Source organism: Podarcis filfolensis (assembly GCF_964270895.1).
Source record: "Podarcis filfolensis genome assembly, chromosome: 3".
In the NCBI taxonomy this organism is placed as follows: Eukaryota; Metazoa; Chordata; class Lepidosauria; order Squamata; family Lacertidae; genus Podarcis; species Podarcis filfolensis.
The window spans coordinates 101,458,002-101,593,692 of record NC_139606.1 but is presented as its reverse complement, the minus strand read 5'-3'; the positions used below and the strand labels follow the sequence as shown (position 1 = coordinate 101,593,692).

At 43.3% G+C, this 135,691-nt stretch overlaps 2 long non-coding RNA genes across 4 annotated transcripts; one reads left to right on the top strand and one right to left on the bottom strand.

The window, feature by feature from the left end:
- Nucleotides 1-67,665: 67,665 nt before the first annotated feature.
- Nucleotides 67,666-114,061, bottom strand: LOC310758867. 3 transcript variants are annotated; one of them, XR_014546031.1, is made up of 4 exons: nt 112,856-113,094; nt 111,736-111,808; nt 70,606-70,656; nt 67,666-68,419 (listed from the first exon to the last, which is right to left on the bottom strand). It is a non-coding gene; the product is annotated as an uncharacterized lncRNA (long non-coding RNA). The 3 variants fall into 3 exon arrangements; XR_014546029.1 differs by lacking the exon at nt 112,856-113,094 and adding an exon at nt 113,958-114,061 and having other exon boundaries at nt 67,675-68,419; nt 111,736-111,805; XR_014546030.1 differs by lacking the exon at nt 112,856-113,094 and adding an exon at nt 113,958-114,033 and having other exon boundaries at nt 67,675-68,419.
- On the top strand, nt 81,895-114,061 carry LOC310758916. The gene is made up of 4 exons (XR_014546091.1): nt 81,895-83,165; nt 98,626-98,800; nt 99,583-99,753; nt 113,988-114,061. It is a non-coding gene; the product is annotated as an uncharacterized lncRNA (long non-coding RNA).
- Nucleotides 114,062-135,691: the final 21,630 nt, after the last annotated feature.

Here is a 135,691-nt window from a genome sequence, read left to right as displayed (position 1 = left end):
TTTAAGCTATTTTATTATTATTATTATTATTATTATTATTATTATTATTATTATTATTATACCACCCTATACCTGGAGGTCTCAGGGCAGTTCACAGAATAAAATCCATTAGCTTTTCTCGATGTAAACATTGCATTTTCACCCACCTCGTACAACTGAAATCAAAGGGAGAGTCACAAAGGGATAAAAAAGATTAAGGTATCCCTGACAGTTAAGTCCAGTCGTGACCGACTTTAGCCAAATTGTTCTCTTCCTGCAATTGCAATCACAGATTAAAAATTATAACTTATAAATTATAATTGGGAGAATGATCATTATTCTTATAGTAAGTGTTGATGAACACCAAGCATGCTTAAACATGATTCCTAATTCCAATAAGTTGTGCTGACTTTTCTGAACCTGCTTCTGTTGCTTTTTGATATGGCATAGTTAAAGTTACTTATAAAGACCTTTGTTTATTTTAAATTTGTTCACTGTTGCTGGATCTATTTTTACGAGGGAAAGGCACGATATAAAGACTCTAATAAATAAACTTTCTCCAATCTCAGCAGTAGAAATCATTCTTTCAATCCTAGAACAGCAGACAACATCTCAGATTTACATTTTTTTTAAAACCAGCCTTGGGAACAAGTCCACAAAAACTACTAGCTCCCAGTTCTTTTGACCAGCCTGTCGTTCTCCCAAACACCTCTGGAACCAATTTGTGACATGTCAAGAAACTGGAAGGCGGCGGGGGGGTGGGGCGTGGGCAGAGAGAGACAACCAACTCTCCTCCAGGGTACATTTTGTCTGACTAATTGACTGGAGACAATTCTTACTTGCCACGGGTGAATATGCAAGTGGCTAGTTACAAACCTCCTTTAACCCAAAAGGATTAGCAGGAGAATTGAATGGAAAGATGGTTAAAAATAAGAGGAAGCTGATCTGGTCCAACTTGATGATATCAAAGGATTCCAAGAATGTGTGTCTTAAGGCATTTACCAAAAAAGTAGCCTCACTGAAGCAGGGATGGGAAACGTAATGTGTCTCCAGGTATTGCTGCTGGACCACATATTCCCTGAGATCTTCACTATGTTTGGGTACTTGAGGGCAATGGGAGCAGCAGCCCAACAAAAGCTGGAGGGCCAAAAGAAACTAGAAAGAAACTAGAAAGCTAGTTTCATTATCATTCAGAGGCTACTGAGTCATTGGAGGCTACAGTGTCAAGATTCATGTTTCTTTCACTGACAGTCACACTGCATCATGGGTCAAATATTTACTTGTTCTCACAATATGTGTTTTACCGATTGGTTGCCCTGCAACATAGTTTTCATAAAATTTCAAAGAGGGTGTTTGTGTGTGTGTGAGAAAGTTCATACGATTGGATCTGACCTTTCTTGAGAAAGCTGGAGAGTCTGGAAGAAAGGCATGTGGTATGAAAAATACTGCAATATGTGGCAAGTTTGGTGAGGAAGGCTAAATAGCATAAGAATGAACTTGTCACAAAATGAAGTAATGCTCAATTATGCAACCATTACATCTTTCCTTCCCCCCCTTTTAAAAATGACATTTTGCAAATTCACTGCAATAATTTGTATAGGGATTTCAATACTAGTAGATCCCTCCTCAAAATGCTCTGAAATCTGAGGTTTTCAAATTTTAGTAGAAAGTCTAGGCTTGCTTAAGGGCAAAATACAACAACAGAAGAATAAGAATAAGAATAAGAATAAGAATAAGAATAAGAATAAGAATAAGAAGAAGAAGAAGAGGAGGAGGAGGAGGAGGAGGAGGAGGAGGAGGAGGAGGAGGAGTTTGGATTTGATATTCCGCTTTATCACTACCTGAGGGAGTCTCAAAGCGGCTAACATTCTCCTTTCCCTTCCTCCCCCACAACAAACACTCTGTGAGGTGAGTGGGGCTGAGAGACTTCAGAGAAGTGTGACTAGCCCAAGGTCACCCAGCAGCTGCATGTGGAGGAGCAGAGACGTGAACCCGGTTCACCAGATTACGAGACTACCGCTCTTAACCACTACACCACACGGGCTCTTGAGGGTAACACTTGAGGGTAAGATTGTGCAGAATATTAGCCCATTTTAATTTTCAGTTCACAAGTAGCAAATTTCTGTCCCCCCTGAATTTGCTACTTGGTGATATCACTAAGGCAAATTGAAGGCGAATTGAAGAGCAAGGGCAATGATTCCTAGGCCAGACAATAAGTGATCATGTTGTGAATGGGGTGACGTTCAGCACAATGCCAGGTAGCTAATCAAATTGGCTTACATGGCAGCATCATGTATAGCAAATGAACTGAGTTATGAGCAAAAAAGGGGAATTTTAATGAACAACGGAATATTTCAATATTTTAATAAGAAATCCCATAGCACTGTTGAAGAAAGGAGGCCTGTTCTGACAATGTGAAAAACTTATCAGGGGTGGGAAACCTCAGCCTCACAGGTCGAACGTGGCCCTCCAGGCCTTTCTATCTGGCCTCCAGAACTCCCCTCAAGCCACACCACTTTACCAACCCTAATCCATCTGCTCCTTGAATGTTTTTGCCTGGCTGCAATGTGTCTTTGAACTCTGGTAATGCTGCTTGGTTGCCTAAATGGAGATTTGGGTGGCTGAGTGTATGTCAAAGGCATCCTGCTGTAAAGATAAAATTCACATTTGTTGCTTCCTCCACAGTGACCTCCAGTGCTTCTGACATCTGGCATGTGGACCCTGGAAGGTTGACCAGAGGGAGTCTGAACCAGAAAAGGTTCCACACCATGGTTTCAGTTCAGTTCTAATTTACACCAGCAATCAGCTCTACCCAGTGCTTTTTTCCTGGGGGTACGCAGGGGTACACACACCCCTAAACATTTTGTGAATCTAAGTTTGGCCTCATTGAGGGGCAGTATCTCAATATGGGTAGGAAAATGAGAGTAGCCCTAAACATTTTTAAAGAAAATATCACTGGCTCTACCACATCTTCAAGTTCATCCTCCCGCCCGCCCCCCCACTTTTGCATGCTGTTTCACCTCAGAGAACTATTCCATACATTGCCAACGACATAGAAGAAAACAGATTTTGAAACATGTATGTTCATCTGAATTAGGGACGCGGGTGGCGCTGTGGGCAAAACCTCAGCGCCTAGGACTTGCCGATCGCATGGTCAGCGATTCGAATCCCCGCGGCGGGGTGAGCTCCCGTCGTTCGGTCCCAGCTCCTGCCCACCTAGCAGTTCGAAAGCACCCTTAAGTGCAAGTAGATAAATAGGTACCGCTTTATAGCGGGAAGGTAAACGGCGTTTCCGTGTGCTGCTCTGGTGCCGGTTCGCCAGAGCAGCTTCGTCACGCTGGCCACGTGACCCGGAAGTGTCTGCGGACAGCGCTGGCTCCCGGCCTTTAGAGTGAGATGAGTGCACAACCCTAGAGTCTGTCAAGACTGGCTCATACGGGCAGGGGTACCTTTACCTTTACCTTTATGTTCATCTGAAGAAAAAGAGAGAGAAGACACTAGGTACCATTTTGTACACAGACCACAATAAACACCCTAGAGACATACAAGGCATGGTTTTAAAGAGGCAGTTCTGCCTTTTCCTAATGCGTCTCCCCCCCCCCCCTTTTTACAAAAGCAAATCCTGGAGACGTCCATCTCACTCCTCTCACATGCTAAAATGTGCAAAAAGACTCCAGCTCTGAAGACAAGAAAAACAACTGTTTGGGATAAGATGATGGGTCTGTTCCCCCCTGAGCCACTGCTTTTGCTGATGCTCTTGGAATGTGGAAATGAAAAGCATGTAACATATGTACTGTTTTCCCTGCGGACTTTTAAAAAGCCGCTAGAGTCACTTTATTTGATTTCCCCATTAAGTGTCTGCCTATCGGATGCTTTGGCTGACTGGAAAGGTCAAAGAACCTCCATCCATCTTGGGTTGTCCCCTTTCTTCCTAGTACAGGGCTATTTACCAAAGCTTGTTCATAACTGAAATAGGATTAAAAACTCAAGGTTAAAAATTCATCAAGCTGGAAAGGAGCTTGGAGAAAATCTTAGAACTGGAAACTCAAGCCCTGTGCAGAACTTTCAACCTTTGAACCCTCCCCTTTCAGAAGCTGGTGTTAGCCTAGCTACAGCGGGCAATATTTGGGCACTTTTCATAACTTCAGGCATGATAAGCCAGAATGAAGAACTGATTTTCCACAGCTGTCCTCTGTTGGTTTCCCTCTGAAATAGAAGGCAGAGAGGAGGAGCAATTTCAGGGTACCTCCACACTGCATGTATCTATGTATTTACTTACTTATTTTTTAAAAAAATCACTTATCTACTACAGTATCGTTAAAATATATCACAGTGGTTCACAACAATATAAAAACATAAAGTCAGAAAATAAAATAAAATCAAGTTTAAAACAAGTTAAGAGCAAACAGAAATCAGAAACAAACATCAACACACCATTGTGGGGTGTGTGCTATTAATTGACTGCTTGGGCCTGGAAGAATAGAAACATTTTCAGCAGGCATTTAAAAGTTGGCACAGAAGGTGCTGGCTGAATGATGCTCTGCAGGACTGGGCCAATGACAATACAGGGTCAGTTTCTGCTCACCATAATTCTGCGATCAGGATTCAAGCTGCACATGTTGTCATGCAACCAGTCCATGCAGAATGTAAGCACCCTCTGTATAAAGGTAAAGGGACCCCTGACCATTAGGTCCAGTCGTGGCCGACTGTGGGGTTGCGGTGCTCATCTCGCTTTATTGGCCGAGGGAGCCGGCGTACAGCTTCCGGGTCATGCGGCCAGCATGACTAAGCCGCTTCTGGCAAACCAGAGTAGTGGACGGAAATGCCGTTTACCTTCCCACTGGAGTGGTACCTATTTATCTACTTGCACTTTGACGTGCTTTCGAACTGCTAGGTTAGCAGGAGCAGGGACCGAGCAATGGGAGCTCACCCCGTCATGGGGATTCGAATCGCCGACCTTCTGATCGGCAAGCCCTAGGGTCTGTGGTTTAACCCACAGCGCCACCCACGTCCCATTTATGGACTTAATAGGTATCTATTTGCACATGTTGCCATGCAACCAGTCCATGCAGAATGTAGGCACCCTATATATAGAAAGGAGCAAACCAGTGATATTTTAGGGAGCAGGCTAGCAGGCGGGACCCATTATTTACATCATAGGAGCCTACACAACACAAAACACTGTTGCTGTATGTAGGTTTTATTTTATTTGTTTTTTGTCTTATATTTTGGAAATGTACATCCTGGTTTTTTTTCTTTAATTTGTTTGGGGGCCCCCAAGAGAGTGGGGCCCTACGCTATAGCTTGTTTAATTTATACATAAATCCAGCACGGCACTTACCAGAAATTTAGGAGCCCTTCAAGACTGGTAGGGTTTTTTGTTTTTTGTTTGGAAGTGGCTTCTGCAAAATGTAATTGAAACAATAATAGTCCACTACTGGGCCATCCACATATTGTGTTATGCTGACCCAGGTTCATCACTGATAGAGGGCTGCTCATACATAAATAAATAATGCGGGCTGGATGATGTTACTGTTGCGTGGATGCATAGCTGATAGAACAACCATACCCATTAATGGCTCTGTGTCAACCTTGGATGGTTGGAGGTCTCAATTGGAGTTCCAACAGGCTTCGTCATGAGCCCCTGACTGTTGAACATCTTTATCCATGAGTGGGGTAGAGAAATAGAGGGGATGCTTGTCAAATCTACAAATGACACAAAACTGGGAGGGGTAGCTAACACCATAAAAGACAGAATAAATATTAAAAATGAATCTGACCGGCCGGAAAGCTCAGCCAAAACCAACAGGATGAAATCCAACAGAGACAAAAGCAAAGACCTGTATTTTGGCACCAAGAATGAGAAGCGCAAATTAGGGTTAGGGGAGATCTGGCTTGGCTACCAACCTTGCAGAAGCTAAGCAGGTCTGGGTCTGGTCAGTGCCTGGATGGGAGACCTCTTGGGAACCACATGTGCCACCATCTTGGATTCCATGATGTAAGAAATAATAAATACGAACAAAATAGTAACAGTAAACTATTAGGCTGCATTAACTGAAAGATGGTGTCCGGATCAAAATAAATTAACAGTTCCACTGTACAGTGGTACCTCAGGTTACATACGCTTCAGGTTACATATGCTTCAGGTTACAGACTCCGCTAACCCAGAAATAGTGCTTCAGGTTAAGAACTTTGCTTCAAGATGAGAACAGAAATCGGGCTCCGGTGGTGCGGCGGCAGCAGGAGGCCCCATTAGCTAAAGTTAAGAACAGTTAAGAACAGTTTCAGGTTAAGTATGGACCTCCAGAACGAATTAAGTACTTAACCTGAGGTACCACTGTATTCTGCACTGGTCAGACTGTTTCTGGAAAACTGCGTCCATGTACTTCGTATATGCCACTCTAGCAAGGTAAATATCAGCCTAGTAATGCAACACTAATTGATTTATTTTCCCCAGGCCTTTAAAAAAAGAAAAAAAGGTATGGTTTTTGCAAACTTGCTCCCAGCACTTTAAACAGTAGTTGGTCCAAATAAAAGTATCATCATATTTCCTCTTTGTTTCAGGGGGAGCGATCTCTCGCCGATTTCATTTCTGCCTCTCTCCATGTTTTGGGCAGGGAAAAGTGAACCTGCAGCTTTTAAAGCACATTCCTGGGTTGCCTACGAAAATAAAAAAAGTGTTAACTGATGCATGTTGCAAACATTTCCCTTTCCCTACATGCTCCAGTCCCTTTGAAGTCAATATGAAACCTCCATTCATAAAAGGCCTTTAGGCAAAATACTACTTTTCAGTCAATGCCACAGATCTCACTAGCCACTTGCATTAAGCACAGTATATACATTTGCTCTTTTCCCCCGTGAAAGCTTATGTGTACACCTAATTCAGACTGAGTGTTTGAGGGGCTGGATAACCACAGGGACCCATCGTGCCTCCAGGCCATACTGCAGTTTCTCATTACAAATAACATAGGAAGAAGTCTGTGTATGTCTCCCTGAGTTTGGGTTTTGATGCTCTGGAATTTCTCGCAAACCAGATATTTGTTATGATTTATCTCACGTTTATTGTGGCAGATCCCTAATAGAAAAGGGTGTTGGTAGGGTAAACTTTTTTTGGCTAAGTGTTTTCAGGACAGTAGCTGGTATTAGAAAGGGATTAAAAGAGCTATTTAACAAATAACCAACTGCAAAAGTGCCCAGAGAAATCAATCCACATTTCAGTTGCAGAGTGCAGTTTTGAAAAGTCCATTTTGTAAAAGTCATGATTTCAGGGGTGTAAATACTCTGCATTAGTATTATTATTACTAAACTTAATTTACTTGCCAATATATTATTATTATTATTATTTATTTCACTTGTTTCAGGACAAACCAGATTTTGCCCCTAGAAAATGTGCCATATGAAGAGATTGTGTATGCTTAGTGTCAGGGAACTGCCATCGGAGCCAAGAGTGGAGGTAAGGCTCCCCAACGATGCAGGAGAAGGGACCAGCTGGGAGAGAGAGAACACTTCCTTTGGGGAAGGAAATCGGCGTGACACCAGGAAGAAAGGGGAGCAGGGAAGGACTTCGGAGAGATGGCTCCAAGACTCTTCCACAGAGACCAGCGGGGAGAGCCCAGGACCTCCGCTGGCCACGCCCACTCTGCGCAGAAGACTTCCGCGCAGGGAGGCTAGGCGGAGACTTGGCGTCAAAGAGCTTTTATGTTGGAAGAAGTTCAGGAAACGCCCACTGACGGATTCTGCCAGTGACTGACACAGCCACGGAGAAAGGGCTGTCCAGCCAGGGAAAGGTTTAGCCAGACAAAGTTGCCTTGAGCAGCAGCCACCTTACGCACGAGCAACCCCCAATTCCCTTTACACTTAGCAAATCTGCATATATGTTCTTATTCTGTACTGGGTAAAGACAGGGGTGCAGGTTTTTGAAATGTTGTTGTTGATCTCTCACCAGACACTAAAGTTACAGGTACAGTGAGAATCATGAGAAGTACTACACATAAATTAGGGTAAGTACCTTGAATGTTGCACTTACAAATACATTGAAGGACTTACCAAGCTGTGCGTTTTTCTTGAGGGTGAGATAACCTAAAAGAATTATTGATCTCACTCAGCAACTTTGTTGAATCAGTGCCTTGCTCAAGGTGCACAGATACATTGTGGGGTCAGTGTTAGGTGGGTGGAGATCCCGCCTTTTACCTGCCTCAGGCAGATATTCTGCTCAACAGCTGAGTTACTCTCAAGTGCCACCTCCCCGTTCTTCTTTAGCTCCTAGTCAGAGCCAGTACAAGAGATCAGAAGACAATATTCTCTCCACTCTGTCAAGGATCCAGAGATCACGCTAAGGGTGGCCAAATTCTGTGCGACTGCCATAAAACTTAGGGAACAAGCCGTGCTACCATAATGACTAAGGCCTTAAATGACAAGTTTAGGTTATATTTTAGTGATTAAGATTTAACGTATATATTTTTAACTGCTGCTATATCTGTATTGCCCGTGATACCCAATTGCAAATTCAAATGTACAGTGGTACCTCAGGTTACATACGCTTCAGGTTACATATGCTTCAGGTTACAGACTCCGCTAACCCAGAAATATTACCTCGAGTTAAGAACTTTGCTTCAGGATAAGAACAGAAATCGTGTTCTGGCGGCGCGGCGGCAGCAGGAGGCCCCCTTAGCTAAAGTGGTGCTTCAGGTTAAGAACAGTTTCAGGTTAAGAACAGACCTCCAGAACGAATTAAGTTCTTAACCCGAGGTGCCACTGTATCCGTATTTATTTTATGACTTCCCTGATATTGTATGTGAGCTGGAATTGGTCTGTGACCAAAATTAATAAATTCTATTCTATTCTCCAATCTGTTTAGGTTTCCTTGTGAAACGAAACCCGTGAAATGGTGAATCTGTTCTCCTTTCCCCTCTGACAAATACAAAATGGTGGCTGCCTTCTCCTGACATCCTGAACGAAGTGGGCAAGTGGGCATGGACAGAAGAAAAGGCATAGGGACAGCTCCTAGTCAAGGAAGTAGCGTAGTACTGATGTGAATGGGTCTGGCTCTAGTGGTTAGAAAGTCTTGTGTTTTGTGTTTTGTAGGAAGGCTTGTCTGCAATGTTGCTGAGCCAAAGACAGGGCAGGCTGAGACTGGCTAACTATAAAGGATACAGGTACGGTTTTGTACAAGGTTTCGGGGCCCCCTGAAGTGTGGGGGCCCCAGCCAATTACCCAATTTGTCCCCCCAAAAGTCACCACTGCATTCATCCAGGCTGGGAACCATAAGCAAGGTTTCAGCGAGGAGATTGAGTGCTTGCTAACCATGACTAGATCTGAACGACTCTTTGTCCAACTGAAGGAGATTGTAATGCTTCAACTGAATCCTGGATAGTTCGTCCCCTTAAATCACGCCCTTAAGAGTCATCTGTAGGTCATGTGGAACACAGTATCACTTTTGAAACAGGAATGTAACTTCTAAAAATTACACATTAGGAAGGTATACAGGTTACCGGTGCCTCAGGACATTCTAAGTCACACGTCAACAAGTTATAAAGTTATCTTTGGATAGCCATCAGACCAAGATGTCTTATACAACTGAGTGAGTTTTATGCCCTTCCAAATGAATCAGTTATCTCCCAACAGCAATGAAGTGGCAAAGCAAAATTGAACAAAAAACCCCCCACCAATCGTGGCTATTTCTATTCACAGAAATTTCACCTGTAAATTCTTCTGTGAGATCCAAGGGATATTTTGACAGAACATTGCTCAATCTTTGAAGTAAGTTTATCTCTTTCTTCAGGGATCAGTGGCAATTGTTTCCCAGGCGTCAGATTTGATGCTTTCTAATATTTTCTTTTCTTTTTTAAAAGTACAAGATATAACTGGAAAATCTACTCCACATAACTATTAATTTGAGGATGGCCACAAGGCTTTAAAAATGAAGTTTTATAGCAAGGCTATGGAACAGTTGCAATCTGCCATATGATTTCAATTTATCTGTAGTCAATATTCTGTCCTTAAAGGAGGACCAAATATACAGATCCACATATTAAATACAAACATAAGAAGAGCTCTGCTGGATGATGCCAAAGGTCTATCTACTTCTGCATCTTCATTCCCCCTATAGGGGGGAACCTATAGGAAGTTCACATGAAGGAAATAGCTATCTCTGACTTCTGTTCCTCAGTGACTGGTATACAGAGGTATGCTGTCTCTGATGCTGGAGGTAATATCCAGCCACCATGACTAGTATTACTTGTCTTGTCCTCCATAAATTTGCAAGGGGTTGCATAATACCCTTTCAAAGTAGTCTAAGGCTATGTAAACACTATACAGTGGTACCTTGGGTTACAGACCCTTCAGGTTACAGACACTTCAGGTTACTCCACTAACCCAGAAATATTACCTCGGGTTAAGAACTTTGCTTCAGGATGAGAACAGAAATCGTGCAGTGGCGGCGGGAGGCCCCATTAGCTGAAGTGGTACCTCAGGTTAAGAACAGTTTCAAGCTAAGAACGAACCTCCAAACGAAATAAGTTCTTAACCCGAGGTACCACTGTACCTTTAAAGCTCCTTCAAACCACATTTTGCCCTCAAAAAATTCCAGATACTGTAGTTCTGCACCTTTGCACCAAGGAGATGTGGCTGGCCTTATTACTCCTGCACTTTATTTTTTTAAAAAAATCCTTTAAAGACACTTTTTTCGAAGTCTGCATTTGTGTACAGGTGTGGTAGGGATGTGATATCATACAAGGGTTTTTTTGGGAAATACCTTTTTGAAATTTAGTAAAACCGTTAGCCACCATGTAGATCCTTCCTGAACATTGGCATTGTTCACTATATTTGATGACCAGAATTCAGCTGCACCATATGAAGAGATGTTCTCAATGGTGCTAGCCGCAGCTGGACAGGTAATAGCAAGAAACTGTAAAAAAAAGAAGACAGAGGAAAATTTCAGGAATAGAAAATGGGAATACATTTTAACTGAAAAGAGTGAGACACCTAGTAGAAACAATGAGATGAACAAGCATGGAGTATGATTTCTGAGGAGGGTCATTCTGTGGTCAAAACTAATGAACACCAACTTTGCAAGAACTTTCCTGGGGAGACTTGATAGGTTGAGATGAAACAATGCTTTGCTCTTCACGTTCTTATGTATTATGAAAATAAAAATAGTAACAAAAGAGGTTGTATTGTATACCAAACAAACCAAACCAAATATGACTTTTGTGTATTGTAATTTTTTTTTTGCATATTATTGTTATATGTGGAAAATAAAAAGTTTTTTATAGGAAATCTGCATTTGGTTGGATTTCACTTTACTGCACTTGAAATTGTGCTGGGTATGTGTATGCATATGGAGCTCAGTCTAAGCAGATGTTCCCACATTGCTGGCAGAGCAGAAAGAGGAAGAGAAAGAGAAGTAATGGGGTGTAAGAGAAGAATACATAGCTATGCCCCCCACCCCCGTCAGGGCACAGCGGAAGTGTCTCTCACAGAGTTCTCTCTAGCAAACTTGCAGGAAACTCTTTGACAGAGGTCAGCAACCTTTTTCAGCCGTGGGCTGGTCCACTGTCCCTCAGACCATGTGGTGAGCCGGACTATATTTTTGGGGGGGGGGGAAACGAACAAATTCCTATGCCCCACAAATAGCCCAGAGATGCATTTTACATAAAAGCACACATTCTACTCATGTAAAAACACCAGGCAGGCCTCAAAAATAACCCAGAGATGCATTTTCAATAAAAGGACACATTCTACTCATGTAAAAACACACTGATTCCCAGACTGTCCACGGGGCGGATTGAGAAGGCGACTGGGCTGCATCCGGCCCACGGGCCTTAGGTTGCCTACCCCTTCAGCTCTTATCATGCACATAGCTGTCAACTCCCCCCCCCCTTAAAGGGAAATTCCCTTATTCTGAATAGGATTCCTTGCAAGAAAAGGGAAAAGTTGACAGCTATGATCATGCACCTATCTACCAAAACATGAATTGTTGGTTTGACTGCACTTTAAATACCCCACATTCCTCTGATTTGTTCTGTGCTGTGTATCACAACACCTGAATTCCAGTTTAACATTAAGAGTATCCCTAAACTCAAGCATGCCCAGTTTCCTGCAGATTTCCTCCTCTCTGCCCTCTGCATGGCCACCATGCACATGTGCATTGGGAGAAATACTGTGAAAGAGCAATCTAGAGGTGACCTTATGCATGAGCACCTGAATCACAGTTCTTCTTTTTTTTGCCATACTTTAAAGTTGCACATCCACTCCTGCATGCTGGCAAAGCAGCACACCAAAATAATATTGAGACAACTAGATTGTCAGACTTGCCTTGGTTATTTTAGTGGGGAGAGCTCCAGGGCTGGCTTACAATAACAATAAACACATTAAAACACACTATAAAGCATGTAATTTTGCAATTATAAACAGGATTTTCTCAGTCTGACTCAAGTCTAACTCCCAAAAACTATAGGCTTCGTATGCACCCCCTCCCCTGGTAAGGCTGGAGACAAAAGCATGAGCCATCTTTCTGCCTTTCTTGGCTATTCACAAAGGTAGCAGTGAGTTGATAGATCTTGCAAAACCAGTTTCCATGCTGTTGCTAATCCTGGATCTTTTATACAGTCAGAGCCTCTGGGTCAGAAGAGATCCTGTAAGGGCATTCAGACCCACCTCAAACTCTTTAACAGTATGCACACTCCCCTCAAATTTTGACTTTGCACAGGCACACTGTCAATCATATGTGTCAGAGCTGCCCGAGGTCCCAGCTCACAAAGGACCAACGCCGCTTCGTTGTTAAGTACGAAAGTCTTTATTGAAGTTCAGTTTCACTTCCGGAGCCGCAGCGTGCAGCTCTACGTCTCAAACTCTAGATCGCTGATGCTCCGTCTGAATCTCCTCCCCCCAGACACCAGTTTAAGACTCTAGCCTTGCTCCACCTCTTCATCTGTTCTTTCCACCTCTGGTTTCGCCTGTCCGTCGGGGTCTCGCCCTTTCTAGACTCTTCTGACGCTGAATCCCCTGAGCCTTCCCCCTCCCTCCGACGGGCTTTAGGAGCTGGTTCCCCACCCGGGTCCCCTGCTGTCCCCTGCGCCTGTACATTTGAACTTGGCGCGCGCGCCCAGCCAGCAACTTTCCTCCTGACCGTTTCACTGCTGCTGTCACTGCTTCCCCCTTCGGGGAGGCTAGCTGCAACTGACCTCCCCTCCGTTCCCCCACTCTCCGATGGAGGCGTGGTCAGCCCTGACTCATCTTCTCTCCCCGCTGGAGGAGACGCTGGTCCTGACACATGTGACTCTTCCCCCCCACTGGTCCTGATCCTCCACTGCTGCTTTGGGGTTCGCCGCTGGCTCCTTGTTTCTGGTGCGTCCCCCCTGGGACCCCCCTTGCCCTGACCATCGGCGCCCCCTTCTGGGAATCTTCTGATTCGCTGGAGAAGCTCATGGAATCTCTCGGGTCACTGTCATACTCCCCTACGCTGCCCTCGGATTCTTCCCCTTCGCTCTCCATTTCCTCTCTCCCCTGTGCTCCTGTTCCCGAGCCCCTGACAATATGATTCATGACAATACATAAGTGCCAACTCCCCGGGGCCCTGGGTGCCTGAGCACCCACAAAATTCACCATTAAAGGGCCGGGCACCCACAAATATCAGTGCCAGGGCCATGCACGCTGCATGGCACCCACGGCCCTGGGCACCCACGGTTGCAGGGCCAAGCGGGCACTCCTGTGACAATATCATGTGATGACTTGCAACGCCAGTGAGTGTTGTGGAATAAGGTCAGATAAATTTTAAGGACTACCAGACTGTCACTGTTTTCAGGTGGGGCCCAGTCACATACCGGCTAATTCAGGTTGTGTATTTATAGTCGATTGGGAAGTCTTGCCTAACCAACCCCACTTCACCAAAAGATCAGACTTTTTGCAAGGAAGAAAGTGATGGGAAAATGCATTGGAAATGGTTGGATAACAACAACAACAAATATATACCGGTATACACGTATACACACACACACACACACACACACACACACACCACCCATCTGGCTGCGTTGCTGAAATATACCGTATTTTTTGCACCATAACACTCACTTTTTTCCTCCTAGAAAGTAAGGGGAAATGTCTGTGCTTGTTATGGAGGAAATGCCTACGGGTGGCATGCCTATGGATTTTCCTCCTCTAAAAACTATGTGCGTGTTATGGTCGGGTGCGTGTTATAGAGCGAAAAATACGGTACTCGGAGTCCTGTAGTGATTTCATGCTCTTTATTGCAGCTTGTAAAACAGTGAATGAATTGCCCCCCAAACCTCAGGCTTTTATATACATTATTTACACAATGAGTCCTGTCTAATTGGCTGATTCTGCTTCCCTCCTGGACCTGATTGGTCTTTTCCTGCAGGCCAATCAGTTGTTGCATTCTACGATCCTACCAGCCTAATAGGCTGATTAACTTCCTCCTGGAGCCTGATTGGTCTTCTCCTGCAAGCCAATCACTTGCTGCATTCTAGGATCCTACTTGCCTATTGTTCTAGGAGCCAAGCTTAGTACATAACAGTTGCATTGACACAACATCTAACCTCCCTGCAAACATATCAGCACAAATGCTTATTAAATAGCCAACATCATCTAATCTCCCTGTAAAAATCATATTGAATGCTCGATAAATAAGAAAGCACACGTAGTGTGTAAACTTTTTTTAAAAAGAATGCAGTTCCATGACAAAAAAGAAGAGTTTATTATACAAACAAATAAATTTTGGCAGTAGTTAGACTCATCCCGCTGCCATGCAAGGCCCATCATTGGGCTCCAAATTGCTTCTTCCTATCTTGCACCTCTTGACTATATAGTTCTCACCTTGGCCTCCATTCTCTTATGTAGGTCCCAGACAGGATGTTGTATCCTTTCACTTTCTCCTCTCCTCCATGACACAGCTAGTAACAGAAGCCCTTTTCACGTGTTAGCTCTTGGGTGTTCCTCAACACAAGAACAGGGATGTGCAGAGTAGCCTGGGTCCCTGGGCCTTTGCTTGAATAGCATGACCACCTGTCATGATGACAGGTGGTGGTGGAGGAGATGGAGGGAGTCAACTCAGTCTGCAATTAGAAGGTAAGGTAAAGGTAAAGGGACCCCTGACCATTAGGTCCAGTCGTGGCCAACTCTGGGGTTGTGACGCTCATCTCGCTTTATTGGCCAAGGGGGCCAGTACAGCTTCCAGGTCATGTGGCCAGCATGACTAAGCTGCTTCTGGCGAACCAGAGCAGCGCACGGAAATGCCATTTACCTTCCGGCCGGAGCGGTACCTATTTATCTACTTGCATTTTGACGTGCTTTCAAACTGCTAGGTTGGCGGGAGCAGGGACCGAGCAACGGGAGCTCACCCCGTCGCGGGGATTCGAACTGCCGACCTTCTGATCGGCAAGCCCTAGGCTCTGTGGTTTAACCCACAGCGCCACCTACCTAATTTGCCCTTTCTGAAACTATATGCAGACCGAAACCCGGCTATCCTTCAAAATTCACACTTCTATGAATTTTCTGGTGTAGTTCTCTAGTCAAGTAAAGTAATGGGTACGAAAAGGTAAATGCTAGGGTAAAGTGTGTGCAAAAATGCATGAGTGAAAATGACATCAAAAAGGCACCAAGGTAGGGGAAATTGCTTTACGAAACTGTGTGCATTAATCAAAACCGCATACAAACATAGACATGTCGAGAGCAATCCATACTAAAATGCTGGTGAACTTTCATGAGGGTTTTAACAAATACATATCATGAACTGATGTGGAAATGTGGAGAACGGATCTTAAGGGGAAAATGAAAAACTGAAATCGACAGATTCAACCACCGCTAGTTGTGATGGAATCTTTGTGTGGAACCAACAGAAGTTCCAGGTCATACAGAAACCTTTGCATGTCTAGTTTTAAGCTAATCTTGTTGTTTCTGGTTCCTTAAACTCAGGTGCTGTAGAAGGTGGTAAGAGCAAGATCTAACTGCCAGTTCAGTCAGCTTCTATATTGTGTGGATGCGCCATTTTGTTTTTTTTTACCTCAAGCACCAAAATGCCTTGCCCCAGTCCAGTCCATTTGCTGCATTTTAAATAGTATTTATTTTACCTCAACTCTATTATTGCTTTGTATATTTATGTTTTGTAAATCTCCTTGGGAAGGTATCTACCCTGAAAGGTAGTCCAAAATACTTCAGTTGACACAAACAAACAAATAAACAACCCCACCCATGCTTAAGGGACCACTTCGCTTAGCCCACTGTACGTGCAGGAGGCAAAAGAAAAATGTGCTAGATGCGCTGGATTGGATAGTAGCTAATAACAAGGAGAAATGCAAACTCGAACAATACAAAATCAATGTGCGGTTAGAGCTTCGGGGAAGCGTAATTTTGAGGAGTTTGCTTGAGATTGACCTGAGGGGTAAACGAAATCAAAATCTGGAAAGGGGGTGGAGAAATGATAAAGACAGTACTTTCTACAAATTGTTTGCCTCGGGTTAATGACATTACTGGCACTGTCTATTTTCCTTTATTTAAAAATACCTCCACAGACAAGCTTACATCTCACAGAATCAAAGTATGCATTGAACATGTCACATGTGTAATCCAATCTCTGTCTGTGGTGAGGTAACCATCTGCTCTGAACATGACCTGTCTGCCATCGGAGCTCAAGGAAAGGATGGGTGGATTAAAGCTGCAATTAATAAGGACAAGGGAACTTGGGTGCGACTCAGAGGTGGAGGTGGAGAGCTGTCGACCATTTCCAATGAATCATCACAGTCTAACGTTGCTTGCTCCCCGCCCCCCACCGCTGCTCCACTGTCTGCCTCTCCCTCCTTATTTTGTGGGTGCTGGGTATTGATTCTATAATGGAAATCTTCAGCTTCTTCTTCTTTTACTATTTCTTGAGAGATTTCAATTTTTTCCAGCTTCTCTGATAATAAAACAAACATTTCCCATGTACTAAAGCAATCGGCCTCCAGCACCAAGGCTAAACATGTTCTCTGTATGTGCCTCCTGTGTAGCTTGGGAGCTGCTGGGAGCTGCAACAGGTGGGGAAGCCTGCTCCACAGGACTGTCTTTGAGCACAGCCTTTCCCTTTGCTTTATTTATTAATTTCATTAAAAATTATATGAAGCTTATATAAAACCACCACCTCAAAGTGGTTTACAAAAAGAATAAAACAAGGGCATTATGAGTAAGAAGCCACTATTTAAGACATTAATTGTTTTTAAAACCAACAATAAGCTAGAAATCATATTAAAACACATGTCAACGTTCTAAATACGTGGAAAGGTTTGGCTAAACAGAAATGTTCTCAGCAGGTACCAAAAATAATACAGCAAAGGCACCTGCCTGATTCCTACAGGCAGGGAGTTCCAAAGTTCTGCCACACTAATAGATTAATTTCTTACACGTGTAGGGCGAGTTATTATGTAGTACCTATGGCAACGACAATTTTATCCATATCATTCTCATCTTCTTCCTCACCTTTATTGGGGCCAATGATGAGCAAGTGTCTGTGTTTACTCTGAAATGTTTAGAGTACCTCACAGAACCATTACCACGTGATTTCCCCATGCCTCTTTCTTTGCTCATCATCGTTGTCATTTACTACTTAGACCACACCCATCACTATATTTGGCGCTGTACAACGATGACATGAGACTTGGCTTTGCCCATCAGCTTATAGTGTAATAAAGCACAACACATGAGGGAGAGGGAATTAGGAGTGAAGAGGGATAAATGTCAAATGTCAATCAAGCAAAGACAAAGGAGATCCTGAAAGAAAAGCAAGACTAAAAAGGCGAGTTTTCAGTAACTTCTTAAAACAGGGGTGGAGCACTTCAGGCGAGAAGACCAAATGTGGCCCTCTGAGCCTCCGGACCCTCCCCACCCCACACCCCTCCCCAGACGCACCCCCTCTCCCTAGGTCACAACCCTCATTAGTCCTTCATGTCCACTCCTTGGGTGTTTTTGCTGGGTTAAATGTAAATCAGGTATATTAAAAGGAGGATTCTCTGGATAACAAGATCCAGGTTTGGGGCAAGTACTCTTTGGTGAGAGAATCCCAGGAGAGATTTAAAATCACAAAACATGCAGCAAAGTAAAACATGGGAACATAGGCTGTTAGACCTTTAAAATACCTCCTTCTAAGTTGCTTCCAAAGTTCCCCTTTTCCCTTAGCATAGAAAGAGACCCCAAGTTAAAAGCGGTTTACTTACAAACTTTTCAAAGGTCAGATTCATGTGCTTTTCCATACAGCATTCAGAAAACATGGACACTATTTAAGACATTAATTGTTAAAAACTTGGTTTTGTTGCAGTGGTGAAAGTTCCTGAAATGATGGTACAGGAAGTCAAGAATGGCTTAAAACATCGTGGAGGTAAGGGTGGGAAGTCAATACGTTAAGGGAAATATGTGTTGCAGTTGAAGTTAATTTGCTAAAAATTCTGAAATTGTATTAAAGTTAACGCGCACACACACAAAAAAGAATAGTTTGTGGAAAAGCCATGCAGTCAGAGCTTGGAGCAACTAGCTCAGACCTCTTTCCATGTGAGAGTTCACAATAGGCTTGATTTCCCAAGGTGAGGGGGAGTAACCTAGCTAAGCCTGGCAGGACAGCTTACTCTATGACATTAACCCCTCCATGCTTTAATCGGATATAAGCGTTTTGGTTATGTGAGGCTGGTGATCCTACAGTTTTCACTTGGCTAGAATATGTCTTGGGATTCTGCTCATACTGGTTGGCTATGTGAATTGTATGTATGTGGGTGGGTGTAGAAAGCAGCCTTTTGTACAAAAGCTGAAATTTGTTCTAATTTGTTACTCTGCCCTCTTTTGCCTCTAGCCCCACCCACTACAGGAATGTGGCCCTTAGAAATTTGTTCTGACGGGAATGTGGCTCTTGGGGTGAAAAAATAGTTCCCTATCCCTGTCTTAGACAAAGGAAGAATAAAGGCCAGAGGGACCAATGGGAGAAGATGTTTCTGGGCCTTATAGGTAAAAAGAAGCTGGAAACTAGTTCATGAGAGAAGAGAGTTTAAAAAAATAGATTAGTATCTGAAGAGTGAAGAGACTAAGGAGGAGGATGAAGAGAAAGCAGAGATGAGAGATGGCAAGGACTAAGACCATGAAGACACTTAACAATGAATACCAGGAGCTTACAACTAATCCAGTAAGGAAGAGGGAGGCAATGCAAGTAAGTTTATAAAGGAGAAGAGCAATCAGAATGAGAGGAAACAAAAATTAACTTAAGTGGGCAGAAGAATTCAAAACAGACATTAACGCCTAAAGAGAAGACATAAGGAAACCAAGCAAAAGGATACATTACTGCAATAATCCACCCTAGAAATAAAAACAAACTGAAGAAGTATTTCAGCCAGACAGATGATTAAAAATTGTTGGATCTTTGAAATACTGTGAAGGGAAATCTCATGCACATTAGAGCAACCAGTAGGTATCTGTATTGAATTTGAAATTGTTTTAATTGTTTTTATAGGTGAAATTGTTTTGTAATAAGTTTTATTGTGGATGTTTTTACTGTCACTACCCTTTATTGTGAAATTGCTTTGAGATGCTCTGTAGGAAGCAATTAATCAATGACATGAAATTAACTGTCAAATGTAACTCCGAGACTTCAGGCCTGCTGCGCTGAATGAATTCCAGAATTATTGTGAGCTGGTGGAGCCTGGTGACAAAGAAGCTGAGCCATGAATCTGAAAGACCCTGATTCAAATCTCGGCTCTGGCATGAACTCACTTAGGTGGCCTTAAGGTGGTGGACTTTTCTTCCCCACCCCCTGCAATGCAAGAATCTCAACTAAAGCATCCATGACAGATGGCCATCCAACCTCTGCTTAAAAATCTCCAAGGAAGGAGAGTCCACCATCTCCCGAGGCAGACCGTTCCACTGTCGGACAGCTCTTTCTATCAGAAAGTTCTTTCTGATGTTTATTCAAAATCTCCTTTCTTGTAACTTGAAGTGATTGGTTCTTGTCCTACCCTCCAGAGCAGGAGAAAACAAGTTTGCTCCATCATCCATGTGGCAGCCCTTTAGATATTTGAAGATGGCTATCAAAGCTTGACAAACCTAGACAGCATCTTAAAAAGCAGAGACATCACCTTGCCAACAAAGGTCGGTATAGTTAAAGCTATGGTTTTCCCAGTAGTGATGTATGGAAGTGAGAGCTGGACCATCAAGAAGGCTGATCACCGAAGAATTGATGCTTTTGAATTATGGTGCTGGAGGAGACTCTTGAGAGCCCCATGGTCTGCAAGAAGATCAACCTATCCATTCTTAAGGAAATCAGCCCTGAGTGCTCAATGGAAGGACAGATCCTGAAGCTGAGGCTCCAATATGTTGGCCACCTCATGAGAAGAGAAGACTCCCTGGAAAAGACCCTGATGTTGGGAAAGATGGAGGGCACAAGGAGAAGGGGATGACAGAGGACAAGATGGTTGGACAGTGTTCTTGAAGCTACCAGCATGAGTTTGACCAAAATGCAGGAGGCAGTGGAAGACAGAAGTGCCTGGCGTCCTCTGGCCCATGGGGTCACGAAGAGTCGGACACGACTAAACGACAAAACAACAACATCATAGCTCCTCTCTGTCTCCTCTTTTCCAGGCTATACTCACCCCAATTTTGATTCTTCTTCAAAGCTTGCTGCCCTGCTTCTTCACAGGCAAAACCTTCTCTGATATTAAGAGTCACTCTGTTTAGAGGTGTCAAGAGCTGCCATACTCTGGAGGTCGGCTCCTGCACCCGTCATGAAGAGTCAAGTGCCAGAGGCCAAAGCCTACAAACCCAACCATTTGTAGCGTTGTCCTTATAAGCAAGCGAAAGGAGAGGGTTGTATCTGCAAGGAGTACAAACACATCACGTTCCATTAGTTGTGGGAGTGATGGAGGCAATTGTGGTTGGTGGTAGGCATGGTTAGCGGCTGAACTCCACCTCCCTGACAACATGCACTGCTGCTGATATAGACCACTGTTGTCACTTCACAGTGATTAAGGGAAAGCATCCTATTAGCTAATAATTGCATATGAGTTAATGATATCTGAAGTCTTATCCCATCAGAGGAGGAAATTAATCCTGGCATGTCAGACACTAAAGTGAAGAGGTGTTGATGATCTATGGAAGTTCAGCGCGGCGTCTCACTGTTGATACTTTATAATTTCAGCCTCGTCGGACAAATCTGTAATGAAGCTAAAAACGGGGATTGATGTCTTGCTTCAGAAGAGAACTTTTGAAAGAGATAGGAAGGGGAAATGGGGTATTTAAAAACCAAGGATACATATAAGTCTGCATACACACAGAGACATTTCCCCCTGCTGTGTGCAGACCTATGCACAATTGCTTGAAAGGTTAAAACTGCAGATCTATGCACAATTGCTTGGGAGACCAGCATTGGGGCTTTGTTGTTGTTGTTGTTTAGTCGTTTAGTCATGTCTGACTCTTCATCACCCCATGGACCAGAGCACGCCAGGCACTCCTGTCTTCCACTGCCTCCCGCAGTTTGGTCAGACTCATGCTGGTAGCTTCGAGAACACTGTCCAACCATCTCGTCCTCTGTCGTCCTCTTCTCCTTGTGCCCTCAATCTTTCCCAACATCAGGGTCTTTTCCAGGGAGTCTTCTCTTCTCATGAGGTGGCCAAAGTATTGGAGCCTCAGCTTCAGGATCTGTCCTTCCAGTGAGCACTCAGGGCTGATTTCCTTCAGAATGGATAGGTGTGATCTTCTTGCAGTCCATGGGACTCTCAAGAGTCTCCTCCAGCACCATAATTCAAAAGCATCAATTCTTCAGCGATCGGCCTTCTTTATGGTCCAGCTCTCACTTCCATACATCACTACTGGGAAAACCATAGCTTTTACTATACGGACCTTTGTTGGCAGGGTGATGTCTCTACTTTTTAAGATGCTGTCTAGGTTTGTCATTGCTTTTTTTCCAAGAAGCAGGCGTCTTTTAATTTTGTGGCTGCTGTCACCATCTCTAGGATCAGGATGTATGAATGTAGCTCACCCAATATCCTCCCACACATAAAATAATTTAGAGCTGCATTTGATTTCTCTGGCAAGAACTAGCGCTCCTCCTTGGTTGTAGCAACCAGATCACCTTATTCACCAGCTTCCTGACACCCTCAAAAATCTAATCTATTTGTAATTTGTAAACACATGGTTTCTCATTTGCTACAAAAGCTGTTGTTGACTTATAGTATTATGTGTTTAATTAATCTCTTGATGTCCAAGCAACATGAGGCCTTTGTTTCAAATCCTTTTTTTGCCATTCATTCTGTTGGGAAGTTTGCTTCTCAGTAGGTTTGCAACTTTGCTGATCACCAAAATGTCGGAAAGGAATTTGGTAGGCTTGTTGAGGTAATGGTTCTACATTTTTAGTTTAAATACCAGCTTAACCCAACATCCCATTCTGGGGGGGATGGGGGGGCATGCATCCTGCATCCCCCCCCCCCGTTTTCGCAAACCATAATTTAAACTAATCATAGTTCCTTTAGATGTCACAGGGAACTGTGGTTAGTTTAAAAATGAAAGCAAACGTTGTGAACATTTTAGTTTCTGGTCATAACCAGCCAGTTATTTCCTACCTCCTCTTTCTGTTTTACCCAGACTACAGAGAGAAACTAGTTTACTGTTTTAAGAATATGTGCAATTTTATGCACACTTTGGTATATAGTATGCTCATTTCTGTACTGCACTGCACTGCAAAGTCTGGCAAAGCGTGATTCTCTAAGGATGCTGTGCTCCATTCTGTGCATTGTTTTAGAAAGCAAAAATTAGGTAGGTTCACCTTTAAATGAGAACTGAATTGAATTTGTCTCCCACCCCTAGTACTGTGAACTAGGACATGTCTAACTTACTGAATCTGTGAACCAGAGCACTCCATGCCACAATATTTTTTTGCAGCTCCCCCTTGTTACAGCTTGGTAATACTACAAAATACCAAGAGATATCCATCATTATTGCCTTTAATAAGGCAGACACAGAGCTTCACATAATTACAGTACTGTGGACTGTTCCTATAGATTGTATAATTATATGCCGGGATGTTCTCTAGACATAGCTTCCCTAGCTTAAGGAGTGAAAGTTTGTGTGTGCCTCTGTGTGTTTTAAACAAATCATCCAGTCCCACATTAGTACTATAAATGTTGCAAACAAATCAAATCTATGGAAAGAGTGCCAGAAAACTGCACTCTGCTTTAAAAGTCGTGCCCATTAACATTAAATGTGAAATAACTCGATCTTAAAGCATCTCAGGATTTTAAAATCATAAGTTGTACAGAAACTTCCCTCGTGGAATTGCTAAAATGTTCAATTCATTATTATTTTACAAAAAAAGATTAAAAAATAATTTCTGAACATTAAAGGGCAATCAAGCACCACAGAAATTATTTAAACTTTTTCCATAGGAAAAAAAAAGAGGCCACACTCTAGAAATTCTGCAAGGGTATTGATGTCTATTAAATATTTACTTTTCTCTCCAGCTCACACCAGAAAGAGTAATTTGTATTTGGCAGAAACTGGCTGCAATTACATTAGTCAATCCAAAAGCCCAACTTGCTCATGCAAAATGCAAACAAATTAGTTAAAATGGTCTAATTAGCAGACTGTAAAAATGCAAAGCAAGGCTGGCATATAATGGTGTGCTACCCAAGTATACTTTTTGCAGAATAAACAAAGAGGGAATATAAAATACCCTAATCAATCCCGTAGTACTGAAGAGACCCAACGGAAAACTGCTTACTTAGTGGGTTTCATTTTAGAGAAAACTTCTGAGGCTCACTTCAGACGGCCTCATGTGAGGTTTATTATTCATCGCAGAGGAACTGAGGTTCTGCTCCAGATCCATCCAACTGGTGACTCACTGGGCCAAATGATGTATGCAAATAGCATACATTTATCAGGGACAGCCCCTACTTTCTTGGGACAGGGCATGGTTTGAAGATGCCTGGTACAGCAATCAGGTTGAAACCATATAAATCTGCATCTGGTCCCTGTGTGAATGGGACATGAGAACTTTGTTTAAACCCATCATTTTGCCACTCATTCTACTGTTTGCTTGTCCATTCAACTACTTCATGGGCCACTGAAAGATCAAAAAAATGGCCCCAGGTTAAATCCCCAGCATCTCCAGGTAGGACTGGGGATGCCCCCACCTGGAACCACGGAGAACTGTTGCCAGTCAGTGCAAACTACATTGAGCTAGATGGCTTCGTGGTCTGACTCATTGGAAGGCATCTACCTGTGTTTCCGTTCTTCCTATGATGAAGTCCAGCAACACCTGGAGGATCACAGGTTCTTCATCCATGGACCTCAGTTCTTGGCAGGCAGATACCAGGCAGTGTTGGATTGGTGGGTCAAGTGTTTGTTATTCAGGCCTGACCAACTGGAAACATATTGGTGATGGGGAAAGCTTGCTTTCCCCACACCCCTGAAAAAACCACCCTGGTCTAAAGAGAGAGACTTTTATATGACTTGTGTATGTCTCCAACATCACCTAGAACAAGGGTGGCCAACTCCCAAGAGACTGAGATCTACTCACAGAGTTAAAATCTGGCAGTGATCTACCCCCTTTTTGGGGGTTCAGGTCAAAGTTGTTGAGTTTTTTCAGGGAGGAGGTAAAGTGTTGAGCTTTTTTAAGGGGAGCTACAGTTGTGCAGCTTCTTTGGTGGGAGCTAATGATCTACCAGTGATCTACCGCAGACGTCCAGTGATCTACCGGTAGATCATGATCTACCTGTTGGACATACCTGACCTATAAGATTAGGATTTAACTATTGCCTTGCTGGGGTGACCAGCTGCAAACAGCAACTTTGGGTAGGACGCGAACTGATGGCTTCAAGTCACAAGAAAGGAGATTCCGACTAAACATCAGGAAAAACTGTTTGACAGTAAGAGCTGTTAATAACAACAACAACAACAACAACAACAACAACAACAACAACAACAACAATTTATTATTTATTCCCCGCCCATCTGGCTGGGTTTCCCCAGCCACTCTGGGTGGCTTCCAACAAAATATTAAAATACAGTACAGTGGTACCTTGGGTTACATATGCTTCAGGTTACAGACTCCGCTAACCCAGAAATATTACCTTGGGTTAAGAACTTTGCTTCAGGATGAGAACAGAAATCGTGCTCCAGAGGCACGGCGGCAGCAGGAGGCCCCATTAGCTAAAGTGGTGCTTCAGGTTAAGAACAGTTTCAGGTTAAGAATGGACCTCCAGAACGAATTAAGTACTTAACCCGAGGTACCACTGTAGTCTGTTAAACATTAAAAGCTTCCCTAAATAGGGCTGCCTTCAGCTGTCTTCTAAAAGTCTGGTAGTTGTTCTTCTCTTTGACATCTGGTGGGAGCGCATTCCACAGGGCGGGTGCCACTACCGAGAAGGCCCACTGCCTGGTTCCCTGTAACTTGGCTTCTCGCAGTGAGGGAACCGCCAGAAGGCCGTCGGCGCTGGACCTCAATGTCCGGGCTGAACGATGGGGGTGGAGACGCTCCTTCAGGTATACTGGACAGAGGTTTGACAGAGGAATGGTCTCCCTCAGGAAATTGTGGACTCTCCTTCATTGGGAGCTTTAAAGCCGAGTGGCCATTTGTCATGGATGCTTTAGCTGAGATTCCTGCCTTGCAGGGGGTTGGAATAAATGACCCTTGAGGTCCATTCCAACTCTACAATTTTATGAAGAATGGAAGGCATGAAAAACTGATTCAGAGTCTACTCACACCAGTGGGCTGGAGAAGTTTGCAGAGCCTCCTGAAAATTTAAACAAGTTACAGAAACCTTCCAGTACAATCTCTAGGTGTGGCAGAAGAGGTGTCTGTTTTGGGGTTTTTTGTTTTAATTTGGCCTGGCAGCACTATAAGGGAGTACAGCTTCCTTCCCCCCTGCCCAGGAAGTTGCGTTCCATGGTACCTGGCAATCACTGTACAAATAAGCAAATGTATTTTCATTCCCTCAAGCTATCTAGTCACTTTAAATACTTGATGGGTCAGATTATGAAAGCACCACAATGATTCTGTTATTATAATATCGATACATTAAAGCGTAGCCTGCTGCCCTACAGCATAGATGGAAGATTGCTCCCTCTGTGGATTTTTAACTCTTTAATACATATAATGTTCAAACAATAGGCCTTTTGTCACTGAGAAACTGTCACATTAAAGCAGCTATTGTGTGGGAAAGGAGCAGAGACACTCCTGGTATTATCCACACGGTATGTAGCCGATTATGAGAGAAATTCACAAATTCCCTGTGGTAAACTGTTGATGGGCAGGCATTCCATTGTCCTTCAGAAACAGAGGTACTTGGAGAGACCTGTCAGGAGTAAGCATGGACCAATGGTACCAAATAGTATGGGAAACAGCCTTACTAGAAAAATTAACCAATAAACTGAAACTGACACGGGGACAAATAGAAGAAGACGCCTTCACCCCAGTATGGCTCCCCTTTATCTCACACACAGCCCAACAAGACAACGACAAAAATCCACCAACAGCATACGAATCAATATGGCTAACCTGATCCAAAACACCCACCTACCCCACTCATACATGAAAACAAAGACCACCACAGCCAACCACAAATGAACAACCACACCCTAGGCCAACTCCAACCTCTCTCACCACCAAAGGAACACAAGTGAATAGCAGAAAACCCGCACAAGCGACGCTGACACAAAACACCACATATATTAAGTAAAATAGAAACATCACCACCCCACCCCCACTCACCTTTCCCCCCTCCATCTCTTTCCCCCTTTTCTTCCTAATGTCTCAACAAATGAAACTGATCTGTAAAAAATGTTACTTGAAAAAAAGTGTATCTGAAGAAGTGTGCATGCACACGAAAGCTCATACCAAGAACTAACTTAGTTGGTCTTTAAGGTGCTACTGGAAGAAAAAAAATTTTTTGTTTTGAAAAAAAGAGAGACATTGCACATACTTTTGTAAACCAAGAAAATCTTTAATAAAAAAAGAAAAAGAAAAAAAGAAACAGAGGTACTGTTGCTCTCCCAACCACCACACAGGTATGGTGCTGCAATGACATTTGGGTGAAAATTCACTAGTATTTATGATTTAAAGTCATATATCCCACCTTTTGGGGGTGTTTTATGAGAAACATAGCAAACTGAAATTCCATAAAGGACTGAAGCATCTATGAAGCAATATGTAAACACAATAAAAATAAAAATGTATATGTAAAAAACCATAAACAGAAAGAATTAGAAATAAGTCTGTGGGTGGGGCAGCGGAAGTGCTGGACCAATGTCTTGCCTTGGTAACGGACTGGATGAGAGCCAAAAACTGAAGCTCAATCCAGATAAGATTGAGGCACTGTTAGTGGGTGGTTCCCTAGACTGAATGGATGAAAGGTTGCCTGCTGTTGATGGGGTTACACTTTCTCTGAAGAAGCGGATACATAGCTTGCAGGTACTCCTGGATCCTTTGCTGTTGCTTGAGGCTCAGGTGGCCTCGGTGGCATAGAGAGCCTTCCATCAGCTTCAGCTGGTGGCACAGACGTGCCTCTATCTGGACTAGGGATAGCCTAACTTCTGTCATCTATGGTCTGGTAACCTCGAGGTTAGATTACTGCAACTCGTTATATGTGGGGCTGCCTCTGAAGACAGTTCAGAAACTTCAGCTGGTGCAAAATTCAGCAGCCAGGCCACTCACCGTGGCAAGATGGTTTGAGCATATAACACCAATCCTGGCCCAACTGCACGGGCTGCCAATTTGTTTTGGGGCCTAGTTCAAAGTGCTGGATTTGGCCTAGAGATCCTTAAACGGCTCAGGCCTGCAATACCTCAAGGATCGCCTCTCCCCATATGAATTGACCTGGACCCTGCAATCATCATCCAAGGCCCTTCTTTGTGTGCCTCCTCTACAAGAGGCCCAGAGAGTGGCAACACGAGAACGGGCCTTTTCTGAGGTGGCTCCTCATTTGTAGAATGCTCTCCCCAGTGAGGCTCACCCGGTGCCTTCCTTAAATGTCTTTAGATAGCAGGCAAAAACTTTCCTCTATAGTGAGGCCGTTGGCCTTTAATGATCTGTTGCTTTTTAGAAGTGGGCGATGTTTTGCATGTATTTCTTTGTCCTCTTGGTTTTAATGTATCAGTTTGAGGGTTTTTTGTCTGTCTGGTTGTAAGCTGATTTGGGTTGCCCTGGGCAAGATAAAGTGACTAACAAATTTGATGATGATGATGATGTCCATTCTGCAGTCTTGACCATCCAGGGCACCAACTAGGGAGTGAGTGAGTAGCGGCAGTTCTTCCCGCATTTGAGTTCCCAACCATGCACATTGATTCCTCAGGAGCATTTGTGGGTACACTGAGGCATGGGAAATATTGTGCTAGTTTACCTGATTATAATGCTAGAGCTTCTGTCCCATTTTCTAATGTTTTTGGCACACTGTAGTACCTTTTGCATGATGGAACTGTGTGTGTGTGTGTGTGTGTGTGTGTGTGTGTTACCAATAGACCAACTTGTAGCACTAAAATTCATTCACACCGGTGGTGCAACACAACAACGAATGTCATTGGACCCTCTCCACATATGCAAACTTCTGTTCCTCCATGGTTCCCCTGTGAAAATTGCAGGAAAGCACTTTACTCTCGTGATTTTCTAGGTTATTTTATTAATATTAATATGTCATTACCCCCTACCCTTTCAAAATTCTGAAATGGAACCCCAAGACCCTGGGCCCCCCAAAAAACATATCATTGTCTACCTTCTTGAAACAGAGACCAAGGATTAGGTTGGGTAGTCTTCCCTAGGAAGGGCCTTCTGTCAACCTGTTGTTATAACAGAAAAGGTCTGAAGAAGGAGGGATCATGTAGCTCAGTGGTAGGGGACATGTTCTACATGCAAGAGGTCCTTGGCATCTTCAGTAAGAAGGAGGAGGGACCTTGTCCCAAGCCCATGGAGCTGCTGCCAGCCAGAACTGTGGGATGTATCACCACTGAAGCAGTCAAATACAACATTTCCTGTTGCCTAGAGTGGACACACAGGGGGATGTTCTTCCAGACAGGGAGGACTTCCTGCCATACCTGATCTGGAGCATCCTCCCCCTGTGTGTGACCAGGTAGATGGGCGTGACCCTAGCAGACCCTCCAAAAGGGCTAGCCACACAGCCATCTTCCTCTCTCCTGGCTTTTAGCCAGCACATGGCTCAGCCTTGCAGAGGATGGAAGCCAGAAGGTACATTTCTCTACAAACGTAACTGTAGCCACAGGACAAAGCCTGCCTTCAGAGCACAGCTGTGAACTGAATGTAAGTGAACTTTATTCTCACTTTTAAACAAGACTGTTGTGTTATTATTATTTTAAGAGGGAAATAAAAGGGGAAATTTACCAGGAACAATCCAGACTGGACAAGCCAGACTGGATTGCTTAACTTAAATGATCCTAATGACTCCATCAACTTGCTTCTGGCAATGTGCGAGGGAATGGGCTCTGCTACTTGCTCACTAGTGAGGAGGGATCATATTTAATCAATATATCCTCTCCTATTTTCCTCAGCATTCCCACAAGAGCAGTCCATACTGGGCTACATAGACTTTGGGTATAAGACAGTTTCCTGTGACTATTGGCCTTAGAAGTATCTGTACCTGAAGCAAATTATTTATTTTTAATTTACTTATTACTGCATTTCTATCCCACTGTTCCTCCAAGGACCTCAGGGCCGTGTGCATCATTCTCCCCCCTCTTCTATATTATCATCACAACAACCCTGTGAGGCAGGTTAGAAGAGAAGAAGAAGAAGAGTTTGGATTTGATATCCCGCCTTTCACTTCCTTTAAGGAGTCTCAAAGCGGCTAACATTCTCCTTTCCCTTCCTCCCCCACAACAAACACTCTGTGAGGTGAGTGGGGCTGAGAGACTTCAGAGAAGTGTGACTAGCCCAAGGTCACCCAGCAGCTGCATGTGGAGGAGCGGAGACGCGAACCCGGTTCCCCAGATTATGAGACTACCGCTCTTAACCACTACACCACACTGGCTCTCTAGGCTGAGGTTAGGCTGAGAGGTGGTGACTAGCTCAAGGTGGTCACCCAGTCAGTTTCATGGCTGAGTGGGGAGTGGACCCCTGGTCTCCCAGGTCCAAGTCTAACACTCTAACCGACACCCCACACCACACTGGAAGAATACACCCACCCACCCACACACCATCTTCCTAACTTTGGATTAGAAGATGGAGGCAGGAAAGCAATTCTGCCTCTTTTTCCAGCTCCAAGGTACCCACCATGGTAATAATTGTTGATTATCCCAGACGCCATGCAAAGAGAGCACACATTCCCCAGAGGTTTCCTGCCACCCAATCTTTTACTCGTGTAGGACATCTTCAAGAAAGGTGATCAGCATGCCGAAGCCTTGTTTGCATGTGTTGTATTAATCTCGCTGAATCGGGGCACTGGAGGATAGCTCTATTGTTGGGTACAAGCCATGATAACCACAAGAGCAACCTCCATGTTATGAGAAAGCATATCTCTGGCTGACAGATGCAGAGGATTAACAACAGGGGGCAGATATCACCTTCAAGCCCCGCTTATGAACTTCTCTGCAACGTCCAGACTGGTCACTGTCAATAGGAGGCTGAAACTGCATGGGCTGCTCATTTGGCAACTCGCATGTTTTTTAACTAATCTCTCAGTGCTACCGACTATAAAAAGACTTATTTAGAGCTTGTTTGTTACATATAATTTATTCCAGATCCACACAGGAATGCTTTTCTCTTCCTAAGCCTTGGCAGCCAGACAGTCACAAGAGAACGGCCTGTCTCTCTACATGAGGGGTTGCTTTTTCCTCTCCCTGTCTCTCTTTTTTTTTGCACAGATATCAGTGAAATTGGTGCTTGAAATGCAACACTGAGCACTCACAAACATTGTGTGGATTCGTAGTCCTCCCTGGAGGACTACAAACCAATGAACATTTTCGTAGCACATTAGCCCTCTGTCATTTGTGACACATCAACGTATCGATCAGGTTCTGCATTCTGATTTCAATAGTGTCGCCCATTTTAGTAAGCCATCAGAGAGGAATTTTATACAGATTAATGACATTCACATAGCTGTTGCAGGATCCCAGTTTGCAAAGCGACATGAGAAACCAAAGAGAGCTTTCTGGATAGCAGATATTTCCATACCTGCAAATATGGAAGATCAAAGCAAGTGAATTCATGAATAGGAAGACAAATTGCATTTACATCCAAGGCTTCACTCAGCAGAATGAGCAGGAGGGCCCCAAAACACAGCAAGCTTGGCTTCCCACATTTTGAAGCAAGGAACTAAATAGTGGGTGTACCCTGTATGTGCAATAGCTATTGAGAATCTAATCCACTGAGTAAACCAACAAAGATGCAGAAGTTCAGAGTCTAAAATAGATCTAACTGTGCTGCTGTTGCTCAGTTTAATGTCTGAACTGCACTTACAAACTAAGTAATAATCAAGTGTTCAAGTAATAAACATGCATGTATCACGTCACATGGGTGTGATGCAAAGATGGTTTTGTCTTTTGCTTTAAAGAATATACTGCACAATGATGCAAGCTGTCTGTACACAAGTAAAAGTGTTTGTACGAAAGATTCGTACAGTTTAGCTATTGTGTACCTTGGTACACGGGGACGTGGGTGGCACTGTGGGTTAAACCACAGAGCCTAGGACTTGCCGATCAGAAGGTTGGCAGTTCGAATCCCCGCGATGGGGTGAGCTCCCGTTGCTCGGTCCAGCTAACCTAACAGTTCGAAAGCATGTCAAAGTGCAAGTAGATAAATAGGTACCTCTCTGGTGGGAAGGTAAAGGGCGTTTCCATGTGCTTCTCTGGTTCACCAGAAACGGCTGTACACCAGCTCCCTCGGCCAGTAAAGCGAGATGAGCGCTGCAACTCCAGAGTCGGCCACGACTGGACCTAATGGTCAGGGGTCCCTTTTTACCTTGGTACACAGACTGTACTCACTGAATGTTACACAGCTCAGCTATCTGTGTACACAGGTACTCAGACTGTTGAATGCCAATGATAGATATGGCTGTCATAGTTATTAGAGAAAAATATGTTGATACTGTGGTTTGAGAAGTCTCTGCTCCATTGCCTAATAATGCATCATTTCACTTAGTTTAAATTAATCTTATAATTCTTACTGCCCAAACAAGCTCCTTCATATGTTTGTTTCATGACTGGATTGTTACCTATGATCTCACAGATATATTCTCATTCACCCCTGCTTGAAATCATTTTTATTTTAGCAGATTTGTTTGCTCTGTTTGGCTCCTGCTGGAAAACCCTAGAAAACCCAAAGCATGTTTTACACCTGAACTTCTAGGTCAGGGTTTTCTAATCAGTATACACCAACAAGGTTAGATATTTATTCATCTGCTTTACTCTAATCTCCAGAACAATAAAGAAAGACCTTTAAGGGTTGTAAGGAATAAACATGGTTAAGCTAGTATTGTTGGTATTGATTTCTAACTGGATACAATGAACACCTAGTGGAAATATTTTGAAGTTATATTGAGGGTGACGAGTAGGGAATTCAAATATGACCTAAAATCAACTGTTTTGTTTTGAACTTTAGCAGAAACTCATTGTTAGGGCTGGGTGATATATCATCCAAAACTAGTTTGAAGTCCATATTGTGATACTGGTTTCATAGTTTTAGGCCACACAAGTTTTAGGCTGGTCGATATATCGTCCAAAACCGGTTTCAAATCCATATCATGATACAGTGGTACCTCGGGTTACAGATGCTTCAGGTTACATACGCTTCAGGTTACAGACTCCGCTAACCCAGAAATAGTACCTCGGGTTAAGAACTTTGCTTCAGGATGAGAACAGAAATTGTGTGGTGGCAGCGGGAGGCCCCATTAGCTAAAGTGGTACCTCAGGTTAAGAACAGTTTCAGGTTAAGAACAGACCTCCAGAATGAATTAAGTTCTTAACCCAAGGTACCACTGTATTGGTTTCATAATTTTTGACCTGGATATATATGGTAAATCATGTTGTGTGTGTGTGTGTGTGTGTGTGTGTGTGTGTGTGTGATGCAAAAATCACAATGTGGGGGAAACAGTGAAACCAGCCGATGCCTCTACATAGCTCCATCCTTATTTCAGATGTTGTGATATATCAATACAGTGGTACCTCGGGTTACATACGCTTCAGGTTACATATGCTTCAGGTTACACACGCTTCAGATTACAGACTCCGCTAACCCAGAAATATTACCTCGGGTTAAGAACTTTGCTTCAGGATGAGAACAGAAATTGTGCGGCGGTGCAGCAGCGGGGGGGGGGGCATTAGCTAAAGTGGTGCTTCAGGTTAAGAACAGTTTCAGATTAAGAACGGACCTCCGGAACGAATTAAGTTCTTAACCCGAGGTACCACTGTATATCACAGTGTTTAGCTGGTGATAGATCACAATGTCGAAAACCAGAAATCGCCCAGCCCTACTCATTGTTTAGGAAATGTTGACATTTGAGTGACTTCAAACAGTTCATTATTTAGGAGGAACATCAAGAGACAGTGGCATGCGTGGCAGGGTGGAGCCACCCTTCTGACGCTGGTCTCACTTCTTCTAGCTTGGGCAGGGTGGCAGCAATGTTGGTGCGACACTGTTGCATGAAGGAGACCACCATTGGTCCATATGGCACTCCCACCAGTGCACCTGCGCATGCCAACCTTGCTGCTGATGCACCCTGTCAAATATACAGCTACTGGCCACAACCTCCCCAAATCCATCTCATTGCTCCTTAGCTATCTGGTTGTACAGTACTTTCCTTGCTGATGCAGAAGTTCAGGTGGAGAAGGCTGGAGACAGACTGATGCATTCACCCACAGATATGTGAAACATTGTTAGATGAGCATGGAGAAAGTGTTCTGTTAGCCTGATACGAGCTCAGGGGTTTAGCTCGGGGGAAGGGCCATAGTCCACTGGCAGAGCAATTGCTTTGCATACAGATGCTCCCAGGTTTGATCCCCAGCATCTCCAGATAGCACTGTGGTCTAAACCACTGAGCCTCTTGGGCTTGCTGATCAGAAGGTTGGCGGTTTGAATCCCCATGACGGGGTGAGCTCCCATTGCTCTGTCCCAGCTCCTGCCAACCTAGCAGTTGGAAAGCACACCAGTGCGAGTAGATAAATAGGTACTGCTGCAGTGGGAAGGTAAATGGTGTTTCCGTGTACTCTTGCTTCTGTCACGGTGTTCCATTGTGCCAGAAGCAGTTTAGTCCTGCTGGCCACATGACCTGGAAAGCTGTCTGTGGACAAACACCAGCTCCCTCGGCCTGAAAGTGAGATGAGCGCCGCAACCCCATAGTCGCCTCATAGTTGGTAAAGTCCCTTGCCCAAAACCCTGGTAAGCCACAGCCAATCAATGTGGACAATAGTGCGCTAGATGAATCAACAGTCTGCCTCAGTATGGCAGCTTCCTATATTCCTATGAGCTGGAATCTCTGCATTTTCAGCATTTGAAACTGCGATTTAATTTCTATGTGGGAATAACTGCAAGTGTATTTTTTGTATTTCTTTTTGCAGGTCCTATTAAGAGAACATCTCTGAACTGGAGTGATCAATAAACCACACACTCCATCTCTCTCTCTCGCACACACGCACACAAACATGCGCGAATACAAATTTCCCAATATTGCCACAGTTAATATCTTGACATCATAGCTAAAAAGCTCTTTTTTATCACCTTGGTTAGCTTGTTGACACATAATAGACCTTGTTGAGTAGCTCATCTTGTTAATGATTCCCCGCTTTTACATATTGATATTAGAACCTGAAAAGGGAACATCTCATTTCCTGAATATGATTACCACTTACAAAAAAATCCATGTACAGAAAGAGGGAGAGAGAGAGGAATGGTGGCATGGAACTATTTTTAGAAATGAAACAAGAAGTTCTAAGAATTTATATTTCTCCACAACCACCCCTACTCTGGTTCACATCCAAGCACTAATATCTCTCATTTACTTTGTTCCTTCCCCCTTGAGTTATCTATGTCACACAGACTGGTCTTGCATGTCATGTTAACTATCCAGTAGGGGTGGGGGGTTGAGAAGCTCAAAGTCTGCTTGTAACAGTGCCCTGAGCTAGCATACATGCTAGGTAAAAGGACATAAAAAATTCATTGCTCTTCCATTTCAAGTTGCAGGGATATTTTAATTCCAATAGGAAAGAACCAATGTCAGCTAAAGATGGAGCTATAATTAAACTGATATGGCATTCACGGTTTCCATCAAAAACCCACAGTAGTCGTCATATATTTCTTCTCAACCCCCCACCCCATCTTTAAACTATATGGAAATCAATTATCTCAACAAACCAGCTGCAAGGACAGTATGCCAGCCACTTACTCCTGAAGTGAATAAATTATTTGAAATTCATTATTGATATGAACAACTCTCCAAGATTTAAAGCACCAGTCCGTTTTTCTTTCTTTCTTTCTTTCTTTCTTTCCTTCTTTCTTTCTTTCTTTCTTTCTTTCTTTCTTTTCTTTCTTTCTTTCTTTCTCTCTCTCTCTCTCTCTCTCTCTCTCTCTCCCCCCTCTCTTTGTCGTTTGTTCTCTCTCTCTCTCTCTCTCTCTCTCTCTCTCTCTCTCGCATTCATTCTCTCTCTCTCTCTCCCCCCCCCTTTCTAAGAAGAATTTTGTGCTGGATTTTGAACCACTGCTTTGCCATCTATTCTCAAGACCGCTGATTTCCTCGCAGCCAAACTGTTATGCAAATAGCAAGATTTCAGGGCTGGGGTGGTGCACAGAGGCAAATGATGCTTTGGCTGACAGAGTGCCGGGGAATTAATAGTCCTTTACATTTAGTGACAAATGTGCTCCTGATTTACCCCATCATGACAGATACAGAGTTAAAGAGGGACATCCAAGACTGAAAATACCATTTGTGTGTCAAGGATGTTAGCAACCTGGAGTGGTGATAGGCACTGGTGTGTACAGGTTATGAAATGGAGTTGATGTGATGTCATTTTGGGTCTACTGTAACCTGGTTATCTCTTGCCAAGACTTCATGTATGATTAGTCAGCTTGGAGAAGACAGCAAGCCTTATCAGGCACACTTCCTGACATCCCTGTCAACTTACGAAATGTGGTTAAGGAATTTAAGATGAGGTGTCACATCTTCATATCAAATCCCAGTGCACTCAGCACCTATGAGTTGGAAGATTCCTTCTAAAAACATTAATGAAAAGGAAAGGAAGTTAAGACGGGGTTTGACCTTGTAATGTGTTTTGCATGTACCATCTCCCTAAGTTAATGTCTTTTATTTTTGCAGATTTCTTTTGAGCATGCCAAAAAGAAAAAGGAAAAAAGAGGGTGAAATATACTTAGAGTCGCAAAGTGATTTCATGCTCTTTATTCAGCTCATAGTGGTGAGGAGGAATGAATGAATGTTCCCTCAAAGTATCTGCTTTATATACATTATTTACACAATGGGCTGCACATGATTGGCTAATTCCGGAATTCTACTGTAAGCCAATCAGGTTGTGGATTCACTTCTATCTGGAGCATGATTGGGTGGTTCCTGCCAACCAATCATACTGCTGTATTGTTCTAGGACCAATCAGACTGCTGCCTTTTGGATCCTATTGTTCTAGGACCAACCAGACTGCTGCAGTTTGGATCCTATTCAACTCAGTACATAACAGAGGGCGATGGAGGAACCTTAATAGGAAGGGCTACATAAAGATAATCTTTCATTAAATACTAACAGGGAAGAGTATTTAGAGCTATTTGGCAGGGAAAATATTAATCATTTCTGAGCCCGGGGAATGCGAAGAGAAATTATGTCTAAAGTTTGCAATAACTTTGAAAAGGAAAGGAAAAAAACACATTTGGAATAGCTGAAAAATATCACGTCATAATGGAAAGCATTCTAACATTTTTTTAAAAAATCATCAAAGAAAATAGATTGTACGGTAGACTACCCTGCTATGTTCTTTCAAGATTCACCCCCTCCACAAAAAGTAACTTAGCAGCATGCTAGTGTTATGTTATTAACTCTAGCCAATTGCGTGGTTCCTATTAATAAAGGCATTTACACTGGAAAAGATCTCTCCTGTTTCTCCTGCCTCCCGAACTTAACATTCACAGCTAGGCTGAAAAGATTTGTTACATGCTGAAAATCAACATATTGCATAAACAAGGCATACTTAAAGGGCTTGGAATATTTTACCATGTGGAAGAGCAGGCATGCCTCAGCAGTTTTTCATCTCTTCAGGCTTATTTTATCAGTTTTCACCATTTTGCCTCTTTTGAAGGAGGAGGGATGTAGAGGATGAGCCCGGCCTGCGTAAGCAGTATCTTAAAAGTTGTTTTGATAGCTAAGGAGTAGGGATAAAATGGGTTCAGTTCACACATATAGGCAAAGCTATGTGATTCGCACGTCCCAGAACAATGCAACACAGCCATCCATCGAAATTCACAGTTCTCTGAACTTTGTAATGCAGATCTCCAGACAAGCAATGTGTACTAAAATGTGTATATTAAGGTAAACTGTGCATTATACGTGCAAATAAATGCACATATAAAACTGCATTCTATTAGGGAAAACTGCTTTGCAAAAATGTGTATATATTGGGAGAAATTTGCACTAATGAATTTTCATGAGGACTTAAAAAAAAAGGAAACTAATGTGGAGAACTGAGCTTAATTAAGATTGGAAAAATGAGAAACTAAGAGAACCCAAAAATGACAGATTTACCATCCCTTTGTCAATGCAACCCTAAGCTTCTGTCCATCATTGCAGCTATGCTATTTATATTTATATCACAATAAACTCAAGATGGCACTCCTATGGGTCCCAGGCAGATTTCCATCCAGGTATTAATCAGATGCAGATCTGCTTGCTATAGCAAGTTTACTGTACCATGTACCTTTATGTTATGCTCTGAGATCAATCTTTTCAAACATGGGCTTCACCTTTCACCTTAACATGTCCCCCTTTTAAAAAACTTTATACAACGGGCAGGCAATGTGGTACTCTCAAGGTGTTGTGGACAACATGCATACAACAACGGCCGCTCGGATATTGCTAGCCCAACACTGGAAAGAAGAAGTCCCCACTAAGGAAGATTGGCAAACTAAGTAAATGGAGTATGTGGAAATGGCTAAATTAACTGGGAAAACAAGAAATCAAGATGACAACAAATATATAAAAGAATGGGGAATGTTTATTATATATTTACCAAAGCAATGTATGCAAGTTAATACATTAGCAGGATTTTTAAAAAAACACTTGTAATGTTATAGACAATGTTTAAATTTGGAGGTAATTAGAGATAAAGATTTTATTGACATGCATGAATGAAGATAATACAAAGGACCCAAGAGAAGGAGTAGAGGGAAGTTGGGGGATTTAAGTAGTCCTATACTGTGGATTTAAAATGGATTGTGTATACAGTTGTTATAAATGTTTTATTTATGTTTTTCCCCTTTAATGATTTTGTTTTTTGTGTGGAAATTAATAAAAAATATTATACCAAAAAAATTCTGTGAACAACAATTCCCGTCTGCCCCAGTTCCATGGCCAATGATCAGTGTTAATGGAACCTGTAGTTCACAACAATTTGTAGAACATCATGTTGGCTACCCCTGCTTTATGGGGAATGACCATATAAACCAGGGTTTCCTAAACTTGAATTTCCTTTTGTTAGTGGCCTACAGTTCCCATCATCCCTGACCATTGGTCCTGCTACCTAGGGATGATGGGAGTTGTAGTCAAAAACAGCTGGAGACCCAACTTTGGGAAACCCTGATATATGTAGACCATATGGTGGTAGGACACATGTTTTGCATGCGGAAGATGCAAGGTTGACTCTCTGGCATTTCCAGTTGAACTAACCAGGTAGCAAGTGATGGGAAAGGCCTTCCTCTACCTGGGACCCTGGAGAGCCTCTGCCAGTCAGAGTAGACAATGCTGGACTCTATGGACAAATCGTTTGTAATGGAGCTTCCTATATTCCCTTTCCTTCTCTCCACTTTCTCTTAAGGAAATGTAAACAACAGCACAAGAAAATGGTGGGAGAAAAGGAATGGATGCAACCCACCTTAGTGGAAACCATCATCTGAAGACTAATTATCTACGTGAGACAGGTGAAAGTGACAAAAGGGACAGGTGGGCTGCATTTTGTGTATGATACAGGCTAAATACCGCAAGCTGATTTTTCACAAGCACCATCATAGCAGCCGCAAAGGCAGAGAGACAAACTGTCACAGAAAGATGAGCTGGGTTGTCTCTTGATGCTCAGTCCTGGATAGACAACCATTAACAGCTGGTGCCAGCAAACAGGGGTTCAGAAGCTAGGAATACCTGTCAAGCTTTAACCGGGAAAGTATACGTCCTTTTCAGATTCAATGACTGTTAACTTAGTCATCATCCTTTAAAAGCCCTCTCGTTTTCTGTGAGCTTTCTGTGCAGATTCAGCAAGTGCAAGTGATGGCCCAGCAGTCCATGATCAAATATGGAGAACAATGGCACAGCACAGGTTGACTTTTCCCAGTGGATATTTATGTGCCTTCCTGATTGGCTTGCTATGGGTGCACCAACAGGGCCAGTTCAGAGTTCCCATTGGTGAATTCTCATCCAAGGGCAGACGAACCTGTCAATTTCAGCTCTCTCAGTTTCTCAGCTTCCGAGTCTTAAATTCGCTTCACATTTCTGCAGTCTTAAATTTACTTCACATTTATTAGGAATTTCTCCTAAAAAACACAGTTTTTTGTATGCGGTTTTGACTAATGTATCCAGTTTTGCAAGCTTTCCCCCCTAAAAATGTGGTTTTGCATGCCATTTTTGCAAATGCATTTATTTTAATGCACGTTGTTGTTGTTGTTTAGTCGTTTAGTCGTGTCCGACTCTTCATGACCCCATGGACCAGAGCACGCCAGGCACTCCTGTCTTCCACTGCCTCCCACAGTTTGGTCAAACTCATGCTAGTAACTTCAAAGACACTATCCAACCATCTCGTCCTCTGTCGTCCCCTTCTCCTTGTGCCTTCCATCTTTCCCAACATCAGGGTCTTTTCCAGGGAGTCTTCTCTTCTCATGAGGTGGCCAAAGTATTGGAGCCTCAGCTTCACGATCTGTCCTTCCAGTGAGCACTCAGTGCATACTTTCCCCCTAATACAGTTGTACCTTGGTTTTCGAACAGCTTAGTTCCCGAACGTTTTGGCTGCTGACTGTTGCAAACCCGGAAGTGGCTGTTCCAGTTTACGAACTATTTTTGGAAGCCGAACGTCCGATGGGGCTTCTGCAGCTTCTGATTGGCTGCAAGAGCTTCCTGTAGCCAATGAGAAGTCACAATTTGCTTTTCAAAATGTTTGGAAGTCGAACGGACTTCTAGAAGGGATTCTGTTCGACTTCCAAGGTATGGCTCTATATGCATTTTCACAAACCTTGTTCAGTCGGAAAACCCTATCACAACATTTCGATAGGGGAGGATTTTGAAAGAGGGATGTGCACTGGTTCTCAAATCGCTCCAGGAAGTGTGAATTTGAGATGGGGACACTGCCACCACCATCACCGCTGTCCCTGCTGGAGGTTACAACTCTGTAGCCTGGTGGACCCTCAGCTACTCACCCAGCTGGCCATGCTGGATAAAAACAGGAAGGAGAAAGTGAGCCAGGTCAGACCTGAAGATAAGGAGGCAGCTGGAGGAGACCCTGGGGGTGGGTGGGGAATTGTGTAGCTGGTGGGGTGAAGGTGGGCCTATGGGGGCTGGGGTTTGAGGGGTTGGGGAGCAAGGAGGCAATGGAGGTCGAGGGTGGGTGCTGGAGCTAGCTGGGCTTCAGAGCAGGGTTGTCTGTATCATTAAAAACTTTAATAAAAATATTAGCATGCAAAAAAGCCCCTGCCCCAGCAGTGATATTAATGTAAAATAAAGGTAAAGGGACCCCTGACCATTAGGTCCAGTTGTGGCCAACTCTGGAGTTGAGGCGCTCATCTTGCTTTATTGGCCGAGGGAGCCGGCGTACAGCTTCCGGGTCATGTGGCCAGCATGACTAAGCTGCTTCTGGCGAACAGGTACTGCTGGAGTGGTACCTATTTATCTACTTGCACTTTGACGTGCTTTCAAACTGCTAGGTTGGCAGGAGCAGGGACCGAGCAACAGGAGCTCACCCCGTCACGGGGATTCGAACCGCCGACCTTCTGATTGGCAAGTCCTAGCCTCTGTGGTTTAACCCACAGTGTCACCCGCGTAAAATGTAAAATAGAATGTCCCTATTTTCATCAGGGGAATGTTGGAGGGTATATCTTTCACCTGTTGGGACCAAGTCTGAATGTGTGCTGGTGACGTACAACTGTTTAAGGGACCTCTGCATCCTTCATACTATAGTCTCCAAGGGCAGCAGTTCCACAGCAGCACCTTTGCCATCTTGTTCCCTGGCCGAAATGATTTTATGAGATAGTCGGATGTCTAGCTAAATAAAATCCCAAATGCATTGAGTGTCTGTCCCACCTATGTCAGACACAGGCTTCCCGAGTTGTAAGAGCCACAAGAAATCTTTTTTTGAAGGTTGTTTGTGCTCCAGAAGAACGTCAGTGGAAATGTGATTATCGACATCAAGAAGAGCAGCCTTTGAATCTTGGAATTGTTTCCCCCTAGGATAAAACACATTAGACCCACTTAAATAATTTTAAAATAATTTAGTTTAGGCTGGAACACATTGTGCAAGCTTTTATTCCATCGGAACATTATTCTGAAATTATTGCCTCTCTTATTATCAGGGCTATTGATTTCTTTTCTTTTTTAAGCATTCAGCTTATGTTATTTGCGGTGTCTTCAAGCAATACTATTGGTCATAATTTTTTATCTCAGCCAAACAAAAACACAGCACTTACATGTTTCAGGAACATAGCCACAGCTTGAAACTTTTTATTTTTAAGCAAAACAAAAGCTCACATTCTCTAGTTACACTGGGGCCTGGAGAAGCGCTGGATTTAGGGTGGTACAGGCAGCTTACCCACACTGGGTGCCGAGCTGAGGGGGCACAAAATAAAAATAATAGTAACAACAACCATCTATATTTATACAGGTACCTACTGACAAGATCCATTTAAAAGCAACTGAACCAAAATGAATTATTGTGAAAAGAAGAAATATTTGAGGAGGGGGGCAAATTGTGTCCTCTCTTAGGGCGCCATATTGCCAAGGTCCACCCCTGTCTAGAGGCATTGTAGGGGGAAAAGATGGCGGCAATGCAACCTCTCAGCCTCGTACTCCTCTTGATTCCAGATTCTTTCTTCATTTTTAAAGCCACAACATCCACTGTCCATCTCCACCAGCAGGTAGACTTGTTGGGGAGCTCTGCCAGCCACCAGGGTGGTATTTTGGGGGGACACCAGGGTGGTGCTGGGGTAGCTTACTCAGGAACACTGCCCGGTACGCCCTCAAACCTCCCATTGGTCCATCTTGGGTCTATTAGATTGTAAGCCCTTAAGAGCTTGGGACCAGTTTATTTGAAAGATCACCCTATCCCATACAGTGGTACCTCGGGTTAAGAACTTAATTTGTTCCAGAGGTCTGTTCTTAACCTGAAACTGTTCTTAACCCGAGGTACCACTTTAGCTAATGGGGCTTCCTGCTGCTGCAGCACTGCCAGAGCACGATTTCTGTTCTCATCCTGAAGCAAAGTTCTTAACCCAAGGTACTATTTCTAGGTTAGCGGAGTCTGTAACCTGAAGCATCTGTAACCTGAAGTGTATGTAATCCGAGGTACCACTGCATATGCAACTCAGCCACTTCAGTTCATGGAACCGGCCAAGTGCCGCATAATGTTTGTTCTGCCCTTGTAAGGAACTATTAGTGTGGCAGCTCTTTCATTCTGTTAGTTCCTGCCTATTGACACAAAGCAGGCACTTTTGTTTTTTCCTTTTCACAGCTCGCTAAACCTTTCTGTTTAGACAAGGCTACCCAGACATGCAGACACTGTGGTCTAAACCACTGAGCCTCTTTGACTTGCCTATCAGAAGGTCAGTGATTTGAATCCCTGCGACGGAGTGAGCTCCCATTGCTCTGTCCCAGCTCCTGCCAACCTAGCAGTTCGAAAGCACGCCAGTGCAAGTAGATAAATAGGTACCACTCCAGCAGTACCTGTTCGCCAGGAAGGTAAACGGTGTTTCCGTGCGCACTGGTTTCTGTCACGGTGTCCCGTTGTGCCAGAAGCTGTTTAGTCCTGCTGGCCACATGACCCGGAAAGCTGTCTGTGGACAAACACCGGGTCCCTCGGCCTGAAGCGAGATGAGTGCTGGACCCCATAGTCACTTATGACTGGTCTTAACCATCCAGGGGTCCTTTAGTTTACCTTACCTTTTACCCAGACATGTAAAGCTGGTGTGTATTTTAATCTGTAAAACACAGATCCGGTACTTTCCCAGTGTGCCTGTTCAGCCCTGCACATTCCCAGTGTGTGGCAGCAATGCCAGGGTAGGAAGGTTGTCTTCATGGCATTGCTCCCCTGCACCAGCCTCTCATGCACACAGGGCAAGGCCATAGCCATGAAATTAGACATTTGTAACAACTGAAATAGAGGTTCTGGAATGAGGATTTGCCACCATTCAAAATGGGGATGCATTGTTTTATTGTGAGCTCATTACAAAACAACAATGAAATAAAAAAAGGGGATTAAGCTTTTGTGATATACCAATCACAGAAAGTGGCATGTCCAGCCTTGTTTCTTTTTTTAAAAAAATTGCACTAATGTCAGATGCCATTTTCAGATTTTAAAGCACAATCGAGGGGAATTGTATACCAGCCCCACAAAGAGACCAGCATTTGAAGTTTGCTGGTACAGGGTTCAGAATATTAGTGTAATATACTCTGGCAGATGCCAACACATATTTTGAAAGCAGAATTTGTTCCAGGGCTAATAACCTGTTAGGAGAGGTTCACTACACAATGATATGCCAGAGCAATGACAGTACCCCATGCCTAGTGTCAATAATTCTCTGCATGCTAGTGAAATGCACATCCTTGCAAGGTGGTGTCAATCCCCATTGCCACCTCCCCAGGCAACTAGAAGGTTAAGGCAGACAGAGACCTTTTGTAGATGACATACTGTCAAGGGGCATACAAAAAATGAGCAGATAAAGGAAAGTCTGGCTTTACAGTTGGGCATTATTTGAAGGATAAATGCTCCTCCAAAATCGTTCAGTCCATGTTCATGGAAGGGGGCTTAGGGGAAGGGCTGTAGCTGTGTGGTAGATCACCTGCTTTGCATGCAGAAGGTTACAGGTTCAGTTCCCAGCATATCCTGGTAGGAATGTTCCCGTCTAAAACCCTGGACAGTCACTGCCAGGGTAGGCAACTTGAGCTAGTATCCTGTCAAGGGGCAAATGGCTCTTTTTGGATTCAGGCAGGTAATTAAAAAACCCACCAAGTCGCTAGGTTAGCAGGGTTTATTTGCTAAACAAGAATATACAGTAAAGCACAAAAAAACCCAGAAATCTTGCATTCCTCTGAGTTGCTGTAAAAGCTGCTCCAGAAGATCAACACATCCTCCTGTCCCTCCAGTCTATAAATGGCATTGGGATCTCCAGTTAAGCAAGGGCCAGTACTGGGCTTTGTGCTATTTATAATATCACATGATGATGTCACTGAACTTTTCCACTCTCCTGACTGGTGACTTCAAAGGACTGGCCGGTGGCCAAGGGTGACGGCTCATTACTCCTGTGCTAACCTCGCGCGTCGATGATGCCCAGGCAGCTGCCCAGTGCCTTATCTTTTGATGGCCTTTAAGGGAAGCCCACCACACTTAGGACTGCACTTTCCCACGCTGTGGTCTTAGCAGAAGCCCTTTCTCATGACATCACACATTTCTGCACAATTAATTCTGTATGTAGGACACAGCCTAGGGGATTCCATTACTAGTTACGCAGTTTCAGTTAACATACAGGCCCTGTATATGTCCTGAGAGAGAAAACCTGTTGAAATGGCACTCTCTCCTCACGATCATTACATATCTTCCATATTTTCCCCATGCAGCTATGTGGACCAGTGGTCTGTCTCAATGTGGGGTAGATTCCTATGTTCCTATCTACAGTGGTACCTCAGGTTCCGAACGCTTCGGGTTATGAACTCCACAAACATGGAAGTAGGTTTCCTGGGTTGCGAACTTTGCCCCAGGATACGAATGCAATTCCTCTTTCAGGGCCGCAGAAGGCCTATGTAGGGAATGCGCACCTCGGGTTAAGAATGCTTTGGGTTAAGAATGGACTTCCGGAACAAATTAAGTTCGTAACCTGAGGTACCACTGTAATACCAAGTCTTTCTGTTTGTCACCAGGCAATGGCTTATCCACCTGCCTTGCCCCACCATCCAGCCCTGGGAGCCTTTCCCAGACCATGACTTTGGGAACAGCAGAAGCAGCTGGGAAGAGAGGAGTTCAGGGATGTATTTTTAAAAAATAATTTTATACGTTGTGTGTCCTTGTTTCTCCATTTGATCCTTTTACATGGTTTTGTGGTATTTTATGCATTGTGATTTCCTTTTTAAAAAAAAATGATTATAGATTAGTAATTGTTTATCGTAATTGCTAAGAGTAAACTGTTTAATTATTATTTGCTGATGATTAATTTTAGTGTTTACGATTGGATTTTAATGGATTATTGAATATTGCTTTTTTGATATGTTGTTTATTTTAAAGTTATTGCGACTTTTTATATTGGATCAGATTGTTACTATTCATGCTTGGTGTTTTATTATTATTTTTATATGTGTTGGGAGCTGCCCAGAGTGGCTGGGGCAACCCAGCCAGATGGGCAGGGTATAAATTGTTGTGGTTGTTGTTGTCTGAAGTGGCTATGTCTCCCACTTCACAGAGGACAGCCCTCTATTTGAAGGCATCCTCTGTCTGAGGGGCTGCCTTGTCTAAGCATGATTTAAATAACTATAAGAAGAGAGAGCAACAGCCAACCGCTGAACAGACTGAGTAGGCACACAGGTCACTGCTAGGCAAGCTACTATTTAAGCTGTGATAAAAAAAAATATGCATCTATACGTGTAAATTAAGGCCTTTTCTGGTAAATCTGTATCACCAGAAATTGGAGTTCCATTCTTAGTCATGGTTTGGAAGGAGAAGGAAACAGTCTCTGGCAAAAGAAGCAAGATATCTGAGGTCAAATATATCAGATAAGAACACTTTTTGTTTTGATCCAATGAAGTGTGTACAATAATTTCTAAGGGGAGAAAAAGTGCATTTGTATTAATAAATTTTGCAGAGCTCTTGGGCAAGCTGTAGTGAAGAGAGAGAGAGAGAGAGAGAGAGTATTTTGGAACCTTATAGTGCAGGGACCTAGGCAAATGAAATCATTTATGAAGAATCAGATTCTAAAATCATTTTGAGAACATGTTTAATGTTTAACGTCCATGTGGTGTAGTGGTTAGGGTGCCGGATTAGGACTGGAAAGACCAGGGTTCAAGTCCCTCTCAGACTAACCTACCTCACAGGATTGTTGCGATGATAAAATGGGGGAAAAGGAGAACTATGTAGGGCCATAGCTGTCAATGTTTCCCTTTTTTAAAGGGAAATTCCCTTATTCTGAATAGGATTCCTCGCAGGAAAAGGGAAAAGTTGGCAGCTATGCGTAGGGCACCTAGAGCTCCTAAGAAGAGAGAGGGGTATATGAATAAAATCAGTGGCACACTTCCAAGCTGCTCAAGCAGAGCCTGTTGTGATATATGAATTGGTAAACAGAACAACTTTTGAGTTGTTGCCACATTGGCTTAAGAGAGCATTATGTACAGCTCTGTTGGAAAAACGTAGCATTTGAAGGTACTACAAGGTGCTGCAGAATCTGAAATTTTCACTGCCATTTGATGGATCTTCATAGCCCGCATAAATGCCCAATCTGCACAGATATTTACTTGAAAATATCAGTGAGTTATGACCTTCCCTGGTCTCTGAGACCCCCAACAATTGGTTAATTGTGGACCCCTTGCTCTTTGTATCTTTCTGCCAGTGCCCCCTTTTGGTTAGTACCCCCAGATATATGAAACCATGGAAGAATCTGCTTCTTTGTTCTTTATCTGAAAATACAAAATAAAACAAACTTTTCCAGGCTACCTTACCGAAATGCATGGATTGAGGGTATAGGATCCAGCTACCTTGTGGATGCTAAACAGGTCTGAATCTGGGCAGTGCTTGTATGGGAGGCTACCTAGGAAGCCCCACATGCTTTTGAGTTCCATGATGGGAGTCTGGTGGGGGATAGAAACGTACTAAAGAAATAACTGACGTCTGATAAAACCAAAACAACAAAATAAAGACAGACTTTTGCAAAAACACAACAGTAATCATTACACAGCAGGATAAAAGCAGCAAGGAAAGCCGTCCCTGACACTGCGATGGCACTGTTTCCATTGCCACTTTTATCCTGCTGGGAAGATAAAAATCTGTGAAAACAAAAAGGTCTTCTGCTGGCATTAGAAAGACATCAACGTTGGCACCAGGTGAGCCTCCCTAGGGAGAACATTACATAAGAGAGTGGTCCACATACAAAAGAGGGCAGGGCTCCCGGACTTTTAATAGCTGTGCAGAAGTGGGAATTTCAACAGGTGTGGTTTGTTATAGCGGCAGATGGAGGCCAGAGAGAAAATCTTGATAAAGCTTTGCTGAACAAACAGTATTCAACTTCTACAGAAAAGCAGCGGAAGGCCTTGTCTTTAAGGAAGGCCTTCTTCAGAGCAGGGTTACGCATACAGCGGTACCTTGGTTCTCAAACGCCTTGGTACTCAAACAACTTGGAACCCAAACACTGGAAACCCGTAAGTAAGTGTTCCGGTTTGCGAAATTTTTTCAGAAGCCGAACGTGCTCTGTTTTGAGGGTCACACTCCCGTTTTGAGTGCCATGCTTCCGTTTTGAGTGTTACACTGAGTTCTGTTTTTGCTATTTACTTTACGTTTTTGTTTTTGTGGCTCTTTTTTTGTTTGTTTTTGTGACTGTGTGGAACCCAGTTCAGCTACTGATTGATTGATTGATTGACTGTGTGACTGAAGTACATTGTTTATTGCTTTCATTTTATGGATCAATGGTCTTGTTAGATAGTAAAATTCATGTTAAATTGCTATTTTAGGGGTTGTTCTTAAAAGTCTGGAATGGATTAATCCATTTTGCATTACTTTCTATGGGAAAGCGCACCTTGGTTTTGGAGCGCTTTGGTTTTGGAACGGACGTCCGGAATGGATTAAGTTTGAGAACCAAGGTACCACTGTACTATCAAATATGCAGATGAATGTTCCACCAGAACAGAACAGCCAATCAGAGCACATGCTACCTCAGCAAAGATTATGGCATTCTGTCTAGCTGCTAAACAACACTCCGCAACCTTCCCCCTCTTGGCTGGTTGACTCTACATATTAACAGAATTAATTCATAAGTTACAAACTGAATGATCCCTGCTGTTGTTCTTCCAACAGTCACTACATCTGCTGAAGTTTCTTCTTCTGCACAAGATGCAAGAGCCTTGTCTTCTCTTGCATCTGGCCCCCCAAATTCCACCACAACCAACAACTTTATCTTTCCACTTGCGACTCACCTCACCTCAGATAACTTGAGACATTCAGAGCAGGTCCTCCAGAGGTAACCTGCATGTAAGAATTGGACAGGTCCCAAGCCATTTGAGGCTTTAAAGATAACCACCAGCAGTTTGGATTGTGCTCAGAAATGATCTAGCCTTGAGCCAGTGCAATTGTTTAAGCACAGGCCAGCTCTGTTCCCATTGCCCAGCCCCAACTAGCTTCTGAAAATCCTTAAGCACAGCTGCAGCCTGGGATATTGCAGGCACGGAGAAAGGAGATGAGGCTAAGACTTGCCAAAGGCATAGCAAAGGCAAGATAAGATATAAGAAGAGTCCTGCTGGAACATACCCATAGCCTATGCCCCCAAGGAGGACAGGAGGGCAATTGTCCTCTCCTGTTGCTGTTCACTTCTTGGGAGAAAAGCAATGACAAAACTAGACAGCATCTTAAAAAGCAGAGACATCACCTTGCCAACAAAGGTCCGTATAGTTAAAGCTATGGTTTTCCTAGTAGTGATGTATGGAAGTGAGAGCTGGACCATAAAGAAGGCTGATTGCCGAAGAATGGATGCTTTTGTATTATGGTGCTGGAGGAGACTCTTGAGAGTCCCATGGACTGCAAGAAGAACAAACCTATCCATTCTGAAGGAAATCAGCCCTGAGTGCTCACTGGAAGGACAGATCCTGAAGCTGAGGCTCCAATACTTTGGCCACGTCATGAGAAGAGAAGACTCCCTGGAAAAGACCCTGATGTTGGGAAAGATGGAGGGCACAAGGAGAAGGGGACGACAGAGGACGAGATGGTTGGACAGTGTTCTCGAAGCTACAAACATGAGTCTGACCAAACTGCAGGAGGCAGTGGAAGACAGAAGTGCCTGGCGTGCTCTGGTCCATGGGGTCACGAAGAGTCTGACACGACTAAATGACTAAACAACAACAAGCTGCTGTTCACTAGCGTGTGGATTTCAGAGTGGATTTCAGAGTTCCATGGGAAGAGGAAAGGACTGGTGAACCATTCTTGGAACTGTAACTCTGTGAGAGGAATAGGGGTCTGCTAACAACTCACAGTACCAGGATTCTTTGGTAAGATATGTGACATAAGATCACAAGAAGAGCCTGCTAGATCCAGTCCAGAATCCTGTTCTCACAGTGGCCAATCAGATGCCCGTGGGAAACCAGGATCAGAGCACAAGAGCACTATCTCCTCCTGTGGTTTCCAGCAACCGGCATTCAGAAGCATCCAGTGTTGAAGCAGTTGCCCCAGATGCAAAATTGTTGGGGTGTAAAATGTCAACACCCAGTTCTGCCTCAATACAGCTGCATGCTTCCGTCAATGGTCTCCACTTAAAAAGGCTTCTTCATGTGAACTAGGAAGTGACCTCTCCAGACAACAGTACAACTCCTTCTTTTCTTATCTCTGCGGCTACGATCTCCTGGGTGATGCAGATGCCTTAGGCAGTTGAATGTACATGCATACTCCATCTGTTTCCCTCCCTTCCTCCCCCTCTGTGAGGCCCGGGTGCTGGCAAACCATGCTATGCCACTAGAAGCATCGCTGCCTCCACCTGTGGTGGCAGAGTGTAGCCATCATGATACTACTTTAAAAATATCGTGCAGGTGGAGCCTCACTCAACTCGGTCTATTAAAATTCACACCCCAGCAATCTCTCTCTCTCTCTCTGTCTCTCTCTCTCTCTCCTTGCCTGACTACATCTATGTACCTCTGTTTATGTTTACCAGGCAGATAATCTTGATGGGACAACAACACAAGCAGTTTATGGTGTAGCCCCTGGTTGGAGGCTTAATTTTTATCAAGTCCTATGCAGCCTTTAGAACACTCACACAGGACCTCTATGGCATCGGGCGCACTCCACACTTCCGCCCTGTTTGAACAGCATGAAGGAATCCAGTCCTCCAAGTAACATTCAAGGCAACTCGGATGAACAATGCTGAGAAATGGCAGCTTAATACCACAACACAGTGTTAAGGATTCAAAGCAATCTGTCACACCCAGCCAAGGATAGGGCAGGCTTGAGCAGCGCCAGCGCATTAGGAGTTTTGCAGTGCCAGTGGCAAAAGACACTCTCTCGGATGATTAAGGATTGGTATCTCTGAAGCACAAGGGAAGATATCATCTGATGAAGAGCTAATAACAGGGAGCCTGGTGATTATCTGACAAAGTCTCAAGATATTAGAAGAGATTATTTGGGAGGGGGAATGGAGTGGGGGGCGAGAGAGGTTTTTTTCCTACAGAAGGAGAAAAAGTCAGTGATGCTAAGGAGGAAGCTCTGAGGTGTTCATTATGCATTTTATTGCCATATCTTTCTCCCCTTCATTTTTTTTCTCCCTGCTGTTCTGAGCTTTATTTGCTGTCCACCTCTGCATATGGCTCTCACCTGTGGCTCCTAGAAGCTGTCAGCATGCAACCGCCGCCACACCTCAGGAATGGCTTCAACAGGCCGGTTAAACCAGGTGAGGGTAGCCGATGGGTCTCAAACCCTTGGTGAGTTAGGGTCCTCCCCTGTGTGCAAAGATAGGTTCTGGCAGATTGAGTGGATGAGACCAATAGTGGGACCAATGATCAATAAGGCGGTCTCTGCATATGTTGTAGAGGGAAATGAGAGGAAGATGGATCTCACCCACCTGGGAAGGTAGCCCATCTAGGAGCTCTGATCCTTAACCACTGCTGCCTTTTGGGACATCTTCAGGAGAAGAAAAGGAGTAAACCCTACACAAATCAGGAGTGGAGTTCCTAAGATGGCTGGATGGCACCTTGTATGCCTCCTTCCAGCAACTCCTGCTCAAAGCTGGTGTCAAGAGAATTGCTCAGCTTTCCTTTGGACCATATCAATGATGCCAAGAAGGTGGTCTTGTTGTCTGGGCAGCCCAGGACCTCCATACACACTGCCCCTGGTCTGTGCCCTGTGTGTGTCACTTCAGTGCTGACTTCACCCCCAAAGGCACGGTCCATTGTCTCTCGAGACAGATGGATGCCAACCAACAGTCAACAGAACCAGGGTGGGCAACCTCTGGCTTGAATAGGGTCGTCCAGGTGTCTCTCCAAGCCTCAAAAGCGACGATGACGCTTATCACAACACTTTCAACTCTGTGCTAAAAAAATTAATAAATGGGTTGCATCCAGACTCAGCCATGCTGAGAGCATGCTGAGAGACCCACTGATTTCAATAGGCCTACTCTAAGGTTGACTAGGGGTAGAGCCAATACATTGTCTTTCTCCAGCCTTTCTTGTATTGGCATTTCAACCCTTCTTATTTTCAACTATACTTTCATTTTCATGGTTTCCCTTCCGCGTCCATCTCCTTTCACCAGAAAATCGTAAGTTCAAACCCTCCAGTATCGCAGAGCTGTGAAAGTAATCCACATGTTAATATTTAATCCTATTTGCCTATTAGTTAATTAACCTTTTTTTAAATCTTCCAAATGAGTTATTTGCCCTCATGTCTCCTTTGTTGAAAAATTAATTTTTTTCCACCAGAATGTCTACTCATGTCTTAGACACCCCGCCCATCAGCACAACCAGAAATTATCTTCTTCATTGTCCATTAGCACAACTAGGACATTCAGACTGCAATCCTCAGTCTGCTTGCCTAGGAACAAGTTCCACTGAATGCAGAGGGATGTTGGAAGGGACCCCGAAGATTATCTAAGTCCAACCCCTGCAGTGCAGGAATATGCACCTGTCCCTTATGGGAATCAAACTTGTAACCTGGGGAAACCCAGCCAGATGCGCAGGGGATAAATAAAATTATTATTATTATTATTATTATTATTATTATTATTATTATTATTAACCTTGGCATTATCAGCACCAGGCTCCAACCAACAGAGCTATCTAAGCTGACATGTCTAGGATTGTGCTGTTAAATGCTAGCGAACCTAAGTACAGGAAAGCAGGATAACTGAAAGTTTGGGGCTCTCTGGTTTAGGAAAAAAGATGACGAAGTGGGGGAGCCATGATCAAGGTATATAAAATTATCCACGATATGCAGAAAGCAGGCAGAGGGAGATTTTCCTCCCTCTCCTAGGGACAGCAAGGAGACATCAACAATTTGGAATTTTACCATTTGCTCATGAAATCCTGTACTTAGCTATTTTCTCAGTGGTTCCGTTTAATTTAGAATGCAGATGCCATTACGTATATATTTTCACTACCGTCGCACTGCCTTATGGTTTTCATAGTATTAACGCTTCAGTGGTTTTGGTGCACAATGGAACAGCAGACATTCAAAATTCCAAATGAGTGCTCTGGAAGCAAAGATGTTACTGACTGTGAGGTGAAGTGTGATTGCAGAAGATATTCTGGCAAAGAATACAGATATCATGGAAAATATGGAATGCTTATTGATGTAGAATACAACCCACCCCCACAAACCATAATACAGTGGTACCTTGGGTTAAGAACTTAATTCATTCTGGAGGTCCGTTCTTAACCTGAAACTGTTCTTAACCTGAGGTACCACTTCAGCTAATGGGGCCTCCCACTGCCGCCGCTCGATTTCTGTTCTCATCCTGAAGCAAAGTTCTTAACCCGAAGTACTATTTCTGGGTTAGGGGTGTCTGTAACCTGAAGCATCTGTAACCTGAAGCGTCTGTAACCCGAGGTACCACTGTATCTTTTTTGATGTATATGCCTCATGCCTCATATTCACAGGCAGAGCAATCCAAATGCAGTGAGTAGAGAGAGAACAAAAGGCTGATGAACAGACTTCTCCCTGTTTTATGTATGTGTTGGAATTGGAAGGCTAAGGGTTCTTTGTTTGGTTCCAGAACCCATCCATAGCATTTCTCTCTTTGGCCCGATGTAGAAGCCCCTAGGCTGGTAAATTAAGGTCCATAGAAGTTTCCACAGCAGTGGAATAGGGATGGATGGGATTGGATGTCCTTGTTGACGGCAGGTCTTAATCTCCATCCTCAGAGAGGCAGATCCAAAGCAACCTATTGCCCTTGGGGTAGCCTCCAAAACTGACTGTCCATTTCCCTAATGCTAACTGAATTTTGATGTAACCTGAATTCTGTTATTAACCATTTTCAATAGTGACTGTACTTGATGCCCCAGTCGGGTTACCCAAGGGCAAATGAAACCATGTTAAAATGCACCTATTTAACATTAAAACGCAAGAAAGGACCTAACAGAGTTTTAATCAAAACTTTCATATGCAAACTGTCACCTCCGTATGGGATATATGCATGGAAAATGCCACACCAACAGATTTCTGCTAATTAAAAACCACTTGAAACCAGAGATTTCCAGCGAAAAGACGTCCTCAATAAAGCCAAACTTTAATAAATAATCCACCCTTCAAAGCTAATGACCTCATTATTATTGTTATTTAATTATCGCGTAGATCCTTTGTACGTTTCAGAATAGTTTAATGTCTTGCATACGAAATGATAGAAAGACAACCTGGAATATTGCATTTGTCTGTGACCACCAAACCATTTTAAAAAACATTGACAATGTTGGAACATGATTTATGCATACATGCATAACAGGCTCTCATGTAAAATAAGATGGATCACTGTTCCTTAGCTAGAAGTTAAAACAACGCACTTAAGAATTTATAGAAGAATATTCTTCACTGAGTTGTTTTAAGTTGGGTATCAGCAGTGGCGGACCTACATTTTGGGAGCCCTATAGCTTGAACCGTTATGGGGGCCTATTTGCAATTGCTTGGCAAAAAAAAAAGGTGTATGTAAGAAAATAAGGCATACAAACACGGGTCTATTAGGAGAAATTCGCACAAAAATGTTTCACGAGGACTTAAAAATATTAATAGTTGCAAACTGATGTGGAAATGTGAAGAACTGGAGATGGGAAATGAGTGAAACTGAGAGAAACTCAAATTCACAGATTCACCTATCCGTAGTAGAATGTCACCTGTCAACTTCTTGACAGAGAGGCAAGCAGGATGTATGCCTCAGCCCACGAAGACCTGCAGTTTCCAGTATGCTGACATTTCACAAAATGGCAAGTGGTAAGATAAGCAGGGGAGGCTGGTCTTGCTGCTTGACTTATATCTCGGTCTAAAAATACTGTGATTTCAAACAGGAGTCATTTCCAGGTAAACATGCTCAGGATCAAAGTATTGACAGTCTCCATCTTAGACTTCTTATGTAGCCCAGGAACACAGTGGATAAGCTTTGGTGTAAGTATCCATTCATGCACAGTTTTCAAGATTTGCCCTTCAACAGTACGTATTTCTGAAGTATCTAAGAATAATTCCCGTACCATCCACCACCTAAGCACACAAGGGAGAAGGACCCATCCCTGGTGTCCATGAATGATTTGTGAGCATGCTGCTCATTTTTGGAACTAATTAATTATGTCATGGAAAGAGGATTTACCCCCCACTTCCCCCTCAATCCTTGCTAATCTTGCATTCTGGATAGCAGGGGAGGGGGACGCAAAAGCATTTAGCATTCTCAATTGTCTGCCGTTCCACTGCCAAAAGGAAGCGAAACTGCAAAACAAGTACAGATCAGGCAAAAAGATGTCTTGCACTGTATGAGCTTTCCCTGTAAGAATCATTTTCAAATATTAGGTTTAATTTTTTCCCCCTATTGCAATTAACTAACAAATTTTCCCCCCAAAGCTATATAATTAAAGAGCAGAATTTTCTAAGGGTTTTAAAACAGTCTTTATGAAATCTACTCCTGCCACTGGTAATTACAATGTACATCTTAATATACCTCTGCTAGGCCTGAGCTGGAGATAACAAGCCTGTGTGGATTGCATTTGGCTTGCGTATAGAAGGTAAAATCCTTTATCTTATCTCAATCTCCACACAACAACCAGCCTCTCTTCCAATTCAGGCCTAATCTTCTTAGTAAATAATACTGATATTTTTCACCATAACAAAAATGGAGCTGCCAGATTTGGCTCGATAACGCCTCTCATTTACACACCGTTCTCTGTCAAAATCTGCCTGATTTTTCTTAATCTCTTTAACTCATCAAAAATATACTTTTTTACATTCAGCCACGGTACGTTCCTTGCTACCAAATAATATTATTATAAATAAATCCAGTTGGCTACAGCTCTCTCTCTCTCTCTCTCTTTTTCTCTTGAAAAGATAGGGAGCCATCTTTTCACTGGCCTTTTTCTTTCCCACCGGTGACAAATTATTTGTTACACTATTGAATTTTACTGTGAAGTTTGGGGTTTCTAACCAAGTGGTCTAAAGTGAGTGTTCAATTGATATCACGCCCAGAAGGCATTCTTAATTCTTCTTTTCCTTTCTTTTACATGGCATGGCATCTCAGTTCAGTACTCTTGAGGAAGCGGCGCTTTCTCGTCTCTGTGCTTATCTATAAAACAAAAAGGGGTGCTGTAAAACTCAGTTCTTTGAGTCTTCTTTGTAGACAAACACACCCTATGTTTCCCATCTCCAGGCTCTGAGTGTCATTGCTTATGCTGTCAAAATGGCACCACCTCTACCCAAGGAGGTGGTAACACCAGGCTTGGAGAAATCCTGATGTTTTGAAAAGGATACACAATCTTAGGAGGAGAGAGAACCTGCAAAACAGCTGAGTGAGGACTGAACGTGCTCAGTGGCCACAGGCTACTGACTGACTTGGAGGGTGGCGCTGTGGCACTGGAGCCTCTTGGGCTTGCTGATCAGAAGGTTGGCGGTTCAAATCCCCGCGATGGGGTGAGCGCCCGTTGCTCTGTCCCAGCTCCTGCCAACCTAGCAGTTCGAAAGCACGCCAGTGCAAATAGATAAATAGGTACCACTGTGGCAGGAAGGTAAACGGCATTTCCATGCACTCTGGTTTCCATCACAGTGTCCCATTGTGCCAGAAGCGGTTTAGTTATGCTGGCCACAGTCTGTGGACAAACGCCCCACATTGGGTAAAAGTGTCTTGTATTGGAGGGGGTTAGACAAGATGACCCTTGTGGCATCTATCTGCCATCTATCTATCTATCTATCTATCTATCATCTATCTATCTATCTAATCTATCTATCGATCATCTATCTGTCTATCTATCATCTATCTATCTAAACACACAAAGATACACATGCATAAACAGACACTTATGTAAAAGTATATGTATATATTATAAGCAAATGAAGAATAATTCTAAGAAAATTATCTGTTGCGTTCAGGTTCTACTTGTGGAACCCATGGACACCTAAGAGCCCAGTGCTGTGCTAGATTGGTTCCTGACCTGACCCAGCAAAACTCCTTTTATGTTGTTAGTATTTTAAGTGGAACATAGACCTTATCTATTCTGAGTGCAGCATTTAAGCAGATTGGCTAGATATTAACATTGCTTAGCTAAATGTTCCTTTCAGCATCTGCCTTCCAGATACATATTATCCCACGTCTACCCAGTGCAATTCCACCCATGCCTACTCTGAGGTAAGGCTCGCTGATTTCCGTGGGACTTACTTCCAAGTAAGTGTGCGCAGGACTGTGGCCTTCGACTTTGGTTTCTCCATGGGGAATATATATTTTTGGATTGTCCTTTGAAGGCAGATCTTGTGCGACGGAAGGTAGAAATTTCAAAGTCCCAAGCACACATCTGACATTACACACAAAGCTTCGTTATGAGAAACTAATTAAATTCCTCCTGACCCCATGCAGCTCAAGCGGAACAATTACACTCCTGGCTGCCCTGCGCCATGCCACCTTCTGTTATGCTGTGTCATATAAAGCAACATGACATTGCATAACCTGCCATGATTTCTGGCAAATAACGTGCAAAGAATGCAGTGTGGCAGTAATTGGCGTTTTCGATGTCGAAAGGTAAAAAAAAAACCAGGGAAGCTGCATTGGGAGCGTTAAATGTTGTTGTCATTAGGCCAGAAGGAGAGGCCAATAAGAGTAAACATATCTAGGATGGAAACACACCTGCTACCATTTCCTGCTAGCTCTTCACAACATATTTCATTAATATAATGAGGAGAAGCTCGTTGGAGATGTGGAGCACAATCTCTTGAAAAAGCACACGGAAATGAATGGTATATTGTATTTGCAACGCTAGCAGCTGTTGCCATATATGACATTGGCCCTCTGCCTTCTGAATATGCATGATCTTATACATTGATGGGCACAAAATAAGATCTATTTATAGTAGCTAGCTAGATAAATAATAAATTTCGGGTAGCAATTATAAATAGCATCTATTAACATATGTGACCATGCATCATAGTCCTGGCTGCTAGTCCTGGCTGTTCCTCCCCCACCCCCAGCTTCCTTCTATTGCCTGGTGGGTCTTGCCACACTGATGTGTCCTTATGTAAATAGTGTCCCTGTTTACCCCCAAAGTCTGGAATGGATTGGATGTCCCCCAGGCCATTCGGATAAATGAGATTGCACTGTACTTCATTTCATTTCATTTCATTTCTCCAGTGCCCGGAGTAGATAAGGCCTATCTTCTGCATTGGAAGAGGTCACTCAAGAGCAACAAGATGGTCTTCCTTTCTCCCTATCCAGTGCATTTTTTTTATAGCTGCAACCACAGTCCATGGATAGATTAAGATCCATTAGAATTGCTCACAGCACCATCTTAATTTCTAGTGTCTGTCAGCCAGGCTGCACAGGAAAAGCACGTGTCTCTGCATAGCAAATATCCTAGCCGGGCTACAGACGAACCGTCAAGCCATGAATGTAATGTTAAACATTAGAATGATGCTCCTTTGTTGCTTGCTAGAGTACACTGCCTGTCCATATCAACCTGAATAAACATTTCAGTTAAGGCTAGCAATATGAGTTTTCCAAAGTATTGCTTTCAATTATAATAATAATAAAAGGAAGGGAAAGATCATTCATTTTATCGTGTGTATGTTAAAAAACGGGTGTTCTAGTCTGAAACCATGGGAATCCTTATGGGATGAATGCTTACCCTTAAAAAAAAAGAGAGAAGGAACTACATCACAACATATTAATTGATTCTAAACCTGCAAATTAACAAAGAATACAGTTGTTTTCCAGCACGTCTGTGCTTCTCAGCTGGAGATGTGCTGTTTTTCATGCAGTACACAGCAGGTTGAAAATGGCTGTGTGCTCTTACGTGTGGGGAGGGGCAGGGGGGGCGCTAGCCACCTGACTATTTTGTGCTGATGGAGAGTTGGTGGATGGAAGCGTAAATAAATGAATTTTCCTTGAATGAAATATTCTGTGATCTGATGCCGTATCATTTCATTTCTAAGCTCTCTATTATGATTGTTAACATGCAACGAACAAAGGAGCTGCCAGAATTTCAAGCACATGATAGTCACTTCCCCACTATTGCAACACAATGAGTCCATTAGCGTTTTTTTAACCTTTAGTGTATGTGTGTGTGTGTAATAATGATGCAATGAGTAAAGGTTTCGTTTAGGCCAAGGAACTTTTGTAGAAACACTTGGATCTGCAAATCACATAAAGTCCCCTTCCAGCCTTCTCTCAGCACCACCACTGCTTACCCCTTCTCCCTCCAGCAGAGTCCGACCATTTCTCACAGCAGGAACACATAACGGAGAAGACATGTAGCTGAGTTTCAGAGCATCTGCTGTCCTTAATTCACTCCCTGGCATCTCTAGTTGGGCTGAGAGAGCCCAACCCTGGAGAGCCATTGCCAATCAGCGTAGTCAGTAGTGAGCTAGATGAACTGAAGGCCTGACTCACCAGAAGGCGGCTTCCTAAGTTCATAAAGCCACTCCATGTCCAATGCTCCACCTAGCCTTTGGTTCAGTTGCTGGATAACACCAGTGGTTCATCTAGTCCAGCATCCTAATCTCACAACCAGATGCCTATGGGAAACCCACAGGCAGGACCTTGAGTGCAACAGAGCTCCCCGATCCTGCAACTACCAGCAACTGGTACTGAGGCACAGTGCCTCTGACTGTGGATGTACAACACAGTCATCAATGGAATCAGTGTGGTGTAGTGGTTAAGAGCGGTAGACTCGTAATCTGGTGAACCGGGTTCGCTTCCCCGCTCCTCCACATGCAGCTGCTGGGTGACCTTGGGCCAGTCACACTTCTTTGAAGTCTCTCAGCCCCACTCACCTCACAGAGTGTTTGTTGTGGGGGAGGAAGGGAAAGGAGAATGTTAGCTGCTTTGAGACTCCTTCGGGTAGTGATAAAGCGGGATATCAAATCCAAACTCTTCTACTTCTTCTTCATCAATGGCCTTCTCCTCCATGCACTTGTCTAGTCCTCCTTGCAAGCCATCCAAGCTGGTGGCCGTTACATTTTGTGGAAGTGAATTCCATAGTTTAGCTATGTGCCGTATGGAGAAGTACAGTGGTACCTCAGGTTACATATACTTCAGGTTACAGACTCCGCTAACCCAGAAATAGTACCTTGGGTTAAGAACTTTGCTTCAGGATGAGAACAGAAATCATGCTCTGGTGGTGCGGCAGCAGCTGGAGGCCCCATTAGCTAAAGTGGTGCTTCAGGTTAAGAATAGTTTCAGGTTAAGAACGGACCTCCGGAATGAATTAAGTACTTAACCCATGATACCACTGTACTTACTTCTGTCTGTCCTTCTTCCACAAATCAGCTTCATTGGATTTCCACGAGTTCTAGTTTGTGAGAGAGGAAGAAAGTTTTTTCTTGGCCCACTTTCCCTATGCCATGCATGATTTTGCACCCTTCTGTCATGTCACCTCTTTCTTGCCTTTTCTCTAAATGAAAAAGCCCCAAATGTAGGAACCTTTCCGCATAGTGGAGTTGCTCCACCCTCATCATCATTTGGTTGCCCTTTGCTGAATCTTTCCCCACCCTACAGTATCCTTTTTCGAGCTGTCCTAGGGTACGCAATATCCCAAATGCCACAGATTTGTAGAATGGTGTTATGGTATCAGCCGTTTTGTTTCTGGTTCATTTCCTATGTCTCCCTGGCAAGGAATTTGCCCCTTTCACAGATGCTGGGTAATATTTATAACTTCACTTACAGTGGTACCTCAGGTTAAGTACTTAATTCGTTCCGGAGGTCCGTTCTTAACCTGAAACTGTTCTTAACCTGAAGCACCGCTTTAGCTAATGGGGCCTCCTGCTGCCACTGTGCCGCCGGAGCACGATTTCTGTTCTCATCCTGAAGCAAAGCTCTTAACCTGAAGCACTATTTCTGGGTTAGTGGAGTCTGTAACCTGAAGTATATGTAACATGAAGTGTATGTAACCCGAGGTACCACTGTACTTCAAAATATGGTAAACAAGTCAGCAAAGGGTCCTCCTGCCCTTTCTGCCGTGTGGGCCCTGGACCTATGGCCCAGAGTACTGCCCTGATGCATGAGGTGTGTGTTAATTTAACGCTCTGCAATATGTTGACATTTTCTCAGTTCTTCTGCAAGAGATCTTAAAACCCACTGGGCCTGTGATCTCTATGCACCCAAATTAAGATGTAAGCGAATGTCTTTCTTCTTTTGGCTAGGACAGGCACTGCAGATCATATCTTTGTGGACTCTTTATATGGTGCCCAACTGTTGCGGTATAAGATTATTTCTCTCCATTCCACCCAGATGGCTTTAGAAGATGCCCATGGGTGCACTCGCTGGGGTGATGCTAGTTGACACAAAGATTTTCTTTCCCTAAGTTATTTCACAGTTACATTGATTTAGACAAGCTGGTTTTGACATTCTGTTGAAAGCTGCTACCTGTTCAATAATTCTATGATAACAGAGAGATTTTCCAAGAGAAGTTCCCTTCAGTATATCTAGAAATGAGATACCATAATCTCAAGCATTACTGTAGTCTGTGCTACTGATAGAAGTGGATTATGGGGCCATTTTACTGTATTTTGCAGTATAAATATTATGACTTTCTGCCTGGTTTGGATTTTATCTCGGAACTTTTTCTGGTTGAAGATGTCTACATTATAACCATTTAGGGTTAGATGATCGTAAAATTAGCAGGCAAGGTTCATTGTCTTCCAACCCAGCCAGCCACAATTCATTACATCAGCCCAAGTGATCCACATCCAGTGATTCAGCTGAGCAAGTGAATGTGTGAAATTTGTAGCAATAGTTATTACAATGGTGGTGGTAGATGTGGATAAAAATACTGCTGATCTTGAGTGAACCCTGTAGCAACCCTCTGAGCACGTATGGCAGTCATTTCATTTGTAAACCAACAGCAAGTTTGCACTCCAAAATTCAGTCTGAGTTTTCATAGATCTTTACAGGCGGAAGTCAAATGGTGATCATGCTAAATGCTGAATTTGGGAGGTGGGGATCAGGCAGTGCGGTGAAGACCTATGATAACTGAATACTAGTTGATGGAAACTGCAGGAGGGAGAGTGCTATTGTGCTCAGATCCTTCTTGCATGCAGGTATTTGTTTGGCCACTGTGAGAACAGGATGCTGGACTAGATGGGCCATTGGCCTGATCCAGCAGGCTCTTCTTATGTTCTTAACAGCCAACAGATGTTGCTGGACATCATCTCCTACAATAGGCCATGTTCTCTGAGGCTGATGGGAATTGGCATCTAACAATATCTGGAGGTTATGCCATCCCTGCCCTACGAGGAAAGGTTGAAGGAACCATGTAAAGGTAAAGGGACCCCTGACCATTAGATCCAGTCGTGGACGACTCAGCTTGCGGTGCTCATCTCGCTTTACTGGCCGAGGGAGCCGGCGTACAGCTTCTGGGTCATGTGGCCAGCATGACTAAGCTACTTCTGGCGAACCAGAGCAGCGCACGGAAATGCCGTTTACCTTCCCACCAGAGCGGTACCTACCGTATTTTTCGCTCTATAACACGCACCTGACCATAACACGCACGTAGTTTTTATAAGAGGAAAATCCGTAGGCATGCCACCCGTGGGCATTTCCTCCATAACACGCACAGACATTTCCCCTTACTTTCTAGGAGGAAAAAAGTGAGTGTTATGGTGCAAAAAATACGGTATTTATCTACTTGCACTTTGACGTGCTTTCGAACTGCTAGGTTAGCAGGAGCAGGGACCGAGCAACGGGAGCTCACCCATTGCGGGGATTCGAACCTCCAACCTTCTGATCAGCAAGCCCTAGGCTCTGTGGTTTAGACCACAGCATCACCCGCGTCCCTTGAACCATGTACTGTATGCTTATTCTGGAAAAGAAAAAAAAACTGCAGGGGAACATGAGCATAAGAACCAGGTGCCTGTGGGAAATCTGCAAGCAGGACCCAAGAATAAGAGCATTCCCCCTTGTGTAGTTTCCAGCAACTGGTATACAGAAATATTACTGCCTCTGATCATGGAGGCAAATCATGGCCATCACGGCTGGTAGCCATTGATAGGCTTTATCCTCCATGAATTATTTGTCCAGTATCTAAGTTGGTGGGCATCAATGCCTCCTGTGGGAGCAAGTTCCATAGTTTAACACTGTGCTACATGAAGAAGTACTTTTCATTTATCTTTTCTTTCACATGGCAACAGCACACTTCGAAGATCTGAAGGGCTTGTCAGGAGCTCATCCTACACTCAAGTATGACCCTGGTAGAGACATATGCCCGACTGGCATGTTCTCTCCCTCCTGGTCGCTCATTCGGGAGCTATATGCCAACAGACACCGGCACACTTAGGGATCCGCAGAGTCTTTGCAGCTTGCGTAACAGACCTCAGCAACTCAGCATTTTGGCTAATCTACTTTATTTAAATATAAACACACACGGAGCACTGCAACATGGCTCCCTCTCTCTCTAGCTTCAGACAGCAAAGAGAAAGAACAAAGGACAACAATCCCACTTCACGGAACACAGTAACACAAACATTCTGTCTCCGTCACTTTGCACTCTGTGGAGTCAAAACATATACCGTCATGTGAAAGACAACAATCCCTTGACTGCAATCATGGAGCAGGAATTCTAACAGGGCTGTCACATAGAAATACTTGTTCTCTGGTGCCCCAGAAGGCAGGACTAGAGCTAATAGGCTTAAGTTAAAGGATGCCAGCTTTTTGTTGAACATTGAGGAAAACATCTTGACAGTAAGAGCAGCTCAACAATTACCTAGAGGGGTGGTTGTCTCTCCCTTGCTGGAGGTCTTCCAGTGGAGGCTTGACAGTCATCATGGGAATGCTCTGGCTCTCCTGTACTTCTAGCATTGAGTAGAATTACGTGGCTTGCGAGGCCCACTCCAACAGAATGATTATGCAAAAGGACAAAATTCACTAGATGGCCCCCTCCACAGAAGATAGAAGAACTCCTGTGCTAAGCTAAACTCAGTGCCCCTGGTGATGTTAATAAGCCAAGTGGATTGACAGCACTTGAAAGGATCACCCATTTATTCTGACAACTTAAAGTAGCTGTATGCTTCATGAGCAGATATCTCTCAGTGCATGATCTGGAAAAGAATCGCCTTGAGCAGAAAGGAACTGGCCAAAGTGTGCAGAATATTCTGTGCAGTTGAGGGTTTACTGTTGTTTTCATGTTCATGTACGAATGCAATGCAAACCTTAGAAAGTCCACCTTTCTTTGCTATAGTTAACAAAAAAAGAAGAATCCTCTGGCTTTGCTAAGTCTCTAGTAGGGTTGGGGAACCTATGGCACTTTAGATGTTTTGGAGCTCTTAAGGTCTGTCAGGCCCAGGCAGAGTGGCCAAGGCATAGGGATAACTGAGAGCCCCATAACATTCTTGCAGCCACAGGTTCCCCATCCAAGAATGGCTCCTAGATTATAGATAAGGTCCACTAATGGGACTGCAGAAGCTACACATCAGATGAATCTAGAAGTCCAAGTTAGAACACAACAGTAAATAAGACTCACTTCTGGGTCAGTTCCCATCTGCACTGTAGGTTTAAAGCAGTCTCATACCACAGTCATGGCTTCCGCCTAAGAAACTTGGGATCTGTAGTTACTTAAGGGTGCTAGTTGTTAAGAGACTCTTATTTCCCTGACAGAGCCACAATTTCCATACAAATTCTCAGGTGACCCCATTTTTATGTCCTCCTATTATGAGAACTTCCCGTTTATTCTTGCTTTCTGCTTCCAGCTCTTTAACCAGTTACTGACCCATAAAATGACCTATCCTCTTATCCCAAGGCTTTAAGCTTGCTCATTAGTCTTTGGTGAGAGACTGTATCAAAAGCTTGGACATTTTTGAATGTCCAAGTATACAGCATCTACTGGATAACCCCTATCCACATGCTTACTGAAATGCTCAAATATCTATTAAAATATTAGTTATTTCTAAAAAATTATGTTTGTGGAAGCCATGCTGATCCTTCCTCAGCAAGATTTGTTCTTCTAGATAAGTGGCAATTGCCTTTGCTTATCTTGACCGCTCCCTCTGTGTGGTGGCACAGATTTGGCTCAGAGGGACAGGACAAATGACTAGGGAGTAGCAACACTGTTGAAGAGGAAGTGGGCTACTCAGGGACAAGAGGCCCTCGAAGGTTTCTTGCCGAAATGCCCCCCAAACCCAGAGCCAACACTGGTCAGAAGCTGGAGGCAGGCTTTGCCTGGACAGGAACAGTGTCTTAGAGTGCAATGCTTCACTTTTGGATACTGCTGTGAATGGCAACCATTTGCTTATGTCCACAGTGACACCAAAGGACATAGGGGAGGCACACTTCTTCCCTTATCCTGGAGTCCCACCCACAGAGAATTAAACATGTTCTTATCTACATAGCACAATCCTGGCTTCTGCTTCTAGATGGCACTTGTGACTGACAGGAGAGTGCGATGGAACGGCACACGGCTTTTATTAGGATGCTTCTGATAACTAGGAGCAGTTGAAAGCTATTGTCATTCCTCTTTAGTAGAGGAATTGATGCCAGTGCTTGATTAACTGCAGTTGGAAAGTGTTGAGCACTCTGAGCTCCCAGGCTGTGCTAAATTTCCGAAACAGCATCCCAGCCAATCATTAATGCCTATTCCTAGTGCCATGGACACCATTTACAAAAATAATGGTGCTTCAGATGGAGCTGTAACATAGACACCCCTCTATTTGAGGAATTAGATTAAAATTTTGTGACTGTGGCTTTTTGTTGCTTAGGTAACCACTGTTAACATGGCCTCGTAAAGGTCTACTTCCTCAGTTGAGACTGAAGAGGTAGAATTAATCATGAATATATTGACTGCTGCACTGTTAGAGATAACCTCCAGACAAAATGTTCCCAAATTACTATGGCTGTCAGTTGATTAGATTTTGTTCATTCATTAATCACCTGCCTTTTAATTGATTAATTGATTATATTTAAATAAATCTGAATACTAGAAAAATCTTAACACATGTTCCTTTTTGAGACATTTTGCCTGATTAATCTACTAATTAAATCTTGCAACCCAACCAATTACCACTGGAATTTAGAATCTTGTATGTGGCAGAGTTAGTAAAACTAACAAATATCCTACGGATGTGTAATGGAAGATAAACTAGCAATAACTTTAAACCAATATAGTCTATTTGGTACTGAAAATATATTTGTTAACTCTCTGGAAGGCTCTGGTTGAACTCAGTGAAGTTTAGTTTTAAGTAACTTGGGGCTAAGAATAGAGTTGCATAATACCGTATTTTGCTATCTCATGGTGACATAAGGGCTCTTCTGCACTTTCCCTGGTTGAATTACACTATACATGGGCAATTCATCACCATCATCTTCATCGTCATTTTATTTGTATGCCGTCTTTCCACAAACACTAACACAAAATCATTCTCCTAGGAGCTTACTTGGAATACAACAGCTTTAATCAAGCAAATATTGATGAATATGTTTACATACTAGATCTGGCAAAACAAGAAGCAGCATGAAATCACTTGGTAGATTTTTTTTTTAAAAAAAAAATCAGGCTACAACAGATTGAAAGACCTGGGGAAATCAAAATATATTTGCTTGGCACTGAAATGACATCAAGGTAGGTTCCAGGTGAGCCTCTCAGATGAAAGCATTCCACAATTATGCTGCTGCCACTGAAGGCCCTCATCCTGAAACTACCTTTTGCACCTCATATTGTGAGGAGGGTCCATGGAAGGCCACCATGATGTTCCACATAGACACACATGGAGAGAGCTTACATAGAAGAGAGAGGCTGTTAATGTCATCTATTAAGCCAGGAGTAGTCAATCGGTTGTCTCTCCAGATGTGTTGGACTTCCATCAACCCTAGTCAGGATGGCCAGTGGTCAGGGATGATGGGAGTCATAGTCTAATAATTTCAGCGGAACACGAAATTGGCAATCCCTGCACCAAGCTGAAATATGGTTGCACATTGCTTTTCAGGTGTAAGATATTTGCTAAGCTGCTGCAATACATGGAAAGTTCATAAATATCCTAACTACCAAGGAGAAAGGTTTCAGCAGCTGCATGCTGAAAAGCAACACTGCTTTTCTGAGAAAAGTGAAAGGTCAGCTTGAGAGAAAACTGTACCGTGACCTAATGGAATCGCTGTGTGCTTTGGCAATATCTATGGAAAGGCAGATGCACCATAGACCAGGGTCTATGTCAGAGTAGACACAGTGAGTCGGAGGCTGAATTTCACATATAGATTTGATCTAACCATAAGAACATTTAGCTGTACACCTCCCCACCTTTTTTCGTTCCATATGAATATGCCTTTGTATCTATATAACTGCATCACTACAGAAATTTAATACAGGGAGAAATGGTCATGTTTTCACTTCATCATCATTTCACCAAGCTGACATGGTGTCGTCTCAATCAAGATTTGATACATCACCTTCACCACAACCTGGACAGCAGCATATCCAAACTGATAAGCTTTTTCGGAGACCGAGACTTGAAGATACACCGACACTATGCTGACTCTGCACCTAAACAGACTTGGGACGTGTACTTTCTAGCCCAGTAGAACTATGGAAGGGTTTACTGCAAGAGACAGTTTCTCTGTTATTTGAGCACAGGACATGACATGAATTGTCATAACTATTACTCAGTATAATCTGCTCGGCCTGAATCTTGGCTTTGTCAGACACAAAGGTGCAATTTACACAACCATTTCCCCCATGTGATGGTTGCATGATAAAGTTGCAGAATCAGACATTTGGAAAGAGCCTTGGAGACCCTATAGCTCAACCCCCTGCCCAATGCAGGAGCATAGCTGTCAACTTTTCCCTTTTCTTGCGAGGAATCCTATTCGGAATAAGGGAATTTCCCTTTTTTTAAAAAGGGAAACGTTGACAGCTATGTGCAGGAGACAATGACAGCAGCCCAGGCATATGCTCACCCAGCTTCTGCTTAAATACTTCCAGTGAGGGAGCGTTCACCACTTCTCAAGGCAGACTGGCTTTTAAAAAATGTAATTAGTATGGGTGCTCCTGTATCAGGATAAATGGTAATTCTTCCGTTGGAGCAAAAGTCAGCTTGTGGAGAAGAAGATCCATTGTGACGCAAGAGAGTTTAATGAGAGTTTAATGCCTCTTCCTGTGTGCTATGCTACACACTACAGTGGTACCTTGGGTTACATACGCTTCAGGTTACATACGCTTCAGGTTACACACTCTGCTAACCCAGAAATAGTGCTTCAGGTTAAGAACTTTGCTTCAGGATGAGAACAGAAATCGTGCTCCGTTGGCGCAGCAGCAGCGGAAGGCCCCATTAGCTAAAGTGGTGCTTCAGGTTAAGAACAGTTTCAGGTTAAGAACGGACCTCCAGAATGAATTAAGTACTTAACCTGAGGTACCACTGTATTTCTGTATTTGATTTTTTAAAAAATCTATTCAGTACCACAAGATCTGCTTATGGTCACTGTTTTTTTTTTTCCAAAAGAGGGAGCAGCAATGGGTACCAGCCATGATAACCAAATGGAACTGCCAAGTTCAAAGTTTTGTGTACTTCTGAAGAACAGATGCTGGTGACAAACAACAAGGGAGGGAAAGTTGCCTTCAGGTCCTGCTTTCAGAGGCGTCTGGCTTGATCATGTTTAAAACAGAATGCTGGATTATATGGCATTTGGTCCAGTCCAGGGGAGGTCTTATTTCTTGCAAATCCCACTTTCTCCCAAGGAATATCCTGACTCACCATTTGCCTCCAAGTGAAGTCTCTGGAAAAAATAAAAAAAGGTATGCACTTGGTATTCAGGATACAGAGCGCTGCAAAACTCAACTCTATGGCACATTCTGGAAAAGTGAATGCAAATCAGACATTTGCCTTTCATTTGACGAACACCCAGCCTCCCCCGGATAGTTCTGAGTGGAGTGATTGATTGAATGATTACTTTATAATGATACTTTATAAGCTGTGCCTGTTAATATAGCAGTTTGTTTATAACAGGCACTTATATATAATGTTGTAAATACATAATGCATCAAGAATGATTGAGCTCTGTCTGGGATGCAGCGAGAAACAATACGGTGCCGTGGCACTTCGGGGTATTTTCATTTAGGGTATACTGGAATGCAGTAAGGAACAACAGGATGCTGTGGCAGAGAGGTGTGTTCAGTTGGCTAGGCATGTAGCGAGAAGCGTTAGAGTGCTGTGGTGGACATCTCTGTCTGCTTGGCCTAGTATGGACTCTGGAATGTAGTCAGGAGCAGCAATGTCCTGCTATGAGTCTTTCCAGGACGCAGTAAGAAACAATGGAAAGCTGTAGCATGCAAGTAGGTTCTCTTCGTTAAGTATGCAAACTGCCTGGTATGCAGTAATAAACAACACAGTGCTATAGTATGCTGGTCTGCTCATTTGACCGAGTGAAAATTCTTGAATACGCAAATTCTTGAATACATGAGGATACGTTTCTTAGTCTAATTAAATAACTTGGTTGGATTGCTTCTGCAGTGAACAGTGCCTTGGCCATCTAACTCAGTATTATCTAGCTCCACTAACGGGCAGGATTCCTTTTTTAAAAATTACTTTTTATTAATGTTTTACCTCCACCTTTTTAAATGTTTCATTAATAACAACCCACATTAATACAAATATTAATACAAATCTTAATACAATCAAAAGAGCCAATTAAACAATTCCAAACTAAACATTTTAGGACTCTCCAGGACTTCTGTCCCTCTCAGTCCTATCTGGGGATGCCAGGGATTGAACATGGAACCTTCTGCACACAAAGCAAATGCTCTTCCAATCAGCTATGGGCATCCTCCATGTGGCACGGTGCAAGGAGAATGCCACTGTAGACAGTGGTGCAGTGGTAAATTGCAAAGTGCAGGAGCCCATCATGACAGCCATCATAGCAACGCCCCCAAGGAGAGTCCAAAAATATAGGCAGCTTAGTCTATTATGTACTCACACACAGAGAGAGATAGGGCATCAATACATAGCACAATGCCCAATATATTAAGATCAGCAGAAAATTATGGAACAGTGAGCTGGGAGCTGGGAAAGGGTGGTGTAGTGGTTAGCCTGCTGTGACTGATCAGCATTTTGAGAGTCAAATCACTGCAAATAGGTTGCCTGGCTTCTCTTCAGATCATTTAAGACTGCCATCTTTTTGCAGTAAAACCACTAGGATGAAGTAAGAACTCCATCAAAGAAAGGGAAATAAGTATGCAACCTGCTTTTTGGATTTTCCACTGTGCTAAGCTATCAGAAGCAAGAGAAAACTTGGAAGGCTCATTAGCACTGCATTCATCTGCCAGAGCAAGGAAGATCCATCAATAACCCTGGCATTCTGGCACATGAGGCCATCATCCCCGCTCTGAAAATAGTCTTGGAGCAGCACTCCCTTGCATTCCACTTCCACTAAATCGCTGGTAGTAGACAGACATTCATTTGGCTAAGCTGCTGTTTTAATTGGGGTGGCTGAGCAAGGGGTCACAAGGAATAACTGCTACCTGTTCCATCTCATGTGGAGTTCAAGATGAAGTGCATTTTAAACAAAAATGTACATGTCACCATAAATCCCAGATAGTTATGTGTGTACACACACACACACACACACACACACACAAATTGTGCTTCTTGCAATGTTGTTGCCAGATGTTATCTTTGCTGATAATGGAGCCAGTTAAGACTAGAAAGAGCTATTTTGCTTGCTATATTAGCATTTCCACTTTAGAATAATCCCTCTAGCATGATTCCGTAGTATTTACAATTTTTGTAAGTACCGATTATATTTTCAAAGTCAAAGTGGAATAAAATTAGTGCATTGTAGACAGTCATTGTGCTTTCTTTAGTAGTCAGCCTTACACGTATTTGAATAATGCTTTATGAATGTAATTTGAAAGGTAAGAGCTTGATTCCTTTCTCCCCCCTTTTAAAAATAAAAAATACACTTACATGGGCAGTGTGAGCTCTTGCTGAGGATCTTCGGTGCATGGCTATTGTGTCCTTGGAGAGTTAATAAAGAAAAACTTGGTTACGTAAGTTCACAGTGGCATGTGGGTGGCATTCAGGTAAATCAGTATTTATTCGCATTCTTCCAGTAGCCAAGGGGGGAAAACCCCTATTTTGATCATGCCACTTACACAGCCAGTTTCAACTTGAGAAAATGAACAGTATAAATATCTCATTCACAAATGTCAAAAAAAATAAGGGAGAGGCTTTATTTTTGGCCATCACCAGCAACTGATTTTTATGAAGGAGCATTTCAAAGGACTTCGTTCTCCATCTGCGATATATGAATAGCTGTCCACAGAAATGATTTAGGAGCATGGGAAACGGTGCTATACCAGAACACCATGCATTTAAAGCACTATAATACCACTGTAAACGCTCCCCCAACTCCAAGAATTCTGGGAGCTACAGTTTGTTAACGTTGTCGACAGGGCTTTTTTTCAGCCAGAACTCACCGGAACTGAGTTCCAGCACCTCTCAGGTGGGCGCCATTGCTATTCTAAGCGAACAAGGGAGGTGTTCATGGTCAGTTCTGGCACCTCTTTCTCTAGAAAAATGGCACTGGTTGTCAAAGACCCCTACTCCCCTTACAGAACTACAATTTCCCAAGTTGTTTAATAATCATCCTTCTCCACAGGGAATTCTGGGAACTGCAGCTCCTTGAGGGAAATAGGGAGTCTCCTAACAACTCTTGGTATCCTTAACAAACTACAGCTCCCACAAGCCTTTGGGTGAAGCCAAGTCTGTTTAAAGTGTAACATAGTGCTTTAAACGTATGGAGTGAATGTGGTCTCTGACCAGCAGCTGAGGTCTTTGAACCTGTCTACCTGTTACCTGATGCTTTAAACAGGTGAATGAATCTGGGGCCTTCTGCATGCAGTATAACTGAGCCATGGTTTCTCCACATTTGGTAGCAAATGACTTTCCAAATAGGTACCTTATAAAGTACCCATGACCAATGTCAATAGATTACTCTTTGGCAGCTGAAATACATCTCTGACACTCTTCCCCTCCTCCCCAACCACCACCTCCAATATTATGATGCTGTGGAGCAGGGGGTGGAATTAACAAGCAATGTCATCACTCCTTGTAGATAAACACATGCGTAGAGTGTCAGGCATAAGTAGGAGATTACAGAACGCATCTTCCTAAGTGCCACTTATAAATACAACACGTGTAGCTTGCGGAAAAATGTCATCTAAAGAGAAAAGCAAGACTTTGCAACCACGGTGGATTATATCATTAGCCAAACTGGAAAGTAATCGCTGCTTGTGGCTGCCAGAATATGTCACTATCCTGGAGTCTGCTGCTCCCTGAGCAGAAAAACAAATCACCAAGTTTAAATTAATACACCAAAGAGCAAGTGGTAAGCTCTATAAACGGGATATGTAAATTAGAAAAAGCAAGTGTGTGGGAGAATATGGGAGCAGAACATGGCTTAGGAATGCCAAAGCAAACTCGCAAGATGTGGCAGACAAAAACCTATTTGCAAATGCTTATTTGCATTTATTTATTTTCTGTTTAAACCTGTATCATAAAGACAGAAGAGATCTGCTGGTGCTGTGGGCCTCTCACAGACCTTTAGTCGGTCAGTGTGAGAACGAGATGCCAGATGGCATCTAAAACTAGCTAAGTTATTTTGGCAATACAATGATAAAGAAACAGCGATGTGCTGTCCTTTCATGACACCACACAACAATTGCCTGAGACAGCCACTTCAGTCTGCCTGAAGATACATTCATACCTCTTGTTATGCTCAGTTCAGGTTACGTCTTTTCAGGTTGCATCCCGTGGTGACCCAGAAGTACCGGAAAAGGTTATTTCCGGTTTTCGCCGCTCGCGCATGTGCAGACAAGCAAAATGATGTAACGCACATGTGCAAAAGCGGCGAATTGCGACCCGCACATGCGCAGACGCGGGTTGCGTTTCTTTCAGGTTGTGAATGGGGCTCAGGAACGGATCCCGTTCGCAACCAGAGGCCAGTCCAGATAAGCTATTTCATGCCAACTTTTACCAGCTGAAAGCAAAAACAAACCAACAATGGACTCCATTATTTTTCTGGCTCGTTTCAGAAATCTATATTGCCATTGTGCAAATCTATTCCATCAACACTCCTTCATAAAGTCCCAGTGAATCGTACCAACAAAATGAACTTGCTCTTCTTCAAAAGTGAAGCATGCACTGGGTCTCACTTTGCTTTAAATGCATTATATATACTCAAAGTAGAACCATACTTGTGCAGAAAGTAAAGAAAGAGAGAGAGAGACTTGACGGCTTTATGTTTGATTCACAATCGAAACCACAGTAGACGTCACAGGAGGTTTAAGACCAAGCACACACACATATACTTAGTGCACTTGATTACAGATCAGCAGGGAATAAACAAAAACACCCCCTTTTTGTTATATTAAAATCATACTTTTGTTCCCATGTTAGATGCTCATAACACCGCTCTCTCAGAAATGGAACAAGCAGCACGAAGTCGTTGCAGCTGCAAACAAATATCTCATTTACCATTTTCATTTAAATGTATTCTGGAAGGAAATGGGAAAGAGGGTAGCACACTCATTCTTCAAATGAGAAGACGTTTTAGGGGGAGAAAAAACAACACCCCAGAGTCCTTAGGAAGTCTGTCGTAATATGCATAATCCTGAATAATACACAACAATTGGGGAGGGGGAGAGATGAAGAAGATTTGCAGCCACCTCACCAAACACTCAGGATGCAGGAGAAAATCAGCACCTGCCTAGAGGTTTATGATGAGCCTGGAAAGCAAGTCCTATTATGAATGGTTGAAAGAGATGGAGAAAAGAAGATTAAGGAGAAACACAACATCCGAAGGAACTGTAGTTAACTCTGCAACAGAGATACAATTCCTAGGACCTTTAACAAACCACAATTCCCAGGATTCTTTGGGGGGAAGTCACATGATTTAAATGCATGGTGCACACGGAACTTTGTGTTCTTCCAGGGCTGGAAGTAATAGGTAAGAACAGCAAGGAAGCAGATTTTGGCTAAAAGCATTAGCAAAAACTTCTGGTGGACAGCAGAGCAGGTTGCAAAGCACTCCTGCACTGGAGGGTTTTAAGCAGAGGGAGGATGGTCACGTGCCAGGAATGCTTGAGTTACATCTTGCATTTATGTCATGCACTGAACAAGGGAGGTAAACTAGATGTAAAATTCTTGTAAAATTCTACAAGAGGAGAATTGGAAAGAGGAGCCAAAGGACGGGGGGGGGGGGTTCTGAAGCACCAAGTAGACATTATAATGTATGTGTATGAAGAGATAATTCATAGTTATTAGACATGGGCATTATCAGGTGATGAGTTTATCATTTAATATGTTGCCCCCCAATGCCAGTTATCCCACTACCGCAATCTGTGGTGACTGATATCTGATAGCCATTTCACACAACCAAGCCAATACAGTGGTACCTTGGGTTAAGAACTTAATTCGTTCTGGAGGTCCGTTCTTAACCTGAAATTGTTCTTAACCTGAGGCACCGCTTTAGCTAACGGGGCCTCCTGCTGCTGCCGCGCCACCGGAGCACAATTTCTGTTCTCATCCTGAAGCAAAGTTCTTAACCTGAGGTACTATTTCTGGGTTAGTGGAGCCTGTAACCTAAAGTGTCTGTAACCTGAAGCATCTGTAACCCTAGATACCACTGTATACGATAGTTTACAGTGATCACATGAGATACACACTTTATCAGCATAAGTGATTTGGAAAACATCTCTAAACTTAGGGATGTTGATGATGAAGAAGAATTTCATTTATTAATTGCTTCCCACTAGGCACCCTGAAGTGATTTACAAGATAATAAATATATATATAAGATAGTTACATAATACAGATGGAGACCACACTTATATTGGGTTGGTGGGGTTTTTTAATACATTGGTCCCTTCAATCACAAGGGAGCATCAGGATAATCAGAGGTTGCAGTTTTGGACTGTGCAAATCTTTAACTAAACCTTGCCCCGATTGTGCAGCACACAGTTGTGCCCACTCTCCAACTTTGCACCCTGTGACCGTTCAACCAAAAACACCAGTAGTATGGGCCTAAGGTTGCAAACATGAATACGTAGTGGGGCCATATGGTCACTGAGGTTTGTTCCAATAGCTATTGATCACCTGAAGGTAGTCTCTCTCTTTCATGATGTTTGCTCAGAGGGGCGAGAATACCAGGAGTACTCTGCAACAGACAATTGTGTATCTCTGTGAGGGTTTCTGGTCTTCTAGACAAGGGGCTACCCTGAATGTATTTTGTTGCTGGAAATGAGGGGATATCAGGATCAGTCCTGATGGATCAGAGGAAAAGCTAATCTAGTCGAGCATTCTGTTCTTACAGTGGCCAATGAGAGAGAGAGAAACTTAAAAACATGGTGGAGGGGTGAATAGAAAGGAAGAGGGAGTTAGAGTGTAGCCAAGTGGTTGGAGTATTGGCAGAGTGTTGGGCTTTGAGAATGGAGAGCAGGATTAAAATTCCTGTACATAGCATGATGTTCCATGGGTGACATTAGGCAGCCTAATTCTGGTCACATTCCACATCATACATTTAAAACACATTAAAAGCAGTCAGTGTAGACAACACAAAGATGAATGGACCAATGGGCTCCCATGGTATGAGGCACCTTCCTACGATCTTTATTATTATTATTATTATTACTATTATTTTCTTTTAGGATATGCTCATTAGGGAATATGGTAAAAGATAGTGACTGATCACCTCATGTGCCCCTGAAGTTGGCTCTAGAAGGTGGGGTTAGGAGAACCCCCAGAACAGCATATGGGGGAGAGGAGAGGGGAGATTGTTCTGTCTGGTAAGCCAAAATGCATGTCCAGATGGAATGATCGCCTTGGTGTGACACTGAATTCCTCCCTTGGTCTTTCTGTATTCCTAGATACGTTCTCCTGTGAGCTACCCATGCCAACATGAAACAACCTACACACACACCCACACCCCAGTGCAGACTCATATAATAGTTGAGTATGTATAACTCATGGACGTGGATGGCGCTGTGGGCTAAACCACAGAGCCCAGGACTTGCCGATCAGAAGGTCGGCGGTTCGAATCCCCACAACGGGGTGAGCTCCCGTTGCTCAGTCCCTGCTCCTGCCAACCTAGCAGTTCGAAAGCACGTCAAAGTGCAAGTAGATAAATAGGTACCACTCTGGCGGGAAGGTAAACGGCATTTCCGTGCACTGCTGTGGTTCGCTAGAAGCGGCTTAGTCATGCTGGCCACATGACCCAGAAGCTGTATGCCAGCTCCCTCGGCCAATAAAGCGAGATGAGCGCCACAACCCCAGAGTCGGTCACGACTGGACTTAATGGTCAGGGGTCCCTTTACCTTTATGTATAACTCATATAACAGTGCAGACCAGCTTCCTACATATAAACTCAAGCTAGATTTCTGTTATATACGCATTCATATACTGTACGTATATATTATAATTTGCAGCTATATGAGGGTTATTTAGAAACAACAACAACCTGTATTCTTTCTACCCTAGCTAACAAGTTTGTAATTCTGCAAACAAATCCCAACCTGAAAGCAACTGTGCAGGAAGGCGATTGCTGCAAACACGCCACGTAATGAGAAATTCCCATTTCCTGCATTACGGCGTTAGGCGAGTTGTGTGATATTGCCATTACACTTTGTCGATATTAGGAGAGGGGCCATATTTTAAAAACGTACACAGGAGTGGAGCACACAAATGGCTGTTTGGTCTCTCCCCCTCCCCCGCCACCCAACAAATCGGGAAGTGGCATTCCAGAGCTACGATGCGGCTGCGATATCTTACAAGTCAATTTGTTCGTCTCATTTTCAGATGATGCAGCTATTTATCTCACATGACTAGGCCTATAGCGAGGTCCCTAAAGAGGAGGCACGCCACCTCACCGACAGCAGCGACAAAAAGGTCAGGTTGTTGGACAGGTCCCTGAAAAAACCATCTCCCTTGTCTTGCAACTTTTCCCTCCCCCGATCTGCTGGACATGTCCAAACTGAAAAGGTCTAGTTTACCTAAGGGACCAGCACCTCCCCCCCCCAGCCCCATTTTTATATTGCTGTGGGGTTAATAGCTATGTCGTGTGGGGTCAGGGAAGACATCTGTGTCTCAGATAATATGCTTACGGTGATTACCACACATAATTGACTGACCTTCCCTCATTCTTCGCTGGCTGCAGGCCATGCCTGATAGGAGGAGATGCTCTGGAGGAGTTTATTTTCCATCACACACAATTGTGCTGCTGAGCAAATATTTTAGCAAGCTTTGAATGCATCACCTCTCAGGCTCTGGGCTTGACAGTTAAAATATGAAGGCTGCGGCCAACTTAATAATATTAGATTTTAAATCAGCTTGCAGAAGGGAGGGAAAACACGAGCAAATCCTACTTAAAGCACATTTTTAGATACACCTAAATAAGTGCTGAACTCTGGCAGTAGGGGTTTTTTTGGAGTGGGTGTGGGGCGGGGGGAGAATCTATCTGCCTTGGGTTTCTTTCCTAGCTTCAACCCGCCTTGCCTCAAAGCGTCCGAGGAGAGCCGTATCAAAAGACAGCAGGGGGAAAACTGCAAATAAACCAAATCTGGGAGATGCTGAACCGCAGGTGGTACAAATATGGCAAATGCTGTGTTTGTGCAGCTGCACATTTAAAGTATACCTAAGAGCATCAGGGGAGAGGGGAATGGCTGCAAAGGAGCGGATTTTAATCTCAGAAGACGTGTGCAAAAAAAAGGGGGAGAGGAGACTTTCTGCCAAGTTCACCTGACACCTAAGCAACAGTTTGATGCCCCCTCAAAGCATTTCACAGCATCCTCAATCTATTGTTTACCTAAAACCCAAGATATGATCATGTGCAAGGGTGCATTCAGACTTGGGGATCATTTCATTAGTTTTCCTGGTTAGAATGCCAGTATTTCTATCCCAAGGTTTCTAATAATTTTTATTAACCGGCCAATCACATCAAATTAAATCACATCACATAAATTCCGAATTACAAAGCCGAATTTTAAATTTTGTTGGGGGAACCCATATTTCAAGATCCGAAGGGGAATTCTGATCATCTTCTTGCTGCTGCGTTAATGTCCAAATCGTCTATCCCAAGGTTTCTAACATTTCTTTCCTACTGTTCCTTTTAACCTGTTGCATAATGGAGCCGTGGGTGTTAAAAAAAATGAAATACGTTGTGCTACATTTAATTCAGTCCCATGGACGTGGTGTGGCGCAATAGCAGATGCCATTGGACATGTCATCACCCTTTATGAATGTGGGAATGTTCAGGGATGCAGGAGAGGATATATTGTCTGATTATATCCTTATCCAACTTGCGTTAACAAGTTCCACAATTTCAGCAGAGTAACATTCCCCTTAATTTTAAGCTTTGCAACGGATGCGTTTGCTCAGGCTCGCTAAAGCCTCTATAATAACTGTTCTGGTATTTTCCCCTTATTCCCTCATAAAATATAAGAGACAACACAGTCTTCTACAAAAGTATAAAAAGAGTTTACTCACATTCTGTTCACAATCAGATTCCAGAAGGCAGACTTAGCTTAACATACACTTGGAATCTATCTCATAAGAAGACAGTCCCTCTGTCCTCTCTTGGCTGGAAGCCTGAGGGCATCTTTGGCTTAATAGATGTTGTTTCTTCGATGCATGTGGTGAAAGAGAGATGGCTGCCCTGCCCTGTGCTTTTGTCATTACCTGCACAGGTGAGGCCACACCCACCTCTATTCACATGCAGAGGAAGTCTGTCCCAGCCCAGAAGGAAACAGGAAGTTTACCTGCTGGCTGGACAAACATTCCTCTCCATGTGTAAACATATTCACTCTAGGAATGTTGTACTTGACTGCTCTTGTGTTTCACATCCCAGAATGAACACGGGTGCTGCTTCTGTTCCCCCATGGTGAGAACAAAGTGCATGCCATGAGATCACCCCAAATTTCATGCTGCAGTTTTCCATCTTACATGTGTGTGTTTTTTCTAGATGCAATTAACATGGGAATGGGCATCAGACTTCCACTAGATTCCACTAGATTTCCAGAAGTAGCTTTTACATCATATGAAAGATCACATTAAAAAAAGAAAATTATCAGGTGAGGAAATGTTAGGAAAATGGAATAAAGTGCCGTCTGACTGCAGCCCAAGACAAGAAACACAATCGATTAAAAAGACACAGCTGGAACACAGCACAGCTCCACTTCAGTTTTATCATTGGGCCCCAGCACAGTAGTGTTGGTCTCTAAAGAGGGATCTCTTTGTCCTTTTCCAAAAAAGCTGAAGAAAGATAACCAGATGATGCTCCCTTCAAAAAATCTTCTGCAGACAATATGCCACTACTAAGAAGACCCTGAACTTGATAGCCAACCACTGGATTCGCTTGATAATTAGCCAAAGCAGAGGGAAGAATATAGAAGGAAACCTTGAATGTTATTCAAAAACACATTTTGAAAAGGCGCTAAATTCTGCATGGGGATAAAAGAGTCAATGAGAACCATGGTCTGCTTTGTGCTTCTGAGAAGAAGGAGGAGGAGGAGGAGGAGTTTGGATTTGATATCCCGCTTTATCACTACCCTAAGGAGTCTCAAAGCGGCTAACAATCTCCTTTTCCCTTCCTCCCCTACAACAAACACTCTGTGAGGTGAGTGAGGCTGAGAGACTTCAGAGAAGTGTGACTAGCTCAAGGTCACCCAGCAGCTGCATATGGAGGAGCAGAGACGCGAACCCGGTTCACCACATTATGAGTCCACTGCTCTTAACCACTACACCACACTGGCTCTGAGGGGATTTATGAGCTCCAAATGGTGTAAATGTAGGGGAAATAGACTGTGTGAGAGAGAATAATAAGTGTCATCAGGGCAGAACTTCAGGCAGTGGCGAAGCTGCATGCTCCGCTACCGGTTGCGGAGAGCAGGCGGAGGCATGGCTGGTGCCCTGGGGGCATGGCACACCACCCCTGGAGGCATGGCGTGCATCCCAGGGGCATGGCGCGCTGCCTGTGAGGGCGTGGCACAAGGCGCACGGGGGGTGCACGGCATGTGTCAGAGGGCACCGCAATGGCACCCTACTGAAATAGTGGTGCTGGGGATGGTCCACTCCCTCTGCACCCCCGTTCCTCCACCAGTGACTTCAGGGCCAGTGGAATATGAAGACGGGTCACAACTTCTGCAGGGCTGGCCAACCACATTTGGAAGTTAATACAGATTACTTCAGAGGTGATCCCTGTAAGACCAGAGTTTAAAATTACCCACCTGAAACACTACCAGTATACCAAGTTTGTTTATTAAAACAGCTGCTAACTTAACACATCCCAAACTATCACTAGACAGGCCAGGATACCACCAAATCGCCCTCCTTGCCTTATTCTGCCAGCACCACTTGCCAACAGATAGATGGCAAGTGTGTTTCTGCTTCAAGAGAATTGAAAGAGAGGACAGGTTTTAGGGAAAGTTTCTGTTGCCTTGGAAAATTGGAGGTCCTTTTTGGTGTGTGTGTTTTCTGGGGGGGGGGAGGGGGTTTCAAAAGAACATGAATGTTCACAGCAGACACATTACCATTGCTGATACTCCCTGTCTTGTGTCACATTGAGCTGAGGTGGGCAATGAAACTGTCATTGATAGCCAGTGTGGTGTAGTGGTTAAGAGCAGTAGACTTGTAATCTGGTGAACCAGGTTCGCGTCTCCGCTCCTCCACATGCAGCTGCTGGGTGACCTTGGGCTAGTCACACTTCTTTGAAGTCTCTCAGCCCCACTCACCTCACAGAGTGTTTGTTGTGGGGGAGGAAGGGAAAGGAGATTGTTAGCCTCTCTGAGACTCCTTCGGGTAGTGATAAAGGGGATATCAAACCCAAACTCCTCCTCCTCCTCCTCCTCCTCCTCCTCCTCCTCCTCCTCCTCCTCCTCTTCTTCTTCTTCTTCTTCTTCTTCTTCTTCTTCATGGCAGAGCAAAACAGATAATATTGCCCTACAACATGCTGTTGGAAGAACTAGATCAACACTCCCAGTCTTGCCATGCTTTTTCATTGCTTACCCTCACACCACAGTGCAGAAAAATGGGAAATTTATTCCCCACATCAATAAATTATCCTTTGTGTTGCACTGCCGTGTGAAAACAGGCAATGGAACTGTCACAAGGCAATGCTGGAAATCTGATTGGAACCCTGCCTCTCTGACATCATCACAGTGAACCCTGACTGGCTGGGATCATGCAGTGGTTGAGAAAGTTGGCCTAATAATAAGGGAGGAAATATCACTGAAGGAGCAACACAACACACTGGGGACAAGCTTGGGAAAACGTTAAAAGGCTAGGAGGCTTTTCAACAAACTTTACCCCCTCATAAAGTGTTTGGAGCGCATACTTGGTGCAGCTCTAGTTCTTACCCCTACGACTCCACTCTTCAATCTCTCCTTCAGTTAGTGATCCTGATACCTCTTCCACACTCCACCATAGTGTTGAGGGACCCTCCAGAACACTATAGTAGGTGTTGAGGGATCTACCAGAATACCAGTGAAGGAAGCTGCAATGGGAGGAGGCAATCAGCAAAGTTGCCTCCCTCCACAACAGGAAGTTTCTGCTGGGTATAAAGCCTTCCTTCAATGGAAGGAGTCTTTCCATACACAGAAAGTGAAGCCTGGATACAACTCACCTTGATATATGTTACTGAAGGCTTCATGAACTAAGGGATGTTCTTTCAAACAGAAGAATAAGAACAGGTTTCTTGCTCCTTCTACAACTTGCTGAGTTGTAGAAAATCTCGAATAATCTCACCATTTCAAATTCTGACCTTGTAGAAGAGCCCTGGAATCAGGCCAGGAGCCTTACATAAGCCATCCTGGACACCGAATAATGGAAAAGGATGGTTATAAATGAATGTTATAAATACATTTAAGAAGTACAGGGTGGATTGCTACTTTGACCATAAACATGGCAAGATGCCTTATATTGAGTAAGGCCATTGGTCCATCTAATTCAGTATTGCCTACGCTGACTGGCAGCAGGTCTCCAGATATTTTTTTCTGCCCCACCTGGGGAACTTCTGTATGTGGTTTCATAATTTGTTGGAAGCTGCCCAGACAGTAAAACAACAGTAAAAGTGCAAAGAAATGTATGCACAGATGTGTGTTCTCCCTGCATGGAACCTGCGGGTGGCTGGGCCCATATCGTGGTAAGATACTATAAACACACAGGACAAACATCAATCAATCAATCAATCAATCAATCAATTTCCTTTATTGGCATAGTAAGAGTACATCCTACACATGGATCAGAACGCAACACGGGTAACAAAACATAGAAGGAGGTACTTTAGGATAAAACTGTACAGACATTGTGAGATGCAAAAGTGGCTCTTAGGACGTATAGTGGCGTAATTTCATGGCATCACTCAAAAATCTTGCCACATTCTCCACAATGTCCTTCTTACAATTATTCAGCAGATAGGACACGCTGGAAGAGTCAGTGCGATAGATCCCCTCCTTCAATAAGGGGGTCAAATACTTATACATTTTTGCATAAAGCGGGCAATGAAATAAAACGTGTGTGATGGATTCGACCTGTTTTGTGCCACAAGGGCAGTCCCTTTCAGAATATGGGATTTTTGAGAATGTACCTTGCAAAACTGCAGACAGCGAAACATTAAATCTTGCGAGGGAAAGAACTCTGCATAAATGGGGATTGTAAACATATTGGGCTCGAATAAGCCACAACTTTACTGATTACAGATGCAAGTAGCTTTCGGAATAGGTATGTATCCTGAATCAACCAACTTGACTGCTGGCTGGCAGACTATTTCGCAGGGTCAATCCTGGGTTAAGGAACTCCCTGTGATGTACATCAAATAGGGGCGATCCCTTCAGGGCTGCCACTTTTCTGGGGAGTGCTATGGCCATCAGCTCCCAAATGGGCATCCAGATAGAAGCACCTCCCCCTGGACCTCTGTAACATGGCACCCCTGATTCCCCGAGGCGAGGGTAGGTGGCTTCCCAAACCCCTCCGTCACCTAGACTAAGGATCCAATCCAATGCCTTATCCGCCAACAAGTTGTGACAATTGCTATGAGGTTGGCAATACCCTCCATACAGGCCCAATTCATCTGCAGGCAAATTCCTCCCTGGCCCTGAATACGGCGACCGAATATTTCCATAGCAAGGGCATATTCAGAAGCTGCCCGCTCCCCACCACTACATAGGGCGGGAGGATGGGGAATAAAGCTTTGACTGAGCTAACGAGTCTTTATATGCCCAGTGAGCGGACCTGAGTGAAGACCAGGAGCTGAGGTTCTCCACAAAGCCAGGCCCACCCTCCTGCTTGCTTCTGATAGGTCTGTTCAAACACAGCTTGCCTGTGATAGGTCCCCTTGAATACAAGCCTCCCAGCAACCTACATAGCCAGAGGAGGATGGAGTGTTGGCTCCCAATGGTCCTGCGGGGCCAAAGGTTTGTCCCAGGCTAAGACCATGGTCACACTGGGCCACAATTGCTGCTTACCATCATACAAAGGTATAATAATAATACTAATAATAATAATAATTTATTATTTGTACCCTGCCCATCTGGCTGGGCTTCCCCAGCCACTCCAACAAAGATTAAAAATACATTAAAATGTCACACATTAAAAACTTCCCTGAACAGGGCTGCCTTCAGATGTCTTCTAAATGTCAGGTAGTTGTTTATCTCTTTGACATCTGATGGGAGGGCGTTCCACAGGGTGGGTGCCACTACCGAGAAGGCCCTCTGCCTGGTTCCCTGTAGCTTTGCTTCTCGCAATGAGGGAACTGCCAGAAGGACCTCAGCGCTGGACCTCTGTGTCTGGGCAGAACGATGGGGGTGGAGACGCTCCTTCAGGTATACTGGGCTGAGGCCATTAGGGCTTTAAAGATCAACACCAACACTTTGAATTATGCTCAGAAACGTACTGGAAGCCAATGTAGGTCTTTCAAGACCAGTGTTATGTGGTCCCGGCAGTCGCTCCCAGTCACCAGTCTAGCTGACACATTCTGGATTAGTTGTAGTTTCCGGGTCACCTTCAAAGGTAGCCCCACATAGAGCGCGTTGCAGTAGTCCAAGCGAGAGATAACCAGAGCATGCACCACTCTGGTGAGACAGTCTGTGGGCAGGTAGGGTCTCAGCCTGCGTACCAGGTGGAGCTGGTAGACAGCTGCCCTGGAGACAGAATTGACCTGCACCTCCATGGACACCTGTGAGTCCAAAATGAGCATTCCTTGTGAGTAAGGAAGCAGCATATGACCAAGGGAGTGCTACAATTTCAGCAAACTGGATCAGGGCAATAGCTGCATGTTCATCTCCGGTGGGGGGGGGGTGGCGTGTCACATTTTTTCTCCTTTATCCCTAAATTCACCCTTTCCATTATTTCAGTGCTATGCAGGTAAAACATTCCCCAAATGGCTTCTGCGTCTGGTCATTTCACAGTTCAGCAATTAGCACTGTGTTTCCCACATCACGATATTTATTTTTTCCTTAATTGTGCAATGCAGATGCAGGGAATGAGTCCTGCATCCTCAAAAAGCCCAAAGGAAACATAGTCTATGACTCAACCCTAAGATCATGAACATTTTGTACTGTAGCTGCCACTTACAAAAAAAATATTTAAAAATCTGTCCGAAATTTGAACCCGTCATCTCTCAAACATTTAAATATAATTCATTAAAAAGAGAAAGGGAGGGGAGGGAATCATGTAGCAACTGCATAACAAGAAGAGGGAAAATGTACACATTCAAAACATATGGGTGATCTTTAGAAAAATCTCAGCATCACTTCATAATTATATACTACAAGTTTTAATTAACTAAAGCTCTGAAAATCATAATGCCTTATTAAAATGCAATTAATCCTTTGATTAAAAAACAAAAAGCACAAGTATTTACAACAAAAACACAAGTAGAATAATTACAAATATCATGTACCCATTTCTTTTATTTGGGTGTCACTTATGATGTCTCACATTCCCTTCATTAATTCAAATACACACATTATCTCAAATCCACAGCCGATTGAGTGACAGTGGCCACCAAACACACAGCCCTATATCCTATTGATTTCGGCAAATCCTGAACAATGCCATTTGCATGCTTGTTTCTGTAATAATAAAGATATGCCATTCAGAATTAAAGGACCGGCCAGACTAGTGGCAACTAATTGTGTTGTGTGTAATGAGTGCAATTTCAATTTGATATAACCCTCAGCTTTTCTTGCAGCACTCGCTAAGTACTTTCAAGTCTTTGTGGGGAAATAATTGATTTTTTTTGTGCTGTGGGCACAAGAAAATTATTATGATCTTTTGAATAATGCCAAAGAAAGGACCATGAATGATTTAAATTGGTATGTGAAGAAGGCTTCACTGTGGATTGCAGTTTGACTGACACCCTACTAATGTAGTATCTAGATTAGCAATTTTTAAGGAGGCAGCCAATGTAAAAACTGGTAAAACAGAAAAACATTGCTAACGGGGATTTTGATTTTGTTCTCCAGCAAGGGAGAACAATACGGTCATTTCATGCATGTCGGACAAGCACTACACCGTTTATTACATAAATGCCCTCGTTTTTGTCTTTATGCCATGTGAGTTGGAGGTTACATTTCAACTGATAAGTTTTACATTATATTAAAAAAATTTCTAGATGCAATAGCTCAGTGCAAAGTTACCCCAGCAGCTGGAGCCTATTGGGCATGAGGGGCTGCTGTGGATATTTATAACATCTGTTCCACTGTTCAGCTTAACCCCTAGAGAGAGAAAATTGGGAGAGCCCTTTTTGCCTAAAAGAAAATTATCTTCCCCTCCTTTCCGCTATTGCTCACCTTCTCCTTATCACACATTCTTTGTCATATTATGTGGCAGAGATCTTCCAAGCCATCTCAAATCTGAGACAGCTGGCACTCTATCCTCAATATACTTTTACTTGGAATTAAGTCTCATTGATCTCTACTGAGTTTGGTTCCAAACCATTGTGTTTCAGATCACAGCCTATGTGTGTGTGCCTGCGTGCTATCTGCCAGTCCAAGATCAGAAAATTATTAATTGCTCAGTTTTTAAAGCATTTAATTGATCAATTGATTAGGCTAAATAAATTAACCCGAGAAATCACCTAACATTTAATAAACAAAAGCTACATTTATTGTTTAAAGAGAAGGTCATATTTAAAATTTCCTCCTTGTTCCTATAATACACCAAAGTCATTATTATTATTATTATTAAAAAATATATAGTTCCTGAGCCTTCAGCCTTGGACCTCAAGATTTTAAAAAATCTCCATTGGATTCATCATGGAACAGCTCAACCCTATGCACGTCTGCTCAAAAGTATGTTCCACTTAGTTCAATGGAGCTTACTTCCACGCAAGTGGATGCAGGATTACAGCCTTAAAAAAAAAAGCTGATTAATTCACCAGTTGATTAGAGTTGGTGGTGTCCATTGTAAACTTCTGCACTGATTTTAAGCAGATTCGCACAGAAGTAAATTTAATTCAAATTGATGGAACTTCCTTTTATGTGACTAGTATGGCTGGGAGTGAAATATCCCTTAATAATTGCACTCTCTCTCTGTGTGTGTGTGTTTTTGTGTGTGTGTGTTTAAATCACCCATCTGCACAAAACCAAATATACACATTCTCCAAAATGTATCACCTACCTATAATCAAACATGTATAGGTAGGGTTGGATCAAATCTGCATGTTCATCAATGGCTACTAACTAATTGCATCTACAGGACATGGGCTTCTTCTATTTAGGCCTCTTGCTTCTTTTCTCCGAAATGTAGAACCTATTTTCGTAGGCAGCCCCATCGCCATCAAATGTGTGCATCTCGTGAGAAGCAAACAAGCACATCTCTCCCCTGTTTTCAAATACAATTCCACCTTAAAATGCATACCTTCCAAACCTTATTCTTCAGAGGCGGGAATGTTGTTAATTTAGTTGGTCGTAACTAAATAGTTTCTAATCTGGAGCAGGAGTCTGCTGAGAATATTGGACAGTTTAAAGGTTAATCACCATCGCCTGGTTACACAAGTGAGGCAGAACTAATTCCTGCAAAGGCAAATGGCTTCCAGTTTTATCAGCAGCGCAGATTAGAAGTGTTAATATACAGAAGAGAATAGATGCTCAAGGGCCAGTTTTCCCCTTATCGGCAAACTTTGCAACAGAACTCGGCTACTGCACAACCTCTGCACTTTCTATAATAAGGCGACTCATTTTGCCTCTCGAGCAGAACTATCAAACAATCCTCCCCAAACCACTGCCACCAAAATCAGGGTATTACAGACCACAGCTAATTGGAAGATCACTATAATGAAGTAAAAAGATAAAATACTTTTGGCTGCAGGCCTAAAACGTGGATCAGCACAACATAGGAAGCTATCTGGCTATGTCACATTCAGAGAGATTTACATAAACAATAAACTCAAACCGACTGCCCCTGCAAATACATCTTTGTTTACAGCTAATGCAATCTAAAGCACTGGTTGTAGAAAAGAAGAAAGCAAGGCGGGGGGCGGGGGGGAGAGGGAAGGAGAGGGGAGAGGAGATGTATTTACATATTTCAAGTTATCAACAGATCCAGTAGCCACCGACCCAAACACCCCGCAACCCTGGTTATTTTGAAATGTACTCCATGCAGAGAAAATGTGCTAAGATATGCAAATAGACACGCTATACAGTATTTAAATATGGGTGCTCTTCAATGTTTGCCTGTGTTTCCTTTGCCGGAGGAGAACGGGCACCTGCTCTTGCCTAAATGCAGCTCTTGGGCGGAGGAAGCCAGGACAAGCAAGGAGGGGAAAGCAAGATTCATCAGTATTGCAACCGCTATATTTCTCAAATAAAATTTATTGACAGAGGACTTGGTGGGTTTGATTGTTTGCTAAGGGAACACTTTCCAAATGGCTGAAGACAATGAGAGGGCAGTGCACAGGAAAGAGTCAGATTAATGCAGAATGATAACAGTAATTCTGTCTCCGATGCTAATAGCTGCACTCTCTCTGCTCTTAAAGACCTGATCCAGTTTTTATTTACTGTCATGGTGACACCGGTCCCATATTCTAGCGTTCTTAGAGAAAAGCCAGAGGAGTTCGGAAAGGTATGTGGTTTGATTTATGAGGCAAGATGCATAGTTTTAACTGCAACAGCAATAACCTGGTTGTCACTTGCCTGCCACATGTTGCCATCTATGAGCCACATCTCCCACAAGTCGTAAGCCAATGCATTGTAATCGCATGGGATTTTGGTGGAAGTGTTAACTAAAGGTGACAGAGAAAGAAAGCACACCGACAAATTCTACAGGGGAAATAAAAGGACAATTGGTAAATGAAAACCTTAAAGAAGGCTTAGAGACAGAAGGGGCTCTTTGTGGAAGACAGGAAGGCGTATTGGGTTAGTCAAGAAGAGGGAGAACTTAGCAGGAACAAGGGAAATCTTTGTCTGAAACTCTGTTTTCCCTGCTAATAATGTCGAAATTTATATGCATCACATCACATCAGTGGCATAACATATGCATCACGGACATCTGTAATCTATTCCCATGATTCTTCCAACTCAAAAGATGGAGGTATTATGTACACCTGGTGCACATCTTATTGTACAGTGACAGATTTACATGGCCTCCCATAACACCCTGCTTACAATATCTCTACATTTTTAGTAATGTGAATCAGCCACAATATTGGAGATTCTATTGATCTGTTTCCCACTTAAAGCAAAAGCTGCAAAGAGGGCACAAAACTGAAATCAGACAAGAGAGTGAGTCTGTAATTAAAAATACAATGAGTCGCACAACTAATTCAAGTCCATTGATGCCAGTGGCTCTGTTCTGATTATGACTCAGGACAGCATTCAACTAAATAATTGTGCAAGTGCAAGGATTGTCACTACCGCAATGGGGCATTCACCCCTCTTGTCCTCGCCCCTGTGCACCCCACGAGGTCTCCAAATCTGCTCCAGAAGGTTGGAGAAAAACCTAGAACAGATGTGGTCATTGTGCTGGGGGAGGAGAGTGTTCAGTTGCACAAAGAGAATTCTTGTACTATTGTAACCTTAGCAATACACTGAATATCATTCTCTGTTGATTACAATGCATCTCATGTCGAATCCTTGGACAGGGTTGACATTCTATGGAGCTTGCTGGCTTATGGGAGGCCCCCGGTTGCCACTTTCCGAGAGTCCGTAACATATATGTTTCAGCGTTCAGCAGGCATTCGACAGAAATATTGACATGGGGCACTTCAACACGTAGAATCCCAAACAATACAAGTGGTCTCTTGGAGCTAGTCCCTGTGATTACGAAGAGATGAACTTTGTGAGGATAAGATGAACTGAGAAAATTCGGAAAACCAGGGGTTTGGGGAAATAGGGGGTTATCACCAGAGGTTGCATACAGATGAAATAATAAAGGGAGAAGGGGAAGCGTGAGAACGGCACTCTGAACTTAAGACACACAAGAGTTATAGCATAGCAGCAAACTGGTATATCAGCTAGCTCTAAGGAATGAGTGAATCTGTTGTTTTTCATTTCTTTTCAGTCTTTAGTTCTCCCCAGAGACATCTGATTGGCCACTGTGGGAAACAGAATCCTGGGCTAGATGAGCATTTGGTTTTATCCAACAGGGCTCTCAGTCTCCTGTCTTAAGAACATAAGAGCCCCTTTGGAGCAACACTGCCTTGGGATGGAAGAAGCTCAACTGCCTTCCATCAAAATAGATGGTTAAATGTGCCTGTGCATTTAATGTGTCTATTTTCTACTTTAAAAAAACACACCAAAACAGTTATAGAGTTTATCAGGAGCAGAATCATGGCGAGTGAATGAAAGGAAAGTTAACCTTGTCCTTCCAGCGTGATGAATAGCCACCACACACCCAATTTCCCAGCCTCTCTGCCCAGAAGAGAAGCTAGGAATATGTGGAGCTGACTCAATCACTGGCCAGACCTACGCTGACTTGCAGCAGCTCTCCTGGATTTCAGAAAGGAGTCTTCTCCTGCCCTATATGGAATTGAACCTGGCAGCTTTTTTTGCACATAGTATGTGCACTAGCACAGAGATACCGTTCTTCCCCTGATGGCAGTGGCAGTTTCCTTCTCAGGGGACGCAGCAGCTTGGAGGAAGGAGGTTGACCGATACCATAGCACAGGGAGAAAGTATGCAGATGTTTGTGCACTTTGAAATTATATACCTTGGATGTGGGGACTAACGGGTGGACAGCAAAAGTGGATCCTGCAAGCCAGAATGGTTGCAAAGAGACCTGTACTTCCAAGGTTGCAAGGACGAACAACCACCTGGTCTGAAGATCTCACTGCCCCTTTCTGTATTTGAATATATAGCTCACCTGCCTATCTATTATTAGGACACATGGACTGCTTATATTAATGTTTAAATTAGGACTGATGGATTATTCATATTGTTAATGTGAGCTGACATTGTTTCTTTCTCTCCCCCCCACCCCTTTTCTGTTATGCTTGCAATCACAAGTATTTTAAAAACCACTGCTGGCAGGGAACAAGGTCATCTTGCAGGATCTTATGGCATGCGGATATATTTACACGAGTTTCCTAACTACATAATTACGAGATATTACTTAAATCTTAGATCAAATGCATCATGTATTGTCACACTATATCATATTATAAGAACACCCATAGTTATAATTTCTTCTCTCTTTTTTGGTACAGAATAAAAGACCACCAGTTTTGTTGGAAAATCTGGAGTGTTTGCATTCTTCCCTCCCAAAGCAATTTCTAAGTAGTGATTGCCATCCCATCCCACAGTTTCCTCACCTTCCTGATCGATTTTTGGAAGATTACTGCTTCTCCAGCTTTTTGCTACCATTATCAGAGCTGTTATCAACACATGTGATACCAAAGCCCTTTGCTCTTTCTTTATTATTTATCTACTGGCTAATGTGGCCTAACTGCATCACGATTGGATTCATTTGCAGTTTGTGCCTCTTGATCTCACTTATGGTGCTTCTGATGCCTTCCCAAAATAGCCTGCACAAATAGTGAGGAACCTTTGGGTCAGGATACTCCAACTGTGTCTCAATCGACTCTCCTAACTCTCCACAAGCCACACCCCCTCCCCAGTCATGCCTTCAATTGGCCCTGCTTCACATCCTCTGTATTTTTGCTTGGCTGGGGTGTGTCCTTGAACTTTGATAAGGCCTCTTACCAGAGTTGCCGGGGTGCCTAATAATAATAATAATAATAATAATAATAATAATAATAATAACAATAATAATAATTTTATTAGTTACACCCCACCCATCTGGGTGGGTTTCCCCAGCCACTCTGGGCAGCTCCCAGCATATATAAAACTTGAATAAAATAGGGGGGGCAGGTAAGCCCCGTCACACATAATCAATCACATGATGTGGCATACATGAATGGCAATGCCCATTAACTTTGGGGGGGGCTGGGGCCCTCAAATATTTTATTGGGGGAGCTGAAGACCCCTCAACCCCTAAGAGTCAGCTCCTATGCCTCTTGCTTGCCTGGAATGAGGATAGAGATCTGAGTTCACTGTTTTATGGCTCTGTTGGATTTTGACAACTTTTTATGAGCAGCTGCCCTTCATTATTTTAAGGATGAATTTGATGGTATATCTTTTTACCCTTATTCTTGCCATCTTCTCACACCCTCCAAGTGTCCCTATTTTCCAAGGACAGTCCCAGGTTTACAGAAGCCACCCTGGTTTCTGATTTGATCCCAGAATGTCCCACTTTTCCTATTTTCATTGGATAAATGTTGGAGAGCATGGAGTTATCCGATCCCCCAGCCAAGAAAATAAGTAACTATACAACCTTTAGAAGATAACAGAAGGCAGCCCTGTATAGGGGAGGTTTTTTAAAAAATGTTTTATTATGCTTTTATATATGTTGGAAGCGACCTAGAGTGGCTGGGGCAACCAGTCAGATGGGTGGGGAATAAATAATAAAATTGTTGTTGTAGTTGAATAGGGTGTCCATATTTTCATTGGAGAAATGTTGGAGGGTATGGCTTTATACTGAACAGTGGGAGCCTATAAATTTACCAAACAGATAATTAGAATGGCCTTCAAGAATACACATCTTTACCATGGCGAGTAGACAAGATGGTTTCCATCCCCTTTGCGTTCGAGGAACCTCTGTCCAGATACAACCACTGCTTAAAAATAAATTACATTATTTATCTCTGCTTCCTCCCACCACCACCAGGCAACCTAGCCATCCTCCTCTGTTGTTTAGATTTTCATTCCAATTCCATCATTTTCCCCTTCCCACAGACAAGGTTCCTAAGAAAGCCAGCCTTGCAGCTTTTCAGAAAAAGATTAGATGCTCATCTTTCTGGGGTGCTTTAGGATATTGTTAGGGAAACTATCATGGTTTCAAACTACTGTTAGAAAAAAGTATGGGTGAAAGACTAGAGTCAACAGGATGAAGGGACAAATGTTGTGCTTTTGAAAAACAGGGATGGGAAAAACAGGGATGGGCTACAAATCCCATCATGCTTGGCTATGGACCACGCTGGCTGATGGGAGTTTGAGCCCAGCCACATATGGGGATCCATAGCTTCCACACCCCTGATTTAAAACAACCAGATACATTTTTTAAAAAATTATTAGCCCCTTCATTTGCAACTTAAAACACCATGGGTAAAAATAACAAAAACAACTTACTGCCTCCATGGAACTTGTGACACAAGAGGTTGTTGGCATTACGAGTGGAAGGCTGGCATATTCCTAGCTTATTTTAGCCTTGAAACAAGACCTCCCTCTGTTTTTGACCCATCTTCCATCTTGAAACATCCAAAACAATAGCTTTCAGGTGATTAAAAAACAAGCAGCCTTCTAACACACTCCAGGCATCTTGAGGTAGGGCGCAGAACGTTTTCTGCCTTGTGTAAAAATCACAAACCCGAAGGCATTCCCGAATAATTATTCCCTTGGCCGTGTTGCAGTCATCTCTGCAAACGCTTGAGCTGTCACCTCCATCCCGCCAGTGACGGCTCCCTCTCAAACTACATCTGTTACATTAGGGATTGCATGATGACCCTGACTCCGAAGATGAAGCAACGTGCCCTGGAGCTGGCAAATCAATCAGGTTACACGCCTCCACTTTAAGCCAATTTCCAATTATTTCAGGTGCAGGTTTTAACATGTGCGGCTTGCCCTCCCACTCTGTTCCCTTTCTTAATTAGCATATTAAGGCCCCATCTTCCCCATTTCCACCCCAAAACAGGAGCCTGAAGGCATCTTGCAAAGCCAGTGATTCTCAATTACACCATCTCACTGATAGCCATGATGGCTTTTTATTCTTCTTCTTCTTCTTCTTCTTCTTCTTCTTCTTCTTCTTCTTCTTCTTCTTCTTCTTCTTCTTTTGCAATGGGTATGACTGGGTAGATATGCCTGAGTAGCTGGTTGGTGAAACTTATTTCAATTACTTGCTCAAAGGAAGAGCAGCAATCTGAATTAACAACCGGCCTCCCTTCCTATTGGAATGCCCAGCTGAAGATAGGAAGTACATAGCCAGGCATCCCCAAATTCGGCCCTCCAGCTGTTTTGGGACTACAGTTCCCATCATCCCTGACCACTGGTCCCGTTAGCTAGGGATGATGGGAGTTGTAGTCCCAAAACAGCTAGAGGGCCGAGTTTGGGGATGCCTGTGCATAGCAAAGGGTTTCCTTTCTTCTCACTCCAGAAGACAAGTTGCTGGGAAATAAATGGCCATCAGCAAGCATGTCATAAGACTGGCAAACAGAACAAGTTAAAGGAAGAAGACAAAGGTTTGGATCCTAACTTCCCTTTTGTGAATGAACAGACCTTGCTGGGGGTTGAATTAGATTACCTTTGGGGTTCCTTCCAACTCTACAATTCTATGATTCAATGACCTTTCCTACCTCTTCCTTCCTCTGTATGTCCTCTCTCTCTTTCTCTCTATTGCCCTCCCCCCTGGGAGTTGGAAGAGACCTTTCGGAACAGGATGGCCACATATCCTATTTTATTGGCTCCTTAATATGAGTCTTAATATGAGTTTTGGTAGTTCAGATCAGGATTGCTTTTGATCCTCTTGCAACTCATAATTTGTGCAGCTCGACTTTATGCCTCAGAAATAAATTGTGCCGAATTTTTAGTGGGGCTCACGCCACAGTTGTTGCAGCCTTAAGAATATTTTCGTTGGAAAGGGCTACCTCATTCCCAGCAAGAAGCAAAATAAATAACAAGGCAAAAACCTCAGTCTGTGGTATGCAACAGGTTGATTGGTAGCCGCTGGAAAAACAGGAGGCGCTAGGATTAGCAGCAGAAACTAACAGCTGCTCTTAACAGAAGTGGTCTTTGTAGCAGCTTCCATTCTGTGAAACCTCACTTCCCCTGGAAGATCACCAGATCCCTAGCCGGAGCACATTTCAGAAGCAATAGGAGAGTTCTCTGATTGGGCAGGCGATTGGTGTGGAGCAAATAGGAGAGTTAGTTTCACGCAGCCAGATGATGCAGTGGCTGTGAACAGGGAAGGCCATGGTTCTCATAGAATCATAGAATCATAGAATCACAGAGCTGGAAGAGACCACAAGGGCCATCGAGTCCAACCCCCTGCCAAGCAGGAAACACCATCAGAGCACTCCTGACATATGGTTGTCAAGCCTCTGCTTAAAGACCTCCAAAGAAGGAGACTCCACCACACTCCTTGGCAGCAAATTCCACTGTCGAACAGCTCTTACTGTCAGGAAGTTCTTCCTAATGTTTAGGTGGAATCTTCTTTCTTGTAGTTTGGATCCATTGCTCCGTGTCCGCTTCTCTGGAGCAGCAGAAAACAACCTTTCTCCCTCCTCTATGTGACATCCTTTTATATATTTGAACATGGCTATCATATCACCCCTTAACCTCCTCTTCTCCAGGCTAAACATGCCCAGCTCCCTTAGCCGTTCCTCGTAAGGCATCGTTTCCAGGCCTTTGACCATTTTGGTTGCCCTCCTCTGGACACGTTCCAGTTTGTCAATGTCCTTCTTGAACTGTGGTGCCCAGAACTGGACACAGTACTCCAGGTGAGGTCTGACCAGAGCAGAATACAGTGGCACTATTACTTCCCTTGATCTAGATGCTATACTCCTATTGATGCAGCCCAGAATTGCATTGGCTTTTTTAGCTGCCGCGTCACACTGTTGGCTCATGTCAAGTTTGTGGTCAACCAAGACTCCTAGATCCTTTTCACATGTAGTGCTCTCAAGCCAGGTGTCACCCATCTTGTATTTGTGCCTCTCATTTTTTTTTGCCCAAGTGCAATACTTTACATTTCTCCCTGTTAAAATTCATCTTGTTTGTTTTGGCCCAGTTCTCTAATCTGTTAAGGTCGTTTTGAAGTGTGATCCTGTCCTCTGGGGTGTTAGCCACCCCTCCCAGTTTGGTGTCATCTGCAAATTTGATCAGGATGCCCTTGAGTCCATCATCCAAGTCGTTGATAAAGATGTTGAATAAGACCGGGCCCAAGACAGAACCCTGTGGCACCCCACTAGTCACTCTTCTCCAGGATGAAGAGGAACCATTGATGAGCACCCTTTGGGTTCGGTCAGTCAGCCAGTTACAAATCCACTGAGTGGTAGCATAGTCAAGACCACATTTTACCAGCTTCTTTACAAGAATATCATGGGGCACCTTGTCAAATGCCTTGCTGAAATCAAGGTAGGCTACATCCACTTGCTGAAATCAAGGTAGGCTACATCCACTGCGTTCCCTTCATCTACCAGGCTTGTAATTCCACCAGGCTTCTAATTCCACCTGGTCCATGATCTCGCTTATTATCAACTTTGGGCTTATTTGCATGCAGAAGGTCCTATGTTCAAACCATGTAATCTCTAGGTCAGGATGGGGAAAGCACCTGCTTCAGACTGTGGAGAGTAGCTGCTAGTCAGAGTCAACAACACTTAGCTAAATGGACCAATGATCTGGGCTCAGTATAAGGTAGTTTGATTACCACCTTGGCCTGAAAGACCTGCTCCCTGCCTTGCAGGCATCTTTCCACTTGGGTAGGAGGATGGAGCACGGACTGACTCCAGCTACAAAAGCTGAGGATGCTGAACAGACTTTTGGACTGGAATGTTGTTTGGGATTTTTGTTTTTGTTTTTTGCATCTTTATTTTAGATTTTGTTGCAATTTATGTAGAAATAGTTTAGTTTGGTTTGGTTTTATATTTTTTCATGTTTTGTTTCTTGTTTATGACTACTTTTGTTATGTTATGTGTTTTTTACATGTTGGATGCGGGTGGCGCTGTGGGTAAAACCTCAGCGCCTAGGACTTGCCGATCGCATGGTCGGCGGTTCGAATCCCCGCGGCGGGGTGCGCTCCCGTCGTTCGGTCCCAGCGCCTGCCAACCTAGCAGTTTGAAAGCACCCCCGGGTGCAAGTAGATAAATAGGGACCGCTTACCAGCGGGAAGGTAAACTGCGTTTCCGTGTCCTGCACTGGCTCACCAGATGCAGCTTCGTCACGCTGGCCACGTGACCTGGAAGTGTCTTCGGCCAGCGCTGGCTCCCGGCCTATAGAGTGAGATGAGCGCACAACCCTAGAGTCTGTCAAGACTGGCCGGTACGGGCAGGGGTACCTTTACCTTTAAGCTGCCTTGAGCATGGTTTGAACTGTGGAAAGGCAGCATTCAAATAAAATTATGTATGTGTGTGTTGTTGTTGTTGTTGTTGTTTAGTCGTTTAGTCATGTCCGACTCTTCGTGACCCCATGGACCAGAGCACACCAGGCACTCTTGTCTTCAACTGCGTCCCGCAGTTTGGTCAAACTCATGTTAATAGCTATGCCACTGAGGCAATGTACACCAAACATTTAAAAACAGAGCTAAAAACACATAGGCACTAAAAATTTAGTACCAAAGTATTAAAAAGGAGTACAAACAGTGCTAATTAGGAGTTCATCTTCTATTTATTGAACTGCAAAAGCCTGGATAGATAAAATGTTTTGAGTTGGTGCCTGAAAGAACTCGATAATGTGAGAGACAGATACGCCTTTGAGGGAAGATTGTTCCAGAGTCAAAGGCCTACTGTGGAAATGGCCCTTCTGTGAATCATCATCATAGCAGGACTTGCTCTTGGGTAGAGTCAAATAGGTTTTTTTCAAGTAGATGTATTAATTCAATAACTAAATATTCTCCCACAAATCAGAGTTAAAAAGGAAATATCGGGGGGATTCAAGTGGCACCACTGTGCTGACGAAAAGTATCAGTCAGCCGAATACCAAGCAAGGCAATTTTCAGCACTCCCCACCCTCCATAGCACCTCATCTCCCCAAAATCTGCTCTGGAGGGTTGAAGGACCCCTTGGAGCAGATTTGGGTGGACGTGGCAGGCTCCAGAGGGAAGAGGAATAGCTGGAAACTGTCTTCCTTCCTGTTGTAGACTGGCTGGACACAGAGGAAAAGTGGGAGGCACCAGCTGGGAACCTCCATGGGAAGAAGACTCAGAGCCAGGGGACTGGTGGTGGGACTATGACAAGTGGTCAGAAGGAGAAGCCTGGGAGGAGGAGGTGTCAGAAGCTGAAGAGGTAACAGGGCGTGGTGAGCAGGGAGAGTCTATGGCAGAGAGAAATCCCAAATCAGAAGCAGAGGCGGAAGCTGGAGAAGAGGGAGGCCAAGAGGCAGAGATGAGTCAGGTTGGTGACAAAGCCAGGGTGTCTCCCCCTCTGGCTGTGACCATCTCTCCTCCCCCTAGTCTCCCAGGACCATGAGAGGGAGGGGCAGAGACAGGCATGTTGGGCATAGTAAGTCTCTCTGAATTCCAAGAGGCTTACTCCCAGGTAGACGGGTATAGGTTTACAGTGCACGTGTTTCAAAAGAAGACATGTGCCAATGATTGTGCAGTTTCAGTGTGTGCTGAAAACCTGCCTGTTTACAGGGGGCTTTGATTTATGCAAAACAACAGGAATTTTCACTACGACGCCTCCACATCATTTGGCTTAAGATATATTTAGTCACTGCTTTCATATATTGCAATCCCTCATGGGAAAAACAGTTCACATAGAAGGATGATGCATCAAATGCCCACGGAACCTCTAAACACAAACTTTGTCCTAGCAATGTGCCAAGATGTTTCCCAGACCATTTATCCTCAATGAATGAGAAAGTAAACTTAGTTAGAAAATTATCCAAGCGAATAATGAGTGGGATGTTGGCTTTTTATCACATTTGCCTTACTTCCCAGGTGACCAGTGTCTTCTCTCTCTCTCTCTCTCTCTCTCTCTCTCTCTCTTTCTTTCTTTCTTTCTTTCTTTCTTTCTTTCTTTCGTGATCACTCATAGCTGAGTAAGATTGTCTTCCATAAACACGATTTTAACAATGAGTCCATAAGTGACTGTGGAGGCCAATTCTGGATCCACACATCCTTCCCCAGTGGAGACATTGGTTTCTGGGCAGGAGTTGATCACGGTGTGGATTTGCCAAGCGTGCCTTTCCTCTTAGCACATTTCTCCCTTGTGTCCTGAGTTCGAGTGTCTTCAAAGCCCATGACACCTTTGGTAAACGCTGTTCTCCAATTGGAATGCTCGCAGGCCAGTGTTTCCTAATTGTTGGTGCTTATACTATATTTTTAAAAATTTGCCTTGTCTTTAAACCTCTTTTGTTGACCACCAGCATTACGCTTTCCATTTTTAAGTTTGGAATAGAGTAGTTGCATTGGAAGATGATAATCAGGCATCCAAACAACATGACCAGTCCAACAAAGTTGATGTTGAAGAATCATTGCTTCAACACTGGTGATCTTTGCTTTTTCCTGTATTAGTATTATTGGTATTAGTTCACCTGTATTCCCAAGTGATGTGTAAAAACTTTCGGAGACACTGTTGATGGAATCTTTCGAGAAGTAGGAGATGGCGTCTGTAAGTGGTCCATGTTTCACAAGCATACAGTAAGGTTGGTAGTACAATAGCTTTGTAAACAAGCATTTTGGTTTGTCTAACCTTTTGTGAGTGCATTCTGCCCATCCGCACTCTTGCAGTCTGCACCCTTCAGGCTTCCAACGTGCCTGCACTCACAGGAAAGCGCAGCGAACATGGACATCACGGAGTTTTTAGGAAGTGTGGGCTGGGAAGATTGCAGAGTGCCAAGAAATAATTGCTCAATGAAAGAGGCTGTTCACTTACTCACACCCGCTTGGCCACGTCATGTGTAAGGTAAGTGTAAACTGCTAATTTTGTGAATTTCTCAAGCCTCCTGAGAAAGAGGCAGAGACAAGAGGAATCCAGCCTCTTTCACATGGGACAAAAAATCATCTGGAAATCTGAAGGAAAGATTTGTCATAGTACTAATTGGTAGCATTAAATTCTTATCTCCTTTGGGTGTGCATGTGTGGCGTCAGGTAGGGATCTACTGCCACACTCCTGCCTAGAGAGAGAGAGAGAGAGAGAGAGAGAGAGAGAGAGAATGTGTGTGTGTGTGTGTGTGTGTGTGTGAGAGAGAGAGAGAGAGAGAGAGAGAGAATGTGTGTGTGTGTGTGTGTGTGAGAGAGAGAGAGAGAGAGAGAGAGAGAGAGAGGTGATCAGTATTATCAGAGCTGATCCTTGAATGCAACAGCTTATACACAGTCCACTGCTTCTCAAGAGGAACTCTGAATTGGGGCCAGTGGTTTGGTCTGTGCCCCCCCCCGCCCCCTCTTCCTTTTTTTCCTTCTTTTTTTTTGTAGACTTATGTTTTGCAACATGCTGTGAATTCTGGCCTATTGATTAATGGGTCTTTCAACAAAAAGCAACCTTAATCTTTCCTTAATTGCCTTAATGGCTGTACAGCCTCGCTTTTATTCTTTCTTCCCACAATGTTGTTGCAAATGCTTTTGTGTCTTAACTTGGTGCCCAAACTAAGAACTTAGAAGAGACTGGCTCCTGTCTATTTCTCTCTGTGCGTGTCTCTTTCTGTGTCCTTATAATTCCCATTCCCAAATGCCTTTTCATTTCCTTAGCTGATGGATGGCCCCTTGCTCGATGGCAGATTTTCCAAACTCCGCATAAATAAGCCAACACTTAACACAGCAAACAGTACGTCATGAAGAAAGGGCTTCTTTCTGATTGTTTTAAGTTCTGCAGTCTGGATTCAGAGATCACGCAGGCAACTCCATAGGCACATGCTATATGTAAGTATTTTGTCACTCAGACATCAATAACGTTCAAATCCACACTGAGAATTTCCATTACGGCTATAATCATTCTCCTGCTAAAGACTGCATATGATTTGTGCATTTGAAGACCAACCTCAGAAATAAATACTGTAGATTTCGAACAAATTCTAAGAATTTATGGTACCCATTCCATGGTACTATTCAATAATATCCAACAACATCAGAGTAGGCCCCTTGAACTCAATGCACCAAAGTCCATTGGTTTCAATGGATCTGCTTTGGGTCCGATCAACATTGGATACCCCAAACGGACTATTAATATGTGCCTGCCCCATGCCTTTAATAGACATACCTCCCAACATTCCTCAGATGAAAATAGGGACATTTCTTACTCCCTGCCAACTGACCTTCCTTGGCCCCCCCATTTTTATGCCCCCCCGAGTATTTCCACCACCACTACCCCAATGGGGCACAGTGCACACACCCTCCAGGCAGAAGTCACGCAGGCACCCCAGTGCTGGCAGGGGTCTCTCCCAAACCTACCTTGCAGTGCCAGGGACTGAACCTGGGAGCACTGAGCTATAGCCCCTCCCCAATGATTTCAATGGGTCTGCACTGATTATGACTAGGTTTTTCTTCAACCCAGTGTATAATTAATAATAATAATAATAATAATAATAATAATAATAATATATTATTATTATTATTATTATTATTATTATTATTATTATTATACCCCGCCCATCTGGCTGGGTTTCCCCAGCCACTCTAGGCAGTTTTCAACAAAATATTAAAATAGAGTAGTCCATCAAACATTAAAAGCTTCCCTAAACAGGGCTGCCTTCAGATGTCTTCTAAAAGTGTGGTAGTTGTTGTTCTCTTTGACATCTAGTGGGAGGGCATTCCACAGGGTGGGTGCCACTACCAAGAAGGCCTTCTGCCCGGTTCCCTGTAACTTGGCATCTCGCAGTGAGGGAACTGCCAGAAGGCCCTCGGCACTGGACCTCTGTGTCAGGGCTGAACGAAAGGGGTGGAGATGCTCCTTCAGGTATACTGGGCCATGGCCGTTTAGGGCTTTAAAGGTCAGCACCAACACTTTGAATTGTGCTCGGAAACGTACTGGGAGCCAATGTAGGTCTTTCAAGACCTACATTGTGTTATGTGGTCTCGGCGGTCGCTCCCAGTCACCAGTCTAGCTGCCGCATTCTGGATTAGTTGTAGTTTCCGGGTCACCTTCAAAGGTAGCCCCACATAGAGTGCATTGTAGTAGTCCAAGTGAGAGATAACCAGAGCATGCATCACTCTGGCGAGACCGTACGTGGGCAGATAGGGTCTCAGCCTGCGTACCAGGTGGAGCTGGTAGACAGCTGCCCTGGAGACAGAATTGACCTGCACCTCCATGGACAGCTGTGAGTCCCAAATGAGCATTCCTTGTGAGTAAGGAAGCAACATATGACCAAGGGAGCGCTACAATTTCAGCAAACTGGATCAGGGCCTGCGTACCAGATGGAGCTGGTAAACAGCTGCCCTGGACACAGAATTGACCTGAACTTCACTCTTCTCTTTTCCAGGCTAAGCATACTTGGTTCCTCCAGCTTTCCTCTCATGGGACTTTCCCCCCACTGACCACCTTCATTGTACTTCTCTGAAACTGTTCCAGTTTGTCCAGATCAAGGAACCTTTTTTGGCCTGATGGGCCAGATCGCTATCTTTCCTCACCCCCCATAGGCTGGTGCTGACAGGTGGGCTGGACAACCCACTTGTCACTCACCAGGCATCATTATGTCAGATGACTGACAGGTGGTTTCTCCCACCCAGCTGTCCCATGCGCAGCACTTCCCAAGCACTCAATAGCCAGTTGGCTGCCAGGCACCTGGGAACGATAGCGCATGGGGTTTTGTCGGCCCTTTGCCCGGCAAAGCACCAAACATAGGGCTGGCAAAGCTGCTCTCTGCATGGATCGACTCTATGATTGACTGTCTCTCCCTGCACATACATGACATCACATATGACATCAGGTATAGGGTAGGTGGGTGTGGTTTGGGGGAAAAGGCCAAATAGGGATCTGTGTCAGGCCAGAGGTTCCCCACCCGCAGTTTACAAGCTTTGCACAGAAGAATTCAAACTGCAAGATCGAGAATTGGACACTGTACTTCAGATGATATATCGCTAGTGCAAAACAAAGTTCCATTAATTCATTAAGACGCCTATTGCTGCAGGCTAAAATTGCGCCCATCCTTTTTGCAGTCATACCACACAGCTGACTCGTGTTCTGATCAACTACAATCCCATAGCACAAGGTGGTCCAATGCAACCCTCAAGGCATTTTGGGCAGCCCTTGGCAACATTTGAGGGGCCCCTCAAACTGCCTTCCCAAAGCTGGGTAAGCAAGGTGCTGGGCTTTGGGACTCTGAGAGAGTCCTAGAGTCTTCCCACCTCCCCCCCCCCTAAGTCTAGTTAGCACCTTTCCAGCTTTGGGAAGGAGGTTGAAGGGCTCTAGGATCCTGACAGAGCCAGAGGCAAAAGTGGGTGGAGCAATGAATGTTAATTTTACCTTTGTATAGTAGGCTGGGGTCTGGAAAGTCAAGGGGCAGCCTGGGGACCAAATAAAGTGCCAAATGAGGAGGAGTTTCCCCACCCTGAACCTATGACTAAGCTGCATTCATTTCACTGAAAAACACTTACGACACAGGATCTGCTGCATCCATTCAATACAGCAGAGATCACCAATGTCTCACTGTACATTGGCGTACACTGTACATACTATTTACCAGATTGCCTAAGAACATTGCTAACCTGTAAACTTTACCTGTAAACAAGGCACGGCCTTGTTTGGCAACTGCATCTGACACACCTTCCGGTGCCAAATGAAAACATACCTCTGCCTTTGCAGGAGTCTGATGGCATTGATGGGACTCTCTGTCAAAGTTTTATGACAGTCCAGAGTTATAGATGATAACTTCATTTGTTATATTTTACCTGCTTTCATTGCTTATTTGAGTGTGATGGCACCATTTTATTTTTCTATGCTGTAATCTGCCCTGTTTTAGCAATCTGATTAATGAATAAAACAATAAAATTAATTTGCTGGCATGTACTACATTTCAAAATCTTGACTATTTTTGTTAAGAGCAGGGAATGGCGAATATGTCGCTTTCTAATTTTTCCAGTCTTGAATTCAGTTCTCAACATTTCCGCAGCAATTTGTGAATTTTGGTTAAATCGCAAATACAAATTTATAAACATTTTCATGCACATTCCCCCTAATGAACACACTTTTCATGCAGTTTTGGCTAAGGCACACATTTTTGAAAAGCAATTTCCCCTTACTATGATGCATTTTGTGAGTTATTTTCACTAACCTATGCATTTATTTGCACACTTTACCCTAGTACGGGCATGTCTGCACACCTTATTTGGCTGGAGAACTGAACTGCAAATCTATTAAAAGTGCAATTTTTGAAGGGTGGCCTCTTTCCATATTGTTCAGAAAGTTTTAATTAAATGCGAACTGAACAGAAATTTCTACCCCATCAATAGTTATGAGTAGAATGAGTAAGAAAAACCATGTAGATTTGTTAGATTATGGCTGATGGCGGCGGCGGGGTGGGGGTGGGGAGATCACTAATAAATGGATGGGAGATGATAGATAGATAGATAGATAGATAGATAGATAGATAGATAGATGATAGCCAGACAGGCAGACAGATGAATGCAGCATTATTCATGTGTTTAGTTGCTATAATTCTAGTGGTCAGTCCTACAGAAAACCTGGGCTCAGTAGGGCTATCTGAAGACAATATTTCTAGTGCAGGAGGTTTTTTTAATCATTGGTGGAAATTGTTAAGCCTAGGGAATTGGATATTGATTACAAATGATGGTTTCTTCTTTCCTGTACAAGTCCACAAATTATCTCCAGGAGGGTTCACACATTTATAGCACAATTTTATTTTATTTTTATTAAAGATTTTCTTGGTTTACAAAAGTATGTGCAATTTGTCTCTTTTTTTTTCAAGTAACATTTTTTACAGATCAGTTTCATTTGCTGAGACATTAGGAAGAAAAGGGGGAAAGAGGTGGAAGGGGGAAAGGTGAGTGGGGGTGTGGTGGTGATATTTCTATTTTACTTAATATATGTGGGGTTTTGTGTCAGCGTCACTTGTGCAGGTTCTCTGCTATTCACTTGTGTTTCTTTGGTGGTGAGAGAGGTTGGGGTTGGCCTAGGGTATGGCTGTTTGTTTGTGATTGGCTGTGGTGATCTTTGTTTTCATGTGTGAGTGGGGTGGTGGGTGTTTTGGATCAGGTTAGCCATCTTGATTTGTATGTTGTTGATGGATTTTTGTCAATGTCTTGCTGGGCTGTGTATGTGATAAAGGAGAGCCATACGTGAAGGTGTCTTCTTCTATTTGTTCCCGTGTCAGTTTCAGTTTATTGGTTAATTTTTCTAGTAAGGCTGTTTCCCATACTATTTGGTACCATTGGTCCCTGCTTACTCCTGACAGGTCTCTCCAGTGTCTGGTTATGATGTTTCTGGCCGCTGAAAGTAGGTGGGTTATGAGTGCTTTGTGGGCATTATTGTCTTGGAAGATGTTTAGTAGGGTCTATTCTGGGGTGAATGCTAATACTTGCTTAGTTATTTTACATAGTTTTCTGGGTGTTAGGTACCACCTGTAGGTGAGTTTCAGAGTGAGTTCTTTTCTTTTCGTTGATATGGATTTAAAGGGGGGTTTAGACCACATTCTGGTCCATTGAGTGGGGTTAATCTCATAGCCTATGTCATCCTCCCATTGTTTTTTGATTGTGTCTAGGAGGTTCGTGGGATTTTAGAGTAGTATTTTGTATATTGCAGATACCATCCCTTTACCGTGTCCCTTTGTTGTTAGGAGAAGGTTTTCGAAGATCGTCAGGGGCCTAGTTGCTGCTGATTTTACTGTTGGGTTGTTTAAGAGGGCATGTAGTTGGTGTTGTGTTAACCAGGGCATTTGGGTGTCTTCTATTTTGTCTTGTATTTCTTGTGTTGACAAGCCTTTGGTTCGCCAGGTTTTTATCTGGAGGTTTTGTGCTGCATGGTAGAATAATGGGTGGTACACCAGGGGGATTAGTGGGGATGGGATTGGGGATAGTTTGCCTATTTGTGTTTTCCATGCTTTGAGCATGGTCTGTGTGTACCTGTTAAGTGTTGTGGGAATTTTCTTTAGTTTGTTTGGGAGGAGTGGGTATGCTGTGGTGCAGGTATTTTCAATTGTGTCCCTCTCTAGGTGTATCCATTGTTTGGTCTCATCTTCTAGTATATATGGGATTATATGGCGTATTTGGTTGGCAATGTAATATGCTTCTATGTTGGGGATTCCCCATCCTCCTTCTGAGGTGGGGAGGTGCAGGTATTTGGGGCTTATTCTTGGTTTTTTATGTGAGAAGATAAAAGAGTGTAGTTTTCTCTGCCATCTGCAGAGTTGGGTTGGGGGAATCAAGATTGGGAGGGTTTGGAATAGGTAGGTTAATTTTGGGAGGGTGATCATTTTGATCATGGCTATTTTGCCTGAAAGAGTGGAATTCATGTTGTTCCATCTCTTTAGGTCTTTGTTAATTTGTTGTCACAGGGGCTTGTAGTTGTGGAGGTACAATCTATTGAGGTTTCTGGTTATTTGTACCCCTAGGTATCTGAACTTGGTGTGGCGAAGTTTTATTTTGGTGACATTAGTGAGTTCTTTTTGGGTGTGAGGAGGGGTGTTGAAGCACATAGCTTCTGACTTTACAAAGTTTACCTGTGGGCCCGACTTTGTGTTGTTTAACGAACCAATGGGGTTGCGCTGACCTAGCGTGTGGTGGGTGGGGGACTAGTGGGATTAGGATTAGATTTGGGTTAAAGAGTTGGGGGTAAATTATAGAGAGTATCCTATATGTAGTCATATAGGTGATTTTAGGGGTTTTTTGGGCCTTCTGGTGTTTAGCCGGTTGGTCCTAAGTCTCAGCTGGTGTGGAGGGCCTGGTTCAGGGGCAGGCCGTCCTCCCTGTCGTTTGTGATAGGGGGTGGTCAGTGAGACGGTGTTAAGCGTCTTTGTGACGCCAATGTTGGGTATGTTGGTAGCCATGTGTTGTGTTCTGTTGGTTGTTACAATGAGGCAGAAGGGGAAGCCCCATCGGTACTTGATCCCTGCTTGTTGGAGATGCTGGGTGCATGGGCGTAGGCTTTTCCTCCGATTTAGGGTGTCCTGAGATAAATCCTATAAGGCCAATATTGGGTTGTCTCTGTATCGAAGCTTGGTTGAGTTTCTGAGGTTGTTCCATACCTCTTCTTTCTTTTTGTAGGGTGTGAAGCACACAATTATTATTACAATGATGTCTCTTGGGGGGGGGGGGTTCGGCATAGGTTTTAGGGCTCTGTGAGCCCTCCCCAGGTCGTCTACCTTGAGTGCCAGGTTTGGGATAGTATTTTTCAGCCAGCAAACAATTAGGTTTGCTGGGCTTTTCTCCTCCACTTTTTCAGGAAAGTTGCAGAAGTGGATGTTGCAGCATCTACTGAGATCTTCGAGGTCTGCTTGTTTGATTTTCATTTCTGTGTTTTCTGTTTCTATTCTTTCCAGGTGGGTTTCTAGTTCAGCCAACTTATTATTCACACGTGTGTTTTTCTCTCGGTACTCCTCTATTATTCTTTCTTGTATTTGGTTCTTGTTTTCTAGAGTTTCCACTTTGGAGGTCAGGTCACTGAACACCTTCAGTAGTTCTGTTAGTCTTGTTTTCACTTCCTTCAGTTCTTGTTTTGTTGTTGTGTCATTCTCATCTTGGTGGGGGGGGGTTTGTGTTCTCAGTGTTGTTTGCCATCTCCCTGGTTGGTGTCAACGCAGTCTCACTGATGCTTTTGGTTTAAGACCTGCTTGATGTCCTCTTGGTGAGTGGGGTGTTGTGATTTGGAGTTGTGCAGGTGGTGGTTCCTGGATGTTGCTGAGCTGCACAGGCGTTGTCGACTGGTGGCTTTTACAGAGCGTCTGGATTAGGCGGTCATTTGTGTCCCATCCGGGTTGTGTCTTGAGGGCTTCTCTGGGGTTCCCGCAGTCTCCTCAGCGGTGCGTACTCTCCTCTTCTTTCCCTCAGTGGCAGCGATGGCAGCAGCAGCAGTAAGGTTGGGACTCCTTTTTCTTTCTCTCTTTCTCTTTCCCCCTTTCCTTCCCCCTCTTCGCATTAGCTCCACGGTCCTCCTGGTCCTGGAGCTCCTCTGGGTTGTTGGGTGAGTGCCCGGGTGCCTTCCTGGCTCGATCAAGGTTGTGTGTGTGCGGGGGGTGTTTCGGCTCCTCTGATAAACGCACCGGGCACCCCGATTCCTCTCTGCTAGTGGCGCTTGCGGCAGCAGTCCTGGCAGCCCGGGAGCCAGCCAGCCAGAGCCGTTTACTCAGCTGGCTTCAGGAGCTGCTTTCTGCCGTGGTGGCCGCCATGGTGCCTCATCTTTATGGCACAATTAAGGTATAATTCTGAAACTTCTGAATGGACTGTACTGCCATAAAGAGGAAGGGTTGTGTGTGACGAGAGACAGCATACATTTTTTGAATACTTAAGGCAGCCTGGACCAACCTGGTGCCCTCCATGTGTATCTGCAGGCCACCTTGAAACTATTTGTGTTGTAGAGCAGCACTCTTTTTTAAAAAAATAAAACATTTGGACTACAGCTCCCAACAGTCCCAATCAGCACCTATTGACAGGGGCTGATGGGAGTTGTAGTTCAAAACGTATGGAGGGCACCAGGTTGGCCAAGGTTGACTTATGGTGTCAATTTCCTTTCTGTGTGATTATTTTCAAATACATCGAATATATTTGGTCCACATGCACACATAGACATGCACACACATAATGATTTAATGCTGGGATGTGAAACCTAGATGTTAGCACATCCAGGGTCAGAAATAGTTAGGGCTGCCAACAATGCCTGGAAGGCCACAAGTTCCTCAGTCCTGGCCTAATGGAACAGTACTTTTGGGCTGCATTTGGGTTTATGCTAGGGTTGCCATATTCCCAAAAGGGAAAAACATCTCCTCCCAAAAGCAAAGTTTTTGGCCTTTTTTAAATTTTAATATTATTATTATTATTATTATTATTATTATTATTATTATTATTATTATCTCCCCCTTTGCCATATGTCTGGTTTTCCCCAGACATTTATTTCCTTCCGATTTGCCGAAAATCTGCCTAGATGCCATTTTCCGTCCGAATTCCCTGACGTGTCCAGGAAAACCCGGACATATGGCAGCCCTTAGCTTATGCACATTTCCCTGGGAGTAGACACGTGTTCTAATTCTGGCATGCATAGAATTACACTGTTGTTTTTTCCACATATAATCTGCCTCCTCTCTCTCTGTTTTGTGATATATTTGGTGCTTGACGTCCCCATCCTTCTTGAAGCACCAGACTGGCTGTCAAAACGTAAGATTTATTGAGTCACAAGTTGTAAGATTGGTCACAAGTTGTGAGAACCTAATTTATGGCACCCGAATACTTACTGAGACACGGGTTGCTAAATTGCAACCCATAAGCCCTGTTGGATCAAATCAAAGGCCTATCTAATCCAGCATTCTATTCCCATGGCACTCTCCACACAGATGATTCCTAGCAGCTGTTATCACTTCCTATAGCTCTGGAAGTAATATTTAGCCATCATGACTAGTAGCTATTGATCACTTTATGCTCCATGAACTTGTTTTTCCCCTCCTATTACAGCCATCCTTATAGGTGGTTATCGCTACATTTTATTGGTAGCAAATCCCATAGTTTAACTATGGGGTGAGTTAAGTACTTCCTTCTGCCTGTCCCAAATCTCTCACCATTCACTTTCTGTGGCTGAACCCAGGTTCCAGTGTTGTGAGAAAGAAAGGTGGGAGGAAACACTTCTGTATATCCACTTCCTTCACACAATACTCAGATTTTTGCAGCTCTATCATGTCTCCCCCTTGCCTGCCATTTTTCTGGACTGAAAAAAAAACCCAGACCCAAAGAACCATCCTGTCTCTCTAACAACCTCGTAGCCATGCAAGTTGCAACATGACTTTTCTACCACTCATCTTCCACACCTGTGAGCTAGAGCCACCAGGAATCCAATTTCACCTTATACTAGATCAAGGTGGGTGTTGACAGTGATAAAGCTGAGACCACTGATGTACCCAGAAAGACAGATTGCATGCACCAGTGTGATGCTGGTGAAAACAGCAACCTCCATATTCTCCCTCTCTATTCTGCCACACATCTCCATGACACAGCTTCACCATCATGTGAGTTTCTTCATCCACATTGGTTGGGCAGGGAAATAGACAACGTAAAGCCATCAGATACTATGCATTGACTACATTTTTGGAGCTGACGTCAACACGAAGGGGCCATTTTTAGCAGTAATGTTTAGGTCTAACTTAGGGATGGGGGAATTTATGACTGCCAGATGTTATTGGACTACAACGCCTGTTATCCCTAACCATTGGCCATGCTTCATGAGGCTGATGGGCGTTGGAGTCCAACAGCACATGAGGATCAACAGTTTCCCATTCCTGGTCTAACCTATGACATCTTTCACAGCTGCGGGGATGTTGAACAGATAGACAGATCCCTGTTGTGACTTCCCAGGTCAATAGGAAAGGGATCTTTTGAAGCTGGCATGTAAAAAAAAAATAAAAAAATTATTAGGTGGGGCACAACACCAAACCACAAAGACATCACAGTTATCTTGCTCACGATGAAAATGCCTTATTTACTTATGGAAAAGCAAATATATCTATTTTCTTTTTTCAAATATTCAAGACCATGCCAGCATGCCATGACTTATGATAAGTGCATATGTTTTTCATGGATCAAGGCCTAATAATCTATCCAGGGCCTTCAAATTAGGGACTGGAAATATAGTGTACATTGCAAAGTTTTTGTACATATTCTTAGCAAAGACTTTAAATAAATAAATAAATACACACTGATTTGCAGAAATTTGTTTAAGCATAAAAAACCTTTTTTTAAAAAAAGGGGGGAAGTATCTTGAATATTTATTTTGCCGGCCACAATATGCATCTTAAAACTACCCTTCCAAGTAAATTTTCTAATCAGGCTATTAAGGGAAAGAAGCATATCTTGAAATATTAAAATTGTGTCTGGCAATGACACATTTTTTGCTATTAAAACATGTATAATGACTCTTAGATTGAGCTTGCCAGATATGTTTAATACATAACTTAAATTGCTAATCCTCAGAATAGGAGCAGAAGAAATTCAGAACTGCAGAGGGCAGGAGAAAAAATGCAGCACAGCAGAATTTGTAAGAACATTTTCCAATTTTATTTACCTGGAAAGTGCATTTTAGTTTTGCATGCTACACTTCATACACTTTCTTCAGATTTGTGGTCCACCTCTTTAATGAGAGTATTTTCCACACACACACACAAATATATACATATATGCAAAGCGGTGATAATTTAGCATTTTAAAAGTTTTTCCCAGCCATTCAGTTATATACCCCAAACCAAATATCCACTGCAAATACACCCTCCTAGTGACTGCATGCATTGAATTAATTGTATACTTAGAAGAAATCAGAAATGGGCTCTTCTTTTCTATGCACACTTACTTGGAAGTAAGTGTCATAGACAAAGTGGTTTTTCCTTCTAGGACTGGTCTGTAAGTTTGATATATTTTCCCAAGAGTACAATTTTTTTTAAATTGTTTCAGACTGAATTCCATCAATTGTAAAAAAGAAACCTTATAGTTTTTGAGCAAATAAAATTAATGTTTTTATGTTAACAACATTGACGGGGGGGAAATGGGTGTTACTTTTAAAAACCCAGCCTAAAGTTTGTTAGGAAATAACAATTTATTAAGAATTATGATATTGTTAAAAAGTCTAATACAATTATGTAAGAGTATTTGAAATGGCTACTTTTAGGCATTTCTAAAACACTAACTTGGTTGTGATCCTAAATTCAGTTGAAATTAATGGAATCTTACTTCCAGGTACATATTTTTTAAGAATGGGATGTTTGTCGGAAATTATCCATTTTAGCTACACCAGCACATATTTCTAAAATTATATGGGGTGAGATTCTCTGAATCTGTAAATATTGTGTTGTCCATGGGCATATGTCTACCCATTCAATGTCATTTTTTACATCTGCTTGAATAGAAATATTAAAATATAGGTAGCGTCACAGGGCTGAGCTTATACTTGGAATTACATCTAAGCAGTAATAGCCTATATTTATATATCAGCTAGGTGAATAACTGATAGCAACATCTTCAACATTCTGATACATTTGGAAATATATTTTTCCTCCTTTTCTGGGTAAATTAATACTGGATAAATAGCACACACCTCAAGGTAAACAATATTCTCTTTCTTGAATAAATATATATTTGTGTAATAAGAGTTCCTTTATTGCAAATTCTCTCTCTTCAAATTATGCTTTTTTTACAAGTTGCAAATACAGTGTACTGTATTGTGATACTTCCACTTGTAGTGTTCTTTACTGCAAACTTGTGATTAGTATTTGGTGTGTTACATTTTGGTGGTGTTAGTCATTTATTTGACTGCAGTTGTTAGTAAAACATGCATCTCCATGTTGTTTGTTATTTTAATGAAACAAAATACAAACACAAACCTTCCACAATAACTGATATTTAATGCTTCTGAGCACTGAGGTAAATTTTAAAATAGAACAGATCGGTTAAATAGTTAAAGCATGAAAGAAAGTGCTAGCAATATGGACAGATATGAAATGTTAATAACTCAATAAAGAGACTCACACCATTCTATGGGCATGTTTTCAAATACACCAAATTATCATTTGGAGAGCTCACCTTTTGCTAAAAGGAGTGGAAAGCTGCATAAAACATGGGGCATCTGAAATATCTCTGAATGCAAATGCTAAATTGGTTTTAAACGGATGTATGTTTTAACTCGGCTGCATCATTTCAAATAATTCTTTATGTAGCAAAACAGAATCCATTATTCACACATGAAAAAGAGAGTGTTAAGCCTACCTTTTAAAAAATTGACTGGTAGGTTTACAAGTCGCTGCCGCTGTTCTCTTTTGCAAAGACATCAGCTTCTCTGCTTGTTTGTTGCCAAAAGGGTGGGGGGAAGGATGGGAGGGGGGAAAGAGAATAATTATTTTGTGTCTGAGCAAAAAGAAGAAGAAAAACCACTCTTTGATAACAGCAGATTCTACTGTGCATTAGCAAGGCTGTTGTTCCCCACTTCCTGAAGATTATCCACCTTTTTTTCCTAAGGCATCTTGCTCAAGAGAAATAAATGGGGAGAGAACCCAGGACAGATCAACTTGCAACCCCAAGTCAATGGAACACTTTTGACTGATGTCTGCTGAGCAGAATTAGACCCCCAATCCAAGATAAATATTTCAATATTCTGCCCAAGACAGAATGAGAGACAATGAAGCACTTATCCAAAACAGACCTGGCTTCGAAACAGAGGCAGAATGCCTGAATCAGGAAGCCTTGCTATAGAAAAGTCTGCCTTTTAAAAGCTCCTCACACGCGCTAAAAATTGAATGAGAGAACGGGCAGATAGATATGTGGACATTAGTGTTCCAAGCAGGCTATGCCACTGTCTCAAGACAGCCGTTTCTTTCTATCAAGGGCAGTGCAGCATCACAATATGGGTGCAATTGCAGAAAAGTAGCCCATCAGCTTTAAACTGCACTCTCTTCTCAGGTACAAAACTGAACAATAGTTTAAAAATTGACCTCTGCAAAACAATTGTGTGCAAAAGGTCCTTTATCTACACCACTGCTTCGCAAAATGATGAAATTAGATACTCTCTCAGTTCTGCATCCATGATGCGCTCCCTCTCTCTCTCTATCCAGAAATGAAACATGTAGCACAATCAATTCTCTGCATGTTTACAAAAAAAAAAAGCAAGTTCCGCTGTATCCGTGGGGTTTACTTTGTGTTAAGTGTTTTTAGGATTACAGCCTAAAGCTCTCAAAATGTAATGATAATGACTTACTTGTCTTATTTGAAAATGAGCATTAAAATTAACTTTACAGCCTAATTGCACATTAAATATCACACTGACATCATCACATGCAAGTGATCTATAGCCTCAGAATCAAACACAACTCTGTGTTTCAATGAGACTTACTTTTAAAAAGCATGCTTTGAGACTTTGCTGTCAGTTCCTTCCATTTGGATGAGTTTAGGCACAGATTTTACTTTTATCTCCTGGGTATGGATCATATAGGCAGCATGAACATTACAGCACCATTGCAGCTACAGAGCGTGATCACTTTCCTTTCTGAAATTAATTTTTAAAGAAAATTTCACTTGCTATGAGCCTTGTGGAGAAGAACAGAACCATTTAACAACCTTCCTCTTAACAAGCTGCAGTCTTCTGAGGTAAAACAAACCAAAACAAAGCCCCACATGGAATAAATGTTAATAATCTGGGTTCATTTGCAGCAAGAACCATGGATTTTCAAAACAACTTTTAATGAGAGATAAGAGAGCAAAGGAAGTGTCACCGTCAAAATCTGTGATAAAACCATGTGGGGGAAATGATAGATACTGACAGACAGACAGACAAATAGACTGAAAGACATATAGACACAAATAGACAGATAGATAACCCATCTGTGCAAATGGGTCTGTTTCCTAATTGTCTTCAACAACACTATTAATTATTTAAGCAACTATGTGATGCTTTTACAGAGTTTTTACACGCCGAATAAATAATAGGCAGGTCTCTTCCCACAAGGCGCTTACAATCTAAATTAGGCTATGGGAAAGGCAACAGAGGTGGAAAAGAATGATGGGTGGATGGATGGATGTGTTCCTGAACAAATGCAGATGTGTTGCATTTGGAAACAAGGACAAACTTGCTTTATTCCTCAACGAGAATGTGAAAGTGGATGGCATGTAGACCACTATCTGCCAAGGTACAAGTGTATCTTCTGTTTTAAACGCCTACTTATTTGGCTCATGTGTTTATTCTGTTGCTTGTTTTGTAAACCTCTTTGAGGCCCTTTATAGTGAAAAGGGGCCTATAGAAAAAAAAGAGGGAGCTAAATAAATATATATAAACATATAAATATAGAAATAAAGCCTTTCCCTATATATCTCTCTACACATGGATTCAGAAAAAGGTATCTTCCCATGTCAAGCAAGCAATAGGCAAATAGGTCGGGGCCATCTTGACCCGCAGCTTACACCTGTACCAACAACAACGCTGGAGCAATTTCTCTTACCTTAATGAACTTACATCTTTAATTTCACAGCTTGGCCCCTTTTGCGCTTGGCCTGCTAAACAAAGACGCCGAACTGTTTCCAGTCCGTAGGCGCCACCCTCCCCTCCAAACAGCTGTGGAAACTTTAAACCATGACAAGGATTTTTGCCCCTTGTGAAACTGTCAAAAGCAATAAATATTTTTCTTTCTGCCCCCCATCATTAGACACTCTTAAGAATGCCTCCTCCATTGTCCACTGTAATTCCCAGCGCTCACTGGGCAGAAGCTTTATTGTCTAAAACGAATCTTGAAGTGTGAACAATACCGGTGGTGGGGCGGGTTTGATGGTAGAAGGACCTACACTTTTTTTCCCCTCTCCCTCTCCCTCTCTCTCAATCTCTCTCTCTTTTTTCTGTAGAGGGTGTAACCGTTAGGAATGTGGTGCTTCTCCATACACAGCTTTGCCAAAAGAGCACTTGTGTTTTTTAACACTGGTCTTTCAGAAAGACGCTCAAGTTAAAGCATTGTGCCCCACTGTAAATAGATGCACTCACTAGAATAGGCCTTCTTCACTCCTAATTAGGGAAGTAACTCTAGAAAGACAGAATGTCACTTGCAAGACTGGAGTCTTTGTTGGGTTTGTGTGCGTCCCCACTATGTGAGGTAATTGGAGTTGTACCTTTTAGAAAGCTGCTAATTTCGCATAGGAAGTGCTAACAAGACCTTTGTGTAGCCTGTTTTCCTTCTTCCTTTTTAAGGAAGTTACAGACCTTGAGTACTGGGGGGGGATTGGCTGGGCCAAGGCCCGGCGAAGGAAGCCGCAGTAATGAACCACTTCAGCTTGCAGTTAGGAAAAGGAGGCCTAATTTTCAGGCCTGAGAATACTGGGCTTGACAAAAGGTTCTGTTTAAGCTTATTATACGGGACATTCTTACGGCCTATACAGCTTCCCTTTGCAATGACCCTCTCAAAATAAGTGCATCAAGTTTGTGCAAATAGAAACATGCAACTTTCCAGGTTTACGGTATAGTTTTCTTTACAAAGCCATTTGTAATATAATGCAAGCTGCAATTAGCATGGACCGGAGCAACAAGATCCAGCCAGGAAAGTTCCTTTAACAAAAGGCAGAGAACTGGAGGAATTAAGTAACAGTTAAATATTAGCTGGCCTGTCAAACCATATGCCACTATATATAACAAAATTAAATCATTTCACATCTTCAGATTAGGCAGAAGTTCACGATTTATTAATTCTGCCAATTTTAAATTATTCAAGCAGGGCGGGGGGCACCTGGTTTTAAAACAAACAAACACTCCACCTTGCTTTCGGCTTTTATAGCTGTCGATGTCATCAAAATGCCGACTTGAACTACATGTAAAACATCCAGATGCAATAAAATGAATTACTACTTGCAGGGATGAAAAATAGTTTCACCAAAGATTTTTTCCCCTCCCCATGCTTGAAATATAGAAGTTATAAAAAGAACCAAGTGCAAAGAATGAAAAAGTGACCTTTTCAGATCAGGGGCTAAAATGAAAAGTCTTCTGGTAAGAAAAGGGAGGGAAATTCCATTGCTCATAATAGCTTTTAATGCTTTTTTCCTACACACTGTCTATCTGATAATAATGGCAAGGTTAGGGTAAACAATGAAGACTATGTTTGCACATATTCCACTTTTGGCATTCTCCATATAAATTTTCTGAAACACTTAAGAGAATAGATACATAAACCTGTGACCTTCAAATGAGCTTTTTCATATTGTCGACACTTTGGATTATGAAAAAAAAGAGGTCACAAAATTGAGCCATTTTTGCATCGTAATGAATTCCATTCTGTTGGGTAAACAAAGCTAAATTTTAAAACAGGGGCCTGACATCTGTCTGGCTCAATATGCTTTCCTATTCTTCAGAGAGGGGAGGGAAGGTGAAATGTAAGTTCTTCATGCAGGTTGTAAATGATTATATATACATAAAAAATAACCATCCAGCAAACACACAAGGAGGACATTTGGTCCAATTCAGTATTTTCCAGACGAAGGCAAGAAGAAAATGTTCCATTTTATGGCTTTATTTTTCAAAAATAAAATAAAACAGCTTATAAACAACGATCCTGCAATACAATAGAGGGGCCAATGCTACCATTATGGCGCTAACTCTTATTGACAAGAGCTATGAGGGCCTCCAAAAGTTACTCCTATTTCCGCCGTGTCTTTGTCCGTCTGTTGTCCTCTCTCAAAGGCTCAGTTTGGTATTGTTGCAAAAAAGAAGGGGGGAAAAACCCAACCACCACAAAAAACCCCTCTGCACCCACATTTATTTCCACCATCCCACCCCCACCCCTCCCTTCTAATTCATACTCCGCATTGTGAAGTTTTGCCATTCAGGAATTGACTGGACAACAGCAAATGAGAATGGCCAAGTGATTAGTCTCCCGGCAGGGGCCAGGATTGTGGGTATAAACCTGGGGCTACGGCTTCAGTTCTATGTGGCATTCAGCTCGGCTTCCTCCTCCCCGTCCCTCTCTGGTTCCTGATCGCTCATGCATCCTTTGCTGCAGGTAGCACATTCCTTCATACCAGGAAACTGAATCCTTATAATTAGCCGGCACAGTAGTGTCCACTCCCTACTTGAAAGTCAAAGGGCTGGTGGCCCTGGAAGCAATCTCACTTTGGTATTTATGAGAGCGAGGCGGGTGGGGTAGCACCGAATCCTCCCCAGCCTGCTTCTTAATACATTTTTTTAAGAAGAGAGGTTGGTTTGAGAGCAGTTGCAAGGGGGGAACGGACCCAAAAATCTTTTCATACAATCCTCTCGGAAGTTATCACGGCGTAGATTGCTGAGGTTATATTCAGCCAAGTCCTGCTTTAGAGTAGACTTGCTGAAAAAAATGAACCATGTGCACTAACATCAATAGGTCTACTCCAGGTTGGACTAGCATTGAATACCACCCCTCAGTGTTGCGATCGAATTTAGCTGGGAACCCCTAAAACAGCCCAATAAGGACGAAGTGTGCTTAGTGGCTGTGGAATGCTGATTGGCTGCAGAGAGAAGAAGAAAAGGACCATCTCTTTCCTTAGGAACCTACCTGGACCTTGAGATCATCTTCTGAGGCCCTTCTTCATGTGCCTCCTCCACAAGAGGTCCATAGGGTGGCAACACAAGAACGGGCCTTCTCTGCGGTGGCTCCCCATCTGTGGAATGCTCTCCCCAGCGAGGTTTGCCTGGCGCCTTCATTATACACCTTTAGGCGCCAAGCAAAAATGTTTCTCTTTAACCAGGCCTTGGGCTGATTGACATCCAATGCCCTTTTAAAATGTGTTGTGGGAGGGGGTTGTTTTTGTTTTGATTATGTATTTTGTGTTTTTATATTCTGATTTTATGTTGTAACCGCCCTGAGACCTGTGGGTATAGGGTTTTATACAAATTTTAATAATAATAATAATACCAGGACAGAGAATGAATGGTGTGTTTAAACAGTAAGCAACCCACACTGCGACACTGTGTTGCTGATCCAACATGTATTACATTTATTATATATTTTTTGCCTTGCCATTCCCCCAAGGAACTCTGGCACTGGTGTAATGGTTCTTTTTCTCTCCCTTACAATCTTCACAACAGCCGTCTGAGGAAGGCAAGGCTGAAAAACAACAACGACTAGACCAAAGTCGTCCAGTGAACTTCATGCCTTGAGTGGTGAGTTTGGCACAAACCTCCCTGATCCTACTCTGGGGCTTTAACCACTATACCATGTTGTGTTCTATTTCTTAGTCACGCCAGCATATGATTAATTATTTGAAACTGGCTTTATTAAAAATACTTGTTCACCCATTACACTCAACGTAAGTACAAGTCGTCTCCACACATGTGCAAGTGTATAGTGTGAAAAAGTACTCCTGTTGATATATATAGCTCAGCTGGTTTGTACACAAACTGACTGCTCATTCAGTCTAACGTGATGACAACCCTACAGTTACTTTATATAAAAATGCTCATCCATCACTCACTCATGGGTGGGATATCAAAACAATTAGTATCCTTCTTGATAAACTAGAGCCCTGATATTGTCAGGGTCTGTGGGGTCTATCTGAGACTGCACCGAGTGGTGAATCCAGTGCTTTTTTTTCTGGGGGAACACAGGTGTATGCATACCCCTAAACATTTTAAGTTTGGCCTCATTGAGGGGCAGTATTTCAATGAGATGTACCCCTAAATATTTTTTTAGAAAAAAAGCACTGAGTGAATCACTTCACTTGCAAGAACCTTTAGGCTCAGAATCGACTACCATACCCATGGTGGCTCATGGGATCTTCCTGGGCAGGAAGGAATATAAGGACTTCCTGTTTCACTTGCTTGACCTTATCAGTGTGTTTTGTACCCTTGGATATTAGTTGGTTCTGCCTCCTGTTTTATCTTACGGTTTATGACTTGCTGCACAGTTCTGACTCCTGACTTGCCCTTTGGCATAAGTAAAGATGGAGTATAAGAAAAACACATTTGCACAAAAATACATGCAATTTGTAAAAGGCAACACCGGAAGCAAACCCCAATAACAGCAGCAGAAAGCGCCGGCAGCACAACTAAAAGCGAACAACATAACCGTAGTCCATCAAAAGCCCAGAGCGGGGGAGGTATATTTTTACCTGACACCAAAAAGATGTTAGTACAGGTACCAGGTGGACCTCACTTGGGAGAGCATTCCACAAATGGGCAAGGGAGTAGCCAGGATTTTTGTTAGGGAGGCAGAACCTAAGTTAGTTAAGTATTTTTATTGATTTGGGGGGCAGCTGCCCCCTGCCCCCCCCCAGCTATGCCCATGCAAATAGGGAGCCACAACTGAAAAGGCCCTCTTCCTAGGCTCCTTTTTGCATTACAAATCAGTGCAACAAAGGAGCAGGGGGTATTTGTGGTGGCTTGCCTTTGCATACCAGCCCAGCAATGAAATCCCATTTCAGCCATTGCAGGACAAATATCTGCTTCCACTGCAGCAACCATAACAGCACATGGGATCGGGCAGGTTTCCATTGGACTTACTGCCTCTCTTGGAAAAAGCATGAATTCCAATGCTTTCGTAGATCTGAGCAAAGGATGACTTTCCCCAAGCCTTCTTATACCTCACTCTTACTTTATGTGTAATAAAGCAGAGCTTTGGAAGTTGTTAAGTGTACAGATGTCAGTCTAAGCGTTTTACATGTCACCAGCCTGAATTCATTTACATTTATTTTCCTATTGTTTTATATCTCTTTATGACAATGTACCGCATAATACAGTTTCAATCTTTAATGTACAACTAATTCTCTACCATTAATTTGTCAACATGATTACTGGATACGCCACAAGTAAAGCAGGATGATTTGAAATATGTACCAGACGTTCCCCATTCTCTCAAGGAGGATGAAGTGACAAAGATTCAGAGAGGAAATTTGTTTTTCTGCCTTGGGACTGTCTATAATTTTTTTGAAAACTACAATTTGGTTGTGATATTGCAAATGGAAGAATTCTAAACCCCAGCCTGAAATAAAAATAAAACATCCATCTAATATATTAATTACCTAAGTTAGAGAGTCCCAACAGAAATCTGAATTGCGAAACAGTCTCGGAGTGAAGAAGACTGACATTGTGCTTGACGGTAGCAATTCAATTCTAGGCCAAATGTTCCTTTAATATTTCACCTGCCTGCTGCAGGCCTTGCTCATACTTTGTATAAGGCAGAGCTTCTCACAGCCTTATAGGAGAACGATTCAAGATTGAGGCAGCAGTCACTAATTAGGGGTTGAATTTCCATGCACAGGAGGGGGTTAAGTACAAAGACAACATTGTTTTCCAGAAGAATGCGTTTTATTCCAGCTTTACCTATGGGGAAACTGAGGTTTACCCAAGTATGTCCACAGGAGGCGCCACGTCCCGTTTCACTGCTTGAGGTAAAATGAAACAAACAACCCCACCATGCTGTCACCACTGCTCCACACTGCCAGCCTCCCTTACCTGCATGGCATGGCAGAGCTGGAATATTATGAGATCTTGTGTGGCCTGCAAGATCTCATGAGATTTCAGTGAGTGGGGTGCCTAGGACTTTTGCCGCTCAAGGCAGCTGCCTTACCATGCCTCATGGGCAGGCCAGCCCCGCATGTTCATTGCAGAACCAGGTGTTAGCTTGCACAGGTAAGGGAGACATCACACCACAGACCCAAGGCTTTCCAATGGACTCCATTGACACTTTCAACTGTATTGTGTGCCGAATGTGTGGTCAGGTGCAAGTGTGTGAGCTGGCCCAGAGAGGGCTACTTAAGATCTATGCCCCCCAATCAGATTGACTCTTTCTTTCGGAAACGAAAGATCTTCCTGTTCTTTTTTTTTACAAGTTGAACTGCACAAGTGTGGCACTTTCTCTCTGCCTAACCTACCTCACAGGGCTGTTAATGAGGATAAATTGTGGCCTTGGGCTCCTTGGAGGCAAGGCACAATATAAATGTGATAAATGAATGAATGAATGAATGAGTGAGTGAATATAGGGCTTAAACAGGTCTTAACCTCCACTTTTGAATTACGTTTGGAAGCAGACAATTAGCCAGTGTAGTTGTTTCAATGCACAGTTACAGTTTTGCAGATCTCTCCTACTGGATCGGAATGGGTGTCTGCAAATTTGGCCCAGTCTGTGGACTCAGAAGAAGATACATGCCCGGACTCCATTATCTGCATTATCTGAAAATTTTCATTATCTGAAAATTGTATCCCACTATTATTTGTTATATAGTGGTACCTCAGGTTACAGACGCTTCAGGTTACAGATGCTTCAGGTTACAGACTCCGCTAACCCAGAAATAGTACCTCGGGTTAAGAACTTTGCTTCAGGATGAGAACAGAAATTGCGCAGCGGCAGTAGGCGGCCCCATTAGCTAAAGTGGTACCTCAGGTTAAGAACAGTTTCAGGTTAAGAACAGACCTCCAGAATGAATTAAGTTCTTAACCCGAGGTACCACTGTACAGGTGATCCTCACTATCCCATAGGAAATCCCAAATGGGGGGCTTCTTTTTTCCCCTTGTGGCTACACACACCACGGTAAGTGGGGCCAATTTAGTGGTCGATCACAACCAACTCCAATCCTAGAAAATGTGAGGACCTAGACATAGCAGGCAAAAACTGAGCTACTTCCTCCATTGAAAAGTCAAAGCCAAGCTGATTAAAAATTCAAACAGGAAGGTTTGGGGGGGGGGAGAGAAATGAAGATATTCTGTGAAAAAGAAGTGTTTAGACACAGGCTGTCTGCTTCAATTCCCCTACTAAGTAAAGCCTTCTTGCCCTGAGAATGACAGTCGATTCCATAAATTAACTGGAAATCCCTCTTCTCAAGAGTCTAAGTTATCTCTCCGTTGCCTGCAGCTCTGATTTAGAATAGGAGCTCGTTTGTTTACTGCTTTAATTAATGCTCCTTTTCAGCATGGAGCCAGGGAGGGGGAAATGAACAGACTCGATAAACAGGTGTAGCTGTTTGGCGTTATATTTGTGATCGTTCAGGGCTCGGTCCAGATTAATGAAGCTTGACTGGACATGAACCTCCCAACAGAAAAGGTAGATCAACTCCACTAGATGCCCAGTAGGTGAGGATTATTTTAACTGCTAGCCTGTGATTGGAAAGGGTTAGAGAAAGACAGCCATCAGCTGGGATTTCTCTCTCCCTCCCCCTCTCTCCCTTCCTCTCTTTTCAGAGTACATTTTCAATCTACACTACAGAGCAGTTAGGAAGACTTAAAGGATGCATCTGACAAAGTGGGGCCTAATCCATCAAATCTTGTGCCATATAATAAATTTGTTAGTCTTAAAGGCACCACAAGATTCTTTGTTTTCGCTGCATCAGACTCATGTGGCCAGTGCCGGATTAAACCCTGTGGAGGCAGTCGAAATCTTGGGGTCCCCCCTCACATTGAACTAAGAAAGCTTGATTGTAATTTTCTTTCAAGATCAAATCAATATTATTTTGATCCATTGTTGCGGGGCCCCTAAAAGGCTGGTGTCTACTCTGCCCATTTGGTAATCTGGCGCTGCATGTGGCTGCCCAACATTCTGTCCTCTGGAAATTGTTCTAATGAAACCAGCAACTTTTCCTTCTCCTCTATCTTTGTTCCCCCTCCCCAGTTTTGAAGCAACAGCCGAGTGTCACTAGTAACTGAAAAAAAACATATTGCATGTTGCATGGGGAAGGAGATAGAAAAGACTGAAGTACCTATACACACAGGGGCTTCCACCATTAATGTTAATCAGAACACCTTTTGGTTTCTAACATGCTTTTGGAAACTTATGGATACAGGTGATGCAGAGGATGACGCTCTTGATTTGAACCATAGTTCCTAGAAAGATGGATTTAATCCTAATGGTCTGGGGAATGCCTTTATTTCACTTTTTTCCCTGATCCTATGAACACATAGGACCCTGTGTAAAAGCGACCCTGTAGTTCTGGAGCAGCTTTGTAGCTAAGGGCCAAAATGTATACAGCTGCAGAAAACCACTGATCAACCATATCTTGACATTTTCATTTTTACCTAAAAAATAGCTGGAGAGGGGGCAGGGAATCCAGATTTGATTGCAACAGCAATTGTTCTTCTCTCCCCGTGGCATTTTTTGTTGGGGGGGGGGGTGTCAAATTGCTATCACCACCAAGCTGGTCCATTTCTTCTTCTTTTCTCTATAGTGGGGCTATTTTGGAGGAGGTGGATGCAAAGGTAAAAGGCTATAGACTTCCTGCCCCAGTACCACTACCCTGAACCCATTCTCCCATGGCTTATCTATTTATTTATTTTTGCAAAAATTGCTCTAATGTAAGAGCAAGGAACCCTCTGATCCAGAATCATAGACCTGGAAGGGAACTTGAGGCTCATCTATTCCCAAATCCCCTGTATTACAGGAATCTCAACATGCGATCTCCCATCCCATTTGAAACCATACTGGATTCTGCTTAGTTTTGCAAATGTGCTAGCAGTTTTATTGCTACAGTACTAAGAGATAAGCCCTGCATATTCTCCAGTGGGCATGGGGAGGTCCTGCATATTCTGTCTTCTCCATTTGCTTCAGTGGAGGAGACTTCCATCTCTTCAAGAGCAAAGAAGGGATGTCTGCAGAAGACAGCCTCATCCATTGAACTGAAAGGCCGAGGCTTTTCAGGCAGCAGAGCTGTGTGTCTGTTGGCTCCATTGTACCTGCAAGAAATTGGATCAAGCGATAGAGCACCACTGCATCATACGCTGCCCTTGCTTTCCCAAATAACAGGCAGATGAAGCCAGGAACCAAAATCACTTTAAAGCAAACCCACCCGCACAAATCAGCTTCTGCTTCAAGACAACGTCTCACATCCTCTAGGGGGAAAGTGTAGAACAGAAAACGAGGAGGCTTCTGTGGAAACAGCCAGCGTGCTCATCTTAGGGGGTCTGCATCCCTAGATTAGCTACCACATGATGCATTTTAAATAAATATTGGAGAGAAGGGAGAAATGGGAAGGTGGGCAATTGTGGAAGCAGAGTCCGCTGTATGACAGCAGCATCCAAAACATAAAAAGTGATTGCGTATGTGCCTTGGTCAGGGGTCAGCAAACTTTTTCAGCAGGGGGCCTCTCCACTGGCCCTCAGACCTTGTGGGGGGCCAGACTATATTTTGGAAAAAAATGAATGAATTCCTATGCCCCACAAATAACCCATTTTAAATAAAAAGGATTTTTATTTTGCATTTTAATAATATGCATTTTAAATAAAAGGACACATTCTACTTCTGTAAAAACACACTGATTCCCGGACCGTCCGCGGGCTGGATTTAGAAGGTGATTGGGCCGGATCCGGCCCCCGGGCCTTAGTTTGCCTACCCATGGTCTTGGTGAACGAAACTCACTTCCAAAAAAAGTTAACAATGAAAATGTTAATGGTCCTGTTTGTGATTTCATTCAATATTTTTTCAAAGAAACGTGTGCGATCATAAGCACCCTTGCTTGGAAATAAGTTTCGCTGAAATCGGCAGGACTCGTTTATGCCTTAATATGTTCAGGGTAGGGTTGGTAGCATACCACGACCACATACCTAGGGGTGAATGTGGCAAAGCTTTGCATGCAGAAAGTCCTGGGTTCAATTCCTGGCATTTCTAGGTAGGCCTGAGAATGTCCCCAGTCTGAAACCCTGGAGAGCTGCTGTCAGTCAGTGCAGACCAGTAGTTCCCAATCCTTTCCCCCAATGAACCACTTGAAAATGGATGAGGGCCTTGGCGGTCACTTGATGATTTTTCTTCCTATTATAGCAATTGTAAAAAAAATAACTAAATGAAAGTACCTACCTACAAAGGGACCCAGCTGGCGCTGTGGGTTAAACCACAGAGCCTAGGACCTGCCAGTCAGAAGGTCGGCAGTTCGAATCCCTGCGACGGGGTGAGCTCCCGTTGCTTGGTCCCAGCTCCTGCCAACCTAGCAGTTCGAAAGCACAAAGTGCAAGTAGATAAATAGGTACCGCTCCAGCGGGAAAGTAAACGGTGTTTCCGTGCGCTACTCTTGTTCGCCAGAAGCGGCTTAGCCATGCTGGCCACATGACCCGGAAGCTGTCTGCGGACAAACGCCGGCTCCCTCGGCCAATAAAGCGAGATGAGCGCCGCAACCCCAGAGTCGGTCACGACTGGACCTAATGGTCAGGGGTCCCTTTACCTTTACCTTACCTACCTACACACGAATCCAGTTGAAATACTCTCAGTATCTTACATAATAAAATAAAGAGGAGAGAGAGAGAGAGAGAGAGAGAGAGAGAGAGAGAGAGAGAGAGAGGTGCCAGCACTCACCATGAAGTTGTTACAGTAAGTGCCACACTCACAGGATAGCTCAGTTGGTAGAGCATGAGACTCGTAATCTCAGGGTTGTGGGTTTGAGTCCCACATTGGGCAAAAGACTCCTGCACTGCAGGGGCTTGAACTAGAAGGCCCTTGAGGTCCCTTCAAACTCTATGATTCTATGAAACTTTTAACATTTGGGGAGGGGAGAGAGTGCCGGTACAGTGGTACCTCGGGTTAGGAACTTAATTCGTTCTGGAGGTCTGTTCTTAACCTGAAACTGTTCTTAACCTGAAGCACCACTTTAGCTAATGGGGCCTCCCACTGCTGCTGCACGATTTCTGTTCTCATCGTGAAGCAAAGTTCTTAACCCGAGGTACTATTTCTGGGTTAGCGGAGTCTGTAACCTGAAGCGTATGCAACCTGAGGTACCACTGTACTGTGTACCCATGAGTACCCCCGGGGGGGGGGAAAACCACTTGGGTGGATAGAGGATGACCAGCCATACAGTATCAGATGATGGGGGCAGTGGCATGCAGGCCTGGCATTAGCATCTGGGCTGGCATGGGCATATTCAGGTTCACCAGGGCTGACGCTGGTTGCCACAATTTACTTACTTTCTTTCTCTCTCTCTCTCTCTCTCTCCTAAAATAAAATAAAATAAAATAAAAATAATATATATATTTACTTCAAATTATATATTAATGTTTTCCACAAGAAAATTATGTCCCGTCCCCCCCAAGTAAATGTGTTTAGCAACAGGGCAGCAGCAGCAGCAAACCCCATTACGTTCCTGTTGTCCGGATGGTGCTATTATTAAAATGAATTAAAAAACCAAAATTGCACATGCTACGTTTACCAGGGTGAGAAAGCTTTACTTTTTAAAAACATCAGGAATGTAGAGGCCATTGTAGGACACGGGAGGGTGAGGAAGAAATGTTTATGGTGTGCTTCATCCCTTCCAATGACCATCTAAAACGATGGTCCAGGTTAGGTCCAGGTTCTAGCATAATCTGCAGGCTATGCTGTGCCTCCACAGTTGGAGACAGTAACACTTCTGAACACAATAAACAGTGCTAAACAGTCTTGGCTCAGTATACCTGAAGGAACGTCTCCATCCCCATCGTTCAGCCTGGACACTGAAATCCAGCTCCGAGGCCTTCTGCCAGTTCCCTCATTGCGAGAAGCGAAGTTACAGGGAACCAGGCAGAGGGCCTTCTTGGTAGTGGCACCTGCCCTGTGGAATGCCCTCCTATCAGATGTCAAGGAAATAAACAACTACCTGACTTTTAGAAGACATCTGAAAGAAGCCTTGTATAGGGAAGCTTTTTAAGGTTTCACTATGCTTTTATATATGCTGGAAGTCACCCAGAGGTGGGCCGGGTACAAATATTATTATTAATATTATTATTATTATTATTGATTTCCCACACAGGTATCTTGGTGGCCACTGTGAGATCAGGATGCTGGACTAGATGGGTCATTCGTCTGACCCTGCAGGCTCTCCTTATCTTCTTCTGTATTATTTGGAAGAGAGAGCAGGAGTCCAGAGGTGGCTAACAAAGAGTTGGCAGGTATATAGGGGGCTCTGTTGCTGTGTAGGGACTTGATAGATTGCATCTGTTAAATTGTGACTATCTCGTCAAAGCTGGTCTTCAGAACAGGCTGTGGCAGAGCTGCCACAAATAGATCGGGCATTTCCCTGGGGGGCTAGAACAGTTCTTGAATATCTCACCCACAGTCCAGATATTGCAGGAGGACACCCACAGCATCCATTTTGGGATTGCCCCCCAATACTAGCTCAAATCCACACCCGTCATTTCAAGGGCTTTTAATACCCATTAGCTTCCCCCCCAAAGTATTATGGGAACTGCAGTTTATTAAGGGTGCTGAGAGTCATTAGGAGACCCCTTCGTACTGCTACAATTCCCAATATCCTTAACAAATTGCACTTGCCGTGATTATTTGGGGGCAGGGGGTGGCTACAAATGTTGAAGTAATGTGAGAGCACTTTAAATATATGATAAGGATGTGACCTGCATGAACTCTAGGTGAAAACAGGCGAGAAGCCACAGGGCTTAATTTAAAATTGAGTTAGTTTAGCAGGGTTAAGCCCCGGATGTAATAACGAAGGACAGAGCCGTCTCAGCAAATGTGCACAGGTTGTTGTTGTTTTTATTCTGACAGTGCTCTTGTGACTTTAGCATCTACATAATAGGCCATAAAAAAATATATTAGCCAGGCTTTCCCCAGCAAGGGTAGGACCTCCTCGAATCCAACACCACCTTCGTAAGCAATTCTTAAAGCAATAGGAGTCCTGTAAGGAAGGCTGTGTGTGTTCAAAACTGTAAGGGTAAATCCAGGTTCTCTTGTGATATTGGGTGAAATGCTCCTATTACACACACACACACACACACAAATAATTCTGGCTTAATGATACTGGAATGGACAAAGCAGCTTCTTAACAACTCCCATCTTCCCTCTCCTGATCCCAGATAACAGGCATGAAATATAGGAGGCAGGTTGGTTACTTTGACCCATCATGTGAACCCAAAATAAATGACTTTTTTTAAAAAAAGAAGAGAGTGGGAGAGGAGAGAAGAAAAGAGAGGAGATATCAGTAACATTAAAGTATCTTGCAGCAGCTATCAGCTCAGGCTTCACGATGGTGGCTGATAGAGCAGGCAATACCTACTGTGCGACAATAAACCATTTATCTTATCTGTGTTTATATAAGGCTAAATGCTGCCCTACTGTGTTAAAAACCATGGGGGAGCCCAGGGAAACTGCTTGGCAGTGTCTCTGTGGAGCATTGATGATTCTCAACAGACTTCCTTCCTTTATTTCAATTTATGCCATGCCATTCTACACGTGGCACCCGGGGCAGTTAACAACAACAATAAAAAAATACAAATAAAGTTGTTTTTAAAAATCCAACACACACACACACAAACACACACACACACACACACACACACACACACACACACACCACTGGCGCTTCCTACAGTACAAGTCGCTTATTTAAAAAACTTGCATAGGGAAACAGGAAGAAAGGTGCTGAAGTCCAAGATGTAGGTCTTGAGAGTTGTCTTGGGAGTTCCCACAGGCATCTGCTTGGCCACTGTGAGAGCAGGATGCTGACCTCAACAGGCCATTGGTCTGATCCAGGACCATCAGGCTCATTGTATAGCCTTATGTTCTTCTGAGTTGTTTACACTGGGTATCTTTTACAGTTTACCATATTGGTGTTTGCTGCCCTGGGAGGAAGGGCAGGATAGAAATGTTTTATCATTATTAGGCACTGTGCTCTAAACCACTGAGCCTCTTGGGCTGGTCGGCAGTTCAAATCCCCGCAACAGGGTGAGCTCCCATCACTCCGTCCCAGCTCCTGCCAACCTAGCAGTTCAAAAGCATGCCAGTGCAAGTGGATAAATAGGAACTGCTGGGGCGGGAAGGTGAACGGCATTTCCGTGCGCTCTGGTTTCCATCACGGTGTTCCATTTCGCCAGAAGTGGTTGAGTCCTGCTGGCCACATGACCTGGACAGCTGTCTGTGGACAAACGCTGGCTCCCTCGGCCTGAAAACGAGATGAGCGCTGAACCCCATAGTTGCCTTTGACTGGACTTAACCGTCCAGGAGTCCTTTACCTTACCTTGTACCTATTATTATTATTATTATTATTATTATTATTACTACTACTACTACTACTACCACTACTACTATAACTACAACTACTACTCATGACTCTGACCGTCCCATTTAGTTGGTGCTATCTGCATCAAGTTACATGCCACATTTCAGATATCACCAATGTCCTTGTGGTTGTTTTCCCCCACTAACGGTACTACAGTGGTACCTCGGGTTACAGACGCTTCAGGTTACAGACACTTCAGGTTGCAGACACCGCTAACCCAGAAATAGTACCTCTGGTTAAGAACTTTACCTCAGGATGAGAACAGAAATTGCGTGCCAGCGGTGTGGTGGCAGCAGGAGGCCCCATTAGCTAAAGTGGTACCTCAGGTTAAGAACGGTTTCAGGTTAAGAACGGACCTCCAGAACGAATTAAGTTCTTAACCTGAGGTACCACTGTATTTTTAAAAGGCAGACTATTAAAAATTCATAGAAATCCCCTCCTCGGCTAGTTAAGATCCCAATGCATTTCCTGATACACAGTGCTTATGAAAAGAATATTGCTTGCCAAATGCTGCCATAAGAAAATGAATAAACTTTAGTTCCTTACATCAAGCACAGTCCACTTTTGACATATCAGGGAGTTGCATGGCAGTTGGTTAGAGCATGGTGCTGATAACTTCAAGGTTGCAAGTTGGATCAGCTGCATGTTCCTGCAATTGCAGAGGGTTGTACTAGATGATCCTTAGGGTCCCTTCCAACTCTACAGTTCTACAAATCTATTATTCTACTCTGTGAGAGCTCACACTCACTGGCTGCATTTAGACCTAACATTAAAGCATGCTTTTGTTCTATGTGAATGAGCCTAGCAATCTGGAAGCTTCCATTGATACTGTAGTTTAAGCAAGCCGGCTTTAGTAAACTGCAATCTGAAGTTGATTTGTTTAAAACTAGCCATTGTTAACATCAGCCACAGTTCATTGGTTTGATTTACCTCACAAACTAAAAGCAGAAGCTTTCAAATTCCATTTTTCAGCCGTCCAGGATGAGGAGCAGGGATGGAGAAGTGTGTGAGGCTGACAAGAAGGTAGGTTTGTCTGTTGAATACGAAACTATGGTGCATCCAAGTTTTTCTGTAAAGTGAGTTTCCATGCTGATCAAATTTACCTTTCTCAATAATATTTTTTTTTTCTTAAAAAGAACGAATCCCCTTTAATGTAATAAAAGTCTCTTAGAAGTTCACATAAAGCAATAATATTTGGTGAAATCCCCTAAACACTAGACAAAGCATATAACATCAATAGGATGGAGCCCTGTGACAAACAGAGAATCAAAAGGTAAAAGTCAGAGTCCAGGAAAGCTTTGGGTAAACACATATGTTTTAAAGAGGTCAAAGGTAACTACTTTTCCACCTCACAAATTACCTGAAAGCAGGTGTTCAGAGGGTAGGGGCTACCACCGAGAAGGCCTACTGTCACCATCCACTGGTTGTTGAACAGCTAACAGGGCCTGCAGCAGGGAGTTCCAAAATTCAACAAAGTCCAGATTTCAAAGGATGGGAGTGTTTTGTTTCAGAAGCTACAAAATTAGGGGGTTGGGGAATCACATCACAATCACAGAATCACAGTGTTAGAAAGGAGCCCAATGATCATCACCTTTGAACGGAATCAAATTTCTCCCCCATCTCCAACCGAAACCCAGGTATTGATGACGGGAATGGGGAGCCTGCAGCCCTCTGGATGCTGCTGGATTCCATGAGACGCAGCAAATCTGTGTGTCTATACAGTAGGATAGCCACATGCTGTGGGTCTGCTGCAGCAAATGCAAGCATAACACCTGTGTTTCCCAGTGAATTGTGTAGAACTTGCCTCTCCATGGTGGACTTCCTTGGAGGTTTTTAAGCAGAGGTTGGCTGGCCATCTGTCATGGATGCTGTAGTTGAGATTCTTGCATTGCAGAGGGTTGGACTAGATGATCCTTAGGGTCCCTTCCAACTCTATGATTCTATTATTATTATTATTATTTTAATTTATGGATGTAGTGTTTTCCCTATTTACACTGGTCCTACAAGATTGCAAGGAATGCAGATTCCATTTTTCTGCATTCAGCTTTATAGCATCTAAGAAGCTCTCCTTGCATGAACTCCTTCAGAGATATTCTGCTAAACACCACCCCCACAATGACATCAGTGAAAAGTCTGAGGGGAGATTCTTCCCACTCAGAAGGCAAGCAGGGATTTTTATTTCTTTTTATTTCCTTTTTTTTTTTTTACAGTACTGGATGAAACTCCCTTTGTCTGGTCAAATAATAAGAACAATTTCAAGCCTTTGGTGTCTATCTGCACTCACAATAACCTGCTTTTGTGGTTCGCATTGGATCACCTCTGAAAGCAGTTTACAGTGATTTTCTGCTCCCATAGTCTTTCCATTGAATGCCGTTTTCAACATTGCCCAAAGTATGTGTGTTCAAGGAACAACTGCAGATAAAATGGGGTGGGGGGGGGAGAGGAAGGAGAGGTTGGGGGAAAGTGAGAAAAGATTCTTGCAAAGGAGAGAGACAATTCTTTTCTTTGTCAGCGGCCATAAAGACATTTCATCTGCCATCTGATACTTTGCTTGCAGAAAGCAAATGTGTTTAGAGAGATTTCCCCCTTTTTGTTTTTGTTTTGCAGTTCTCAGCATTCTCTCCCCCCTCCCCCATCCAATTTATTAAATTTTGAATTAACATGTGTTAAAACGCAAGGTTGATTTTGTTTGCTCTGCCACATCGCCTGCTTTTCTAAGCACTTAGTAATAGCTGTAGTTAATCTATTGACCGATGGCTTAAGCAGCAGGTGTCCCTAAGACCCAGAGGCCAGCTCTGCTGAGGCCCAAGGAAAATTCCAGAGGGCTCTTTGTTACCTGGGCTGGAATGGAGAAACTACTTGTTTGGAAGATGTTTCTCCTCCCTCACAACATCTTCAGTATTTAGAGCCTTTTGTGAGCATAAGTCTGAAGAGGGGGATTATGAGGGATAGCCTGTCACTGCAATTGTTTCTTCTAGACATATAGCATACAAGTGAGCGGAAAAGTTTACAAGCTCACCATAGGTAATTCTAATTCAAAACATTATATACAGCATTTATAATAAATTAACACTCTGGGGCTTCTGCAGGTTTAAATAATTGGCAAATAATAATAATAATAAACTTGTCTCATGCTAGCAGAATCCCTAGCAGAAAATGTGCTAGCCTCATTTAGAAAGCAAACAAGTCGCGGCATCCACATTTTTATCTAAAACAACAGAGAGTCTTGTGGCATTTTTTTAAAGGGACAAAAAAATTTATGCCGTAATAAAATTGATTAGTCTTTAAGGTGCCACAAGACTCTTTGTTGTTTGCGCTGTAACAGACTAACATAGCTACCCCTCTGGATATTTTTATCTAATTTCTACAGTCATGAGTGTGGGATTTAATAATATTCCTATAGCAGCCGACAACTTACATTTTATTGTATTTGCAGCCATCTATCATGATTGAATCTTTGCGGGGGGGGGGGGGATGACTTGGTGCCAGAAAGCTTAAAGATAAGGATTAGCTAGAGGTTATTTTGTTCTTCATAATGAAGAAGAGCAGCGATCCTCGGCATACTTACTTGGAATTAAGTCCTGCTATGTTCAGTGGTGCTTACCTGCTTGTAATATATTTAGGATCGCAGACCTAACAACCACGTAAGGTAGGTCTTGATAATCGCCATCATGCAGGTGGAGAAAGAGAATGACAGTCAGTGATAGCCATATTAACACATCCACAGGAAAACGTGGCTGAGGGAGGGAGTGCCAAAACCGCTTATATGTCAGTGAAAACACTTATCTACAGTGTGTAAGTATTTGATATGCAGGGAGATTCCGAAATGTGGGAACTTTCCAATAGAACATTTCAGAGCCAGTCCAATACATTTTGCGGCCTGAGGTTTGGACACCGAAGTAGCATCAGTACCATAGCTTGGGAAAGTACCTGACTTACCATATGTATCCTGGGTCAAAGGCATTTGACTGGCCTGCTCCATCCAAATTATCACCTCAAAAGGAGTTTTCAAGTGGATTCAGAAATCATTCTCCCCACCCCACATGCAGTGATTTTTATAGTTGTGGAGGTAGTCCAGTCAAACATGGGTATCTAATTATTAGTATTTGTTTATTAGTTTTCATACCTTCTCTTGATCACATAGTACCAAGGTAGGTCAAAGCAATGCAGAACACAATATTAAAATCAGTTAAAACAATTGAGAATTGGGTGGGTCCTAAATTTAGAACAGGGTGGGTCCTAAAAACATACATCTCAGGTGTCAAATATCAAGAGTCACCCCTCTTTGGATATATTTCTTACCAAAAACTGCTGCGGCAGTTCAGGCCCCTCACATATTGAAGCCCCCTCAGATGAAACATTTTTGACATCAATCAATGTCAAAATTGTAAAATTGACAATCAATTTTACTTTTGACTTTTGGCTTTCAAGCTGGTATGGGCCCATAAAGCTGTATGTGCCTTAGGATCGCAATATCTCAAGGACTCCTCTCTCCACCTGAATCAACAGTGGCCCCTCAATTGTAATCAGAGACATCTAAGTGTCTCCTCCATGGGATGACTCTGCAAGAATTGGCTTTTTCAGTGGCGGCTCCCCATTTGCAGAACGCTCTCCCTAGGGAAACATGACTGGCCCCAACATCGTCAGATTTTACATGCCATGCTGAGACGTTCCTGTGTGCCCAGTCTTTAGCATAAGCCATCTTATAGTTTAACATGGGCTGTTTTCGGTGCTCTTCTTTCACTGGGGAGATGATGATGATTTATTAAATTTGTGTACTGCCCTGTAGATCTCATGATAAAAAATCTCAATATAAAAAAAACAGAAAATACATCCTGTAATGAAAACAAAAACAAAGAAAACCCCAAAATTGGTTCAGTTTATAGCTATTGTTGGATAAGCTCTGTCCCATTGCATTTGGTTTTAAATAATTGTCAGGCTGTTTTGTATTGTATGTATTTGTAAGTTGCTCTGGTACTTTTTTTTTTTGTAGAAAGCAATGAAAAAGGTTAATAAATATTATTGTTGTTGTTGTTATTACTTATTGGTACTACTCTGATAATGTGTGTTAATGGACGTAGGAGTTATGTATAGTCCTTGTGCAGATATGAGGTTTAATTTCATTATAAATCACCAACGGCTCAATAAGGCATCCCCACAAATTACTGAGTGAAATCCTAAGGCAGGACCAATTCCTTCCACTTACAAAATAGGGCACAGTCTGAAAATCAGTGAATTCTTCCCTGAACCCAGTCTGGGTTCCAAGGCCTCTGCCTTTCCCTCAGACTGCATTGCAGTAGCATCCCACTCTTGCACGTTGTCAGCCATATATCCTGTGTGGGACTGGCAATTGTCAAGAGCTGTGGCGAAGGCTGTGTCAGGCAGTTCACGGGAGAAGCGCATTTGTTTTCATTCTGCAACAGGTGGGCTTTGTGCTTGATAACTTGCAAACTAATTAAGGCCACAGGCTTTAGGCCTATTCACTCTGGCATTAGCCCTTGCAGGGGGAAAATGTGTCAGCAAATTGGTCCATTTTTCAAGGTGTCAGATTGGAGGTGGAAGTTTGCTGTTTCCCAACCCAGGTGTGGAAAAGATGGGGGGGATTATTTTCCTCCCATGGGGCAGAAACAAAGGACACTATTAAGGGCTGATGGGATGGAAAGAAGGTTGCCTGCAGGGGGGCTAAATCTTCCTCTGGTGAAACTTGAGCTGTTACCCGTATTGGTACAGTTCCTGTCAGGATCTGCGATGTGAGGGGAGCTCTCGCCTGAGGAGGGAGGAGGAATGGAGACACAGAGAAGACTGAAGGAGGAAAAGAATGGTATGGGGGGGAACCACATCACTTTCTTCTCTTAAGGTCATATCACAGGACAGATTGTATTCTGAACCGAAAAGAGAAAAATCACCACGGCTTCAAGCACTTGACTGTAGAATGCCCTGGTCTAGTCTGGTCTAACAAGTGGTGGCCCCAAATACAGATTCCCCTTCATATGCAAAAAGGCATCCAACCAGTTACCAGGTGAGCAACATGATGCAGGTGGGACTGTGTACCCTCAACCCTAGTGGCACATCCACATCAGTAATGTGTACAGAAGGGGGGTTACATATGTTCTGCCTCCGAGTTGATTGGGTCCTCCATGTTTGGTATTACCTCTGTCTTTTCTGCAGATACAATGTGTATCCTTCAGTCGAGCCTACTCACAAACAGCACCCTAGCTAAGAGGTAGCTAATCTGTGGTCCTCCGGATGTTGTTGGACTCCATCCAGCACCCATCAGCCCTGAGAATTGGTCATGCTAGCTTGGGATGATGGGAGTTGGGGTTCAATAGCATCTTGAGAGCCACAGGGTAGCTAGCTCTGCAAGAGCCCAAACATCTCTCATAGCACCTGTATTTGTTTTCAGTGTTGATGTGTTCTTCATGACGGCTCTGCTGACTCCTGTGAGGAAATTTGTACCTCTTTAATGAGTAACTGGCTTTACGCAAGTTAATTTGGAAAATAGTGACTCTAGAGTTTTCATTGGCTACTGTAGCCTTTCACGGGGGCTGAACCATCAACAATTCACAACTGATAATATTAGGGACGCGGGTGGCGCTGTGGGTTAAACCACAGGTGGGTTAAACCTAGGCCGATCAGAAGGTCAGTGGTTTGAATCCCCGTGACGGGGTGAGCTCCTGTTGCTCGGTCCCTGCTCCTGCCCACCTAGCAGTTCGAAAGCACATCAAAGTGCAAGTAGATAAATAGGTACCGCTCTGGTGGGAAGGTAAACAGCGTTTCCATGTGCTGCTCTGGTTCGCCAGAAGCAGCTTAGCCATGCTGGCCACATGACCCGGAAGCTGTATGCTGGCTCCTCAGCCAATAAAGCGAGATGAGCGCCGCAACCCCAGAGTCGGTCACGACTGGACCTAATGGTCAGGGGTCCCTTTACCTTTTACCTTTAATCCTTACATTTATGGTGGAAAAAGCTTCACCTGATAATTCTTGCTGACGATGGCACTGTGGTTGAAAAACGGGCAACCATAAATGGAGCATCAACTATCAATGACTCCAGTTATATATTTCTAGTCCCAGGCCCAAGTCTGATGTCACACAGTGCAGCGCCCTTGCAAATGCTATAAAGGTCTGGGTCTGGCTCTGCTAGTGGCTAAAAAAATGTAGTATAAACACTGACAACTGGGAAACACTGGCCTGCAAGTGCTCCAGTTGGAGAACAGCCTTTACCAAAGGTGTCATGGGCTTTGAAGACACTCGAACTCAGGACGCAAGGGAGAAA